The sequence below is a fragment of the Thermobia domestica genome, chromosome 18, assembly GCF_964235325.1.
Source record: "Thermobia domestica chromosome 18, izTheDome1.hap1.1, whole genome shotgun sequence".
Classification (NCBI taxonomy): domain Eukaryota; kingdom Metazoa; phylum Arthropoda; class Insecta; order Zygentoma; family Lepismatidae; genus Thermobia; species Thermobia domestica.
Genome location: NC_137471.1, coordinates 125027120 through 125149015, shown reverse-complemented (window position 1 = coordinate 125149015; position 121896 = coordinate 125027120). Strand labels below are relative to the sequence as shown.

Sequence of the window (121896 nt, the reverse complement as noted above, 5' to 3'; positions counted from 1 at the left end):
ACCCGTGACCCGAATTGACTGACCCGACCCGATGACATGACCCGACCCGACTGACCCGAACCGTGATCCGATCTGATTGACCTGACCCGATAACCTGACCCGAGCTGACCCGGTTGACCCGACCCGAGCTGACCCGATTGACCCGACCCGAGTAACCTGACCCGACAACCCAACCCGAGCTGACCCGACTGACCCGACCCGTTTGAGAGCACTATGGTCACGACCAGTAGCGTAGCGTTTACTTTCGCAATGGGTAGACAGCACAGGCATACCCACGGAGGGGGGGGGGGAGTCAACCAGGTTCCGACATCCCCAAAACTTCTTGAGTCAATATACTTTTATTCACTTTCTTAATAAAACTATACTTGTTTAGTAGAGAAATGATTGATGTAGCATGAAAATTTGATCTTACATATCATCTGTAATATTTCTCTTATAAAAACAATGTAGTTCCATATTTTTTTCTGAAAATATAGATGAAAGTACTTTATAATCACTTGTCTTGTCGAGTGCAGAATAGTATCCTTTCAATACTACATAAACGTAGCAGCTTGGGTTCCCCAAAACCCTGGACCTCTCCAGTTAGGAATTGTCTGCTGGGGCAGACCTTTTGGTCAGTCTCGAACCTGTAGAACACTTTCTTGACAAATGTGGAGTTAGGCTATGGGTGGCATTTTATTTTTTTGTTAAAAAAAAAAATTGAAGTTGAAGCAATGGCCCCCATGCTCCCATAGCTCCGCCCATGCTCTCCGCCTTCCCAACAAAAAAAATTGGGTGCGTGCCTGGTAGATATTATAATTTCTTCTTGAGTTCGGAACCAACATTAAGTTGTAAGGCCATGTCTCATACAACTTCGGTGTGGAAAAGGAATATAAAACTCCTGACCAAATTTTGCTACAAACTGATTTTTTGCGAGGTTGCACTACTGTATATAACATATGCAGACTTAATTATCATCAACAAAACCCTTAACGATTAAATCAAACAAGGTGCAATAAATCTATATCTAATCATTTAGTTTGCACATAATACATAATTAACACACATATCCCAATTCACATAAAGTTAGCTAACGATTTTAAAAGTAACAACAGAACAGCAGATTATAAAATATATTGCGCTCGCTTTTGCCTTTCGCAGTGTTGACACACTCTGATATTGCAATTAAACAGAAGCCGAAGCTAGATCATGGAAGATTTATATGAATTACAGGTATTAATAAAACTTTCAGCAATTGTTCCAGTAGTTATTAATTTAGTTTTTTCTCTTCTATTTCTTGACATTTTCTTTGAAATATGATTGAATATCTAAAAAGAAGAGGACAAAGTTTGTTGGATTTACAATAGTACAATGGCGCTGAGTGTGGTATCACTGCAGCTGAAACATGTCTCATTGCCAGGTTCTTTCAGCGAGCGAGAACCCCACACAGCCACATGCGCGCGCCACTTTCAAGTAGGAGCTCCACTGATTTGTTCAGCCGCGTTGAGACAGATTTCTTGATGTCTCTCTGTGGCCTGTTTGACGGAGACAGAACTTTAATTCCCCAATTTTGAAAAATACAATTATTAACAAATTAGATTCTACCACTATTGCTATTAACCAAGCTATCACAGACCATATTATTTCCATATTATTTCTATAGATAACATGAAATGTATATTAATCTTATAATTAAGAAATTCTAAAACTATGTTCTTTTAATTTGAATGGGTAGACAGTGTCTCAGTGTCTCATAGCACTCTACGCCACTGGTCACGACACTGGGTGAGCGCCAAAATCCATTCACATTGGGAATTAAACCCGGACCACGTGTACCGAAGCCTTACACGTTAACCACTAGCTAGATCAAGCGTGTGATTTGTATATGCATCTTAATGAATATTTGGCACTTTTGAGGTCTAGTTATTTCTTTTTATAACTGATACCAATGTCCGACGTGGGAGAATTTTTTTCTTGCTTTAGTTCTGTGACGAAATTTTTCTTCAAGGTCAGTGTTCTCACCTGCTCGGACGGCAGGGGGTCTTCTCGGAAGACAGTAGCAGGAGTATCTTGGCGGAGACAAAAGGAAATCGTTTAACTACAATGTTAAGGGTTGAGGAAATTTGAGAACAACTGTGATTTTTTCCAACCCTTCAACTTTCATTCCAAAATAGGTTCCTATGATTCCGGGACCCGTGCCACTTTGATTTTTCTTTCTCGGTAATTAAAACGTATTTTACAATATATATAGTTGCACGTAAGAAGATACCCTAATATGAATTTTGTAATTAAAAATTTAAAAATACAGTATGATAATTAATTATAAAGTACTAATTTTATTTCATCACTTTCAGCCCAACAAATGAAATTCAAACAATTCGCTCCCTGGGTCTTGGTCATCAATACTGCGTCTTATCCTTTGTCTTGCAGTCAAGTCTTGGTCCTGCATTTCGTAGTCTTAGTTATCTTTCATGCTATACAAGAGCCAAGAATGCTCGCCTCATCGGTACGTACAAATGAAAACCAAATGTGATTTTGATTATGGTCTTTCATGCTATACGGAAAGCAAGAAAATACGCTCATCGCTACTTGGTGATCACCAAAACAAGGCCAAGAGCAAGATTACTATCCACTTCATCTTGCATATCTAATCTTTATCTTGTTCTTGTATCGGTGTCCTTGGGCTTGGTGAAATAAAATGAAATATTCAGTTAAAGGTCCCTCGATTCTGCACCGAGGCTAAGGGATATGGTGACCATGAGAAATGAATGAAATGGTGGAATGAAGAAAGTGGAAGGAAACAGGAGAACCCCGAGAAAACCCACTACACGGCGTTTTTCCACCACAAAGCCCACTTAGCACAAGCTGGGATCGAACCATGGACACCATCAGGCCAGGCCCCCTTGCTCAAATTCTTGGCCTCCCTAGTGCCCCCCCCACACACAGATGATGCTATTATAGGTCGACAAACGGTGAGTTGCCAGTGGCTACAAGTGAAACTACTTCCAAAACATCTCTCAACAACAAAGTTACGAACTGCAGAATACCGTTGCGTTCAAGAAAATAGCTCCACTTGTTTCAGTTTGTAGTACGGGAAGATCTAATTCACGGAAATCTGTGGGATGCTTGCATTGATCTCGCCACCTGGACATTCATTTTAACCTCTGTCCATTATCTAGTTATCTCCTTTGTTTTTGACAAACAACCAGAAAAATAGAAAGTCAGTCGGCATTCTCATTCGCTTCAATGTTGAAAGTCATACTAAAATATAATATGCATACTTACAAATAACATGCACTGTAGTAAAACATTACACTCGTGTTGGACGAAAAAAGTCTTCGTACACTAAGTAATTGATTTCCATTGACTATGGCGACATAGAACAAATGCATAGCATCCATTAAATAATTTATTATTATTATTATTATTATTATTATTATTATTATGAGTTTATCTACCAAACAACTATTTATTGATTAATAAAAATGATTAATCAATTATATTTAGTTACGTATGGTAGATGACTTCAGATTATATTATTTACTGACCGACAGTATCCAACGCTGTCGTATCTGTGCATAAGAGGTAAGTTCTAATCTTTTCTTTGTAGAAGTTAAGTAAAAGAACCTGTTTTACCTCGAAATGCTTAATTACAATTTTATTTACACAAAGACAATTCTAACATACAAGATGATATTAACGATGCTATTTGCATATACGAGTTACTTGTCATAAAAACTAATTACGCTAGGAAACTAAAACTATGCTCAAACTGTCTTTCTTAGCTAACTTTTACAAGTGGTACCAATTGAAACTCACATGAGTATATATATGGTAACCTCTCACCCGAAGTCCAAGGTTAATCTCTTTGCACATGGCTAAAAAAAAAAAAAAAAAAAAAAAAAAAAGGAACGTCTCTGTTGCCTCCGTTTTCACTCTCCCCCTCTGCCAGCCTGAATCCCCATTATATTACCAAATGTTATCAATCTTTAATTTCAAATTAAGTGCTTTATGATTTTTTTGCAATTATAAAGTCTCATTAGTTTCTATCATCGTTGTCCCTTAGGACAAGTTATTATAACAAAGGAAAAACATATTAATGGTTCCTCTTGATTACTTTTCAAGGCTTTTTCTTATAATTCACTTAAGCACTATCACTTTTTTTCACAAATTATCATATCCATTTATTCCTTTTTTTCATAAAATCTGTTTTCAACACATTATATTATCATGCGGTATTAAAACAAATCTGGAACTTCTGATGTTTATTTACCTCCATCATTCCATCCGGAAAATTAGTGATCTGTACACGAGGGAATGTTTTCGGGCTGCTGAAATTAAGATCACTGGTGCCATGCTATAACTTTGAGTTTCGCCTTATCTCAAGTAGATGCAGACATGTCAGAAGGTTTGATCCTTGTAGATACACTAGTTCAAACGCTTTCCAAGATGAGGTCTGGTAAATATGACTCTCAACGAACAATATTCGAACAAATTTATCAAGAATGTTTGGAGATGTGCAAAGAAAATGGTCTCCAATTCCAGAGCCGGAAACAAATAGAATATAGGGGTTCCTCGTGGAAACGAACTAGACATCCGCCATCGAAATATCACAAATTCATTTTGGATGAATCTTTTCCTTCATTGGATGTAGAAAACGAATTTTCTAAAGATAATATATCTATCAAGAGACATTTTTCTCCCTACTATTGATAGACAATCTCTGATATGGAAAACCGCTTTGTATCGTGTTGCAAAATCATCAGATCAATCGCCACTCTACATCCAAAAAGTAAAAACTTTTTTAAATTACAACATTGTCGAGCCTATAACCTAGCATTATGGAGTGATCTGCAAACATTAAAGTGAGAACTCAAAATCCTCCCAAACACAATTAATACAACAACCCAAAAGCATAAAAAGCATATAAAGCATAACAGCAATTTACACATATGTTGGTACCTTGAACATGATTGTGATTGTCTAAGGGTCCAGAAGAAACTAGTTTTAAAAGCATAATTTTAGAAAATAAAGAATAAAGCATAATTTAAAATATATAGCACAATTCTTGGAAAATTCTCTTTAACTGAAAGTTTAACATACTGTGTTAATATTTTTTAAAACCAATATTTACAATGCAAAATCATTGAGAACATAACAATGCACAATCAAAAGCTTAGTTTCATTTCTGTAAACTTTTCGATGTAATCCTTTGATGTGGAGAAAAGAAAAAAAGTATAAGAAGAAATTTTTTGCCAACAATGAATAGTATGCAAGAACCCCACACTATATTGTTGTGTTGACTTTTTGAACTTAAGCACTTTCTGTACTTTTTGGTGGCATATTTCATTTTCCCTTTCTGTATATATGTACCTGTAAGGCGCACACAAATGATAGAAAAAATTTATTCGAGCAAAGCACATCTCTTTACAATGAATTAAGTAGAAAGTTCATTACATATGAGAGAAACTAGTTGCAAAAAAATATCAATAAATAGATCAAGATATTTAGAATATTTAATGTATAATAAATATTATACATAATACACGATTAATGTAAAATAATCATTGAAATTAACAATAAAGCATAATTTAAAAAAAAAACATAATTAAACAAGAAATAAAGCATAATGGGGATTGCTCTAACAATTAAGTTGTATGAAGACGAGAAGAAAACCAAAGCTGATTCCTTAACGAATTTCGTTGATCTTCTTTGTGTCTACAAAAACACATACCTAGAAATCTACAAGCTAGGTATCATCTCTGTGATTATATCAGTTTCTAGTGCTACATGTGAAAGGTCATTCTCTTCTTTGAAAAGATTAAAGACTTGTATACGAAATTCAATGACTCATGATAGGTTGAAAAGCTTAGTGTTACTTTATATTGAGAAGAAAATTGCTAAATCGTTAGATCTTTAACAAGTTGTGGATATGTTTGCTGTTGCCTACACGAATAGAAAGATCCTATTCAAGTAGAGGCATGAACCTATTAGTTATTTTCTTTACCTGTAAAAGTGTGTTTGCTTCTACTTAAGTCAACCAGCTACACATATTTTAAACGCCATGATTAAATAACTATTTACTTATATTAGAAATCAATTGCATTAATGAATCGTAGTTGTTTGAGGTACTAAATTCTTATATTTTCACTGTTTTCCAAAGAGTAAAATCATGAACCACAAAGATGGAAACATTCATCTTGAATACACACACAAACACACACACACACACACACACACACACATATATATATATATATATATATATATATATATATATATATATATATATATATATATATATATATATATATATATATATATATATATATATATTGGAGATGGTCCCCTCAAAATCCTCTTGGGCCCTTCATTGCTCCCCCCTGAAAAAACTCTAGCTACGCTACTGGACACCATGTACAGCGGGGGACACTTCTAAATGGTACACCTTAGCCATAAATCTCCATATGGCTGTACCATTTAGAAGTGTCCCCCGCTGTACCAGAGATGAATTCTCTACCACTGAGCCACCGCGGCCCTGCTTGGGCTTGGTCGTCCATATCCAATATCTCTTTTGGTGTTGCTTAAACAACTCCTAGTTTTGTTCTAAATCCAGACCTCATATTGGCGTATATATTAATATTACAGTCGATTGGTAAAATCAATCTTCCACATTTAAAAATTAAAGTACACACAAGTACAAAAATAAGCATTTACCATAAAAACACTAGCTGCAAGTGTTCAAAATAGATTTATGGTTTCTATAAAATCGCTATTTTTGATTAGGCAGCTAGTGAAAAACAGCAGCTTTCGACTCCAGCCGATTTTAAACTCAACCTAAACTCAGTTGACCATAGTGAACTGACCCGACTGACCCGACCCGAGCTGACCCGACTGACCCGACCCGATAACCCGACCCGAGCTGACCCGACCCGACAACCCGACCCGAGCTGACCCGATTGACCCGACCCGAGCTGACCCGATTGACCCGACCCGAGCTGACCCGAGCTGACCCGATTGACCCGATCCGACAACCCGACCCGAGTAGCCTGACCCGACAACCCGACCCGACAACCCGACCCGAGTAGCCTGACCCGACAATCCGACCCGAGCTGGCCCGACAACCCGACCCGACCCGTTTGAGAGCACTAATTCAGACATTTTAGAAATAAAATACAGGGTACCGCAGGGCTCTGTTCTGGTCCGCTACTATTTTTAATTATGATAAATAATTTATCCTTAAATACTAATGCCACGTCAATTCTATAAGCAGATAATACTATCCTACTAGCTTTCAAGAAGTGTACATAGAAGCTCAACGCGTATTAACTGAGGCAGCGACATGGTTTAAAAGTAATAGCTTTATGCTAAATCGAGACAAAACAGAAGAAAGTAACTTTTAGTCTCAATCACTTCAGTGATACAAAAAAAAAAAAAAAAAAAACCTATGATAAAACTGAGGTTAAATTTCTTGGTATATGTCTGGACAGCCAACTAACCTGGGAACAGCGTGTAAAACATGTATGTAGTAAGCTCTTCCGAGTGCTCTCTCTTTTAAGAAAACTAAAGATACAGTTCCTCATAGGTATATGAGAAATTCATATTTTGCATTTTTTTTTTTTCACAGTATAATTGTATATGGGATTTTGCTTTCGGGTAACAGTAGTCAAGCACGCGATGTCCTAGGTTTGCAAAAGAAAGCTGTCAGGATTATTGATGGAAAACCAAAAAGAACACTCTAAACCACTATTTATCAGCCTTAAGATAATGACGGTAGTTGATTTATATATTTATCGTGCTACTTTACACTAAGCAAAACATTGCAAAAATGACACTAAGGGATGAAGTGCATACATATAATACTACGTAGATGGTGAAAGAAAATTCATGTACTCTTTACTAGGTTATCCAAGATCAAAAATAGTTATTTACTCATAGGACCGAAGCTGTTAAATAAACTAACAACCTAGTTACAATAACCGTCGTTAAAGGTTTATATAAAAAAGTTATACGTTTGGTTAATAGCGAATCCATTTCAGTTAAAACGAAGAAACTGTATCATAATTTGCTGTGTTCTTTTATTTAAAACAGCATTAGGCTGTTTGTTATAGTATAAACGAGCAACTGATTGTATGTTATACTTTCTTTTATCTTTTTCTCTATATCTAAATGTATATCTCATTTGGACGTTATTTTAATCTATTCTAACAATATTCTATTCTGTTCTACTACTGAGAGCTATGAGAGGCTAGTGGTGGTTGATTGAAAGGAAGTAATCCAAATGAATTGAAGGTTACGAGCATTATACAGTGGATTGTGTTGATAAATACGGCGGTCGGGATTATATCTGTCTACAGTAACAGTGCATTTGTACACAGCAGAAGGTAGTCTAATGGGAATGCATAGTGAGGTACGCTGCAGATTAGCCTAAAAGTTCGTGTTCTATTAGATGGACAAGATCGATGCTATTTGTAATACAATATAAGCGAAGATAGTAGAAGTGTGGCAAAAGAGTTGAAAATTGCGTACGACAATAATTTCTGGAGTGGAGATATTAAAACGAAAAGAATAAGCCAGACGTAATGCATGTCGTTCTACAACAGTTAGTTGTTTTACAAGTCTGAAGGCGTTGATAACCAGGCAAAATGACCATATGCGATTGCTGAGAGAACAAATATTTTATAAGAAAGCAGTAGAAGTTTAAGATATTAAGATCATAGGTTGTGCCCTTAAGAGTTTGTTAAAGGTTCAAACGGTGCCTGATATTAGTTTCCAGTTGTATCACATGAGAATTCCAGGTGAAATGCTTGCCAAAGGTTATACCCCAGTATTTGATACTCTTTTGAAGCAATATTGAAGCAAAAAAGTAGAAAACAGTAAACATTCTGGATTTTGATTGATACAGTTTTTTTAAAAATTATTTTTAAGACCAAAGAGAATTATTTGGGTCTTATTAGAATTGAGCTTAACTTCTATTTGAGGTACCAAGTTATGAGTTTAACCAAACCTAATTGAAGGAGCTGATTAATAGGGTCAAAGAAGATCCCAGGGCAAGGTAAGCAGTATTATCAGCAAACTGTAGTTATGTAGTGGAGGCTGAGGTTGAAGCATGTTGGTGACATAAAGAATATAAAGGGGATAGTACAAAACCTTGCGGTACACTGGCGTAGAGTTAAAAATCACGAGATTTTGTCAAGTTGATCCGAATGAAAACCTGGTGTTGATGGAGAGAATTAACGGTGATGGTACATACGGAAATGGAAGAATACGCCTCAGGTTGACTATTTCACTCCAACCTTCATCAGAAGCTTTTTAATATTATATAATCACAGTGTTAAAGTGATTTACAAGTAGAGTATAAAGCTTTAGCAACTGATCATAGGCAAGGGCGCCATGTTGTGGTTTCCAAGGGGGCAAGTATAAGCGATGTTTCAAAAATAGTTTCAAATTTTGCTGTAAATAATGTAAAAATTCTATTGGACTTTCGATATTCTGAAGTACAATTTCTTTTAGGGGGGCAAGCGCCCCACCTTGCTCCCCTGATGGGCGCCCTTGATCACAGGTGCTATAGGACGAACAGTATCCAGCTTGAATGGTTGGTAGTATTTTCTCGGCTTGTAAGTAGTTATGGAGACGTTTCTCTAAGATTCGTTTGTCTTTCTAAAGACGTTAGTAAGACAAATTGAGTGATAAAATCATACGGTAGTAATGTGTATCAAAATATGTACGTTAACGCCAGATAAGAAGACTCTGTATCCTATAAAGGATAAGTATATATTAAAATTAGACTTTAATGTTAAAAATTCTGATCGTGTGCAGCAAACAGTCTGCAGTGTCCGTACACATAAGATGCAATATGTTGTTAAACCATTTCTTTCCATGTGGGAATCCATAAACAGCATTAAGAGTGCAATTAAATCATAAATAAGGAATAAACATCTAATTTAACATTATTTTGTCAGTTTCATTCGGATGCCACAATACGCTTTTAAAAGTGTTAATCACTATTCTGTTTAAATTATATCACCAAATCTATATTATAAAATTGAAAGTGACTATGTTTGTTACTCTTAATCTCTTGAACCGCCCGAACGATCTCGATCAAATTTTCAACGTTGATGCAGTTCTGGCCTGGGAGTGTTTCTAGCTATTTACTTTGACGGTACAACTTCGGGGGGGGGGGGAGGGGGGGAAAAAGAAAAAATAAAAGTGACTGTCTTTGTGACTTTATCACGTTTAAATTATAATTACCCGACCGAACTTAACCAAATGTCCAACATAGATGAAGTTCAGATATGATGTGGTTTTTATCATATTAGTTTAACTGTAGATCTTAGGGGAGGGGAGAGGAGGGGAGAAATCTATAAAAAAAAATAAAACTTAATAACTCTTGAACCACCAGACCTATCTTGATCAAACTTTCAACATAGATAAGGTTCGAGTTTGGGAAGTTTTCGTTATTTTACTTTTACGGTGTAACCTAGGGAAGGGGGAGGGGGAGATATGTGTAAAAAATAAAAATAAAAGTGACTGTCTTTGTGACTTCATCACGCTTTAACCACAGGACCGATCTTAATCAAATTTTCAGTAAGGAAGAAGTTCGGACCTGTGGGATGATTATTATCATATCACTTTGACGTAGACCTTAGGGAAGGGGGAAGAGAGGGGACAGATATATAAAAATAAATAAAACTTAATAACTCTTGAACCACCCAACCGATCTCGATCAAATTTTCAACGTAGATGACGTTCGAGCTTGGGATAATTTCTATCATTTAACTTTGACGGTGCAACGTAGGGAAGGGGGAGGAGGAGATATATGTAAAAAAAAAAAATAAAAAATAAAAGTGACTGTCTATGTGACTTCACTCTTCAACCACCTCACCGATTCTCAATCAAATTTTCCACATAGATGAGGTTCGGCCCTGGAATGGTACTAATCTATTCATCTTTAAGATAGAACTTAGGGGAGGAAGTAGGAGGGGGAGATATATAAAAATAAAACTTAATAACTCTTGAACCACCAGACCGATCTCGATCAAATTTTCAACGTAGATGAAGTTTTGTCATACCACTTTGACGATATAACTTAAAGGAGGGGAAAGACATTTACAAATGATCGAAAATGACCGATATTAGTGTCGAGTCTATCGTGTTTGAGGTCGCTGAGATGAACAGTGACACTTCTGATGCCGTGGACCGCAACATGGGGAGGAGAGGAGATATATAAAAATCGTCGAAAATGACCAATATCAAGGTGCGCTTTAGTAATAGTAAAAAGTGACTGACTAACTAAACATATCATTATTTTTTCTTAATTTAACCCAACGAAGCGGATAATTGATGCTAGTATATCGTACAAAATAGTTACTGTAAAAATTATTCGGACAATCATAAAGAATTGAAACATTCCTTATAGCACCACCATTCACCAATCGTAAATGTGAAAAAGTTTAAATCATCTATGTCACGTGAGATGCCCATAGATGCTCAAGATCATCTTGTATTGGTGTGCAATTCTTTGTATGTGCTGAAAACCATAAAGGAATCCTACATAGTGTTGTTACTTCTGATTAAATACATTTGTCAGGACATTCATAAATGGTTAAAAGAACAGTACGAACGCAAAAGTTGCCTTAAGTGATTTTAAAACCTTCAAACTAATTATTATTGTTAATATCATAATATGTGGATGAAACTAATTTACCATATATATTTCATCTGCTTTTGGGAATGTCCCGTAGCTTTTCTGTAATCATTCAGAAATAAAATAAATAACGTTTGATGACCCTATCAATCAAAGGCCAAATAAAACTCTACAGGAGTTGCAGTATATAGTTATTTTCTCACCCATCATATTGTTCTGAGTTTCCTCCCAACATTAATTCCAGTCTCGTTGATGTAACTTCACAAAATACCTACAAGTATTCCATATGTTTCCTGTAAGTTCATGCGTAACAAAAATACTACATGGTTACATATTTAAAAAGCTCTCTCCTACAATAATACATTATCCTTAAATAAAAGAGAAAGAGTTAGTCCATATTCAACACTACTGTTTGCATACTTTAATAGAATATAGATATTTTACTGCTATAGGAATACATGGTTTTCGTGAATACCTAATCATTACATCATCAAATCATAAAACTGTCCTATACTTAACAACACATATATAATGTTAATTTAACTATAGTTATATAGAATTTTATTTGACTTGTCAAATTTCTTCTTACTGAGTCGTATGTTCATATTCTTGACTTGATAGTACGAAATGCTAATATAAACAGAACAGTAAATGCCATATAATGTTATGGAAACCGAAACAATATATTGTAGATCGTTAAACTTATTTATTATTTAATTGTCTATATTGGTTAATTTAGTATAAAAGTAACACGAAAAAGATTGTCAATTATGTTCTAATTATTCACTCATATCCTACTAGATGTTGTTAGTTATGCTTGTACTATTTCAGTGTTGGGTAAGTTACTTGTAAAAATGTAACGCGTTACAAGTTAGGCCCTACTTTACTTTCTCTTAAAAATGTAACGCGTTAGTAACGTGTTACTTGCTCCAAAAAATAACTGCGTAACGCGTTACTTTTAGGTCTGAAACTTTAAATATGTGAAAAAAATATTACTTCAATTTTCCGTACTACTATTACTCCCGCTATTATTATTATTATTATTATTGTTATTATTATTATTATTATTATTATTATTATTATTATTATTATTATTATTATTATTATTATTATTATTATTATTATTATTGCACGTTCTGAATCGCTTTATGTAAATGCAAGGACAAATTTTTACTTGATATATGAACATTTTCATAAAATGTAATATTGATAAAATGCCATACTGCGTTATTCGTAAAGATGGGCACGAGCGAGTTTTCTTTGAAACTCGATTCGAGTTGAGTTGATTTTGAGTTTAACGTCCCGTTCAGCAGCGAGGCTATATGATACGTGGACCTACTGATTAACGTGGAATCTGAACCACATGAGCTCCCGCCGGGAAAAAACTCGATTCGACTAGAAACAGACATCTTTGAGCTCGACCCGAGAACTCGACTCGAAAAATTTCCTTCAACTCGAATTGGGGTCGAATTTCGACTCAAGTCGAGCCAAATCCGGTGTGTAGTTTCGAGTACATTCTTCAAGTATATTACATAGACAATATAATTATTATCAATGACCCTACTACTACTATAACAACTTATATTATTATTATTAATTATAACAACACTGTACATAAACATGAAAGATATGCGGTTTGTATTTGAATACTAAAAACTAATTGATTGCCAACCTCGGTAGTCGTGAAGTCTAGGAGTCAAGGACATTGTTCACGAGCTTCTGAATTTCGGTTGAGGGTCTAGGTTGAGTATTCGGGCTCGAGCCAAACACTGTTAAAATGTAGAGCACTGGCCAAAAATCTTCAAACTGCTCTTCCCGGGTTTAGAATTGTCAACGACTCGAGCAGCTCGTCTCACACCTCATTCACTATCGACCCGAACCGAGAAGTGAGCCGAGCAACAGCTCACCCAACCGTCTCAGCTAGAGCCCTCGGCTCAGTTGAGCCGAATCGAGCTGATGGCTCATCCCTACCAAGCCAGCTCGAGCCGATGTTTCACCCCCAAGCGAGCCGGCTCGAGCCATCTTCTCAGTTGAGCCGAGCCGAGATGAGCTTGTTAATAAAAATATCTTGTGGTCTCGCTATCGAGACGAGACGAGATGCGAGCAGCGTTCCCTTTCGTGAGCAACACTTAAAAGTATTCCATATTACTGCTTAGCTTACATTTCTCATGGCTTTCGCTTTTCAGTCTAATCAGGCCATGATTTCAAGACGAGTTAAAACGAACGAGCCATTTATCAAACTCGACTGGACTCGAAACTCGATTTGCATTCGAGTCGAGTCAAGTTTTAGCTTGACTCGTGCTCATCTTTATGCGTTAGAAAAATAGTTGCTTATCATTATTCTGCTAAACTAATTATATAATAATAACAATGTTGTTATGTAAAATTAAAAATACAGAATATAGAGAAACATTACACTACATGTAATAAATTGAGAACACATGAACTAGGGGTAAATCAAAACTTGCCAGTAACTCTAAAATCCATACATGCTTTTTAAAGCTAATTTGAAACTCTATAATCAACGGGACTTTAGGATAAGCAAACTGATCTGAAAGAACTCCAATATTACATACCATCAGTCAGTGTGCGAATTCAAAAATTTTCCCAGGGGGGGATGAATTTCACCAATATGCGCACCCAGTCCTCCCCCATATATATATATATATATATATATATATATATATATATATATATATATATATATATATATATATATATATATATATACACTAACAAGTACAAAACAGTTGAGATGTGAGATCTTTCATAAATTTTCACTCAAGTAATATTTAGGTTAGCTACGCAAAGTAAGAATTGTTCCCTTTTTCTATCTTATCTTTATGTCCATTTAAAAATACTCCAGAGGAGGAAAAAGTTATCCCTGCCAGTGATAAAATTTTTCTTCTCCAGGGTGGGAAAGATTTTTGTCAGGGGGGGAAATCCCTGGCATCCCCCCCGCCAATTCGCACCCTGCCATCAGTAAACTATTTTCTAGGAATAAAGTAGACCTGCTCATCAGAACACAGTTTATTCATATTACCCCCTTACTGTATATCGTTAATTATGGCATTCTAGTTGTTGATATATATTTCCCGCCGGGGCACTTCAGACACTTTACTTTTAAATTCTGTCCACCATCATCCTCAGCTCTTAAGAAGAAGAAAAAAAAAACAGTCTTTCAAATGTTCGAGCAGTAAAATATTTTCGTTCTCCATCTTTATAAAAACAACACAAAAAAGTAAAATAGACTACCGGTATCATTGCACTCCTAGTTCACTCACTGAAAGTATTGATTTGAAGCTGTCAAAATCTACGACAAAATCTTCCACGTGCTTGCAATCTGTACATGTGATTTCCTTAAGGCTGTCCTCATCTTCCAAAAGCAGCAAGTGGCACTACGAACTTATCGGTTTCTCTGTGTGTCGGTGACTGTCGGTCACTGACATACGTAGTTCATGCTCGAGTGTTTCATTCTGAGAAATTCACTTACAGGAAAGAAACATTTGTTTCCGAAGAAATAAGAATACATATATAGTAGTTTTTCACCCGAAATGTAACGCGAAAAAAGTAACGTAAACTCGGTACGTTACTTAAAAATTTGTAACGCGTTACCGTTACAGTTACTTTGGAAAAAATATAACGCGTTACTAGGAAACGTTACTTAAAAAGTAACGCGTTACTTGCGTTACGTTACTTTCCAAGACTGTGCTATTTGATAACTATATTTTCTGGTAATATGTAACCAATTTGAATATACACTATGTTTGTTCTTATTACGAAACTAAACATAACAACTTATTGCCTATCCCAAACAATAGGACAAGAAAATACTTTTGCATCATACAATAATGTCTTGTTCTGTAACCGTCCATCATAAATTCCTATACATAATCTTCCACATGTTCAACAATATCAAATATGTGTCTGCTGATCACTGAAATCTTTATATAGTGCTCCCTGATGATAATTGAACTCTTGTCCTATAACTACAATTAACGTAAAGTAAAGAGGGTTGGTTCAGAGATATTATCCCAGACGGTAGTATTCCCTTCCTCGCAGAATCTTTTTTAAAGACCAGAAATCAACATGTGTCAGCGCTTATCTCTTTTTCCTCAAATATAAAAATATCAACCAAAGGAGTTTTTCAAAGAAACTCGAAAAGTAGCCATTTCTCAAGTTCATCTCTAAGCTATGCATCAGTGAAAATCTCGCCAAAATGTATTCAATTCTCGCCAATATTATTTGCTACAGGCAGGGTCGGATCCAGGATTTTCTAACGGGGGTGAACCAATAACTACCGGTACATTTGAATTAAATTTGAATTTTTAAAAATGTTTTTAGGGATCTGTGTTGTGAATGATGTTTTCCTTGTGAATCCTTTTCCTTCAACTTTCAGAAAATCGACTTAAACTATTGGTTTTGCAAAATTCCGCTTTCTTTTAAGCCCCAAACGAAAACACAACTGCAAAAGTTGAGGAAAGGGTGGCTATTTTCACTGCTAGTTTCGCATTTTAAATACTGTATATTTACAACGAAGGGGGTGCACTTGCACCGGTGCACCGTCCCTGGCTAGAGGTGTTTTATTTTTCCAAATCTTAACAATTGCATATAATGTGGCAATTCTGAATCTAGTTTTGAGTACAGCGTGTTCATCACACGGTGTCTTGTTGCCGAATGAAACGGCCTAACCCGCGCCTGTGAAATCGACAGCGTGGACATATGTGATACAACTATGTCAGAGTTTTTTCTCGTGGCGCGCGGACAATAGCTATTTCAAATAATATCTCGCCACCATAAGAGAATCTGGTACTGAAAAGGTTAATTTCAATATATCGGGCGTTCTAAAAAAATGGCGCCCACGGACTACAGAGCACTATTCTACACGTCAAAATAAACCGAAAAATATATATAATTGTATACCTTTCGGATCCTCGTCTGGAGATGCGAATTATACTATGTGGCAATGTCGCAGATAAAGAACAACTGAGAAGATATAGCAATCCATCAAGTACTTACTTTTTTTTTTTTTTTTTTTTTTTTTTTTTACAGATGACAGTTAAAAGTCGATAGGCGTTGACACTAGCACCACTACAGTAACAATCGATGTAACCGCTTGCATATTTGAGTATCTCAAACGTTTCAGGTATTCTCTAACCCTATTGGGCGATACAGATAGGACATCAAGAGTCATGACATAAATATAGCAGAAGGTCAACGCCAGTCGCCAGATGCTGTCGGCAGTGTTGCCAGGTCTCCTGATATTCCAGGAGATTTCCTGGGTTTTCAAGTTATCTCCTGGTTTACTGATTTTTCTTTAAAAAATGTTAAAAACTCCTGATTTTGCGCTTCATCCAAAAGCTCTTAGAAAATGTTGACTTTAGAAACAAAAAGGAGTTCTTATCTACAGATGAAATGTACTTTGCAGCAAAAGTTAACCTATCCATGGCATCAAGAAATCTCCCAAATTATGGACTGCAAGATTTTAAACTCAGGGGTCTTGAATTATACATTGAAGCAGTACATCAAATTCAAAAGACATATGAACTTCTCCGTGCTAAGCGTTAGCGTACACGATTTTGGTGTGGAAGGACTGGGTTCAATTCCCGGTGGGACCTTATGTTGTACGGATTCCACGTTAATCAGTAGGTCCACGTCTCATATAGCCTTGCTGTTGAACGGGACGTTAAACTCAACTCAGCTCAACTCGAGAGAGAGAGAGATACGCTTCATGATCCCGTCATGAAACATTTAGAGATGATTAACCCATCAAATGAGATAAAGAAATCGGCACAATCAATTGCTCCTCTCGTAGCTGACTTTCCTAATGATATGGAATAGAGTAAATTGCAACAAGTAGACACAGAATGGCGGTTATTGCGAAAGACAGGTTTGTAAACTGAAAATGATGTTTCTGTTCAAGATTTTTGGATACTTGTCAGGATCGTCATTTCAGATTTTGCTTAGAGGGATGAGACCCTTTGATATAAGTAAAATTTCGCACATTTCATTGATTCACTACTATTGATAAAATCAATATAAATCTCCAACTCAGGGAGGGCAATTGCCCCTCCCCGCCCTCCCTAAATGACGCCTGTGATGCTTGTTAATAAAAAAAAGAAGTACATAGCCTAACCAGTTAATATTTCCGAATTTATCCACATTTGTTATGTCTTTGCTCTGCCTTCCTCAAGTGTCACTGTAGAAAAAGTGTTTTCAATCGTAAATTTGATAAAGGCGAAACAGACAGACTTGATGCCCAAACTTTGCAATGATTGCTGCACACAAGAAGGCTCACTTCTAACAACTATAGCTAGGATCCCCTGTGAATCGCTCTCTGACAGCAGTCAATGTTGACATGTACGCAGATAAAGATTATTAGCCTTTTATTGGTAAGTATAATCATTGATGGGTTCACTGTTTGCCTTGTAAAAAAAAAGTAATCATCCTAATTAACATCTTTAGATATTAAGTTGTATCTCCTGGATTTTCCCTGGATTTTGGATAAGAATTTTCCTGATTTTTCGAAAAATTAGTTGGCAACACTGGCTGTCGGCCCTCGTAGCCGAGCGGTATAGTAATGGAAGTCCCTTTTGGCGTGGGTTCAAATCCGCCCCAAGGAATTCTTTTTTATTTTTTTAAAATTTCATAATACTTTTTTTTATTAAAATAATATTGAAAATAATACTCAAAAGTTATTTACCGAGTGGGCAACCAAATGGGCAAATTAAAGACTTGCCGAATTTTTTCTGTACATTTTATATGACCAATTAAAGTGGCTAGGGTAGCGCGTGAATACTGAAGCGTTTGGGATCGGCAAAAATGCTAACCGCTTGACGGATTCATAGAGCAACTCTAATGGTTCCAAGAAAATCTGCAACGTTGCCACATAGTGAAATTTTTATTCCCTACAGCGGAGACCCCGCAGGGTATACAATTATATTAGAACACCCGATATATATCGTTGTGCTTAGATCTAACCAGCTAGAGAAATTTCGATTTACATGATGATTTATAAGTCTTACATGACACTTTGGTCAGTAAAAAATATTATTTTCAGTTGAGTTTTTATGGTTGTGAACCGCGGCTGGCTGGGGCGTCATTTCGTGCAGTAGGCGAGTGTACAGGACTAACTATAAACCGGCCCCGTATAGGCCATTCTGCACCATATTATATCTCCTCCAAGAATTGGATTATAGCACTATACCGCCAATCTAGTATATCTAGTATATTCTATGTAGTATGATTGAGGCAGGGTTAAATAAAAAGCAATTCAAGAATGAAAACTGCAACAAGTAGACGTAATTTCATGTAAATATAAATAAAAACCATCAATATGAAAGACTTTTGTGTGGGATTTTACAAGGAAACATTCAGTTTTACTATTTTCATAATATTTATTTATTTAAAAGAACTTTATATATCTAGTTAAAACAACTTTAATTATATCTGTTTCATCAAATTATCCATTCAGGTATGGTAAAATGAATAATAAAATATTCCATATATAAGAAACAAAGCAAATTTTCACAGCTTGGTGTATAAATTGTATTTTCTCTGTGGTGTTACATAGATTTCTATTCTTTTTCTTGGAATGCATGATGGGTACTTTTGGCCATCAACATCAGCCATCTGACCAATAGAGAACCATCAAAGAGAAGCCAATCGTGGTTATCTATGATGGCCGAAGTGCATGTTACACGTCTGTATATAATTTTTTAAAGTAGTATGATATTTGCAATATGGAATATAGATGGTTCGAATAATTTAAGTTTCTGGTAACGCGACTCCGAGTTACTTAATCAAGGTAAGAACAATTCGCATTTGAAGACATTGGAAGTGCATCTGTATGTGTAGAACTGCCGGTAATGTCTGAAGTGCTGTAAAGAGGTCAAAATTCGAGTAAGCAAATTGTGAGACAGACTTCTGACTTGAGATTAGTGTTGTGTTAATACTTTTGTACAATGCACAAAAAATACGATTTCACGCGTATATTGTACTTGGTTACTTTCATTTTGGAAGATTTTGCAACATTTGCCATTTAAATGTGGAAAACTTGTAGGAGCAATGTGTCAATCCTCTGCCCAACTTTTTTCGTCGGCTCAAGGTAAGACGCTTGACTTTTTATGCCGAGAGATTTTACCCCGCTTCATACACTGAGGCAACAATAAAGAAGGCAAAATAATTGGTATACAGAGACGAGCACACATTGTAGGTATTTAGAGATAAGGTCAGTCATTTTGAAAACATACCATATTAATCTATAGACATTTAGATTGTATAGCAGTTTTAGCTCATTTGTAAATTAAATTTTGTTGTTGCTATACAACAAATGAAGTTTATTTAAAATAGTAAGAGTGTTGTAAATACCAGGGTTGGTAGTAATATTAAGTACAAGGGAACATTTGAAAGTTAATTCATGATTGCAGATGCCTTGGACACAGCTGAAAATCTGGTAGATACGATTGGATTTAGGTCTATCATTTAGAGAAAATTTGTTTTTGATACAATTCTAGTAAAAACATTGTAAGGAAGGCAACCAATCCGTGTATGTTCAAGAGTGAAACTTTTTTTGAGGGAGGGGGGAGACGGGAATATGCGTATACCTCTGAAGTACTAAGGTGGTAATATGAATCGTATAAGCGTTACTACCATATAATCCTACATGAGAGATTCACTATTACTCCCAACCCCTTATTTACACATCCCCAAGGTAATAAGACATGTAATTTCAAATAACTCACTTCCCTGCTTTATATTGTCCTAACCTTTTGTAATACTCAGGGGCGGATCCAGGGTCGACTTCTTGGGGGGGGGGGGGGGTTGTCATACTGCTACTTTTAAGAGCTGCAAACTTTGAGATAATCGTCCGCCCCTGGTAATACTTATTCAGATTCCCATGAGTTTCTTGGGTATGCATGCTTGCTACAAATGGTAAGCCGCTAAAATAAAACAGTTTTTAAAGCATTAGGACTCAATTTATGCAGAAGACAGTATACTTAAGTTATTACCTCGGCGTAATGAGCATTCTTTCGTACAGGTTTACTTTGGTGCACCACTAGAAAGAATTGTTGAAAAATCATAATTCTCTCACTGATTTACTTCTTATTGTGCCCTAAAAGGTTTCCATTGGGCATGAAAATATCTCTTTTGGCATAGATAAAATTCAAGGGGACCACCAGAAATAATTGTTGAAAAATGAAAATTCTCTTACAATTTGCGTATAACTACGGATTCCGGATGTGTAGCCTAGAAACTACAGTGCAAAAAACACAAACCAGTCTGTGCTTGGTTGTCATTAAATAGGACGAATGCTATCTAACTGAGCCGGGATGACAAAGCTGGTGGGCCGGTGTGATAGCGCGAGGGTGCTTCCGAAGGGGCCAGGCACGTTATCGATGGTGGGTGTGCGCGCAACCGAAGATAGTGGAAGGAAGTAGGTTTGGCTATGATACGGGTTTTAATAGCACTTATGGTTTCTTACTAGTAACGTTTCACCTATAAACATAAAATACGGGCTCTGTATCCTGTGCAGAAATATGCCGTTGGAAAGTAATATCTAATAGTGCCTCTTTCATATGCATCCACTTATTTTATCTGTCGGAAAGCACTTGTAATGAATTTATACTAGTAACCCTACACTTGCAAACTTAAAATGTAACTGTATTACTTTGTTATTAATCCTGTCACGTGTAGAAATTCGTTCCTTATAAACATGTCTTTTCATGAAAATATTGACTTTTACCTGTATTTCTACCAAAATGTGGTGCGCCAAAACTACACATGCACGCAATCTTTACTACCTCTTCGATGGCGACAGTGCAAAACCAAACTTTTCATTAGAGCAATAAAACCTATCTGCTTTTACATCTCGTATGCTATACGAGGTTTTAAAAAGTTAGTTTTTCACGTTCTTTTTGGGTTTCCGTTTACGAGCTTCTGAACTCACCTAGATTCGGATGTGTGGAATTGAATGCAACCAAAATCTAAAATTCCATAAAAAGTGGAGAAACGAGGTTTTGCACTTTCGCCGTCGAATATAAATTGTTAAAGTTCTGCGGAACTAATGCATTTGGATAAACTTACGCAATTCTTGTGAGGTTTTGGAACTCTGGGAATGTTCAAATTAGATTGTCTTCTGTTTTGAAAACTTAGGAATGATATTTGTACGCAAGTCGAAATTATTTTCGCTTTGTTTTTCCTCCACTCGCTTTCCTTTCTCTTTTTCAGGTGTGTATATCTTGCTTTCTTTTGAATCTTCATTTTCTTATTATCGGTGCTTTTCTGAACTTTCTATTCGTTTCGTATGCACAGTCCTTCATTCCATTTCATTTTAAATTCTTACTATTTTTCTGGTCAAGTTTACATTTGCATTTTGGGTTTAGTATCCTTACGGAAACATTTCAACCATGAGAACAAACTGTGGTATTAAAAAATAATAAAATAAACAAATTTTCGTTAATGGGCACACTTACAGTCACTAATGCGCCTGTTCTCTGAAGACCTACCTTTCCTTTCCTAGCGTCTGGTGATCACTTGACACAGTTTGTTTCGTGTTTTCTTGCGCTGTAGGCGCATTTGCCGAGATGAGGACAAAGTGGCAACAGCGTACCACGTGCTTCCCCAAATGTCAATTTGTTTAGTTTTGAAAGCACTATAAATAATATTTTTGTTGGTTTATTTATCCATTCATTCATCACTGTTTCTGCTAAAACTTAAAATATTTAGCCCTTTAGTATCTTATTTTTGCCTCCTGGAGAGCAACACCAATTTTTTCGTAGTATGTGCAGGCTGTTCGTCCACTTTAAGTTGGGGGAAGTAGCGCTGGCTCATTAATCGAGAGTTCATCTCGGATGCGATGTGTCTCTAGTTTGATGCCAGAGAATGTAAGTTTGTAATGGGCAATATTGTGTTCTTATATTCTCCCACGTTATGGGTCCGTTAATTCTTTCACAATTATTCACTGTCATTAATTATCTGTCTTCTGTAGAATACAGGGCATAACTGTAGGACGTAATTTTAATTTAACTCTTAATTTTTCGACTTCATATTTGTCCCATTATTATTTTGTCCAGACTTTTTTTTTTTCTTCTCCCTCTCCTTTTTCTTCTTCTTTCCAGTGTTTAGTATCTCCCCCAAATCCATCGACTGCTCAGGAGCTGATACTGTGACTTACAATGAGCCGTTGTAAACGACCTTGTTTATGCACATACCTTGTGCAAACCATTTAAACCGCTGAAGAAACTGGTCTCTGTTTAGTGTTCCCATAACCCTTTTCCTGCTCCTTCATAGTTGAAGTTCGTTTTGTCGTCCTGTTCCCTATCATCAGACTTCTTATTTCTTTCCGCCTTTTGTCACTTATTCCATGCAAACTCTCTACATTATCGGGGAGAAAGCTTATACAGAATGTATAGAATGAAATCAAGAAAAGAAGACCTGCACTTTTTATTCCCGAAATGTTGCAAGAATTCTATGATATGTATTGTAAACCTTGAATTAATAGAATATTCACAGACATTGAGAGGAAGGGTATTGTGTACGAAGAAAGAAATTGCTTCAATATCATCAATAAGTACTTCCCTATTCTTTTGTAGTTAATCTGTCTTTCAGCACTCGTCTGCATTTGACGTGGGCCTACTGCTTACCATGGGGTTCCAATTAGGCCTTCATAATCAATGCTTCGAATATTTTCTTGTGACATAGGCTTCGAATATTTTCTTCTGACATAGGCATACAAATGCAACATACTTTAGCTGTAAATTATCTAGGTGCCAAACTCATATTGTCATTGTACCTGGCGCTCTGTAGATAGTGATCCGGAATTTCGTGTTAAAAGGGAAAAAAATGTATATATTTCGAAGATGGTCATCCGTGTTACGAAAGATTTTAAGTACCGTAAGTTTCTTTCAATCATGTGAATATAATTTTCAGAAACAAGCTGTGCTTGTATGTCCTCATATGTCAAGTTAGATTGGGTCAGGCTCACTATTCATGTTTCTGGTTTTATGCTTTTCATGGGATGATCGTCTTCAGTCAAAATTTAACCGATAACATTTTACAGCAGCGTACTGTTGTACTTCCAGAAATAAAGATCTGTCATACTTATATCGAGTTTTATATTCAGAGGAAACTAATTTAGTGAAAATGAGCTAGAGGAAATAAAACTGAACATGCCTCTTTCTATTTGCACCGCAATTCATTTTTATACCGAATATGTACCCTACAGTATACACAGTAATTATGCCTCTTCCTAAGTTATGAAGTAGTGAAAAATGTTTAATCTATATATATAAAAGAGAACGTACAATTTTTTGTCCGCTCATCACGCTAATACGGCTGAACCAATTTCTTTCATTTTTGGGGGGTTACTAGGATTTGGACCTTAGATGGTTTTTATCATATCACTTTAATTTTTAATTACCAGTGTCTTGAGATAGTTGACCATTCAAGTGTCCATAACGTACAAATCCTTTGTTATTAGTTCATCATAGGTAAAAATAAACGTATTTATATGCAACCCGCATGACCGTGTCACTCGGCGGGTTAACATAAATGACAGGCGATATACAGCGGAAAATAGCTTGAATCTTCTGTTTAAAATTTTTTAATTGATTTGCTTATTTTTACAGACACTTTTACAATATGCCAGCACCGGGATGACCGCAGCGAAGCGGGGCGGGTTAACATAAATGACAGGCGATATAATGTTAAGATTTACTGCAATCTTCTATGGTTTTTATCATATCACTTGAAAGCGAAAAAGTAAAAATTATCTAAGTAACAAAGTTTATTGCGTTCCGGGGTGACCGCAGCGAAGCGGGGTGAACGCTGCTAGTACATAAATAATGTAAATCATTGTTAATTAGAACACAACTTAAGTACATTTATATCTTTGAGATGTGTTCTTTTCGTAATTTATCTTCTTACACTTTTGTCTTATTTTACACTTTGAGTTTAGGTTTTTCTTTCTCATTATTTTGAATCTCACTTTGAAAGAATATCTTGCTATGCTAAAGAACTGTTATATTTTTAGTTGTTTTCTGTTTATTTTAATTCATTGAATCAACGACTGAGAATCATAACATTTATGCCATATCCATACTTTATTTTTTTTCTGAAATACTCAATTCATAAAGTGACATTAGAAAGATTTTTTTTCTTTCTTTCTTTCTTTCGTATAATATAATCAGGAGTAAGTTTCACGGTGTTGTAAAGTACATTAGCAAAAGATTGAACGCATTCTGAACATAGTATTTTATAATTCTGAAAGAAACACTTCACTTACGCTCTAGTAGCGACCTCTTTTGGACTTGAACGGAGTAAATCTTTAACTAATGCCTTGGAAATCGTAATCGGATTGTTATATTGTTAGTTTGATTTCGGCAACCAAAACTGTTGCCTTCGACTGCTAGAAAAGCTTCGGCTTCACAAATATTTTTACATTTCATTTAATTTACCCTTTTTTTATCTCTCCTATCTTTTCTTCACAGAAGACCTTAAAATGAGCAATGAGCTACTTAAATATCATTATCACTTTACACACTAACTTCTCCATCCAAGGTAGGACACCAGAACTCTCTTGTGTGGCCATATATTTCTGTACGCTTCCTCGACCGGGAAACCCGGGTTCGATTTCATACGGGAGCTCATGTAGTTCGGATCTCACGTTAAGTTATAGGTCCACGTCTCATATAGCCTCGCTGCTCAAAGGAACGCTAAACTCAAATAAATTCATTCCAAGACAAAACACCGGATCTACTGAAATAATAGTTTTTGCAAAAATCTCAGTTTTCTGGTTAGCTGCAAGCCGCAAACTTTGGAATACTGTAAGGCCTTTACCTATGATAGTGTAACCGTTACTATAGATAAGTCTTTCTGATTTCGACAGTTAATGCACCTGGTAGTTTGGCTGAATAAAATACAGAACCTAGCGCTACCTGTATAAAAAGAATTCTCGTACAATTTAAAATATTCCTTTTCACTGTATTAGATTTTCCCTTAACAAAGGCATTCATTAAGCTTGAAAGATTACGTATCTCTTTACATTTTCCTATTGTAATGTGAAAGAATCTTCAAGTTCAAAATGGAAATAACTTTATTCACTAATAGAATTGTCTACTACTTCAAACCATTATCCTTATCAAAACTAGTTACTTTACTTCTTAATTGCATAATGAAACCTGTCATTGAATAAGATGTAAAAGAAGCAGTTGAACTTGATTTGTATGAGGTTCGGAATACGTCACTTTGTCATGCATATAACGTGACATTCAACGAGTAGCGCGATTGGTCGAGTATGAAATCACCTCTTTAACTCGACTTGTGATACATCCCGAAGAATCTATGTCAATTTCTTTTCGTTATCTTCAGCATCACTTACAAAATACCTTTAAATGGCGATTTCAATTTAATAAACAGAAGTAGTGGCATTATTTTGTCTTACGGTTCGTGGACATATTGCTTGACGAATTGTATAAGATACTTTGGCTGGATTTTTGCGCATTCTCTCTCCGTTAATATAGACTCAAATAGTGGTGGTATCATTTCCTCTTCTTTATCAAGGTGATCGCCGTGATTTTTCTACACAAATACAGGAAGCAAAAGGAATATTAAGAAGTCTACAGTTAATAAGAACAGACTTAATAAGACAATTGTACATTATTTTCAAGACAAAATAAAGTTGTTGGGGGGAAAAGCATAGATTAAGAACATGGGGCCACTATTTAGAAAATTTGAGTGAAATCTAGTAATTCACAAAGTAACATCTAAGGAACCTCTTTCAACTTGGGCCACATCTCTTAAGTAAACTGATAAGATAGAAATTGCATAAGTAATGCCAGCGCCATTACCACGTAATGCATAATGAACAAAAACAGCTATACGCAATTTAAAAACTCTAAGGCACAAACTGACGAGCTCTCGCCACACTGAAAATAGAACAAATATACACCTTCAAGGAAAAAATATTGTCTACTTAGAGAATAATGTTAATTATATTGGCACATTTAGATTTCTTACGCCCACTCTTTAAAATATGAGTGCATAGCTACGATGGCTTCAAAGTAAAGAAACAATCAAAAAAAAAAAAAAAAAAAAAGTTTGTAACCATATATGTGTTGAGAATTTTGAATCTGAACCAATTTTTGATCGATTAATATGCATCAGATCTTTCCTACCTTATTTTCCTATTTACTTTAAAATATATACTCACAGTACAAGAAGAAAAAATCCAATTGAGTGGTTCAGCATAAGATTCAAACATTAATTCTGTAGACCTACACATTTACAATGTAATTTGTGATAGTGATAGTACTAACTAAAAATTTTCCAGAATTATTTAAATTTAATATCCGATAACAAACAAGCTTAGTAATTATATTTTGACACTTTATGTAACCTCCAGATGTATAAATACACAAAATCTACGATATCAGGGGAAACATTTCACTTTCAACACTTGTCATATTTTAACATATTACGTACCTAATTGTTTGCTCTTTCTATCTTTTCGTAGTTTCCTTCATTGGAAATCTTTCTTTACATATACATATTTTATTCTACTGTTTACAATCCGGAACTTCATGTCACCGTTTTCGTTTTGTACTGAGGTTCTTAGACCATGTTGTTTAGAAAATAAAATTGCGATCAACATTGCAGCGAGACTGATATGACGTTACACTATTTCAGTCCATTGTGCTTATCTTTGTACAGTTGGACACACTGCCATCGTGTGCCATTTTCAAACTTCTGGAAACAAAATGGCACGGGCCACCGCACCAAACTTTTCTCGCTTCAGTTCTTTAAACTAAATCATGTTTCGCAGTTATTGATGTCTTTTTGTGAAATAGGAACAAAATTATATGTTATTTTCGGACATCTTCATTCAAATAAAACTTATCTCCAAAAGTAAATTACCCCTTGCAGCTTTTTTCATTAAAAATGACCTATGCCATACGTTAGGGTTATCAGTGAAATATTTGTTTATAAAATAAAATTTCAGGGGCCGCGGTGGCTCAATGGTAGAGCGTTCAACTCGGTTCCGGGTTCGATCCCAGCCCCCACCAAGTGAACTTTGTAGTGGACAAACATCGTGTATGTGGGTTTTCTCGGGGTTGTCCCGTTTCCTCCCACTTTCTTCATTCCACCATTTCATTCATTTCTCATCATCACCGTCTCCTTTAGCCTTGGCGGCATGACCGTAGGACGTAAAGCTCAAATAATAAAATTTCATGAATGATTCTATACAAAATTGTAAAAGAAAAAAAAAGTAAAGTTTCCTTTATGGATATTCTTATGGAAATGATTTATGCAGTACTATAGGAAAAATAACGAAATACGAACAAAATCGCCTGAGTCGTTTTTAAGAAAATTATCCGAAAATTTCACCCTCAAGAATAAAGTAGCCCCTCATATATTTTTCAAAACAAATGAATTATGCCATATTAACAAGTTATTAATAAAATATGGAGAAAATGTCTTAAGTCTTTCTGAGAAAATCGCCCGATAAAACTCATCCCGAGAATCCCTTGGGGATTTTTCAGGACAAATGAATTATGCCATGTTGTGAAGTTATAAATGAAATATTTCCTTCGAGATCTTCGCTCCGTGGAGTTGAAGTTGGTCAAGAATGAGGGCGAATTTATCCCTAATACTTAAAAAATAATACATTCTTAATTCTGTAGGTTTTTTTTTTTTTTTTTTTTTTAACTTAGAGTCTTACCATCGTTTGAGGTTGAAACGGTCGGAGGTATGAAGTTTATTATTATTATTATTATTATTATTATTTTAAAAACATAAATTATTGGTTTTTATGAAATTTCAAGGTAATTTGTTCGATGTTGATACAATGTGATGTGTATTTTCTTTGGAACTACTACCCTTCTGAAACTGCCATTCTCTGTGTTTGAGGTTATAAAATCAGTGAAAATTTAGGAGTTTGTTTGTCCTTTCCACTACCACCCCAATTTTAAAAATACGTTCCAAGATAAAAATTCTTGTAATTCTTGATTTGTAAGAAACATCGTGTGCGATTTTTTTCTTTTCTTTTTTAATTATAGAGAGTCGTAAGACTCCACATTTACTGTTTGCAGTTGAAATTAGAAGCAAGGCGAGGGGGTGAATTAATCCATCTTGAAAGAAAAATATGTTTAACAATAACTTAACCTAGAAATCACATATATATATATATATATATATATATATATATATATATATATATATATATATATATATATATATATATATATACATGGGCTTTGTTTCTTCGAGGTCTTCTACCGAAGCCTGTTGTTGGCTTTGATATCGGTCAAGAGTAAAGGGATCAGTCGATCTCAGTTTAAGAACATGTTTGAAGGTAACTTTCCAAACAAATAAATAAATAAAAGAAAAAATGAAATCATTATTTTAGTTTTAACATCCCACGATTATGCCTTGTAAGCTAAAGGAGACGGCTGATTAATGAAATGTTTTAGGATTGTTTACCCAGGAATCAAATCCGGCACCACGTGTAAGCAAACCTTCACGCAGGTTGTGCTAGCTGCTAGACCAACGAGAAGGGGTATGTAAGTGAAAATGCTGTGGATTTCCTTGGAGGCTTAAGAATTACTCTTATCAGTTAATGAAACTGTTGAGAAATAAGGCGTTGAAAACCTCCAACTTGTTGAGAGAATAAAATCTTTTAACTCGCTTTTATATAGCACAATATCCATAATTTTATGTATTGTCTCACTCTTGAGTTTTTGTTGCGAACAGAAGTTGGATTCCGTATCTGTCAGTCTTGAAAAATGGCCTTTTGTCATGACGTGTGCAAATCATTTAAACAGCTGAACGAGAGATAAATACGAAATCTTTCCCAATCTTGGATACGCTTTTACCGAATATAAAATAGAATTACTTTGTCCTCCATAGTGCCGTTGTGACGACGTCTTTCTACTATTCACATGAAACTCCTACCATATAAGGGACAAATGGCTCAATGGTAGAGCGCCTACCTCTGGTATGAGGAATCTCCGCCTCAATTCCAGGCCACGTAACTTTATGGTAGACAACGTCGTGTCAGTGGGTTTTCTCGGGGTTCTCCCATTTATTCCGCATTCTCATCTTACCAATTATTTAATCATTTACCTTTATTAATTATCCGTCTCCTTGAGTGTACAGGGGACAATCGTGAGACGTAAAATTAAGGATTTTATTTCATTCATTACCATAGGAGCATTCTGTGTTGCCAGATTTTAGTTCTGCCATATAGCACAGAACGATTGCTATTGCTATATGACGTTTTCTGTTCTCTGGCTATTAATGTTTTCGTATATGCGAAGAGTTCGCGCGCTTGCATCGGTTCCCGGTGGGGCACAATTTCTAATTTTCTATTATAATTTAAGAGTTTCGTAGATTGAGTTGACAAACGCAAATCTAGAAATGAATAATAGTTCAATAGGAGCTAATGCTGTCAAAATTAAAGTATTCAAATAACAGCAGAAAGATATTCTGGTCTTTTATATATCTGAGTGGTTATAGCCCTTGTATAATATGTTTTGGATTTATGCAGTGTAAAATTGACAGACTGTAAATTAGGGTTCTGTATTTACAGTTAAATGTATATTTATTTATTTATTTATCTCTGAAAGTAAGATATAAATCTTAAAGTTTGAATGTTAATATTTTAAACCTAATTTCCTTTTTGTTTTGTTTCAGTAGAGTTTGGCAGCCATGGACTCTGACAACTCTATGGACGTAGCCTCGGAGCACAAGGAGGAAGTAGCCAGTGATGCGGAGGAACGAGAAGCCTCTGAATCGGACTCTGACGAAGAGCGTGACAATGACAATGAAAAGCCCCCAGAGGAGGATGAAGCTCATCAGTCGGACAACGAGGACGGAGCGTCCAGCTCATCACACGACGAGGACTCCGATAGTGATGCTAGGTCTTCGTCGTCGCGCTCTTCCTCGTCATCAGCGTCGAGCAAGCGATCGGTGGAGAAGACGGAAGCGGCGAATGAAAGTGTGGAGGTAGTTGAGAATAAGGAAGAGGAGGGAAAAAATGGTGATGCTTGTAGTGATGAGACACGACAAGTGCAAGAAGAACCGGAGCCGGACCCAGAACCTTCAAGTAAAAATGACGGTGGTTTATCTGATGTGTCTGATTTGGAAAGCCATGGTGCACCTGAAAGTTTGGATTGTGTGTCGGAAGAAGAGCGAAAAATAAGTGGTGAAACAGATGAAAAACCTAGTTGTTTATCGAAAGAGAAAAGTAGTGAATCAATGCGCAAGGATTCTCACGTAGACACGCTGCTAATGAGAGAGACGGAGTTAGACTTCGAGGCGGATGTGGGCGAGGAACAGTCGAAGGATCTAACGGACGAAAGAGAGGAAGGGGAGTGTGAGGATAGAAGTAGGGATGAAAGAGACGAGAACAGTGAGGGTGAAGTGAAGGACGGGGAGGACTTGGAAGAAGGCGAAATCACTGAGGATGAGGACGGGAAGCCTTCTTCACCAGAACCCAAACCTATTTGTAGGTTCTATAACAGAGGACAGTGCACGTGGGGTTCAAGTTGCAGGTAGGGATAAGTTAAGGATTAATCTAAACAACACATAAACTAGAAAGTAAATATAATCACTCAAAGAAAGAAATTGACGCATATTTAATATTTAGAAAGACTTACCTGTGAGTGCATCTTGCGGTTTGAAATTTCCTTAGTTTCAACAAGTTCTTTTCCTACTGTAAAGCTATTGACATTTTATATTGTTGACTAAAGTGCTTTCAAAACTAGAAACAAATTGACAGCTGAAAAGCACGTGCAAATTTGTTTTGAAGAAGGAAATCTACGTCACATAATTATTGCGGTCACTCAGCGAGAGTTGAATCATAAACATCATTTTAGCAACAGTGGGTGGAAAGTTTTCTCGGCAACAGACCTTAACATTCCAATGTTGCCGCTAGCAGACACGTGTTTTCAGAAGGAAAGAAGCTGTTTTAGTCTTTCGTTTCTTTGTGCATGGAAGTGGTTTAAAAAAACACTTATCTCCCCTCCTTGTCAACATCCACAAACTGAGACAATAAACAGACCCTTTCATCCATCCAAACAAACCAATATGTACAGATTTTCGTTAAGACTCACAGAACAGTTCCAGCTGATGACTCACTGGGATGCGATCGAAGTGGCAACAGCGTACCAGCTACTTCTCCAAACATCAATTTGTTTCTAGTTTTGAAAGCACTGTACAAACAGATTTTATACTGCTCGTGTGCAGATGAAGAATATACTTTCATTTCTTGTAACGTAATATCCAAAATGAAACTGTCATTTATCTGAACAACATTGGTGAGTAGTACAAGATAACCTTTCCGCCATAAGATGTGATGTAAGTTTACAATAGCAACCGCCAATAAAACGAGACAACTTGCTGAAACTGACAGAGATTTGAAAAAGTAAGACGCATTCAGAGGTGAGGTTTGCAAAGTAGGAAGCTTTGATGGTTACATAGACGATGCACAAAATATTTTCAGTTACACATTTTATTTAGTTGTTGAGGAGATAACATATGAATGATAATATAAAATATAAGACTTTCGATTTTCCTTGTACAGTTTAGCTGTTTACTTCCTGATGTTTCGAAAATAGCTTAATTTAGAAAACAAGGCCAAAGTCAGGAATTTTTTTGATCTACTTACACTGAGTATCTAAAAAGCAACTTCTTTTTGCTGATCAGTATCCGTTTTCTTCTTCGTAATTAACGTTTTAGAAAACACTGCGTAGTGTAGTTTGTGTTGTTAATATGTTCCCTTTAGTCAAAGAATATGTCATCAAAAGATGTCCAGGGCTTAGGTGAGGAACTGGGCAGGAACCGAAAGGCATTAACCAGCAGAGAAAGAACATTCGATCATAGCACTAAGGAAAACGTGCCCACGCTTGTATAAATTTCTAATTGTGCTCTTTATGGAGACTCTAAAGTATATATAATCTGTCCATGGGGTCACGAGAAAATGACTTCAGATTTGTAGTCTTTGAAGTACCATGGAGCAGCAATCCTGTAAGAATAGGTAGTCTGCTACTCACGGAATTCGATTCCTTCCTTTGATGCGGAGTTATGGGCAATGATATTAATTTTGGAAAAACATTCGACGAATTCATAAGCGAGAACAATTTATTATGTAATAGAAAAACATGAAATATAAGTAACGATATGTATATATGTAAATGAATGCAACAACTATTATAGCCAACATAACACATATAACCTTTACCAATATTCAAATGCCTGTACAGGTCTTTCCATTAGTTCATTAGCATTGAATTTCTGATGTCAAACTTTAATTTATAGGTTATAATTTCGAAGTTTACGCCGAATGATATTTCACAATTCACTTTTACAAAATCTCATTACATTTTTGTAACACCATATACTCTTCTATTAGGACTAGGATCCAAACCATAATTTCATACAGAAAAGGAAACTCCACTTTGACTATGTAGCCATATTTAAGCACACCAAAATTCTCTACTACACGTATTACTTGTTGCTTAATTCTAACGAGAACTGCAAAGTTGCTCCGTAAACCCACAACATAGATGGTTGAAAGACTAACACTGACATTGACCTAGTAAACAATAGTTTCCAACATTGATATTAAATGAACAGTTTTTTAATGTAGCACTGTTACAATCGAGTGTATAGTGAAGATGTCTACGCCTGGATAAATTTCTTCATGACAGGGACAAATAGCCTCGGTGTAACGTCTCCATTAACCCTAGGATCACCAAGGTATTTTTGGGTTACATTGGGGGGCCTCTAATGTCCACGAAATAAAGGTCTATTTCTCACGGAAAATAATTTATCTTGTCTGATATGAACTTGGGATGTCTAAGACATCATATATTTTTATTCTCTATTATTACTAGGTTTCTAAGTAGTGTTTTGCCATCTTTATGTGTGTAATTGTTTAAGTTACCATTTTTTATTTATGTCAGTAACTGTGGCCTATTTATTTTATTTGTTTGTGTTCAAAAACTATCAGACGTATCAATAGCAACTTAGTAGTGTAGTATGTGCACAAAGGCGGCTTCTAGAAGCATTTTGGTGGTGGTGCAGTAAGGTGGGGTAGAATGGGATGACTGGGGTATACTTCAGCATTCTCAGGATTAATCTTTTATAATTCCATCTCGGTTATCCTTGGAATGGCGAAATTCTTTCAAATTTTGTTTTCGTGGAAAGATAGTGTGAGGGACGTTCATTGGATACAATAGAGATGTCACCAGAGAAGCAGTGTTGCCAGCACAAGTTACAATTTTTCTAGTAGCACAACGTCAGGTTTTTGCACCTATGGAATGAACATGTAAAACAGAGCAAACAAGTTACGATATGTGTGTAAGTTTTGTAAACTAACACCACTACATCATCATGAATCAGGGTTGGCAAAAACCATGGTTTTTATTAAAAAAACCAAAAAAACCGGTTTTTTTGGTTTAAACCAGGTTTTTTGGGTTTAAACCAGGTTTTTATGGTTTAAATGATTTGCTCTATATATTCATATCATATATGGACAGAAATAAGTTTGTTTCGCCTTGATGTTATTATGCAACAACCGGGTTATGCTGGAAGGGGTCACATAAGCTTAAAGCGGAATAAAAACCGCTTCTCGAGTTACATCCGAGAGAAATTGTCCTCCATTTGAACTCAGAACCAGGACTAATTGGCCACAAATGCGATACGTCTGCCGACTCACTCACGAAGGAATCCTGACAAAAAATACGTTATGCTGATCTTTACATACTTCTTAATATAACTGTCAAGAGTCATTTCAGAAGGACAAAAAGATAAACAGTTGCACAAGTGAAACCATTACACAGAATTACATATGAACAATTTCAAAGTACTACGGAGTACAGAATAACTAATTTAGTTCAAGTTAGTTAACAACGACTTTTATTGGTCCAAATTAAAGAAATACACCGACTTAATCTGCATATCAGTAAGTGAATAAAGATACGAATTATTTGAGTCCACTTTGGCTCAGACTCATTTATACATAAATAGATACGAAATATACTTATTTCACTAAATGCCTCTCGTGGGGTCTGTATGACTTCCCCCCCCCCCCCCATACACACAAAAAGTACGGCATTTTCGATGTATTTTATCAATAGTAAACATTGAAACGAAACAATATTTAGAATTTTTCTTCGATTTCAATTACATAACAATAATAACAACTACAAAAAATCACAAAATAAACATTTAAAAACTTATAAAAAAGTTGCTTTTGTAGTATAATCTTTTTAAGTAATGAATGGGGAATTTAGGTCTGAATATAATACGAATAATATACGGAAGTGAAACGTGATAACCCACAAATGTGTGTTCATCACGATTTTACAAACACTTACACTTATACGAACATTTTTTTGTTTTTTGGTTTAAACCAGCCAACCCTGTCATGAATATTATAAGGGACTCTGCAAGAAACGTACCACTACTTTCATTTGTTCCATTTGCATTATCAAATAAAATGTTCAAATCACTGTGTTTTGCATCAAAATCTGACAGGGTTATTTTCACCTTGCTATATTCGAACTCACTACCTTCTATGTTAGATTCATTAAAAGTTCTTTAAGTTTTTTCTCAGTTAAACTTTGGCGAAGAGCATGCTTTTCCATTGTTGCAATGCTGCTGCAGATTCCTACGTGCAGTCACAGTTGCAGAATAACGAACTGACAATTTCCTTTGAAATATGCGTCTTCAGTCAGTGTTGCAGGCTGCTGCCTGTTGATTCTATGATTAAAAGTACTTTATAACACCAGAAGTGCAGCAGCATAGTTCTTTCCCATCACTATTGAAACTTGATTCTCTCTCTTTCGTTATATATATATGTGTGTGTGATTACAATATAAAGTGACATATTTAGCTGTTTGAAGAAATAAAGTAATAAAAAATAAAATATTTAGATGCCAAAAAAAATTAGCAGAAAAATGTATATACTAATTTTTGTAATGAGCAGTTAGCAGCACTGCACCAGAATAATAGCTCAGAGTACCCCTGCGTGTTGTAATACCAAAATTGTTTCAAAGGAAAATAAAATAAGTAGCCAAAACACCGGAATATAACAGTTAGCGTATGCGGTGAATAGCCCCTTAGTACTACCAGGGGGGGGGGGAGGCCTCTGAGGCCCACAGCACTTTATTTATAAATAGAAAAAAAAAAAACACTAAAAACTAAGAAAGTACGTTTTATGACAAATGTAGTCAAGCTTGACAATATCATTTTTTTTTCAGATTTTTTTTATGCAATTAGAAATGTGACAAAATGCAACAAAAATAATTTGTGGGCCTCCGAGCCCCCCCCCCTCCTGGTGTTCCTAGGATTAACTATAACCTTCCATTCATTGAATAAATTTCTGATTACATTTTTATGCTAATTTTAGGATGCTGAATCCAATGGAATGTTTTAAATATAGGCATTCATGGCCTGCTAGAAAAGTTATCTAAAATTTGAGATATAAAAAGTATAAATATCCCAAATTTGAGGTGATTTTTGTCGTCACTCCACGGATTGATATCTTTGAAAATAGTTTCGTTAGACTCAGGATCATAGTATAAAAGGTGCAAATAGAAATGTATTCAAACGTGAACACTTTCTACTAGTGGCATGATCGAATGTTCTTTAGTTTTGCTAGCCGAAGCTGTGCTTTTCACTGGTTCCAGAAGTGTCAAGATTATTGAAAAAATAATAATAAAATTATGAGTGTTTTTGTTTGTTACTATACTGAATATATACCGTGCTGTTCACTACTATTGTACTTGTTAACAACAAGCATACATCTGTAATTGGTATTTTTATTTCTGCAATGTCTTGAAAGCTGTGGATGTGTTTCTTTCTCAGCAGCTTTCCTGACGGAATCGCTTAAACGTTTCTTGTGAAGTCTTGAGAGAGCATTTTTTGTCAATACGTGTGTGTTATTACTATTATTCCTGCAAAGATATAGTTTCCACCGACCTAAAGAAGTCAGAGAATTAAATGAGAAGCTGAAAAAACATGGAAAAGTGAGAAAATTTCAAGCACAAATTTTTACTTCTCATAACTCATTTCTCATTTTGCTTTTTCCGACTGTTTGGTAGGGGATATTTTATAAAATAAATTAGTTTATTTTGCAAAACTTCTCTACCTACACATACACACATACTATATACATACATAGTAGTCGTGAAAAATATAGTTACTTTTTTGCATTATATATAGACCTGAAAATTTGTAAATCATGGCCTATTAAAGTCAGGGAAGTCGTGCTCGCGAAATAAGTATGAACCCTATTGCTGTAACATTACTTAAATTGACGTTAAATTTTTGTAACAACATATCAACTGACTCTATTAATCGTAGGGTATTTGCTATCTAGCTGTATGAACGTTGGTTCTCATGTTCTGTACATACGTTTTGTACTCATGAGTCGTTCTGGTGATAAGATACATATTTGCAAGTAATTTTCTTTTCAATGCATATTGTGCTAATTCATATTGTTTTACGCATTTAAACGATAGGTAGTTAGAAGCAAGTAGCTTAGAATTAAAAGAAATTATCGAAAGTTAATACAGTGTTAAATTTAGAAAATAAATTGATAAAGACGACATTCTTACTCAAATTCTGTAATAAAGAAACAGTTTGCTACCTTATTGTTGCGTAATTCTTATATTCGTTGAAATTATGTAATTTGACTAGGCTTCAAGTTTCATTTGATAAAGTTTACGACTATAGAATTGAACGGGAAAAGTATTCAATTTTTTTTATAGGTAATAAAGTATTCTCCAATATCAAACGAGAAGTATGTAGTTCGCTAATTATACTTAAAAAATATCGAGTGAGACATGTAATTCGCTGTTAACGCAAACATCCAATCTCGTCTATCAATTTAAAGACTTTTGAAGAATACGTTATTACTTATAGAAGATGTGTAGAAGATATGTTTCCTTTTCACTTCCACACTTGAAAACTGATTAGATGAAAGTTAAAAAGCCTATTAATGAAATGTTTTCAGTTAAAAAAAAAAAAAAAAAAAAAAACGCAATAATAAGGTAAGCAAAATATTCTCTATTAGAAAATTGTTTACTTACCATAAGATATTGTAAATATCATAACATGCGCATACAATTATTGCAATACGTTACAATAAGTGCGAGTCCGTACTAACCTTTTCCTGTAAGAAATGCACAGTTCCTATGTAATTAAGTTGCTCTGAAAAGCTAACGTGTTTGAATATAAAGTAGTCGAAGTCTTCAATAGTGAATGATGCATCCGATTGGTTTCTAAACATTTAAAAGCCTTGTTGTCGCGAGGTTATTTGTAGAGGAAGTACATATAACTGTGTCAGAATTACTGAAGTATGTCTGTTTACGAGAAAGATTGCGTCATATATAGCTAATTTTGTAAATGTACGTACCTTATTCCACTACGATTTCGTGATTTGATATTACCATAAAGTTTTGGATAGTCTTTGTGTCTTCCCTTTCTACAGTATTATTTAACTTACATATAAAGATAATAAAATTACTATTGTAAAAGTGAACCAAAATATAGCATTTAGAAGGAATCAAACTTTAAAAAGAGAGGAAGAATGATTTTGTAAAATTGTGTGTCCAGAACTTTGTTTCCATTCTGTCTATTATGTTTAACACAATACTGACTTTGGTCCGTTCCTGTGATGGTGATTTTTTTTTTTTCTTTTTTTAACTTCCCGTCTATACTTCTGGCGTGTTACTTGAATGCCTTTCCTCACGACGTTTAATTAAGCTAAATTTGTGAAGATGCTGGATATTCATACTTTTCATGATCTATAGAACTATTTTCAGTATTTCTATGAAAATGCTAATATTAACCTCAGATACATTAATAAGTGCACTTTTAGGTTATCTATCTATCTATATCTATATATATGAAAGTGACTGTGTTTGTAACTTTGCACCGCTTGAAGCACCGAACCGATCTTGGATCAAATTTTTAACATAGATCATGTTCGGGCGTGGGATGGTTTATATCATTTCATGTTCAACTTACGGGAGATATTTATAAATGCCCGAAATTGACCGATATTAGTGTCGAATCCGTAGTTTTCAGGGTCGCTGAGATGAACAGTGACACTCCCGATGCCGTTTAAATCAAATTCAGCCCCGCAACTTGGGGAGGGGAGGGGGTTGATATAAAAATGATCGAAAATGACCGATGTTAGTGTTCAATCCATAGTTTTTGGGATCGCTGAGATGAAGAGTGACACTTCCGATGCCTTTTAAATCCAAATTAAGCCCAGAATAGTTAATTTTTACTGCCATTTTTACCAAATACACCTGACATAAGAAGTTGCGCATTTAAAAAAATTTTATTTGAACCCAGCGAATCGGGTAATCAACGCTAATATATAATAGAAAATAGATATATAACAGTTTTATAAAAGTTTGTCCTGGTTGAAGGACTATAATTTATAGATTCTTACAATTAAGTGTGTTACTGAAGCGCTATACCCTGTAATGTGAATAGTCAACATCTTCACAATATAACGTAATTAAATATTCTGAGGAAATGCTTTCAATTAACATGCCAGAAGTATAGATCGGAAGTTAAAAAGGAAAAAAAAAAAATGTTGGTCATCACCAACACAGCAACACGTACAAGGTCAGTAGGGTTTTAAATTTGATGTGTGTTCTATGCGTTCAGTTGGTTATCTATTGTATCTTGCAATGCGAAATTACCCCCGTTAATTGATAGAAATTGAGGAAAACTAGGAAGACCGACTGTAGCATCTGAATGTGAAATGGGTAAAAATCTTATTGGTCTAGAGATATTTCATTGAAAACTGAGCGACCTCATATTTAAATTAGGAAAGCTGATGAAAAATATCTAATTACCTACTACACCATTTTGCTACTGGAAAAAGTTCCTTAAAAGTGAACGATACATTACGGTGAAAGAGAAGATGGAGGCGGCTTTTATAATTCCTTTAGACATCAGACCTTCGGAAGGTAATAGAACAGAAAATGCTTTGGGTTAAAAGAAAGGGAGTCTCGAGGGGAGAAGGAAGCTATCTCAGGTTTATCAAAGCATTTCAGGTGACCATATATTCAGCACAGGATTTGAAACTACTTCACGATACTACCTCAGATTTCGAAAGAAACTTATTTGAAGCATATTACATAAGGACACAAAGTCCAAAACTAACTTTTAAATTTTATGGGAACTATACATCCCATGGAGCAGTGTCTTCTTTCTGAGCTTAACCCGTAAGTAGTCGCGCCATTTTTTGTAACGTAAGTACTCGCGTGGGGGTGCCACAGACCCCCATCTTTGTTTGTTGCTTTTTTAACTGTTAATTAAAATATTGCGGTGAGAATTGCTAGAGACATTCCTTATAGCCTTTCTTTTCGACTCAGTGATTAATATAAGGCAAAATATTGATGTTTCTCAGGAAGGTACTGTAAGTGGCAGCAATATAACCAACTCCAATTTCAAGAATATCACTCAGGAAACTTGCTGGGGGTCCAGGAGACCCCCACGCGAGCACTTACGGGTTAAAAATGAACCAATAAAGCTTTTTACCTTTTTTGCGTGTGTTTTCTCAAGCATAGAATATGTTTCGTGGGTGTTTTTGCATCTCGGGGTCATGACGTCATAATGGGAAAATATATTTTTTTGTTAAACCTAAGGTTTTTTTTTTTTTTTTTTTTTTTTTTTTTTGTTGGCGGGCTTACTTTTGCAGCTAGAAGATTGAAATTTTGTACAAACATTCAGTGTATACCCTAGTATTTACCATATATTTTTCAGCTCTGTACCTTAACGTGGGTGGAGTCCAGAGGGGCGACAAGGGGGGATGCGATTTTTTTTAGGGAAGTTTCCCGCCTCTGGTACATGATGGGGAAATTTAAAAAATTACGATGTGAAAGAGTGTTCCATTCTGAAGAGAACGAGCTATGAAACATGGTCCTAGGTTAATTAGGGACATCTCAGGAAATTTTCATCTGAGACCTTGTATAAGCAGACATGTGCAATATTCTGGGAATATGCGTAGGACATCGGTAAATATTTTTTCCGTCCTTATTTCTCAAGATAGGAATTTTGTACACGCAGTCAGCATACCAGTTGCTATTTTCTGAATTTTTTCTGATATCTGCGTTAACACAGGGGCGGCTCCAGAGGGAGAAAACGGGGGAAGGGATTTTTCTTCTAAAAATTCCCCTTCTTCCCGATTTACTAGCTTTATATACACGATGTACAGATGCGAGTAGTACCGTCTGAAAGGTTGTTCTATTCTGAAAACAACGAGTTATGAGTCATGGTCCTAGGTTAATTAGGGACGTCTCAGGAAATGTTTATATTTAATCCGGGTCATTTAAGGTGAAACAGGGCATTTTGGGGATATTTTTTTTTTAATTTCCCTCCCGTACTTTTCAAGGTAGGAGCCTGGAATTTTGTACGTGGACTCAGTGTACCAGTTGGTATTTCCTGATTTTTTCTGATGTCTGCGTTAACACAGGGGCGGCTCCAGAGGGCTCTAAAATTTAAAAAGAGGGATTTCTTAAAGAAAAACGAATTTCTGCAAATTTTTTCCTTTAGGTGCATCATAGGGACATTTGAATAGTACTTTTGAAAAGGCAGCTCTATTCTGAAGAGAACGAGCTATAAACCATGGTCCTAGGATAAATAGGGAAGGTTAAGAAATTTTAAAGTTGCATTTTGTGTTTTTAGGCCTATTTTGAGTGCATTTTTGATGCTTCCCACAGAGGTAAAAGAAATTTTCCCTCCCTTACAAATCAACCTATGGGAACAAAATTTGGTACAGTTGTTTAATACACTAAGTAGTATTTTTGAAAAAAAAAAAAATGATTCTTGTGCGTAGACCCATGTGGGGCCCAGAGGGCCTCAAACATCTTTTCTTTAAATCCCAGAAATTCCGATTTTCCCTCAAATACTTCCTTTCCGGTACATCATAGGGACATGTAAGTAGTACTGTTTGAAAGGCTGTTCCATTCTTTAAAAAAAAACGAGCTATGGGCCATGATCCTAGGGTAAATAGGAATGATCCTGTCGCTGCTTATCTGAGACTCAAGAGAAACGCCAAAAAAGGCCAGAATTTAAAAGGGTTAATAGATGGGAATAAATGCATCATCATTCTGAAATATGGTGTTGTCTGCAAACATCTAGACCATAGGATGCACTTCGTCTCCCAAATAGCTACATAACCACGGGTAAGTGACGCGACTGCCATTAGGGGTGAGTTTTGTAGGTGAAACAATGTATACAGACAATCCGTTTTGCCCCACATAGTCGGCGCCAGTGGCTTAAGACAGTGGTTCTCAAACTTTCCGATAACGCGGACTCTGTTCATTCAGAAAGTGATCTGCGGACCCCCTTGCAATACTATCTGAAATTTCACATAGTATTAAAAAATATACTAATTTGAATTCCACTGAAAAGAAAAAGATAAAAACAATAATGCAATAAGTAATTTATTCTAAAGATTCCTAGTGAACGAAACTTCAATTGAAAATACAGTAACTCTCAAGACTGAAAATCAGTCTTTTTTTATTTTATTTTTTTAAAAGGAAATCCACTTGATAACAATGTTTTCAAATGTGGGGTCACTAATGTGAGGAATGAATTTCTTTGTGTATTTCCGTAATTGCATTGAAATGTGGAATAAGTTTTGTCTCCATCAATCTTAGGTTCGATTCCACATTGACGATTTCACTGTAAAATATTTATTAATTTGTACTTGTATTGCCCGCAGCTGTAGTTTCTTAATCTTAAAAATACTTTGTGCATAACAGCTGAGAGTTTCAGTTTGTTACAACACATTTCAATTTTTAGGATTTGCGGACCTCACTTTGAGAACCACTGGTTTAAGATATAGATTTTATGGGAAAATGAATCTGATTTGTAAATCTTAAAGACGACAGAATGTTCAAGTATGGGTAATTTACATGATCACGTTATAAAGTTTTTGACAACTCTTTTCCTGTGCGCACGGAATAGTACAAGATGAAATTCTTAGAAATGAAATGAGTTGCCCAGATCTGCTAAGGAAGGTGGCAGTGCAGTTAATAGTAATGCCTTCGCATTACTATTAATCAGTGTTGGGCAAATTTCAATTGAATTAACAATTAACAATTAATCTGTAAATTTAATTGTTAATTGCAATTAACAATTGAAATAAGTAATGGTTAATTGTTAATTGCAGTTGGCCATTGAAAAAGGAGAATCAATTGCAATTGATCAATTGATTGAAAGTAATTGCAGTGGAAAGTAATTGCAATTGAATTCTGTAATTCAATTGCAATTGAAATTAATTGGCAATTGATTCAATTGCAATTGATTTCCACAGCAATTACTTTCAATTGATTGATCAATTGCAATTGATTTTCACTGATTAATTTTCAACACTGTAGTTCAGAGAGGGCGTGGGGCAATGAAAACTTTAGCCACGACCAATTGACTCACCACCCGTCATGACCCACAACCCACCGTGACCCACTCTGACCCACCACCCATCATAAACCACTTACCCACTGTGACCCATAGACCCACCAAAACCCATTGTCATTAACTCTGACCCATGATTCACGCCCTCTTCTCTACTGACTAAAGAGTTTAAACTTGTAATAAAACAAGCCTATAAAATTATCACTCATCGGAGTTTGAATTTCTACGATCAATCGCTCAAGCACCGCTCTAATACAATAACGGCGGATCTGACCTTTTTAATATAAATAAAATAGAGTTTGTTCGTGTGTGTGTCTGTCTACCTTTGTGCGGCCTGTGGACGAGACGAGTGGACCGAAACTTTTCAAAATTTGGTCACGGGTTGCTTGGTCTAGGCCCCAGACCAAGACGAAGAGTTTTTTTTAATTCCTTACTAGGGGGTCTCCAGGGGACGTTTACCGGGACCGGCCTGGGGACCAGAAAATTTGACCGAGAGTTACCAAATTTTGGTCAAAGATACCTTGGTCCAGGTTCCACACCAAGGCAAAGCGTTTTCAACAAAATTCGAACCAGGGGGGCGTTTACCGGGACATGTAAAAGTAGAACGATATCAGTGTCGATTTCATAGTTTTCGCGGTCGCTGATATTAATGGTGAAACTCCGATCGCATTAACTTCCAAATTCACCGTATTCGGGTACGGGCCGTGGGTCAACGGGGGGGGGGGATACCGTAACGTAAAAGTAATCCAAAATGACTGATATTAGTGTCAAATCCATGGTTTTCGCGGTTGCTGATATCAATGGCGACACTACCATTAGCGATGACTTTCAAATTCATCCACCGTTGTATGCGGGCCTTGGGTCACCAGAGGGGGGAATTCCGAGACATGTAAAAATAATCGAAAATGACTGATATTAATGTCAAATCCATAGTTTTCGGGATAGCTGAGCTCAATGGTGAAACTCAAGACCGCGTTTACTTTCATATTTAGCCCCCATCAGCTAAGAAAGGGGGCATTATAAAGGGGATCACGAGACATGTAAAAATAATCCACAATGACCGATGTCAAATCCGTAGTTTTCGAGGTGGCTGAGATCAATGGTGATACTTTCATTAGCGATGATTTTCAAATTTAGCCACCATTGTATGCGGGCCGGGAGTCACCGGGGTTGGGGAATTGCGAGACATGTAAAAATAATGGAAAGTGACCGATATTAGTGTCAAATCCATAGTTTTCGCTGTCGCTGAGATGAATGGTGATACTTCCACAGGCGTTGACTTCCAAATACAGCCCCCATCGGCTGTGGGCCAGAGGCATTGTTTTTTTCAAAATTGGAACCAAAGGATTATAGGGACTTTTACCGGTATATGTAAAAAGTAGTAGAAAATGGCAGATGTTAGTGTCACATTCATAGTTTTCGCGGTATTGGTAGGGATGCGCACGAGTCGAGTCGAGACAGAATTTTCCTGATAAAATTCGAGTCGAGACACAGCTCTTCCAATAGAAAAATATACGTTTTTCGAGTCGAGACACCACTTTTACAGCACATTTTCGAGACGAGATAGCCTCAAATCTTGTCTCGTGCGCATCTCTAGGTATTGGTTGGGGGTTGGTGGGGGCCAGAGGAGATTTTTTCACAATACGAACCAAGGGGGTATGAGGGGTGGTTCACCGGGACATGTAAAAGTAGTAGAATTTGTGTCGAATCCATATTATTGTGTCGAATCCATATTATTGGATTTTATTGGGGTTGCTCAGACGTATAGTGACACCCCCGATAGTGTATACGTTCAAATTCAGCCCCCATTGGACTTCCCAATGAAAACACATGTACGTTGTTGGATATATATTCACACAAAATATATCCAATTTTAGAAATGTTTTTTAATTGTTCTCCCGTTGTTCAGTTCGTTTACATTGATATTTTATCTGATCCATGCGAAGAACGGGCATAACAGCTAGTACGAAATGGTAAAGTGTTTGTTATGGAACAAATTACAATGAATTCAATTATATAGATAATAATTATAATTAATAATTATTTCCTTGTTGAATTATAGATACTTTTCAGTGGAAAACTGAATAAAATTTTAAAAAAATGAAATGAAATCTTTGAGTTTTACGTCCCACGGTTATGCCGGTTAGGCTAAAGGAGACGGTGATAATGAGAGATGAGTGAAATGATGGAATGAAGAAAGTGGGAGGAAACGGGAGTACCCCGAGAAAACCCACGAGCACGGTGTTTGTCCACCACAAAGTTCACTTGGCGGGGGCTGGGATCGAACCAGGGACCCTAAGCACCAGAGGTGAACGCTCTACCACTGAGCCACCGTGCCCCCCTAAAATTTAAAAGTCCCAAATCAACGTAAAGTAGACCAACATAAAGGAAAAATGTATAAAATATTCCATATAATTAAGCTTACAAACTTAAACGGAAATTTAGCTTAATTACATGGAAATTTTTTGTGTCGTTTTGTGCGCCTATTTCCTCGTTTTCTGCGTCACCGGAAATGGGTCAATGTTATCCTACAAATATGGCGGAACAAGTTAATGCTGTTACGACAGGAACGATTTCGAGGTCGTTTCCTTCACATCATCTTGTGCGTGTTTTCTACCGTTTTGTAAGCCTATTTCCACGTTTTGTGAATCAATGGTAGTGGGTCAAAATGGGCATTCAAAGTGGGAAGAAAAATTATCCACTCTCCCACCAGTATCGAATTTCAAGGTCGCTTTTTCGCATTGTTTAGTGCATGTTTTTACCGTTTCTGCGCATATTTTCACGTTTTGTAGGCCAATGAAAATGGGTCAAAGACGACCTACCAATATGGCAGAAAAAGACATATCCATTCCACTTTCAAGGTCCATTTTGACCCTCTCCCACTGATGCACAAAGCGACACAAATCATGCATAAAAAATGTGAAGAAAACGACCTCGACATTCGATGGTGACGGAACAGCATTATGTTATTCCGCTATACTTGTAGGCCCTTTTGACCCATTTTCGCTGTCGCACTAAAGTGGAAATAGGAGCACAAAACAGTACAAAGCAGGCACTATACGATACGAAAGAAACGACCTCCAAATTCGATAGTGGCGGAACAATGACTCAATCTCCTCACACATTGATGGACCATTTTGACGCATTTCTGGTGATGCTCAAAACGTGGAAGTAGGCGAACAGAACGGTACAAAATACACACTAAACGATGCGAAAGAACCAACCCCGAAATTCGATAGTGGCGGAACAGTGAGCCATTTAACTCCCACTTTAAAGCCCCGTTTAACTCACCTCGGGTGATGCACAAGACGAGAAATAGGCGCAGAAAACTTAAAAAAAAGGGCACTAAACGATGCGAAAGTAACGATCTAGAAATTCGATAGTGTCGGAACAGTGGGTCATTTTCGTCACACCTTGGAGGCTCATCTTGACACACTTCTGGTGACGATCAAAACGTGGAAATAGGGGCACAAAACGTAACAAAACAGGCACTAGTCAATGCGAAAGGAAGGACCTCGAAATTCGGTAGTGGCGGAGGAGTGAGTCATTTTCGTCACACTTTGGAGGCCCATTTTGACACACTTCTGGTGACGCGCAAAACGTGGAAATAAGGGCACGAAACGGCACGAAACATTCACAAGTCGATGTGAATGGAAGGACCGCGAAATTTGGTAGTGGCGGAGCGGTGGGTCATTTTCGTCCCACATTCGAGGCCCATTTTGACCGTCTTCCAGTGACGCACAAAACGTCGAAATACGCGCACAAAAGGGTACGCGATGTGAAATTAACGACCTCGAAGTTCGATAGTGGCGGAACAGTGGGTCATTTTCGTCCCATCTTGGAAGCCCATTTTGACCCACTTCTGGTGACGCACAAAACGTGGAAATGGGGGCACAAAACAGCACGAAAATTCAGTAGTCGAGTAGTCGATGCAAAAGGAAGGACCTCGAAATTCGGTAGTGGCGTAGAAGTGGGTCATTTTCGTCCCACCTTCGAAGCCATTTTGACCGTCTTCCAGTGACGCACAAAACGTCGAAATAGGCGATCAAAAGGGTACGCGGTGTGAAATTAACGACCTCGAAATTCGATAGTAGCGGAACTCTTGGTCATTTTCGTCCCATCTTGGAAGCCCATTTTGACCCACTTCCAGTGACGCACAAAACGTGGAAATAAGGGCACGAAACGGCACGACACATTCACTAGTCGATGCGAAAGGAAGAACCTCAAAATTCGGTAGTGGCGGAGCAGTGGGTCAATTTCGTCCCACCTTTGAGGCCCATTTTGACCGTCTTCCAGTGACGCATAAAACATCGAAATAGACGTACAAAAGAGTACGCGATGTGAAATTAACGACCTCGAGATTTAATAGTGGCGGAACTCTTGGTAATTTTCGTCCCACCTTGGGGACTCATTTTACCCCACTTCCCATGACGCACAAAACGGAAGTAGACGTACAAAACGGCACAAAACGATGTGAAGGAAACGAACTCGAAATTCGTTGGTGGCGGAAGAGCAATAATTTGTTCCGCCATATTTGTAGGCCTATTTTGACCCACTTCCGGTGATGCACAAAATGTGGGAATAGGCGCACAAAGCGACATAAAACACGCACAAAAGATGCAAAACAAAGTACCTCGAAATTCGTTGGTGGTGGAACAAGTTAATGACGCCGTGAGCACCAATATAAGTATATACTGTAGTTCTTACCAGGGGGCGCGGTGGGTCAGTGGTAGAGCATTCACCTCCGGTGTTTGAGGTTCCTGGTTCGATCCCAGCTCGCGCAGTTTGGACTTCGTGGTGGACAAACACCGTGCTTGTGGATTTTCTCGGGATTCTCCCGTTTTCTCCCACTTTCTTCATTTCATTCATTTCCCATCATCAACGTCTCCTTTAGCCTAACCGGCATAAGCGTGGGACGTAAAACTAAAGATTTCATATCATTTTTTGTAGTTCTTACCATCAAGGCTGAGAACTGCACGGTCCAATTTTTTAGCCAAAGTAGAAGCCCAACCGGAATAGTGATGATGTCAACCGGCCCGGCTGGGTTCAACTGAGCGTACAGCTTGAGCTGGCTTGGGTGGGATTACCCATCGACTGGGCTCAATTGAGCCAATGGCTTGAGCCGGCTCGGTAAAGACGAGTTATCGACTCGGCTCGATTGGAGCCAATGGCTCGAACCAGCTCCGTTGAAACTAGTCCATAGGCTGGGTTCGAGTTAGCTCAACTAAGCCAATTGCTCGAACCGGTTCGGTTGGGGTAAGCAATCAGCTCGGTTCGGTTCGGCTCGTGTGAGCCTTCGGCTCGAGCTGGCTCGGTTGGATGAGCTGTTGGCTCGGCTCACTTCTCGGTTCGGCTCGATAAGTAAATGCGCTGTGAGCGAGCCGCTTGGGTCGTTGACAACCCTAAACCAGGGTCGAGCAGTTTTAAACATGTTTGGCTGGAGTCCCATAACTTCTAACATTTTTTGGCTCGAGCCCGAATACTTGCTCCTCCTGAACTCAAACCAAAAACCTCGTGATCGATGTCCTTGCCTCCTGAAGATTTCTTGACTACCGAGATCGACAGTTAACTAATTTTTAGTATTCCGATACAAACTGCCAATATTCCATGTTTATACATGTACACGGTGTTATAATAATAATAGTTATAGTAGTAATAGTAGTATCATTGATAATTATATTGTCTATGTAGGATACTTGAAGATAGTAGTACTTGGAACTACACAAAGTATTTAGCTCAAATTGGCTCGACTCGACTGGAAACTTGATCCGAATTCGAGTCGAGTTGGGGGAAATTTTTCGAGCCGAGATCTCGAGTCGAACTCAAAGATGTCTGCTTCGAGTCGAGTCGAGTTTTAAAGAAAACTCGCTCGAACTCGCTCGTGCTCATTCCTATTGTATGCATGACGGGCATATAGAGTTCTTTCGAGGGGGATAGAACCATAAACATAATATATTTAAAAAATGCTTAGTTTCACGGCTTTCTTCCCAGGGGGAAAAAGGGATGGTAGGTATCCAGCATTTCTTATAAGTACCTTATTTGAAATATGTAAAACAGTAACAAGTGGACAATACAATATACACACATCTTCTTATCTTCAGTTCTAATTGCTGATTTCAATTGCGATTAACAATTACAATTAACAATTACAAGTTTCAATTGTCAATTGCAATTAACAATTGAATGTTTCAATTGCACCCTTTGCAATTGACAATTAACAATTAAAAGTTTCAATTGCCTGGTGACCAATTAACAGTTAACAATTGACGAAAATTTAATTGCAAATTTTATGATTGAATTCAATTGCAATTGAAATTAATTGTCAATTACAAATTGAAATCAATTGCAATTGAAATCAATTGCAATTGATTTTCAGAGCAATTATTTTCAATTGATTGATCAATTGCAATTGATTTCAATTGATTTTGCCCAACACTGCTATTAATAAAGCACATGAAGTAAAAAAGTAAGTATAGCAATTGTTATAAACATGTGTTAATTGATATTTTAATACCGAATAATAGAAAGAAGAAATTGGAAGATGAAGTATATACCAATTGAAGATGTTATTGGGCTGAATAACATGATATTATCGAGAAAAAGATATTTTTGTAAATGTAATAATTGATGCTGCAAAACAACCAGAACCACACCATCTAAAGTGTGCCTTTATCAAGCTTTTCATTATTTCATTAGCAAAACATCAGGAGAAGACATTGCTCAAAATGATGATTAACTCTTAATTTTTGTTTAACACTACAGAAACAATGGACATGTACACTCATGTCCAGATTACTGTCGCATGTCTATAGATATGTTGTTGTAGGAATATAATTTGATAACGAATTCGCCCGGTATTTCTTACAATGTTAGTACGTGTATAATCGGGAAAGACATGTATGTTGAATATTTAGTACTTTAGGTTTTTGTTTTGTTTTGTTTTGTTTTGTTTAACGTCTTATGTTATGCACAAGGGGAACGGGAACAGGGAATGGCAAAAACTTCATAACGAGGATACGGTTTACTGAACATTGTAATAGGGAGGACAATATTAAGATAAATCTCGTAGAAATAAAAATACAAAGTAGAAACTGGATCCAGTTGGCTAAGGATAGAAGTCAGTGGAGAGCTTTTGTGAACAGGACATTGAACCTCTGGGTTGTATAGGCCATAGAGTTAGCATACACGTCAGTGGATAGGTCAGTTTCTCCCCATGTATGCTCCAGGAACTCCGAGGTGACATGTTCAAATGCATTGCGAATGCGTATCTTGAAGTACCGTAGATATATAATCGTGATTCGGCACACCTGGCCCTTTACAAAAACCCCACAAGAAAAAGTGTAGTGGTGTAAAGCTAGGTTATCATGGTGGCCACTAAATCGGACTATCTCGTCCAATCCACCTATCCGGAAACTTTTCATCCAGAAATTGACTAACATTTAGGAACCAATGAGGTGGTGTCTCTTCCTGCTGGAATATGACGTCACGTTGCAGTTATTCTAATTGTGACATAGCAGCCTTTTGTAATATGGCTAGGTAAATATCACTGTTGATGGTAGACTCGTGAAAAGAATGGATCAGTGATGCGATTTGTATAATTTGCACCACGCATCGACCTTGGGATTGTTTCTTCATGTAACATGTAACATGAGGACGCTCTGGTCTCCATACATGAACGTTCTGACGATTCAATTTGCCAGATACATAAAAAGTTACTTATCGGAGAAACAGGTCTTTTCCAAAAAGTCAGTGTTTTGAGTCAATCTTGGCTAACATATCCACTGCAAAGTGTTTGCACTTAGGTTCGACCACAAGCTTCAGTGCTTGGAACACCTGCACATTGTAGGCATAAAAACGTAACCTCTTATGCAAGATTTCGTGCACTATTGATCGTAGCATTTTCAACTCTGGCCGCCGTACGCACTGATTTTGTCGGACTCTTTGCAAACGTCTACAGCCTTGTTCACGTTTGCGTCTGAGGTGTTTATGGAGAACACTACCTGTTTTCAGAAATGACGTATGCCGAGCCGAATAGTTGGTCGGGACGGTGGTTTCCTTTCCATACTGTGTCCGAAACTTTCGGCACACTTGGGTATCGGACTTCCGTCTCTGTGAACAAGACTACTCAGTGAACTTGCTTTCTCCTGTGGCATCCACATCTTTTCACATCTGCGTTACCTGGAAAATAGAGAAAGAAATAAAAACTGCGAGTTACCTTCTTACATGTCGAAAACAGTTTATCATTTAGCATAGTTTTGAAGATACGGAAGTCTAAAGTTGTAAAGATAAATTATGGACATCCTGTATTCTTTAATTTAAAATAATTAAGTGACTTAAAAAATATTAAGAAGCAGAAAATGATTTAAAAGTGCTAGAATGTTGCTATTGTCAAAAAAAAGAATGTGCCAAGCCAAACTAATGGATGCCTAGTAAAAATACCATGGAGACTAGTATTGTATATTAGACAATAATTTGTTTAAATTATCACAGAGTTCAAAAGCTTTTATTGATTGTTTTAATGTTTTAGCGCTTTTTAAATTTATTTTATACTTTTTAGGGCTTGTTTGAAATTCGTATTTTTTAATGAAAAGTTTGTGTTAGTATAAATTGAGAAGAAAGATGCTTTATTAAAAAAAAAGAAAAAAAAAGAAAGAAATGGCGTAACATTTAACGGAAACATGTTCAAAACTTCCGAAACTAGGGCAAATTAATAATCTGTATGGGTCAAAATGAAATTTTTTATTCTTTTATTGTAAATGTTTTAGGATACCCGCCTCGTTTAGGGGTTGCAGACATATATGGGTTAATAATTTTGTTTTAACTCTTACGTGTTGAGAACAGGATTTAAAACTATACAACGAAGATTTTGGATAGATCAGCAGATAAACCCCATGAGATTTGTGTCCGCTTAAGATAGTATTCAGAGGGTTCTCAAACTAAGAGCCAAGAGTTGCAGTAGTTTTGGAACGTTATTGTGCAAAGAATATGTGAAGGTACTACTCTTCAGTGAATGTTTCACATGAATAATCTATTCATGCTTTTTATGTTGCCATTGATACTGAAGTTAACTTATTGTAGACAAAACAAATTTAAACAATATAGTAACACACAAGAATTCCTACAATTATCTCTCAGTCATCTGTAATTTCTGACAATAGACATTTTCAGGAATTACAATTGCCTGTAAGTAAAAATAATATAATAATAATTAGTAAGCTTATCAAGTAAGAGATATGCAGTTCCTATGTAAATAACTTGTTAATTTCGTTGTAGCAAATTTTTAACCCTTTTTTATTTATTTATTTCAGATTTGTCCATCCCGGTGTTACTGATAAGGGAAATTACATAATGTTCGATGTAACGAGACCCCTTTTACCAGTGAATGGCCCAACTTCTTATCCATTAGATTATAGAGCTCCAGTATATGATAAAATGATGGAAGTAAGTCTCGATTTTTTTAAATAATAATAGAAATATAAAACAAATTTACTTCAAAAAGTATTTTAACAAATACTGAAATCACTGTTTGCTTTGTTTGTTTATTGTTTGTTGATTAAACCTTCACGTCCCTTTCAGCAGCGAGGCTATAAGACGTGGACCTACAGCTTAATGTGGGATCCGAGCCACATGAGCTTCCACTGTCATTCGAACCCGGATCTCCCGCACGACAGACTCGTACGATAACCATATAACCACAAGGGAGCTCTCCATATTTGCCGTATTTATTATGAAGAAAAGAGATTAAAAGGTTGATATAACAGGGCTCATAGCGAGTCACTTTTTTAACTAAAAGTTGCTTTTTGGGGAGGTAAAGTGACTTTTTCGTGTGATTTATGTTTTGCATTGGCAGTTTTCTAAGAAAAATATAAAAACAAATGGAAAAAGGCAGAAACTTGGTACTAATTACTCATCTGAAAGCTTCAGTACTTGCTTCCACATGTGACGCAGTCAGCTTTATTCTCACTTCAGCTTTTATTCTTTCTAAAGCACAGTGGATGGTTGGTGGATGCCTAAGCTCTCAAGGTGGGATTGAAAACCCTTCTGTGTCTATTCTTTCTTCTATCATAATAGTCTTTTAGTTTTCTCTTGTAACAGTTAACGCTCCGCTCATCGTTGTGTATGTTAATTTGTGTGGTTCATCATGTTCGTCTTGTGTTATGCTTCTTGTATGTTCTTCTTACGAGTAAGTGATGAATTTGAATATTTCATGGCCTTGAGAACTCTCAATGCTAAGTTAAATATAATGTCTGGGATGAAGAAATTCAGAAATAGGCCAGAACTGGTTCCACTTCTTCAGAAGCTTCTTACATCTGCTAAGTCTGCTTACCATAACTACAAAGCATACTTAGAAAACTTAAGAAAGGAGGAAGCTCAAAAAGAAGAAGTAAAGAAGAAAAGATGATACAAAACAACAGAGAGAGGTGATGGAGAAATTGACAAAGGAAAAAAGGGGCATGATGAGATTTTAGTCACTTTTTCATGTGCTTTTGGTCACTTTTAAACTATTTACAAGAGACCAGACCACTATGAGCCCTGACAAGGATTAAAGTAGAAAATGAGAAAGGTATTTATTGCAGAACGAGCTAACGGTGCAGAATTCCAACTGAACTGTATAGTAATCAGTATGACAGATGACTTAGATATATAATGCTGATAATTTTGTTATTCTTATGTATTTGTACGTTAGTTATCTAACAAACAAGCAGTATTTTGAGTAAAGTTCCTTGTTCCGAATTCCTGTAAGTTCCTTGGTCTGATTGTAATTTTTTGGTTTGTTATCATTATAATAGATTGGAACACGTTCCTTCTTCTTAGTATTCTTTCTTAGTTATACTGGTACAATATTGCAACTTTTCTGTTCTTAAATGCTTAGGAGACCTAGTAATTTTGTCTTTTGTATTATGAACCAGTATGAGGACTAATGGAATTCAGCAATTGCTTACACCGGTTTAATTGAAAGAATTGACACATGCTGTTAATAATTAGAATACTTACCGGTAAATGCGTAATCTTAAATTTGTCCTTTATAGTTTCGAAACTAATATCTTATCTTCGCCACTAGGTTGGAGTTACTGTAAAATCTTCTCACATCACTAATATATGTAATAATATCGTTATATACTTTTGAAACTTAAGGAACTTTTCTTTTATTATGTTCCAAAATAATATACTAACCTGAAACATGCCTGTGGTTCTTAAATTCAGTGATGAACTATATGTTTGAGACAAAATGAACGATTGTCTTTCGTCAGTAGTAATAAATTGGCTTTTATCATTGGGTGCAAAAAATTTAGTTATATGCTGGGAACAAAAATTATTATTTCTACTGAAGTTGCTTGGAGAGTGCATTGTTGACAATTGTCCATGACCTCATGCGGTCTACGTCACATTCCAACCCTCACATCGGCGCATACCAACTAGAAACGTGACTCTGCTATACGTTGAATCTGATTATGGTACACGTTGCTAATCTAAGACCCAGGCACGTGTTCCAGTGTTGTCGATGGTCGGCGGCTAGTAGCGGTACTCTTGTCGGTCTATGGTTGAAATACCCCATGGAGAGCAAATTCTCCACACTGGTTTCCGAGACACGTTGCTGGGACATTCTGCCTAGATTCATGCTGTCAGTTGACATGCTGTTGCTTGCTTGTTTGTCCGGATAAGTCTGCCCACATATTGCCAGTTACAGTCATTTACCACGTGGGCGGCTACTATATTGTCCCTTGATAGATCATAATGCCTCCAGTGCGATACTCATGGTGCACCCCTGACACTGTGAAGTGAGAAAGGTTCAGATTCAGGGGGCCGCGGTGGCTCAGTGGTAGAGCGTTCACCTCTGGTGCTTGGGGTCTCGGATTCAAACCCTGCTCCCGCCAAGTAAACTTTGTGGTGGACAAACACCGTGTGCGTGGGTTTTCTCGGGGTTCTCCCGTTTCCTCCCGCTTTCTTCATTCCACCATTTCATTCATCTCTCATCATCACCGTCTCCTTTAGCCTAACCGGCATAACCGTGGGACGTAAAACTCAAAATTTCATTTCATTTCAGGTTCAGATTCCGGACAACTTCCGGAGTCGAATGCCTCATTCCTTTAGCACCAACTATCATCTTGCGCTCAAACGTATAATTACCATCGGGTTGCCATCACCAAGTTACATAACGTTTTACTGTACTCACAAAGATCCTTTTCCGCGATATTCCCAAAACATCAACCAGTTCCCTATCGTTGGCTTGGCTTTTGGCAATTAAGTATGTAATTTAATAATGTCGTATTAATTATTTACATAACTGTTGTAAGATCAGAGTAGATTTTGAAGACTGGCAGTACTCGTTTCTAGGGATTATTGTTCCCATCGTGTAGTAGTTCTGCAACATATTATAACGTATATTGATGTGAGAATATTTTTCAGCAGGTAATTCAGTCCTAGTGAAGACCGTTATTACTCGAAACTGTATAGGATAATTTTGAGATGACGCAGTTACCAGTTATTTTGTCACTTTACGTCAACAGAAGAGATTTTGAAGTAAGCTTGTTCGTAGTATCTTTCAGTCACAGTACGCACTAAAAAGATACATCTGAATGTGGAGACGGATCTGCTGTTTAAACCCCTAGCAGAGGCAAATTCCTCACCACCATCGAGAATCGAATCGAGGACTTCGTGCACAGAAAACATGAGCGTTAGCCATTCGCTCACGAAAGAGCACATGAACAGACACATTAATAGATGTCGCTGCCTGACGCCAATAGATCTGTAGCGTGCAACTAACGATTTAATTGCCACTTATACAGTATTATTTGAATTTACTGTAATTATTTCAAAATAGATAGTGATGAAACGGAACATGAACGTGATTTCCTGTTTATTATTAGCACAAGGGGCTGTAGCCCCTGTTTATTATTAGCTTTTAGTGTTAATATTTGTATACCTGCATGCTGATTGGTAGGCAAACTTAAAAAATGTAATCAATCAGAATTTTTAGTTAAGCGCGATTTTAACCTATATTGTCCAGCGAGCCAAAGGCTCGGGTGCAACGAATACTAGTCGGGTAAAAAATGTTTGCGGTAGGTATGTGTTATATCGCATCAATGAAAAAGTACTGCATATCTGTTCTTTATATATATATATATATATATATATATATATATATATATATATATATATATATATATATATATATATATATATATATATATATATATATATATATATATATATATATTTCAGGGTGTCTAGCAGTCGGGAAAATCGGGAAAGTCGGGAATTTGTCTTAAATTTAAAAAATGGTCGGGAATTCGGGGATTTGTCTGGAATTTGCGAAAAAAGTCGGGAAAAATGGAATTAAATTCCACATGTTGGAAATGATGCTGACGTTGTCGGAGCGACTCCGATAAACCTCGCGTTTCTAAATGCATCGCGATGTAGTACGTTTATATCATATTTTTTTTTAAAGTGTTTATAAATACATCGCGATCTATCTCAACCGTTTTTCTATTTTCTACGAAGAAGAGTGGTGAGTGAGTGGTTGGCAACAGTGTTTGCTGACAGCAGAAAGATTTTAGCGGTTCAGGAGTAACGGGTGGTTAATTGGGCGTTGCATCGTACTATGCGTATGTAATATTTAGTATAAATTAAATGTTGGATTGTTTTTCACGTACAGGTAAGTTTACCTGGGCAATGATTTCGTAAATAATTCAACACTTTAAAGGCTAGTTGTTTTAGTGTCACGTCAAACCACATGCCACTTTGCCATGAATTACAGGCAGTGATGAAAATTTTCCGATTCATAAAAACATACTCCACTTATTCTTACATCGTTGTTTAGTCGAGATGTAAGGTGGAAAATTTTCTTCTATATTTTTCCGGAAAATTTTCCGCTCATAACAAATATCAGTGATTAAGTAACAATTCGTCAGTATTCATAAAATTGATTGAATTCATATATAGAAATGGTAAAAAGTGAAAGATCGTTTAAAGAATCTGAAAATTTTCATGGCTCAGACAATTTTCAGTACGATGTAGGAACTAGTGGAACAATTTTTCATGAATCGAAAAATCGTCTGTTCTGTACAATGAAAATTTACCGATTCATAAACACACACTCCACTTATTCCTACATAGTTGTTTAGTTGAGAGATGTGAGGTGGAAAATTTCCTCTATATTTTTTCCGGAAAATTTTCCGATTCATAAACACATACTCCACTTATTCCTACATAGTTGTTTAGCTGAGATATAAGGTGGAAAATTTTCTTCTATATTTTTCCGGAAAATTTTTCGTTCTTAACAAATACCGGTGATTAAGTAACAATTCGTCAGTATTCATAAAATTGATTGAATTCATATATAGAAATGTTAAAAAGTGAAAGATCGTTTAAAGAATCTGAAAATTTTCATGGCGTAGACAATTATCAGTACTATGTAGGAACTAGTGGAACAATTTTTCATGAATCGAAAAATCGTCTGTCCTGTACAATGAAAATTTTCCGATTCATAAACACACTCCACTTATTCCTACATCGTTGTTTAGCCATGATGTGAGGCGGAAAATTTTCTTCTATATTTTTCCGGAAAATTTTCAGTTCTTAACAAATATCGGTGATTAAGTAACAATTCGTCAGTATTCATAAAATTGATTGAATTCGTATATAAAAATATTAAAAAGTGAAAGATCGTTTAAAGAATCTGAAAATTTTCATGGCTTCGACAATTTTCAGTACTATTTTAGGAACAAGTGGAACAATTTTTCATGAATCGATTAAATAAGTGGAGTATGTTTTTATGAATCGGAAAATATTCATGACTTAATAAATTGAAATTTTAAATAATAGAATAGGATATTTGTACTCTATGAACTCGATGTATGTTCTCTGCATTTTGCATACACACAGAGAGAGAAAGAGAGAGAGAGAGAGAGTAGTTGTATTGAGTTGATTTTGAGTTTAATGTCCCTTTCAGCAGCGAGACTATATAAAACGGTACCAACTGATTAACGTGGAATCCGAACTACAGGAGCTCCCGCTGGGAATCGAAACCAGGTTTTCCATGCCAAAGGCGCGTATGCTAACCGCTTAGCATCGAAGAAGCTCGCAGAGCAAGAGAGAGAGAGAAACACTGTAAAATTTAATTTCCCAACTTGAAATAGAAAATTTTCCGGTTCCCGAAAGCTACTTGGAAAATTATAATTTGTTGCTAACTAACTTTCCTCTACTGAAATTCAATTTTGTAGCTCTATGTGCAGTTAAATATAGTGGAAAATTTTCCACCTAACATCACTATACATAATATCCAAAATTGTCCGGCCTATGAAAAGCTTTTTCCATTTGTTTCTACATCGTGATGAACATTTTCCGATCTATGAAAATTCCTTTCACTTGTTTCTACAGAGCAATAAAACTTTCCGATTCACAAAAAAGTTGTTTTACTTTTTGCTTCAAAATGAAAACTTTCCGACTCATAAAAAGTTCTTCAATTTTTCCATATAAGGCAGAAAATATTTCGATTCTTGAAAAATTGTTTAGCTCGTTCCTACATAGTATTGAAAATGTCTGAGCCATAAAATTTTCAGATTCTTTAAACAATCTTTCACTTTTTAACATTTCTATACATGAATTCAATCAATTTCATGATTGCTGAGGAATTGTTACTTGATTACTGATATTTTTTTAGAACGGAAAATTTTCCGGAAAAATATAGCGGAAAATTTTCCACCTCACATCACTAATTACAGGCATGTCAATTTTGAGTATTCAACATTCCTGTCGTCATAAATAAGTTTATTTTACCAACTATTATAACAACAACAACAACAACAACAAAGACCTAAGCAAAGTTTTCCTAACCTAAAGACAGTAATATGTTTGAAATGTTCTGCTCAAAATAAATGTTTACTTTATTGTGTACCTCATTTTTTAAAATTTAAAAACAAGTTATTAGAATGTAGTAACTTGAACTAATACACAAAGTTGGGCAAGATTTTACTTTGTGCAGAACAGTAAGTGTAACGTTAAAAGGATAACACAAGGATAAAGTGTCATATAGCATCGTGTACGGATTGTGTCCATACTTTCAACGTGAACTTAAATCCGTATTACAAGAGTGCGAACATTATGTCATTGGATTTGATGAAAGTTTAAATAGTGTTTCGCAAAGAATTCAAATGGATGTAAGTGTACGCTTCTGGGACGATAACACGAACAGAGTCAGAACATGGTATTTGAATTCTGTTTTTATGGATCATAGTACAGCTACAGACCTACTACAAGGTTTGCAGAATGTATTGCAATCACTTGATCCATTTAAGCTTTTGCAAGTTTCAATGAATGGGCCAAATATAAATTGGGGGCTTTTACGGCTAATGAAAGAGGAACGTTGTACCTCCCTTGGTACAGACGCTCCACAGCTCCTTGAACTTGGCTCGTGTGGTCTTCACGTTGTTCACGGTGGTTTTAAGACTAGCATACAAAAAACTGGATGGGATTTGATTTCTTTTCTTAGAGCCTTGTATAGCTTGTACGAAATGGTACCAGCAAGGCGTGCCCAGCATTCTGAAATAACAGGTTCGTCATTGTTTCCACTTCCATTTTGCCATATTCGTTGGGTAGAAAATGCGAAGGTAGCCAAGCGAAGCCAAGAAATATTACCGCATGTGAGAAAGTATGTTGAAACGGTTAAGGGAACAGACAAAGAACCCAACTGTAACAGTTTCAGAATAGTAGCTAGAAATTTGAACGACAAGTTGCTCTATGCAAAATTAGCGTTTTTTCAATCTCTTGCTGAGGACTGTGAGCCTTTCCTGACTGAATATCAGTCAGACACTCCTATGACTCAATTTTTGCATTTTAGCCTTACTCAGTTATTGAACGTATTGATGTCTCGCTTCGTTAAAAAAGAAATAATGGACAGGAAGAGTATCAATGCTATTGATGTTATGGAGAAAAGTGAAAACTTATATATTAATTTAATTCGTATCAAGGAAATTGACCTTGGGTATGCAACTAGGTCAGCACTGAGGAGATGTACAGAAGTTAGTGAAAAGGAAATGTGTTTCCGAAAGCAAGTACGTGAATGTTATCAACATTTAGTGTCCAAGCTGCAGGAGAGGTCCCCGCTAAAATATTCCCTTACAAAAGCGCTGACATTTCTTAATCCCTTAACCGTTGGTCATTCACAGGAAGAAGCTATTAAACAAATGAGAGCAACGTTCAAAATTTTAGTGCAGAGTAATATTGTCTCAGCGTCTGATGCAGAAAAGGCAGACAGAGAATACAATGCTCTAGTAGATCAGACACATGTGCGGGAGAAAATGGAGTCGTACAAAAGAAATGAACACAGACTTGATGACTTCTGGATGAGTGTGTTACCACCAAATGATATATATCTGTGCAAAATAGTAAAGATATGCCTAATTCTTTCCCACGGTAATGCAGCATTAGAAAGGGGTTTTTCGGTAAACAGGGAAATAGTAGTTGAAGGCGCAGCGTGTAGTGTATGATGCTGTCAATGAGGCTGGTGGCATACAAGCCCTTCCTATCCCAAAGCAGATGATTCTATCAATGAGAAACGCTTACGCGAGATTCAAGGAAGCCAAAGAACACCGCAGAAAAGTGATGTCAGAAAAAGATCGCAGGGCCGCTGAAAAAAGAAGAGCAGAACAGAGACGAAAGAACTTGAAGCAAAGAAACAGAAATCGTAAGTCAGTTGTCAGGTTGCTACCATAGAGGAGGAGATCAAAAAATTGCATGATTAGATTGTTTTATTGCATATATGAAGAAGGAGACATTATATGATCAGGTAAGAACTTGTACACTTTTTCATTACATTCAACCTTTCCTAATTTTACGAAAACATTTTGTTTTTAGAATGAGTCGGGAAAAATTTGGAAATGGTCGGGAAAAGTCTGGAAAAAGTCGGGAAATTGCTGAGAGAAGTTTGCTAGACACCATGATATTTATGTCTGTGTAGTGAAGGTGGGTACTTTAAAATCTATGCGAGGAAAATGTTCTTGGAAAGTATAAATCTTGAACTTATTCATCATTTTTTCCTTTATTTATTTAGGTGGATCCTTACCACGCAGCTGTAAAAGAAGAGGTGCCAGTGTTTGAGTCAGCGTGGGAAAGAGGACTGAGGCATGCTAAGGAGGTGACTATTTCAGCATTATCTGTTCTTTCTTTTTTTTCTAGTCTGCACATTGTTACTATATGTGACACCATTGAATTTGCATATTTGGGAAATTTTCCAAAATCTATTTGTCATTTCTAACTCATTTCCTTAATGTAAGAAGTGTTCAGTATCATTCATTAATTGTTTTTTCTCCCTCTTTTTCCTTTTATGATACTTTCTATCATGCTTCTCAGAAAACAATTCTTAGTAATAAGGATAGCGTCATACGTAATAAGTATTCTGCTTCACATTTTCGCAAGTCCAGTTACTCCTTTGAGAGAGAACATCTTTGAGCATTTGTTCAGGCGTTAATTCCTTTCTTCATACATGGGTTTTGTTCAGGCCTTTTTTTTTCTTTCTCCGTACATCGAGACCGGCGAAGGAACAGAAAAGGTCCTGGCAAGTTTTACACGATTATACAATAGGATGTATCAAAAAATAATTTTTTTCGAAATCCTGTTATGGCTATGCTGATTTTCGGCCAAATGATGTCAATAAAATGTATAAAATTCCCAGTTCGATCAGACAACGTCTGCTGCCGAGTAGAGCCCAAATATTAGAAAAATCAGAAAAAAGAATAAGTTTTGAGCTAATTAAAAAAAAAAAAATGTCTTTTTCGGTGGTTTGCAAGTCATTGCAATAGCATTGGAAAAGACAAATAAATACATGAAACAAATTTCTTACGGCTGTTTCTGTGCACTATAAGCATAAAAACCTATTGAATATTTTGTGAAATAACCGATTTCCTTCCTGGCAAACGTTACAAAAATATGAGCGTTATAATTACATTATCGCTTTTAATCAAACAAGAACGTTTCTGTATGCAACTACAAAGAATTCTGCAGCTCTTCGTTTGTTGCCAATTGCTGAGAACAAGTTTCGGAAATAATCCAGGACTCACCACGTAGAGGTGGCTGCAGGTCAGCTGATTTTTCTAATATTTGGGTGCTAGTCAGCAGCAGCAGGAGTTGTCTGATCGACCTGGATTTTTTATACGTTTTATTGACCAAAAATACGCACTAACCGTAACCGGATTTAAAAAAAATAATATAAAAAAATAATTCGATACACCCTATTATACAGGCATAATAAAACAAGTTTTATTGTTACTGTTATGAACAATTTCTTGTATTTAAAAAAAATATATTATTCCCATTATTCTCTTCTCTTGGTATTATCAATGCTTTGTCATTAGTTTTTCGTTGTACGCAACTAATTTTATCCAATTTCGGTTATACTAATATTTCGGACGCTGCAAGTAGTTTTCAGTTCTTCTGTAACTTTAGTTTTCTGCTCAATATAGAACAATATTCACATACAATAGTCAATTATTATTTTCTCTTAACTCGTTACTTAAAAACCCACAGATATACCTTTCTTCTTCCTAAAACCTTATTTTATCATTATTACAGCTTTTATTTTCTTTTAGTATTTATGCTTCATAATGAAGATGATCAGTTTTGTCTCAAATAGAAGTTGGGCCGACCATATTTTACGTAAGAAATTTTTTACAGTACGTTTACTTGTAGACATGCAGGCGCAATAAATACTTAGTGTCAAACATAGTTAATAAATGTTTTGTTTTATACAACAAACTAGAACTAACTTTTAAATCTGGAACTTAACATTCTTTAGACTAAAATTGGCAGTTATGAGTCGGAGGAACTTGTTAATTCAGTTATTTTTGTGATTTTACTCCACTTCATTAAGCACCGTTTTCGTGAGTAGAATCAAAGAAAAATTTTACGCCATGTTATTACATCGAAGTACAGCTGTGTGTTATATATTTGTTTGGAAATGCTATAGAAAACAGCATGCTGAGTGCTGTGAAAATTGGTTTGGCATCGCTAAATGATGATATTTCATTATGGAACTTTTCAAGGAAGTGGCATCGCTACAAAAAGTGTAATTTCTGTTCCATGGTACGTAAATTGTTAATCTTCTAGATGATCATATCGAAAATCTATAATATTATATGTAAGAAATAACGGACATGTTGAAAGTGAATGTCAGTCAGTCAGTTTTTGTAGATATCCTAGTTTTCGCGTGAATTTAGCATGTTGTTACAGGCTTCCGTAGTATAAATGAAACTATTTTACCGTAAAGTTGCGTAATTTTGTTTCCCTTCGGAATTAGAATATACTTCTATATTTCATTTGCTAACAATAGTACGAAATTTACGTTTTATTTTAAATACCTCAAATTCACTTCAAAACTGTGTAAAAGTAGTAGAATTATTTGTTCAATGTGCAGTACGCGTGTACCTATGAATGTCTGGTATAATTTCACTGTTGGCGGGTATCATGTTCTTGTTGATACTTAGAATTCTTGGCACAGGTCATCAACGTCTTGTATTACTATAAACACTGACGTGCCTAAAAACTCCGAATTTATGCTATTATAGATTGCTCACTTTAAAATTCAAGACCCTTCATTTACAGTAAAGGAGAAACTGACATGGAACTTTTTATTTTTTTTCTGATTGTTATAATTTCAGATGATGCGGAAAGCAACAAAGCGAAAGGAAACGGATATGGATTTTGAAGAGAAAAAGATGAACCTGAGTCTTGGCCAGGACGAGCTAGATAAAGAGAATGACTATTACACACGATCTGCTAGTCCTGTTCTGAAAGATGATACGGATCGTTGGGGGTTAGTGTTAACTTTGTGTGGTTGGAATGACGTAGCTTTCGTTTCATTATACAGTATTTTTAGCAGTAGTTCTTAAGTTTTTTAATTTCTTTTTCTCTTCTTACTATTATACTTTGTTCTGTAGAGAGTAAGATATGTTATTTTTTGGATTAGTTTATTTCATTATTAACAACAGAGGAAAATACAGGAAGTGTGCCAAAAGCTGCGACGCGAAAATAGTGTATAATAATAGTGCCATGCTGGGAACAGCGCTGAAACGTTTGGAGTAGTCATATTTTTGTTTCTATGTATTCTTTGAACTTAAAATTTCTTACCATTTAACAATGAACTTACAAGTAATTGAAGCAGTCACTCAAGGATAGTATTAAGCCCCTTTCTTCCCCCACGCAAAAGAATTTAAGCATCGTAGACAGTTTTGTTGTTAAGGCAACAGCCTCCCCAATGCAAAGATTGCAGTGTTCCCACTAACTTGGAAAAGTCAAGGAATTCAGTTTATTTGTAGAAGATCTTGAAAAAATCAGGGAATTCCATAAAAAGCTTATATATATATATATATATATATATATATATATATATATATATATATATATATATATATATATATGATATACAGATAGATTGATAGATATAAAGAAGTTAGAGTATTTTTTTAAAGTGTGAATTCATTTGAGAATACTTGAGAATTGTAGGTCTGCTGGGTTTCTCTTTTTGCCTTACCCGGCTGTTTGATAAGGGATACTTGATAAAATAAATTTGCTTGGTTTGCAAAACTTTTGTACCTACACACACTATATAAGTATACATGTATAGTAGCTGAGGAATTCCGTGGTGGGGATTTTTTTTTTTTTTTTTTTTTTTTTTTTTATACATTATATATAGACCTGAAAATTTGTAAATCGTGACGTGGTAAACCTGGAACAGTCAGGGAATTCATGCTCACCAAATAAGTAGGAACCCTGAATTGGGAAATTAGGTTGCTTGACAGACTACATTTAGATTTTTTTTTTCGATGGAAAATCCTAATATCTGTTTAAAGGAATTGATTTTTAATCGATGCTTTGTTTGCTCGTCTTTCTACTTAAATTTTGTTCGATAATTCTAACTGTGTTGACCTAGTTTTGATATAAACACTAACAAGAAACCATCCAAACTTTTCCGCCCGTGGGTCACTGAAAGTATTTAAAAAATAAATTTCTTGCAAATAGATAGTAAGATTCATCCAACGACAAAATTCTTCAGAATATTGTCTGTTGAGCAAGTTAATCATCAGTATTTGCACTAAGAATGTTGTTAGCCTAACAACGAAACTGTCTGCGGAAATAAGCTTTACTGGATGTTTGAGGTAAGTTACTATATTTATTATTATGTTTTCAATCTTTACCGTAAAAGTAAATGTTTCTAACTAATTGATATGTATGTATCATTGCATGTTTAAGTAATTACAGTATTCAGCAGGGTATGCTAAATAATGACAAGGATTTGCAGAATGTTTCCTTAGTGAGTCAGCTTTCGTATGATCATAGAGTACGCAAAAATATTTAAGTTGCATATGTGTAAATGTAGGTATGTGCTACCGCAAACCGATATACTGATACCTGTAAATACCGATAACTGTATTTTTATTAATTGTTGGGTTCAAGCCATCAAATACCGTAAAAGTAAATCACACTTCAAATGCCCGAAGATAGATAGATAAATAAATAAATAAAAATTCTTGCTCTCTAAAATTAATTGTAATACGTCTTAAGCTACTTTGGATGTTAAGAGTCTGCTGGCAAAAAGCATTCACCAAGAAATCGGTGAGAAGCATGATGGTATTCATACAAAAGTCAGCATTTTGTTCGAGGACAGATAACGCAACCATTATTTCCAAATTACCCCTGAATTCAATTTCCGAACAAGTGCTATGTCCTGCCAGTTCGTGAAAGAATTAAATTCCATATGTTTACCTCATCGATTTTGGAATACTCGCTTGATACTCTTTTCATCTGTCTAGTATAATACATTATTATAATTAATAATTGTGTTCGTTTACCTTTGAAACCTCGTTGGAAATGTTCGCCAGATTTCGATTTTTGTTCGCAATGAAACTTCTAACTTGTTAATTATGTGCTATACTTTGAAAATTGTACTGAGAAAGGAATTACAGAACGTACAATATCACGGACGGCCGATTGTTTCATACTATGATCAAATTGCACATGAAGCACTGTTTACAGCAAACAACCATACATATCTTAGTGCGTCAGTATTAATTATAAGCGTACGGCCGAAGTTTCCCCGTCTTTTATTTTATTTTACCAATTGTCAATCCAGATTAATTTCTGTTTAGATATAGCGAACCAAATATCGGAGTTGCTAGCGGTCCATTGTGAGCCAAGTTGATTCTGTTTATGTAGGTAGTACTGGAGTAGAGATTGTGTTAATTGAGGTGTTTTTGTTTTGCGTGTAAGTTGCAACATTTGATTTCTGCTCAATACCAGTTTGGTGAAGATGGTCAATACTGAAGGCAAGCATCATGTTGCTGACAGGTATGCAGACGAGTACATGGACCCCTACTATCACCCGAGTGACTACTTGAGGAGGGTGCATTACGAAGGAGACTCTCGGGCGCTTCGAGTTGAGGCAGACTACAGCAGGGATAGATTCTCCAGGGACAAGTATCAGAGGGACTACTACGAAAGGAAGAAGAACCGAAGAGAGGTCAACCAACCAACGGATAGGAAATGGAGAGACAGGTAAGGTAGTTTTTCTACTTGTATTTTAATTGTAGTGGAAAAAGTGTGAATAAATTGAAACATCTAGGTGCAGTCATACATATACATATTGTTGTACAGTGTGTCTTATATTAATGTATACAATCTTTAAAACCTATTTCACTAATTAAATCAGATAGATTTACAATATTTGTGATGGTGTGTATTTTTAGAACATAAATGTTTTCTTGGCAATGAAGGTGAGTATTACCTTCAACAGGATCGAAAGCCATTCTACTTTCATTGTCCCTCGCATCGATGTGGATATGAGGACTTTATTCGTCGCACATTCCCTGAGAGAATGATAGGTGGAGAGCGTTAGGTGACTATGGGAATGGTGGAGGCCGATTTAAGAAATACATTTTTCTTCTAATTATATAACCGTAAACATTAGTGTTCGCTGTTGTCGCGGGTCAGGGAAAATGTACTTACTTATGTAAATTCAGGAAAATCAATACCGGAATTTCATTGTGAACACAAATTAGCGTACATTCTTTTCCTTCAATGTTGGCAACATACGATAGGGAACTTAATAGCTTTGCCAGTATTGCGAAAAGTGCACAAATCACCCATGAAATAGTGTAGCAAAATAAAAGTAAAATTACAAGAGAATGGGCCGATAATTTAAAGATAAATAAAGTTGTAGAGAGAATTGTGTCAGCTCCCGGCAAAGCTGTCCCATGTCGCATTTGATGCACTGTTATCGTAGTAGTGTTGCTATCTGTCACCGACTTAACGCAGAACTGGCAGAATTAGTTACTTAAATCAAAATATAGTATTCACTGTGTAACCGTCCTCAGTTCGTGGTCCATGTTCGGGCGGCATTTATTTGTAACCGGCTGTAGTTTAAGTCGCTGTTCGTGGCTCGTGGTATTACCAATAAATATACTCCTGATACTTTAACTTACCTGGACAGGACGACGAAGACCTCTCCAAGAAAGGTTACAAACTGTTTCCCAAAAAGCTCGTCGGTCTCAATTATGAGATGAGCATTAGGCGCCGAGAGGTTCGGGTGTCTCGTCTCGAAAACCTCACGGACGATCAGACGGTCATCCAGACCATAACGCACACAAACATCACTCATACAAACAACGAAAACACACTGAATTAAATGACACTATACTTATTTATTAGAACACTATTTTGAAAAAGAAATAGCGAAGAGGAATGGATACAACACTGGACACTAATAAATTTTGCCGCTGAAATTACGCTTTGCCCTTTTCGGGAAATAGAGCCCTTTCTATATATATGATTATAATTCAGGTATCACTATAAATACTTTGCTCACACCATTAACACACTTGGGGGATTCGCACTGGGGAAAAGTTGTCTGGATCGTCCCACGATGAATCCAGTTGTTACGCTGAACAGTCCTGCAGCGTAAAGGTGAATCTTCAGCAAACACACAAAAGAAGATCTCCACAAGGGAATACAGATATTGGAGGGCGCGTATATAACATTTTAAACGCACAAAGTCTGAGGACCTGGGATTTCACTGATTGGGGCTAGCCGTAAGAAATCGTCCTTCACCGGCTAAATAGCTTGTGCCCCTTAACACAACTTATGTTTGAAGTTCAACGCGAGATGCGTGGTTGCATCTTCCAGACCTGGAGTCAAACTCCTCGAGCGTCCAAGCTCAAGCTACGGGTTGCAATGGTCAACAGAAAAGTGTTGGCAGTTTATTTCAAAAATTACTCAGTTACTCACCTGTATGCACATACAAACAGAATACGGAAAACAATTTATGTTAATTTTAGTCAACTGCCCATAATGCACTAGACACTGCGATAACTTTGGCGTGAGAAAGTACAGATAACGGGCTGGAATACAACGCAGTCGGCGCCACTTCGGCTACTGGGACATCTGGTCAGCCCATATTTCTCTAATCTATTATAATGTTTCCATAAGCGATTAAAGAAAGCACTTAATTCAGTTCCAAATAACTGCAGAATATATACTTTGCATATAATAAGTCAGGGAGAAACACTGAAATGGTTAGTCACTAACTGAAATGTTCTCAGCAAAATCAATGTTTTAAATATATATATGAGAAAACGATGAAAGACTTCTTTGTCCAATTGTGTGGGAAAGAAGCAATTCCCACCAAAGAAAGAACTTATATGCGTTGCAGAATAAAGTATACATCGAAAATAATAATCACTGGCTTCACGAAATATACAGGGCGTCCACAAAAAATACTTCTATAACCTGGTGGCGGTTATAGATTTGGGGTCCGGAAGGGAACGACCTGGTAAGTGCACACGTAGACAGGTTGAGAACCCTTGGCCGTCTAACGAAGTATGAATAAAATTAGGTTTTTCACCTGAAAATTTAAAATAAGTTAGTTGGCAACACTGTCATATGGTGTGAGACTTACGTGCATAAACGATGAATGGTTTTTCACCTGAAAAAGGGCTATTTAAAATAGTTAAATAACTTGTTCACTCACTACAACATGATGAGGTTCCTGCATGAGCAATTTCCAATCCAAATGTTCCATAAAGTAATAAGATCCTCTTGAACAATTGGTGCAGTTGAGTTTCCTTATCTTCCGTTACTTCACATGTTGAAACCATGTGTTGAATATCCTCCATAGTTCTCCAACGATGAGTTGATGAGGGGAGAAGGGGAGATTTTTTTTTTTTTTTTAACACTGGTGTGAGAAACGAAGTACGGTTACAACACCTGTATGATAACTTTTTTTTTTTTTTTTAAGTTCGCAGAAAGCGTTTATAGGGCTATTAAAATTCTTACCTTTTTTTTTTTTTAAATACAAATACTTTTCATAAAATGTTTAAGTGTTCCGTTTCGATCACTTTATTTGATATATTATGAAGTAAATACGTTATAGGGCTATTTAAATGCTTTTTTTTAACACTAATAAATTCTTTTCATAAAATGTTTAAGTGTTCCGTTTCGATCACTTTATTTTGTGTAATATGAAATAAATATACACACACGATAACTATTCATGAAAACATCGATTTAAAGAATTATCAAATATCTCAATAAAATTAGTAAATATACTGATATCTGTATTTAAAATATCAAAATGTGAATGAATAAGCAAATAGCAAAACATGTTAAAGGTACTAAAATATTAAAATTATTGTTAAAGTTTCAATATCACTATGATATATTTGAAAAATATGAAAATCATTGAAAAAGTAAAATGAATGGAAATGTAAACACATGTTAAACTGACAATATGTAAACAAAATAAGATTTTCACCTGTATGTCCCTTTTTTTTTTTTTTAACTGTGCCTCGTGTTGTTTGGCAGAAAAGAACGAAAAATCGTTTTTCAAAATAAAAAAAAATAAATTTAAGTGTCAAAATTGACGTTCATAGTAATTCCAAGAAATAAGCATGATTTTGCATATCAAAGAAAAAGATCGTGATTTCGTTGACATGTATGAAGAAAATTCGGCACGCCATAAGATCAAATGCCATCTGCTCGTCGTGAAAATCGAGACTTTAATTTAGTAATGCTCAATACAACAAATGATTTTATTCTGAAACAAAGTTATTATTAGCTTAAGCCTAAAATAATGGTTGTTGTTCACTTCCATAAACGTAAACATTGTAGGGTTACCAAAATAGATGGGTATTATCTGCAAAAAATTTATTAATTAAAATGTTGAAAACTATTCAATATTGATCCAAGTTTTTCAAAGGTCTGAATCAAGGAAGTTGACTCACTAGTCCAAACATTCCTGAAAATAAATGGTCATTACACCATGAATTGACCAAAACCATAGGTGGGAAAAATGTGTAATACTACACGTACTTACACACACAATATGTCATCGACACCTGCGAGGCAAAAAAACTAGAAACGAGGAAGGCCTGCAACCCTAGGCACTTACAAAATGTTTCTATACATAACTGAAATATCAACACTAATATTCAGTAAAATGCGCGTATGTTCCCTGGAACATAGCGTACATCATCCACCTGGAAAAAATGTGTAAACACACAAAATACAAATGCTCTCGTAGCATCGTAAAGATATGTCTCTATAAGACAAAACACGTGAGACCTATTAAAAGAAAAACATGGGATACAAACAAAAATATAGTCAACGACATTACAACTTTTTGGTCAGTCTAAAACATTAAGATTAACTTCCCTACAAAACAGCTGTAATAAGCTTCCTTAGGCATCTTCGCTACAAAATATTTAAACTGGTGTTATTAACGCATTAAAATTCAGTCATCGAGCATACGAAATAATTGACAAATTAATTTTTCATAAAACATTATGGCTTCATGCTGTTGGAAAGAAAGAAAATAAATTTATTTTTCGGGATCTATAACGATATCTCTAAGACGGCTGAAACCTCATAAATAATGGGCCATGTCGATTTTTGAAGAAAATCATCCGTCATTGGCAGTATGGCTGAAACCTAAAGGTTTGTATTCCAAAACCTTTGGCCATGTTGATTTCTGAAGGAAATCCTCCATACTGTTTGTTATGGCTGAAACCTAAAGATTCGTTATTCAAAACCTTTGGCCATGTTGATTTAAAAAATCCTCCATAACAAAAACAATTTTACTAAAAAATTCCAAATAGTTTTGGGACATACTGTGACTAAAATATAACTTTCTCAGAATTAATGTATAAACTAAACATTATAGCACATTAGCATATAAGTACACAATATAGTTACGATTCATAAACGTTAAAATATTCACTGAAATGTTACTAGACATCAAAATATACTCAAAAAATCTAACCTAAAAATACGCATGCTTAATTACGGGTTACTATCAAAATGAAAACGAAAATCTAAGATTAACATTGAAAAGAAATTTAACATTGATTATAAATGTAAAGTTTCATATTCTACGCATGAGATTACATACTAAGTTTCATTTACAAATACAGAAATATATACGTGTACAGTATATATAATGAACAACTAAAAATTTTCTTATCCTGGGCATCTCGATACATTTTTTTTTTCTAAAAGAAAATCAAACATTAATTCTAAATAACATGTAATAACATATTTAAGAATTTCGAAAGTGGGAAGAAATCCTAAAAGATTTTTTTTTTTTTTAAATTTTAAAACACAATAGAAATATACGTATATTATAACGCCAAAACATCTTCCCACTAGCTAGGAATACGGAACTGCGCCACTAGTTCAAATTGCTTTTGGATAAATGCAATCTCCCTACGTATGGGATACTTTAATTATTTACTAAAAGATCTAAATTCAAACATCTGAAATAAAAACAAGAAAAAATTAATGACATTAAACTAATAGTAAGTCATTAGTAAGGTTTGCAACACTCATACACAGCTGACTGAGGTGTGAAGTGCTACACGGAGCAAAGACAGAAAAAAGAAAAAAAAAATGAATCAGCTGTATACCGTCCGTTATTAACAGGTGATCGAAAATGCAGCGATTATCTTATCAAAATAAAGAAAGAAAAACGTGTTATCTGCTCTTTGCTGAACAGTTAAAAGCTGGAAGCAAAAAAAGAGTTTTAAAAGAAATACGTAGTTCTTCTTTTCGTATCCAGGTGTTCCGATCCAAAACTAAAAGCAAAAAGGAAGAAAATGAATACATGTCTATCACCTAACAGTTAAAAGAAAAATTGAAAGAAATGCGTTGCTTTCCTAAAAGAAAAAATTGTATCAACACACAAAGTCTTGGTTACTTTTTTTTTTATGATTACTGTTTCTGCTTTGATAATTACGGTTTGTTTGTCTATTTCTACGATGGTTACCTCTCCGTACAAATATATGCTTAATGTCACACAAATTGCGGTTCCTGTTCCGTTCCTCACTATTTCTCTGATCACGTGATCTCAAGGGTCGGTTCCTATTATTTCTACTATGGTCACGTCGCGTACGACCTCGGTTCTGATTCCTATCAATTCTCATATTATTTACACGCTGATCCTGGTACCTTTGATTATTATTCTTATTATACGAAAAATTTCGTTGGTTACTTTGGAAACCGAAATTTTGATTACCATTATAATTATTACCCTGCTTGTATCTTTCTTCTCTACGACTTTGCTGAGCCTGTAAAGTTTCTAATTTTTGAATTGCGGCCAAAAACTCCCTGATATTATTACATGAATGAAGAAAGAGTTCAGTTTTAAATCTATTAGGCAAAGTCTGTATTACATCTGTAAGTATGAGAAATTCAGGCAATTGCGGTGTCAATTCACGAAGTTTATTGAATTGATCTAGCGCGAAATCATGTACGGAACTATGTACCTTGGGATCGAACCTAGTACTCTTACAGGTTGATAGCCTGTGTTGTACTGTGGCTTTTCCCGCGAAAGCTTCAATAAGTGCTTGTTTTATTTGCTCATAGTTAATAAAGTCGTCTTTCCTGATATTGTACCAACTTAACGAAACTCCTTGCAACAAATGTGGAATGAGTTTAAACAGAGCTTTATCAGAAAGGTTGGCTAATTGAGCTGTAAGCTCTAGCTTTTGCAAATAATTGTGAATTGATTCACTGGAAGGATCACCCTGAAATTTAGGAAAACACTGTATTTCCTTAAGCATGACATCGTCTTTTAATTTCGTATTTTTTCTCTGGCGATTAGTGAAAGTAACATTTTTGTCGCGCTTGCGCCTTCGGTCACATACAACCTTGATTTCTGAATCATCACTTGCACTATCACTACTACTGGTGTTTTTACATTCCGAATAAGCCGAATCACTGTAGTGCCTATTTCTAACTTGTCTAGGAGTATCTGCTTCTACTCGGGGTTCGAATTCTGACGCTCTAATTTCGGTACTTTCTACTCTCTGGGCGAGCTCTACCATATCACGTCTAATTTCTTTTATGTTCTTATCTATTGCCCGTATTTCGGCGCGACATTCTGCGTTAGATTCATTTTTTACCTTCATATTGTAATCTATCAGTTTCGCCTCTTCATATACCATTTTAATGTCTTTACCTTGCCCTTCTACGCGTTCAGAAATTTCCTCAATACGGTCATGCATCTCATCTAATTTACCGATTGTGTCTATATGTAAACTAACGCAGCGTTCCTTATTAGCCTGACACACATCTCGGGCTGATTCCAACTGCCCTTGGAGGGATTGTGTGTAATCGTGCAAGCCTCCTAAATGATTCTGAATTTTACAGATTTTTGTTTCTATTTGTTCTACACGATGGCATGTTTCTTCAGTCTGTTGCCTAACTTCGACGCTGGTCTGTGTGGCGAGTTCGATTGCCTGTTTAGTACTATGACTGACTTCGTGAAGCTGGTCATGAATCTTCAGTGTTATGCCATCGTATTTTTGTTCGAGGATTTCGTTCCTTCGTTTACTTTCGGCCTCTACATTCCTAATACTTTGTTCTAATCTTTGGTTATTTTCGCGACATTCCCTTTGTACAGCGTCTAACTTCTGACCTAACTCACTCTTTAGTTCTTTTTCTAATCTAGCTAGGTTTTCTTTATTTTCCTTTTTTAAATCTTCAATATTCTCTTTATTTCCCTGTTCTAATCTAGCAAAATTCTCTTCGTTTTTATCTACTTTTTGTTCTAATCTATCAAAGTTCTCTTTATTTTCCTTTTTTAAATCTTCAATATTCTCTTTAAAAAGTAAACTTATCTTAGTAATCATATCTACTTCCTGTGCCATCTTAGACAAAAATAAACTTGAAAAAACATACAATTAGAATAAAATATAAAGTCACAAGCTATGATTAAAATCACCTGAAAGAGATTTTTTTTCAGATTCCTGGTACTAAGCTGAAAGAGAAACGATATATTAATATATTTTTCTTATGAGTATTCGAGCACCAACGGTCTCGATTCGGGTCGGTAGTTCGGGCGTCATTTATTTGTAACCGTCCTCAGTTCGTGGTCCATGTTCGGGCGGCATTTATTTGTAACCGGCTGTAGTTTAAGTCGCTGTTCGTGGCTCGTGGTATTACCAATAAATATACTCCTGATACTTTAACTTACCTGGACAGGACGACGAAGACCTCTCCAAGAAAGGTTACAAACTGTTTCCCAAAAAGCTCGTCGGTCTCAATTATGAGATGAGCATTAGGCGCCGAGAGGTTCGGGTGTCTCGTCTCGAAAACCTCACGGACGATCAGACGGTCATCCAGACCATAACGCACACAAACATCACTCATACAAACAACGAAAACACACTGAATTAAATGACACTATACTTATTTATTAGAACACTATTTTGAAAAAGAAATAGCGAAGAGGAATGGATACAACACTGGACACTAATAAATTTTGCCGCTGAAATTACGCTTTGCCCTTTTCGGGAAATAGAGCCCTTTCTATATATATGATTATAATTCAGGTATCACTATAAATACTTTGCTCACACCATTAACACACTTGGGGGATTCGCACTGGGGAAAAGTTGTCTGGATCGTCCCACGATGAATCCAGTTGTTACGCTGAACAGTCCTGCAGCGTAAAGGTGAATCTTCAGCAAACACACAAAAGAAGATCTCCACAAGGGAATACAGATATTGGAGGGCGCGTATATAACATTTTAAACGCACAAGGTCTGAGGACCTGGGATTTCACTGATTGGGGCTAGCCGTAAGAAATCGTCCTTCACCGGCTAAATAGCTTGTGCCCCTTAACACAACTTATGTTTGAAGTTCAACGCGAGATGCGTGGTTGCATCTTCCAGACCTGGAGTCAAACTCCTCGAGCGTCCAAGCTCAAGCTACGGGTTGCAATGGTCAACAGAAAAGTGTTGGCAGTTTATTTCAAAAATTACTCAGTTACTCACCTGTATGCACATACAAACAGAATACGGAAAACAATTTATGTTAATTTTAGTCAACTGCCCATAATGCACTAGACACTGCGATAACTTTGGCGTGAGAAAGTACAGATAACGGGCTGGAATACAACGCAGTCGGCGCCACTTCGGCTACTGGGACATCTGGTCAGCCCATATTTCTCTAATCTATTATAATGTTTCCATAAGCGATTAAAGAAAGCACTTAATTCAGTTCCAAATAACTGCAGAATATATACTTTGCATATAATAAGTCAGGGAGAAACACTGAAATGGTTAGTCACTAACTGAAATGTTCTCAGCAAAATCAATGTTTTAAATATATATATGAGAAAACGATGAAAGACTTCTTTGTCCAATTGTGTGGGAAAGAAGCAATTCCCACCAAAGAAAGAACTTATATGCGTTGCAGAATAAAGTATACATCGAAAATAATAATCACTGGCTTCACGAAATATACAGGGCGTCCACAAAAAATACTTCTATAACCTATTGGCGGTTATAACTGTAATAATGCAAGGACATAACAACCGATTTTAACTTATTTTTACACAGTAAATCCTCAGTAGTTGCGAATTCAATAATATACAAAAAGGGGAAAAGTGATTAACTGGACCGGGACTCGAACTCACGATCTCCGGCATACTATGCCGATGCGTTAACCACTACGCCATCCACTCCTCTTCCGAGAGCAGCCTAACACCCCCTCACGTCTGTAGGCAATGCTCTCCATTCAGATAACATGACTTGTAGCTGCTGTGCTTGGACAATCCAATGTCCATATATTAAGAACACCTTTTGACGGTTGTGATGCAGCTAGGCTGTGATATAAGTCATGTTGTCTGAGTGGAGAACACCGACTGCAGGAGTGAGAGGGTGTTTGATTGTTCTGGGAAGCGGGCTGAGTGGTGTAGTTGTTAGCGCATCGGCGCGGTATACTGGAGATCCCAGGTTCGAGTCAATGTCCAGTCAATCACTTTTTTACTTTTTGTATGTTATAGTATTTACCGTTTTGCGAAACGAATATTATATTAAATGACCTTACACTGTACTTACGAGGAAATTACATGGCACAGTCATGTAATCACTAACAAAAATGTATACGGATCTTATTTACATAATTTATTAAAACACGATTTTCCCTATCACGCAGAGAGTTATGTTATTGCCGCTTGAAAAGAAACTACTAAAATTGATCTAACCGTTCGAGATATGTTGACAAGAGAATACACGTAGTATCGTATAATATTATGATGGCTACGTGGCAAAAGGAAAGCAGTGAGAAGCTAAAAACAATAGCATTCGATTTCTGCGTAAATTACTTCTGAGAAACTCGAGGAAAAACAATAATTTTAAGAGTAATATGACGATGGTGATGCGGAAGGAAAGCGTAAATTATACACAGAGCGGCAATTAGAGAATAAGACGTAGCCTATGAAAAGTAATAACAAATGGAATCATATTTCCTCGGTGTAGAGACTTTTGCAATGAGTTGTTGTCACCGTCTATTGTATTTGCATAACGTTTGTCTTTTGTTTAGTAGTGTGGGTAAGCAAGGTGAGCGCCATGAGAGTAGTTCCTGCTGGTCCTCCTGAATTGCGTGAAAAGTCAAATTTTATAACAACTTAAGTTTTTCGCAAAAGCATAATTTGTTCAACATATAGAAACACTCGGTTCTTTGTCCATATAGCTTTTCACGATCCAATAACGTGCGGGAATGACTTTCGAATGCTATGGACTGTAATGTTGTTGAAGGTCCTCAAAGCTGCTTTCTGGATGGTGGAATCATTGTCAAAAACTAACCCTTTAGTAGTGCTTTTAATTTGGCTAAAAGAAAGTAATAATAGAGAGACAAGCGAGTATATAGAGTGTGGTTACAAATACTTTTGGGGTATAAAAAATCACTGCTTTGTATGCTATGTTGCCACGCAACAGCTTCCAGTAAAGGCCACTCCGATACCCAGTCTTACCCATGGCTCTTCGTAGCAGAATTTTTCACAACTTTCACATGAAAGATCCCAGTCGGTGGGCCAAATTTCCGGTGATCAATTTCTTGGCTGCTATAAAGAAAGAAAAAATAGAAGAAAAAGTGTGTTGTGACTTAAAAAAAAAAATGATCGGCGAAGTTTTGTTGATTCAAGTGAATCAAGATTGCTCCACTCAACATTTTGTTTTCAAATTGTACTGGAAAACACGTGTTTCATCCTCTGCAACTATGTTTGGAGGCAATTTGGCTCTCCTTGAGCAACGGGTATCAGTTTCTGGCTATGATACAGTCTTTCCAGTTTCTGCTCCTCCATTAAGAAATGATACACAAAATGTGCATACAATTTTCTTTCTTTCTTTTTTATTTTTATTTTTATTTTTTTTTTAAATCATCCGTAATTGTTTGGCGAACAGTGGTTTATTCGCCCCCACGAGGTCTGATTTTCTGAGTCTTGCATTATTTTTAATCATTCAAACTGTATCAGTCATTTCAGTTGTTCAGAGAATCCTAACGTCCACAGACTTCGCGCTAGTGTTGAACTGTTTATGTCGTTCAAGAACACGGCAACAAGATAGGTAATTGTCCCAATAAACCTTTTTCAGCATCTCAGATGTTTCCGTTGTAGTTTTCCCTAAGCGCGCACAGTACTTGGTACTCTGTTCCCTTGTTGAGACGATGACAAGGAATCACACCAGTCTATACTTAATCGCATCACGCGCCACAGTAGCAATCAACCTAATTACAAGAAGTTTTAATAATAATAATTTGAGGAATTTGTACGAAGCTTTACCTATCATTACGAAACCATATATTTAACGGCATTCTGCATTACAGTATGAAACTGATCTTATTTGACCAATATCGGCATGATAGCATGCATAATCACAGTTTCCCCTTAATAAATGAAATCAGTTACCTGTTAATGAGTAGACAGCACACCTTCTACATTTCGAAACAAAAGAAAAAAGTTTTTGATCAGCATTTTGTTTAATTGGCACTATCCACATTTGAGTTCAGGGCCGCGGTGGCTTAGTGGTAGAGCGTTCATCTCTGGTGCATTGGGTCCTTGGTTCGATCCCAGCTCGCGCCAAGTTAACTTTGTGGTGGAGAAACACCGTGTGCGTAGGTTTTTCTCAGGGTTCTCCCGTTTCCTCCCACTTTTTTCATTCCACCATTTCCTTCATTTCTCATAATCACTATCTCCTTTAGCCTAGTTGGCATAATCGTGGAACGTAACACTTAAAGATTTCATTTCATTTTTTCAAATTTGAGTTCGGGTTCGTAGCGTTCATAGAAAATGCCTCCGTTATCTCCTCTATGTATTCATAAGAATGGGGTATTAAACTAAAGACTTCATTTTTTCTTCTACACATCTGATTTATATGTGACACCAGTTTCATTACTATGAGGACTATTATGTTCTAAGTGTTGCGGAATGTTGACGGGTATTCATTTTCTGCATCTTCAGTTTTAGTTCCATACGTCATCTTTCTAGTTCTAACTGACGGCCGGTCTTCATTTGAAACATTCTTTGTAGTGGAGAAACACTGTGTGCGTGGGTTTCCTTGGGGTTCTCCCACTTTCTTCATTCCACCATTTCATTCGTTTCTCATCATCATCGTCTTCTTTAGCCTAATCGGCATAACTGTGGGACGTAAAACTTGAAACATTGTATAATTTTCAGCGAAACTTGAAGTGGAAAGTACAAAATTTATTTTCCATTTGCATTAATTTTTATACAGGTAAACTTTATCTCATTGTTTAATAGATTTACAATTTTCGGCATGAAATCAAGAGTTTTTTTTTAGGATATCAATGTAATTATGTAATTTTTCAGATATAATACAGAGGTTTCTGTGCCTCATAGAGGCCGTGGAGATGAATGGGCGGATCCTTGGATGCGGTCGAAATCACCATTTAGGAAAGCTACGAAGAGAAACACCAGACGTGCATCGTATTCTTCGGGTTCGTCTTACACTTCTTCCAGGTAAGTTAGTATTTTTTGTTTAAACGTATTGTCAGGCAGGAGAGTTTCGTTTCTCTTTTCTTTTCGTTATTAAACATTTCTGCAATCATTCCTTTAAATACTGTCAGCAGCTATGTTGTGGTAGCTTTATTGTTTGAATATTTCTCAGAATACAAAAGCATAATGACTGGTATTTCTAGTCGTAGCTGGAAGTTTTGACTTTCCAGGCGTGACTCAATATTGCTTAATATTTTGTGAGAGTTTTGTACGGTTATGAAACCAATGCTACTACTATATTGCACGTGAATGAGGTAAGTATAGGGTTTTAACATTACACTCAGTGTACATTGGCTGCTAGTGTAAACCCTATCCCTTCGTTGAGAGTTATAGCTTAATCATTTAGAAACAATATGACACTTAAAAAATAAGGGTAATTTTGTATTTTCAGAATGCATTATTAGTGATAACAAAAGAAGGTGTAATAAAAAATGTGATTTAAATCTTTATAAAGAGCTTTAAATTAGTTGATGTTTCAATTTCAGGGTTTGTAATATTTTACGTTAGATACTTAAATTCCACTAAAATAGTCTCAGAAACTTGGAATAGGATTACATTCGAGGTCGTACTATATTCATGCCAATACGATATTATTATTATTATTATTATTATTATTATTATTATTATTATTATTATTATTATATCTTGTATCTTGATTTTGACCAGCTAAGAACCACGTGAAATGGCTTATGAAGTCTTTTTTTTCTTTCTTCTGTCCATATCGCACTTGATTTCTTCTTAACCTGTTCTTTGAAACGCTGTAACACTGACTTCCTAAGACCTTCTCTGCTATTTATTTCTTTCGCATTTATCCCTATTTCCCGTATGTCTGTCTCTTTGAATCAATTCATTTGCGTTTTTTTGGCTAATCTTTTGTCATCCATTCTCTTAATATGTCCGGACCGCGGTGGCTCAGTGGTAGAGTGTTCACCTCTGGTGCACGGGATCTGTGGTTCGATCCCAGCTCGCGCCAAGTGAACACCGTGTGCGTGGGTTTTCTCGAGGTTCTCCCGTTTCCTTCCACTTTCTTCATTCCACCATTTCATTCATTTCTCATCATCACCGCCTTCTTTAGCCTAGCCGACGTAACCGTGGGACATAATACTTAAAGATTTCATTTTTTCTTTATATGTCCGTAGAACGTTACCCTCTTCTTACTCAACGTCAAGACAATTTTCTGTTTTGTTATATGTGTCTTTATTACGTCTCAGTATCCATATTCCATTCTCATAATATGGTTCCATAATTTTTCTAAGAATTTCCCTTTCTGTTTTTGCTATTTTATCTAATTGGTTGGCTGTATTTGAAGCAAAACATTCTAACAAATAAAGATTTTCTGGCTTAACTGTGTTGTTGTGTCTTAGCTTTTCATTAATCGAAGTAGAATTTTTGTTGTTTAAATTTTACGTTAACTGAAATGTAGCTATCATTTTTCTTACTCTGACCAGGTTTAATTCTTTGTTCAATGCGTTTGGTTGGGTTACTTCTTCCAGATATTGAATTTAACAATTTTGTTTATTATTCCATAATTTGTTCCCATATATTTCTGGGCCTCTTTCACGTTTCTTACTGGCCCAGAGCGAGAGAATAATACTAATAATTATTCTGTTGTTTCAAAGGTTATTTGTGATCTTGCTCTTCAGCGCCTCTTTTAGGATATCTATTAGTTTTATGGAGTCTTCCAAATTTTCTGTGAAGATTGCGAGATCGTCTGCCGAGGCTAAGCAATCAACTTCTAGATTATCCCTTTCTCTCTGTTTTGATCTCTATTCATTTTTCTTCCGCTCTATTTTTACCATTCTTCTATCATTTTCAGCACACAATTGAAAAGTAATAGGAACAACCCATCTCCCTGTCGCGCTCTTTCTAGTTTCAAAACTTTTGAGGTTTCCCCCATTCACTTTATTAGACTTCCAAACTATGCTACGCATAAGGTCGAAAGTATTATAGAATGGCTGTCTCTCTTTTGGCAGATATCAAAGCAAAAACGGTAAGAGAAATCAAGAAGCGTTTTGTGTAATCGATTCAGCGTCCTAAGAATGGATTCTGTCTTCTTCGTCAAGCTGGAAGTGAGCAGTCAACCAGTCTCGGATCCAGCATTTATCGCCATGGAGCAAAAACTGTAGCAGATAACGACATGCCGTTCTTGCAGTTAATGCAGCATCTCTAGAGATACATACCCACAACACATTTAAAACGTGAAGTGGTTGAAATTTACGAGTACTTCCGATTTCCATATTGGTTTCATAGGGCAAAAGCGTTAAGAGATATCGAGAAGTGATTTTTTGCAGTCGATCCAACGCCCCAAGAATAGATCCCATCTCCTCCGTTAACCTTTCTATTCGAACTGGAAGTGGTAAAATAAACTTTTTCCAGGGTCAACGTTGATCGCTATAGAATAAAAACGGTAATAGATAGCGACAAACTTTTTTTGCAGTCTATTCAGCGTCTCAAGAGAACATACTATCACAATCCGCAAAACACTATCAAAACCAGAAGTGGTTGAAATTTACTAGTATTTCCTTCCGGTTTCAATACTTTGCCTTTTTTTATGGTGGGGTAGATTCAGCGTCTCAAGATTGAGCATCGTCTCGAATATTTACCTGTGCGTTAAAATCGGAAGTGGTGAAAATTACGATTTCCAGTTTCATAATGATTAAAACGGAAATAAAAAGCGATAAGCAGATTTTGATATAGATTCAGCTGGGAGATTCGGGAAAACTGAAAACTCCGAATCTCCCAGCTGAATCTATATCAAAATCTGCTTATAAACTATCTTTCTTTTTGGAAATTTTTCTTTTTGCTCTTCACAATTCGAGTTTTTCAAAATATCGTGCTAATATCTCACAATTTTCTTTGTTTATTAAAGGCAGCTTTCCTCCTTTGTTTTTAAAACATAAACCAAAAGGCTCATACTTTTGGAGCGTGCTTTTAAAGGCTTTGTAGTTCTTGGTATTGTTTCTTGAAGTCATTTTGTGCTTGTAAGAGTAGGTCTCTTTCAAAATTCGTTTTGAATGTTTATATAATTTTGGCTGTTTTTTAATCTTCCGTGTAGTCTTAATTCTTTGGTTGTACCATTTCTTTTTAGCTTTCAATCTTAGCTCCATTGCCTCTTCACACTGATCGTTTCATCACCTTTGCTTTTTGTGTTTGACGAGTGGGGCGATTTCTAATGAATTCCCGCTATTTTTGTTTTGATCTTCCTATCTTTTGATCCATTGTTAGGGCTGCGGTGGCTCAGTGGTGGGTGGGGTCTCTTGTTCGATTCCACCTCGCGTCAAGAGGGTTTTGTGGTGGGCGTACTTCGTGTGTGGGGTTTTCGCGAGGTTTTCCTGTTTCCTCTCACTTTCTTCATTAAACCATTTCATTCACACTCATCATCACAGTCTGCTTTAACCTACATGATATAACCGTTGGACGTAAAACTGAAATATTAGGATTTCATTTCTGATTTAATGTTAAGCTTCTCTTGGAATTCGTGCTTTTTTGATTTTAGGGCTACTGTATTAATTCTTTGAATTTTAAATTCTTCTTTCCAATACTTTTTTGAAATAAAGTTTTTTTTTTTCATTGTGGATAAGTGGTGATCTGTGTCTGTACTCGCCCTTTTTTTGTGGCTCCGCGTAGCGTATTCGCTAACGCTCTCGCCTTCGGTGCGAGCGGTCCTGGGTTCGATTCCCGATGGGGGCCCTCGGTTGAAAAAGTGTGAAAAGCTTTTTCAGACCAGCCATTCAGACCAGGTTTTCCTCATTCACACCAGGCAAATGGCGGGGTGGTACCTACCTTATAGGTCTTGGGCCGCTTCCTTCCTTCCCCAATCATTTTTTCCTTCCCTTTCCCCGGATAGTGTACTCGTCAAGGGATGTCATCCTCATACATGACGGGCTAAATGGCCATAGATGCCGAAAACCCAGAAATCTAAATCCTAAATCGTCCCTTTCTTAAAGGAGCAGTTCGAGTTAAAAACAAGTTTGGTGCAATAGAAAGAGAAACAAAAAATAAGAGACCCGTATTTTTTATATCTTGATAGGCCGTCTCGTTCAGCTTCTACAGGCATTTGTTTTTGATGAATCGTAAATGGTGACGTCATTGGTGGGACGCGAGAAACTCAATGTGAGTCAGCAACCACTCCCTTGTACGCAGCTGATAAACCTTTAATAGTGCATTGGATTTAATAGATTGTGTTTTGGATTTGTTAGCAGTCTTGCTCTGTGTTGATTTCTTGAGGGAAGTTTCTGTTAGTTGTTTTTCCTATAGCATTAGTATAAAAAAGAGTAGAGAGAGAGCAGTAATTACGTTTGTTGTGCGAAACAGTGTTTCTTCCAGACATGTTTTTAGGGTGGCACTGTCTCCCGGAGCTCTGAGAGATTCCCCCGGAGGAGACCAAAATAATACGTCTATAATGTAATAAATATAATAGTACTGTGTAAAAATAATGTGCCTCTCCGAATACTAAGTGTCCCCCCCCCCGGAATTTTTTTTCCTGAAAGAAACACTAGTGTGAAGTAGAAAACACATGTTAGTACAGCGCGTGCTGTATCTGTGAATGAAGTAGAAATGCCTAACACCTGCTGTGTTTTCGGTTGTAATTCTTGTGCAATTAAAGCTGAGGACGTAAAGTATCTTTTCTTACGTTTCTAAGTTGTGAGAAATCACCAGATCGATATTAATTATGGCCCAAGAAAATCAATGAAAAAAAAAAAAAAAAGAAAGAAACCAAATAAAATCACTCGTGTTCCAAACATCTTGAAGAGTTTGTCTTCGAGAAGTCAAGTTTACTGAAAGAAAAGTTAATGCCAGTGGCGGATCTAGGCTGGGGCCGGGGGCGTAGGCCCCCAGTTTTTGAGTGACAAAATTGATTTAAGCTATTATTTAGATATTTTTGAAAGTTTTTAGTAAAAATGATGTACATATCATAGTCTGAGTTCTGACCCCCCCCCCCTGAGTTTTTACCGTCTACATCCACTTCTGGCTAATGCCAGGATAATTATTTACACGCAAACTGAGAAAGAATGCTGTTCCAAGTATATTATTGAAAGGTTTAAAATCCGAGCCATTGAACAAGCACCGATCTATATCCAGTTACCAACATACAAATATCGTACAAGACTCAATTGATGGTTGTAGTCAAGACGAAGCATTAGAGAGTGATAGGGACGATGTCACTCATGATTCTGAAGATATTGCTTTAGAAATAAGCTATACAATATGAATTAGGGAGTGAAATATACCGGCTTGTAGAAGGAATCAGTGACGATGGCTGTTCCTCAAGACATTGATCCATCGTTTAATTTTTCTGTATCATGTGACAATGATGATGAAACGGGTGATGAGAGTTGTTTCGCGGACAGCTATGAGAATAAAAGAAATTTAACCGGTGAAGTGTTTTTCGTATTCTGGCAAACTTTACAGATGTTATTTCATTTTTGCCTCATATGTTACGCTCCTGTACATACCTTGAAGCACAAAATTATAAGGTCAGCGTTAAAAATTGCAACAAAACGTGAAAATGAACATACTTATGTTTGGGAATCGGAAGAATGATTAAAGAAAAGGTACTTAGGTGTTGCAGCAATCTCGTCCGCCATCTATTTACATATTGGTTTCGATTTTTTTTTTTTTTTTTTTTTTTTTTTTTTTTTTGAAACGCTGAACTCATGCTTTATAGGATACGTTTTATAATATAAAAACGTTCGTACAGCCCACCATCAGATATCATTTTCTACATGCAGATGATATTTGTAAGTCTTTCCAATCAGTTCTGGAAAAGGAAACCGCACTTAGAACGTGCCACCGCACCTCTCACAAACGAAATGCTTGGCACTGTGTAGTATGTAAGCCTGCTCTCGCTCTTTGCCCACCTATGACGTCATCACAAAATCTTTCTTCCTCTGTTACTCGCTAACGACTGAACGTATCGCGATCAAACAAACACCATTCCTTTTAGAATTTTCAACTCTACAAATGGAAATGAATTGTAAAAAATGCATTTCTAAGTCGAACTGCTCCTTTAAGGTTGGTTTAAAGGGACAAGTTTTGCCGATAGATGGCACTACAGTCTTCGTATCTCTCCCATATATTTTTTAACTTCCATGAAAATTCACGATTTCTCTTACAAATTTCAACCTAGAGACTTCAAATTTTTAGAAAAGGAACTTCATAATCTATCGAAGGCAATAATCCGTGCCGACTTTTATTTAGAATTTTGTTCATTGTTGAAATGATTATCTAAATCTTTAACAATGGAACTGTTTCAACAATAAAGAAAATTCTAAATAAAAAATCGGCACGGATTGTTCCCTTTGACAGGTTATGAAGTTCCTTCTCTAAAAATTTGAACACTCTAGGTTGAAATTTGTAAAAGAAATTGTAAATTTTCGTAAAAGGTAAAAAATACATGGGAGAGATACGAAGATTGTAGTGACATCTATCGGCAAAACTTGTCCCTTTACACTAACCTTAACTTTTACATTTCATGATTTCTTACTGGTAAGTAAACGAGATAGTCGACCTGGAATTCTCCAAAATTTTATTGGGCGATTTCTATGGTATTATTATTATTATTATTATTATTATTATTATTATTATTATTATTATTATTATTATTATTATTATTATTATTAAACTTAGGTTTGTGCTTAATATATGAATGTTTTGTATCCTGTAGCTCCAGCCGAAGTTCCAGCAGATCCAGTAGGTCAAGCTCATATTCCAGAAGTTCTCGCTCGAGATCTGGGTCACGTTCAAATTCACGTTCCAAGTCCCGATCAGGGTCTAGGTCGTCAAAGTCAAGGTCGAAAACACCTCCGAGGAGGAAACCTACACGACCTGCCACTACTACTAAACCACTGACTCCAGCAGTACCCACTCGGAAAACAGGCAAGTGTCCAAAATCTATACGATTACTTTAAAAAATAATCTATATTATTGTGTATAAGGTACGGGACAAAAATAAACGGCCAAAATCTTCATTAGTTTTAATGGCATTTTAGGTCGTCTATTTCTGTCCCGTACTTTACTAGTATTTATTATCTATGGTACGTGTTTCTTGCTTTTTGTTCATCCGTAATCATACATTTCTTTCAGCCTGCAAGTTCCTTTGATAGCTTTAATTGTTAACAATTGAATCACTTATTGCAGAAAGGCCCTATGTCCAATTTTTGGCGATTTTGGGTTTTCACTTGATTTTAACCTTCGTAACCTGATTGTGATTTTCGCCAAAAAATTACATGAAGAAAATACCGTCTGGTTGATATTTAGTAAGAGCGAAAATAAATTTACGTATTGCGTAAAATGTCCGGAATATACTGTAACAGTTTTGATTTCTGAATTTAATATCTACATCCACAGGGTTTGAAAAATCTTGTTTGCAAGTACTAGCCAGCAAAAAAAATCTACTAGCCAAACTATATTGCAGTCATAGTGTTTAACAAAATCACAAATAAACAAAAATCACTTCGCTAAATGCAAAAAAGTACTCGCCACAGGGAGCAGGCGAGTGAATTTTTCAATCACTGTGCATCCACATCTTGGACTTTAACGTATGTGTGTCTTCGTTATTTATTCATTTTTAAAGTCATTACGTTAAGAAGTAAGTTACGTCCTTAGTTTATTATTTTGTTGATACAAATTACCTATAATTCACCACTAGGACACATTGAGTTTCAGTCCTTGTGTTCGCCCAACTACGCAAACTTCCACTTGGACCTAAAAACAGTTACTTTTCTTTCAGATCCACTGCATGTGTTACTCAGTTCCATATCACGAAAATATTTTCATAATTCAGGCCGTGAAACAAATTATTTTTTAAAAAAATGAATTCTGCTATTATTTTAGGGAAGAGTTAAATAAATTTTGCTTTTTTTTTTTTTTTTTTGACTGAATTAACCCTTTCAAACCGGATCTTTTAATTGTTAAGAAATATTTTAGATATGTGGGAGTTAAAAGGATAGATGTAAATAATACAAGTAGCACAAGTAGATCTGTTAACAACATTATCTGGTGTCCGTTTAAGGTACCAGATGTTGTTAACTGAAGTATTTCATAATAAGGATGAAAAAGAAACATGATATAATACATGTCCATTGAAATGAACGTAGACTTAAAGCGTTAAAGGGAGATTTTTTTTGTAAGTCACACACCTTTAGTAATTGAGCGTGTGTCTGGCAAACTAAGCCATTAATCTCTTTATATTCTATCACTCTTGTTTCATTTGCATAGAAACACTAAATTTTTCGTTCTTTTTGATTACAGGTCCAACGCCATTAGAGAGGAAGATAGCTGGAGGCGGTATGGCTTATGTCCATCCAACACCTGCAGGGGCCAATCGAGCGAAAAAGGAAGATACTCCGCCGGTTAGGAAACCTACAGCTATTCCTCCTGTAGGGGCTCGAGGGCTTGGGTAAGCATTTCATCCAGTGTTGATTTTTGTTGTCAATTTCCAAGTGTATAGCTTGTAAGAAGTATTTTAGTTTATATAAGTTCTTATTGAAAGAAGTGAATAATATTAATTATATGACGTTATAAGGTGTGATGAGGAGTTGTGAGCCTAACTGAGATAATAAGTAGGAATGTAAGCCAATTTATATATATTTTTATGATGTACCATTTTTCCATATCACCATTACCATGTCTTTTCGCTTTATTTCGTCATATCCTTGGAGTCAGCGATATGTAAAACTAGATAAATTGGGCATATTGCGCTGTGATCAAGTATCTTCATCTGAAGAAATATCACCATTTAAAATTACCAAGATGTCGACATCAAATGCGACGGTCAAACACTGTACTTTCTTCGTTGCTCGAGTGGCTATCGAATGCGCCTTTAGTATACGTGGTCTCTGGTTCGAGAGAGCATTTAAAAAATAAACGCATTACGGTAGTTTGGAATCTACCGTAAACTGTAGGTCAACTTTGGTGTTAAACTTTTTACAAATAAAGAAGTCAAATCCTGGGTTCAAGTATTTAGGCGTGGCAGGAAGAATGTTGAAGATAAGCCGAGATCAAGGAGACAGTTAATAGTGAGTATCACGAAGGAAAACGCTGACTTCTCCCTGGACGTTGGATATCTCCTAAAATAACATGTTTCACCGGGGAAAGCAGATCATAACATTACAAAGAAGCTTGAGTTCTCAAAAATTTCTGCTAGATAGATCCCATATCTTGACCAGAAGCCGGGGACACGGTGGCTCCCGGCTTACCTGTGGTGTGTTGGGTGGGTCCCTAGTTCGATCCTGGCCAAGTAAGTTTGTAGTGGACAAGATCGTGCCCATGGGTTTTCTCAGGATGCTACCGTTCTCCCACATTATCATTCCACCCATTCTTCCATCATTCACTTCCCTTAATCATCCATTGTCCTTAGCGTAAAGGGTATAAGCGTGAGACGTTAAACTGAAAGTTTTTTAAGCAGAATCACATTCGGCACAGCATTTGGTTGAAGAATGGGAACTATTTGTAGTTGGCAGTGGTCTTCCTCTAGTTGTTACTGTGGGTGAGTGCTGCATCCGTACTGTTAGCCTGAAACAAAAGAATAGCCAATGCAATGGAAGGATACATCTTCTTCCACTCCGAATATGGTCATACCTTCAGCAGAGAAGGAGATGAGGTCCATTTTGTTGGATACTTGAGGTGTGACGTTAATTGAGTACCTTGAAAGGGACCATATGTCTCAAAACTATTGCTTGGAATTTTGGAAACGTCTCCTAGAAAATCTGATAAGAGAGACTAGGAATGCTGACTAGAACAGCTATTTTCCACCAGTACAGCGCTCCTGGTCGCGTCGCATCTTAGCGGTTTGTCAAAACAACAATCTTTGCTGCTGGATCCATCTTGTTCTTTATTCATCCTCTAGTCGCCCCTCGTCAGATTTTCATGTCTTTTCGAACTTTGGAAACGAAAGATATAGCTGAACGACGTTTTGTTAGCAGTGGCTCACTGACTTACGGAACTGTCAAAATAAAACGAAAACACTTACAGAGAAATATGAATATGGCTTGTAATAATAAGAAAAGATGGTATATAACTTGCCTATCTACTGTTTGTAGATTATTCGTAAGACTTAACAGTTATTTCTCCAAACTTAATCTGAATTAAGTTCGTTTAACACCTTTCTTCTAAATTTGCTTTGATTACATAAAGAAACCAAGTTTCAGTCGGTCTTGAGACTTCAGCAGGACGAGAAGAAAGGCTAAATTTTAAAAATTAAGAGAGCGAGCATGGGTTTGTGAACACTTTCAGTTTTCAACCAAGTTCCAGCCAACGATCAAAGGTCAGTGTCAGTAAAACAACGTTGGAAGTGTAGTGTTACCAGATACCGTATTTTGGATTTTTTTCAATTTTAGATTAAGTTCAGTTTTAGAGTTCGACAATTTTAGATTAAAACTTAATACCTTTTCTTGTTTAACCGTCTATGATGGTGTGCCAACTTTATTTAGATTGTGCGGTCCAGTTATATATTAAATACTAAAAATCAGTATAATAACAAAAAAATATATTATCTTAAATGATCCTCCTACTAAAATCAAGAAACCTACTAAAAGTAGTACATTACGCTTTAAATACAGATCGTGGTAGTTAAGGTAGATATTATATGAATATTTTTGATACATATACCAAGATTCTTTTCAAATTGTTTTGAGAAATAATCAGACACAAAATTTCATGTAGCATTAATAAAATACTGCTTCCAAAAAATATTCTGTCTCCAAAGAATGAAGACATATTAAGAAAGATATTAAAAAAAAAAAAAAAAAAAAAAAAACGTTTATAATAAACAAGGTTGAGGAGCACCGAACTTATGCTTTGAAACCACAAAGAATTAAAGAAAATACTCAGATGATACAGAAGAAGAAAACAAGTTAGGTTCGCTTGTTTTAGACAGTCAAAGAGAGAGATCAAATTATAATAATGTTCACTTCTTCATGAGTACATTCAGAATACCGAGATATTATAGTGCATAATTATTGCTTGGTACTACATTTTATTATACACCAAATACAGAAAATTTGACTCGTAGTAAGTGTTTACAGTAAGCAAGCTTATACTGTGTTTACAAAATAAAAAGTAGAGTCCTTTAAAAACGTGTGATAGTATTCGCGGTGTCCCGGGGTCAAGGATAATTTACTTATTCAGCCATGGAAAGTCGGGAAATCAATACCAGAATTTCAGGGTGAACTCATCCCTTCTAGCCTCCAAAGAAACCGCCAAATGGTTTGAAATAAAAGAAATTACAAATAAGACATAAAATCAGGTATTTGTAAAACCATTCAGAGCTGAATTTGTATATAAGAAGTTCTATACTTGGAAACACATTTAAGAATGACCCAAAGCTGATAGTGATCTCGATATGGCACTCGTGGAACATTACGAACATGTTGTACAGGGTATTCTTTAATAATAATAATAATAATAATAATAATAATAATAATAATAATAATAATAAAACGGCCCATAAGCAGTTAATCAGATGGTCAGTGGGTCTGAGGTACGTGTCTCATCTTAGCGTAACTCGCCCATGATCGTTGCTAGAGCCGGCTAGCGGTCAAGTGCCGTTCGACATGTGCCTAATTCGGTTTGGATCATAAAACCTACTAAGCCAGCTAGAAGCCGTGCATGCAGAGTACTGAAAAATACCCTAGCGGTAAGGGGATACGCTATTCCCCAGAGTATCCAGATAAGGTCAAACAACGCACTAGTTGTACTCCGCTGAGTGAAGGCTAGAGGCCAGCGGAAAGTGTAACTTATTGCCTCCAATCCAAAATGTCAAGTCTTGTGTGAAGAGTGCGTACGTACACCACACGCTGGATTTTTCTACGTACCTACGCTTGTACTAACAGACACGGCCGTTTCTTCGTTCGAGGCAGAAACAATTCTCATCAGCGAATGCCTCTCCATCCATTCACAACGCCACTGCAGTCTCTTCCGACACCACCGAAGACATTCTTGACGATGAATGGGGTAAGGAGTAACTGTTCAAAAGTAGGAATACCTCCAGTAAACGATTGTGTGGTGTTGGTTCGCTCACATGAGGGCTACCGTAATTCTGCACTGACCCTTTTTTTTTTTTGGTCAGTTGGTGCGACCCAAATGATCTTTGTGTGTAGGCACTCCCATATGCATTACAAGAATATGTCTGTTGCGGGAACCCTTTGCCTCTTGTCGTATACATTATTGACACGTTACACCTAGGCGAGCGTCATTCTTTGGAACTAGTACTCGGCATTTACCAACCTCACTAAAAGTCACAGTTGAAGTCACTTAATTGCACAATTGGCGTTCGCCGGTTATCCTCCTGTTTGCGCTAACGCAGACTGTTATTCACATACAACGGATTTACACGCACAGCTGCTCTCGTGTTTTTCCGACTACAATAGAACAAATATATATGTAAATACTGGTGTCCTGGTACATTCTGTGGTGGAAGTGAACAGTGTATAGAAGTATTGTGAAATGCATTTCCATATACCGTACACTTTATTCAAATGCAAGCCGAATACTTTATCCAAATTTCAATTGTAAGAAATTAAGATGGGTCTTATATTCGCGAGATTATAAAAATTACGACATTTTATCGTATAGTATGCTGTTAAAAAGATGCTTATTTCTCATTTTAAAATAACGACAATGCAACAATAGCATTCTAGCAGCTAGCTGCGTTGTAGATACATTAACAGTATCCAACACTAGTATTGTTGAAACTGTCGGGATTTTTGATAACGTACTGTTTTATTTCACCATTAAGGTTGTGTTCCGTTATTCTTTAAGCTTATATATAGTGTTAATTTCTACTAAAGTAAATATACTGGTTTATCACCAATAAGGATGATAGTGCAGAGAAGAAAGCATCATCGAACCTGTACCTATCTTAATATATTTCCCTGAAACTGCCGATAAATGATTACTGGTATTTTTTTTTTTTTCGTTCTCTCGGCTTATATTCTGGTATCATAAAAGTAACTGAAGTACGTTAAAAAAAAAAAAACTTGTAATTCTGCTCAAACCAACATAGTAGATCTAAGGATCAAAATTTTCATTTTGTAAAAAATAGCTTGCCATTTACATTGTTACCTGCTAAAGGAAAGATTAAGATTTACAAAGTAGATTGGTGAGATTTTTTAATGTTATATCGAACGAAAAGATGCTGTTGAATGTCCTGTATTTTAGATGTGGTTATGGTTTTACTTTTGTCATTATTTTTTCAGAGTATTGGAGAAAACTAGGCCTGTGCGATCCCGTTCCAAGTCAAAATCCAAATCTTCCTCCAGGTCTCGGTCGAAGTCACGGTCCAGGTCCAAATCGTCGAAATCCTATTCCAGGTCTGAGTCTCGTTCGAGGTCAAGAAGTCAATCTAGTAGTTCATCATCAAGCTATTCCTCGTCGTCTGATAGTAGTAGAGAGCCATCGCCGAGCGGTAAGTATAAATTTACATAATTGAATTTAGCATCTATTGCGGAGTGATTAACAATGAAATCTGTCGGCTGGATTGCCTGCATTTAACTTCCAATCTCTTGCTTGCTGGCGATTTCTTTGTCATTTAAGCTACCAGCAATACGGTATTTTTTCCTTTCGTTTTGGAGCCTTTCAGTCCTCCAGCCTTACTTTAGTATTCATTTATTAGCAATTTGTAGAACCCTTTCACAGCAGTGAGCGTTTTATAGTTTAGTACGCTTTAGCGTGGCGAGTATAATTTTTATGAACACTTGGCGCATATTCCATATTTAATATTTGTAATATTCTGGAAAGGAAAAATTGTTACAAAATATATTAACTACCTTTTCTAATGCTTTATTATCTGGATATATTGTTGAATTTTGGGTGGTCATGGGTGCCACTTTTTCCCGAATCATTTTAGTAAGGGAGTAAGGAATTAATGAAGTAGATAAGCAATTAGAAAGCAAGTTGTAAACTACGATAAATATCTTTAACAAAATGCTAATTTATAAAAACAATCTCCTTCACATTATGTTAGAAATATTTATCGCAAAATGTAACAAACTTGATTAGTATATAAATGAAATCAATTGTTACCGTTGATTTGCGTGGAGAGTAAACAACAGAGTACATTCAGGAATGTTTGAGGTGACGTGTGTTTATGATCAAACATACATAGGTATGACTGAAAGGAATATTGAAACTAGAATTAAACAACAATCAGGCATTCTAAGGTAGAGGACTAAGCTGTATCAGGGTTATCTAAGCATCTTCATGAATCTAAACATACCATAAAGGATGTTAAAATTCTTCACAAATGATCATCACATCTGGAGAAAAATACTATTTAAATCATATTACATTAGGACTGAAACAGTCAGGTTTAAATTTAGACTTCGGATCTTTTGATAAACAATGGGACCATATGAGTCGTTCAGATGCCAAATCAATTAACTCCATCAAACGAAATTTTTCAGTAGTAAGTATTTTAGTAACTTAGATACATAGTATTTAAATGATAGCGATCAGAACGTTCACGCGTTCTAGTGGCAAATTGTTAAACTATGGAGTTAATCGATTTTGTCTCTGAAAAGAATGTTTCTTTTCCAAGTCAAAAATGTGAACAACAAAAAATGGAGTTAATCGTTTTGGCTTCTTAACGCCTCATATAATTCCCTCATAATTACAGTTAATACCTCAAAGTTAGTAATAAAAACAAAAGTCATTGTATTTATATTGTAACATAAAGTCAAATATAGGAAATTTTCAATACTTTTCAAGCGGTACGCTTGTAACCTCATAAGAAATGTAGCCTAATTGATAATTTGAGACTTCGGATAAATATACAGTAAAGAAGTCGGTCATTTCTTGTACAACTTCATGGTAATATGGTGAGAATTGGTGTTTGGCAGCAGGTGACAAAGCAGACTAGCAAGTTGAAGGAAGTTGTTTAGTTATTTCGGTATTATATACACAAATTAAATACATACTAGCCTAGCAAGAAAAGAAGAGGAATTATGACTATTTGGAGCACTTCCTTGGTAGGAGTATTCACCCGAGGAAAAACACAGGAAAGGTATAGTGGTCGAAAATTCGAGAAAAAGTAAACTCCACGAAAATCAAAGGTAACAATTTTAATTTCCAACTGGAAATTTAACAATGTACTCACAACTTCCGTTTGTGTTTGTCATCATTCTCTACTATATTTCAGTTCTCACTGAAACCATTGTCAAGCATACATGTGATGCAAGCAGGAATCTATGGTTATCACAGTTTAAATTTATTATTAATTCACTGTATTCTGTAATCGAAGGGACCTTCTCCCATGTATGTTCCACGATAATTCTCGCGAAATTTATCTCGTTTAAATGAAACTTGGTACGTGTCTTCCTTTCACTTGCAGAAATAACTTTGTTTGAGATGCAGTTCATCAATGAGGGGTAAAATTCCCCCATATTGCTAGTTTGTACATACACACACTATTGGATTATTACCTTGACAAAGGTGTGTATCATAAAAGTTTTAGCTATTACGATTGATTTGTGAGTAATTAACTTTTTTAAATTTATGAATGTTTCAAGTGAAATAAAATTCTCACTAGCATTAAATTAGTTCGGCGTATTTTAGTATTTATTATTGCCAAACCAGAATATGGTGTAGATTTTTCAATTCGGGTGCCACTTAAAATCTATTACAAATACAAACACCCTTTTTTTTTGTGGGGGAAGGGGGGGGGGACATAATCAGCTCCTGGTATCACACATCATATTCAATGGGTGACGTTACATTTCTAGGCGTAGGTTAACATTAGGAGGGCAGAATCATTATAGCTATAAGTACATCGTTTTATATATGAAGATTTTTTATACTAGGTGGTTACTTAAAGCAAGGTTTCTATATTTCGGTTCAGGACAGGCGAAGTTGTAAAGGTAGCGCGTGAATGCAGTAATATTGACAGCACTACGTGAAACGTAGAGCTACAATTCAAGGTTGTTATGCCCCACTACTGGCCCTCACAGTTTCATTTGTTGTTAACCTGATTTATTTACTTACAAAAAAAATTCGTAATTTAATGTGTTTATGTTAGGCACTTCATGACAGTTAGTTTAATTATCCAATGTGAGAATTTCACGAGTTATTTACTTTGTTATATTATTCTTTATGTGCACCATAATCACAAATTATTTAGAATATTAATTAATAAAAGATTTAATTGCTCGAAGAAGAAGAAGAAAGTTTTAAGATTTAAATTGATAAGAAGAAATTCATAATTTAGAAAAAGAGAATTGATAATGTTTTGAATATCAAATTGAACCAATGTGAATTATTTATAAAAGTGTTAAGTAGAGCAAATTTTGAAGCAAATTTAATACAAAAGAGCCGACAGGATTTCACTTAATACAGCACCGTAAAGATAGTTTATTATACTTTATTTACTGTTTAAAATTTGGTAATTAATTGTGATGATAAGCCTAACTACAATCAAAATGTCGCACTAGAAAGCTCTCTCTAGGGGCTGAGGCTCATCTTTATTACCGTAGGCCACCAAAAAGAAATAAAAATATAGAAATGTAGATGTAGGAATATATTGAAAATTTCAAGTCAAAATTCCTGTTTTCGGCTTCTGTTTCTGTATAAATCCAATATGTTTAGAATGCTGCATACTTTCCTTCTTGTAACAGTTAAAATTTAGCATACATACATGTAGGCCTATTAACTATAATTGATTTTGAGGATGTTATAAATAATTTTCTTATGGATGAGATATCTTAATCGACTTGAGATCAGCAGATTTCAGAACTTAGTGATACTAAACATTATTCTTTTAGATTCGAATCTTAACATGTGAAGTTGGGCAAGGTTGTATTAGTTAAATGAGATATGAAGAATATGTGCAATAATTAAATAAGAATAGTAAATATAATATTAAATAGCTAAATGATTTATAGAAGATGAAGTTTGATCTTTTCAAGGGATGCAAAAATATGATGATAATTGAAGATACTAAGTACCTGTTCGTTCTGCTGCGAAATGTTAAGATGATATCTCTGATATAATATGTTGTCCACTATTATTAAATTACATAGATATCAATGAGTTCTCCGTGCCGATATGTATCGAGTTGAATAACTGTACAAGTAGAGTATATATATATATATATATATATATATATATATATATATATATATATATATATATATATATATATATATATATATTAATTTGTAAGTGCAACAGATGTGTAAACTGCTTTAAAATATATTATTTGGACACGATTACTAGAAATTCTAAAAATTTCATATGCCGAATAGGAATTTCAGAACTTTGAGCAAACTATATTAAGTTGTAAATTTTCCAAGAAGCTTTTGTAACCCTACCGTAACATAAATCAGTAAAGCTATTGTAGTTATATTTTGTTTTCTTCGAATCTATATTAATGTAAGAAATTAACGATGGCATCACCCACAGAAATCAGTTAAGTCACGGTGTTCTTTATCCCGCGCGATGTGATTGTTTTATAAATATGATTACATTTAATATGTCTGCACTTACCGGGAATCTTCTGAGAAGACTTTTTTCCACGTCAGAACGCGTGGTGGCGACCCAGGCAATATCTATCTATCTATCTATCTATCTATCTATCTATCTATCTATATATATATATATATATATATATATATATATATATATATATATATATATTAAACCCTAGTACAAAGCACTAAAAAAATGGCTACTTCCATACAGGACTTCGTTGGAGATTTGGTTAAAGGTGAAGTTTAAGTTCAAGGTGAAGTAAATGCATTTCAAGGTGAAATCGTAGTACGTTCAAACTTCATTGCTCTCCCACCGGGCATCGAACCTGGGACCACGTGCTTCAAAGGGGCGCACTAACCATTAGGCCATCGGTGATAGCCACGTAAATGGCGCTGCGTATATATTTTATTTTGTACACTAAGACGCATATATGTTTATATTTTTGTTGCTTTCTGATTGTTCCCAGTGCTTACGTTTAAAATCAGCCAAGGATTAAATGACTTCCTCCCTGTTTTGAAAAACACTCCGCAATAAATCGTAAAAAAAATGTTTTTATACATTTGGTTGATGCATACAGTCATTACTGCTTAAAGTTCAAATCAGTAAATTATCTAGGAGTTAATTAACTACTTCCGTCCCGATTTAAAAAATATGTTCCAACATTTTTTTTTAAATCCAATTTTTAAGATTAAGAATTGCTTGTATTAGTTTGGATTCAAATTAATGATGGTTAAGGTAATGAAGATATGTAATTAAAAAAACAAAGGAACTTTCACTGGCTTCTGCAGTGCACAGCGTCACTAATGTAGCATTTTAGAGGCGAGATATTGTGCTGAGGAACGCCGTATACTTTGAAGTGTGATCTGTCATGGTAACCTTTGCACCCGCCAGTTGCAGCAGACTTCAGCCCTGGCTGTAGTTCAGATCCCACGTTAATAGAAGGTTCCATCTTTCTTAATCGTGGTGTTGCATAATGTTAAATAATAATAATAATAATAATAATAATAATAATAATAATAATAATAATAATAATAATAATAATAATAATAATAATAATAATAATAATTATTATTATTATTATTATTATTATTATTATTATTATTATTATTATTATTATTATTATTATTATTATTATTATTATTATTATTATTATTATTATTATTTAATGCAGGCTCAGAAGAAGTGGAAATGCCAAGCAGAAACATAAGGCAATTGGGTATACACACTGGAGAAAGTAAATACTTACTTTGACTTTAAACATTTAAATAATTCATGTCTATTACTTCTCAATAAGTAAAGTTTGTGTATGTTTTATGATAAATCATCAATGACTACCTATCAAAATTTTCGGAATCAAACTAGACAAAACTTACTACTACTATTTTTTTCTAAATATATAATTATGAGGATATTATGTGTAATTATTAAAAGACTGACAACTGATTACTCGGGAAATAGGGGGAAAAAGGAAGTTTTGAGGTCTTGTTTCCTACAAAAGAGAATAGTTATCAGAAAATTATTCCAATTTGCATCTATTAGTAAATATGTTGAAAAAAATGCTATTATGCTGTTTCGTTTTTCAGTTCAACAGAGGAGAATGGCTGAAGAAAGGGCAGCTTTAGCTAATTCTATGAAGGTGAAAGCAATGGACGCATTGAAGGTAAGAAGTATTCACGTCACATTGGAACTAATTGAAATACTACATCATTTAATTTATGTGTACTTCTGTACAAAATGAAATATTGAAATAAAATGTTACCTTTGAAAATCAAAATATCGGTAAATTGTGGGCAATAAGTGCATACCAAAATTTAAGCTTCTTAAGAGCTCTTTAAGTGTAGAGTACGGTTCCTATTCAAAGAAATTTATCGTCCTAATTCTTTTTCATTATTCAGACATTGATAGACGAAACACTGTTGGAAGAAGTTGATATATTCTAACTAAATTTTAATCCTCATCTGTATTCCTGTATATAACTCATATGAATTTCCCTTCGTTTTCTACCTGCGGTCCTGAAGATGAGTGTCATATTACGCGTTGCTTTGTCAAATACACATAGATAAGGTATTATTTCAATCTACAATATGAAATATCAATTTGTAGCGAAGAACATAACTACAACTGTTATTGCTGATGAATATATCGTGCTACATCTGAAGAACGGGGTAAAATATGAAGTATTTTGTGAAAACTATTGTATCAGATTCTGAATCATTGTGGCATAATTTAGCACTGCTTAAATAGACCAATGGAATGGTCGTCTGTCAATTACACAGAACACTTTTAACTCTGCCTTACATGCATATACATAACGTTCAACACGATTTGATCTACATCTCTCACAGAAAAAAAGTGACAAGGAGATAGATAATATCGACATAATATTACAATTGTGACGTTGAAAGATGCGTCTTTGTATCATTCATAATAGTATCATCGTGATGTAAGACTTATAGATAAAGGTGACCAATCGTTGGACAATAAAAATGCAGAATGAGTCATCACCTATTTATTACTAACCATGTAGTCACAAAATTAGTTAGTTATATCATAAACACTGTCACAAAGTTTGGAGTGGCGCTGTAGGCATCAGGAGTGGCATAGTGCTGCCATCTGTGTATAAAGCGGAGGATGCATGTAGTGTGTCTTTGACTGTTCATGACATATGTTGATATTATACTGAGTTCTGATGGAGTGGGGCGATTACGAAAATCGTGTAGCAGTAATTGCACTACACAAGGTCGGGAAGACAGCAGGTGAGATTTTTCAACCTCCTGAAAACCCTACACCGACTCTGGAACGGCAGCTGACCCCGCAAGGAGTTGCAGACCACGAACGGTACGAACCCCGCAGATCCAGAAAGCAGTCGCAGCAAGAATTCGAAGAAATCCTGTTCGAACACAAAGTGTGATGGCTGCTGAGATTAACATCAGCAGCAATTGCATGTCTCGTGTGCTCAGGAGTGACCTACATCTACGGGCGTATAAGAGGCAGGCTGGTCACTTTCTGACCCAAACATTAACGTCACAGAAGGTCCTTAAATCAAAGAGACTGTTGCGGCGTTACGCCAACAATCTGCACAGAAAAGATTCTGTTCACTGACGAAAAGGTGTTCACAATTGAGCAGGCCTACAACGCCAAAAATAACCATATGTATGCCACGTCATCTACTGCAGTTGCTGAGGCAGCTCCAAGGGTTCAGAGGGCACATCATCTTGCATCAGTGATGGTTTGGTGGGAAGTGAACTACTCAGGCACAATCTAGCTGCATTTTTGCGAACAAGGTGTACCAGGATACAGTGCTAACACCTATAGTGAAACCACTGTCTGCTACTATGTTTCCTGGAGAAAGGTGGACCTTCCAGCAGGATTCCGCTCCAGGCCACAAAGCGGAAACAACCCAGGAGTGGCTGGCACGGAACGTCCCCGACTTATTTTCTACCGCTGATTGGCCTTCTAGCAGCCTGGACCTTAACCCGTTGGACTACAAACTTGGGCAGTCCTTCAGGCAAAGGTCTGCCATAAACGGCATCCATCTGTAGACAGTCTCAAACAATCCTTGACCCGAGCAGTGAACAATTTTCCCATGGACGTGGTGCGTAATGCCATTGACCAGTGGACGGACAGACTTCGTGCTTGTATCAAGGCCAGGGGGGCATTTCGAAAAATGATTAGTGCGTCAGGTGTACAATATATCAATGTAAAAATGACCAAAATAAGTTGCCTTGGTGTTAATACTCCCTGTATATTCACATGTCAACTTGTGACAGTACTTGTGATATAACTAGGTAGATTTGTCTGAGATAAATAAAATAAATGAAAAAAAAAAAATAAAAGCTGTAACAGAACAGAGGATAACCTCAACTTGTTTAACCTCTTTGAAGTAAGTTATGGTTGAGGGCGAACGAGGGTAATTTGAGTTTAGTTTAGAACGAGCTTTTTTTTTAATTATTTATTTTTTTAATATACATACGCATGATTATGTGGGCAACATAAGTGGAACCTCACACATTTTCATAACTAGTATGAGAGTACTTACGTATATCAGTAAAGTGAAATAAAAGATTTTACCTTGTACGTATTTTAAATTTCTTTCCCGATACTTCGATAATTGGTTCGCCGTTTTACCTTTCATTAGGGACGAAAATTCGACAAAAAACGAGATTCCAGCTGGTTAAACTCCTATTTTTACTTTCCTTTTTATTTAAAAGACAAATATTTATTTTACTTCATTAGTATACGTAAATATACAAGTACGTAAATAAATTAATATTTTATTGATATGAGTGTAATAATGTAAAATAAGTTTTATCTCTAACTTTTTTATTTAATGTGTTTGAAGGTTAATGTAGTATTATGTACTAGACTATGTCCGTACTCTGGCACCATGCTCGGTAGATCTGGGGGTCGTTGCATGCATTTTTTTCCACTATTTATAGACTCGCATCTTGCAAGTACTTATTTTTTATTCTGAGATTTATTTGAAATTTACATTCAAATGCTATTAATTTTTGAATAGAAATTTTTATATTGTAATTTCCGAAGTATGGTAATTGATTCAATGTTAGAACAAAAGGAAAGTATTGCATTAAAAATTAAATCCTAACGTTGTATCTCCTCAAAAAATGTGTGTTATGTTACACTAAATTATTTCAGCATTATTTAATAACAAGTAACTCAACTCTCGCTGTTATACTCATTGTTAAATGTTGATTCATGTGGGGACATTCTTGAAATTAAGAAAATGAAGGGAACTTGTAAATTTATATATAGCTCTTAAAACTTCGCACACCTTCATTTTAGGGCTTCTATTCTTGAAAACAGAAAGGTACAAACGATTAAATAAAAATGTTATGGAAGGGGGGAGGGGGACACGATGCGTAGTGGTAGAACGCTTACCTCTGGTGTGTGAGGTCCCTGGTTCGATCCCCGGCCAAGTTTGTGGTGAATAGCATCGTGGTCCGTGGGTTTTCTCGGGGTACTCCCGTTTCCTCCCACGTTCTCATTCCACCAGTTATTCCATTATCATGCACTTGCCTTAATCGTCGTCTCCCTTAGCCTAACAGGCGTTAAAGTAAAAGATTTCATTTTATTGTTTTGTAAAAATGTTACGTACAAAGCACGGCACTAATAACGGTAGAAAATTTTTACACTGTTAAAACATACATGATCTTCAACAGATCTTTGTATGAAGTTCCATTCAGGTGTGTACGTTACACGAGTGTATACAGTATAATACATACAATGTTTGGACATAATAAGAATACATATCCTATAGGGTGCATTTGCAAGTAAAAGGAGCATATGCTTGTTATTACTTATCGTTGACCATAACGGTAAAATAAAAACTAATAAATATAGATAAATAACTGCGTTGAAATTATATATAAAATATGATATATCAAGTCAGTAACAGACGTATCTTCATAATTGGAATTTATTATTAACAATGTAATTATAGTCGATACTGTTCTTTATGCCTGCCTCTCACATGCAATACGGATAATAACGATACAATTTGGTTTCCATTAATATCCAAAACTCACTAAATCCGGAAGTTTCAGAGTGTGCTACAAACGCATGTATTGAAATATCTTGTTCGTTTGGGAGCGAAGTGTTTTAAAGACATTTCATTTTATGTTTTTTTCTTTTTTAATAAAATGTAGTAATTTAATAGCAAATAATGCAGAAAGAAAGGGAGGGTAAAAATATTTGTACTCGGGTCCATAGGTAAATGTTGGGTAAAAGTAAAGGTTGGGGATCTTGGAGCTTTGTATCTCTCTGGCAGTGATAGTGCCAACAATGTCAGAAAAGAGGGAATCCCAGTTTGTTATTAAGAACTATGTAAGATTGCTTCTATAATTAAAACGCTTAGAGGATAAAGGTGTTACCCCTTTTAACACAGCGACAGTCATGGCTTCGTTGAGAACACTACTTTTCTTTCTTGCACGCACCAAAAATGACCTATCACAAACCAAAATAACTGCAAATCGTTGAACGAAACTTACACAATCACTGTATGCCATTTCGAAGCACAAAAGTAATAGGGGGCACTACTAATCGATTTTAATCACCCCGCACAATTGTGTTTCCCCGTGCTGAAAAGGTTATGTGAAATTTTTCGAAACTTTGAATTCTGGCGGTTCATACACGTATTATAGTATTACGTTAGTCATGCTACATAACATCATTTAGTGAGCCCTCGTCCCAGTGAAGAGGTTTGGAAACGATGAAAGGTGTATGTTAACAGACATAGTTGTGCAAGTCAATTTTCCCGAAATGTACAATCCGCGGCAAAAAACCTGCAACATGAGGATGTAAGTATATTGTGAAACTACCCCTTACAGCACAGGGAATGAACATAACGTCTAAGTGGAATTAATCACGCCAGCATAATCCTCGGCCTCCCCCCGTGCACACTTATTTTGGAACAAAAGACTTCGTCATTTCACAATAAACTTATATGCTCATGTTGCAGGTTTTTTGCCGCGCATTGTACAATTTGTTACATACCACCTTTATCCTATAACCGCTTAAATTGTAGTGAATTAATAAGGAGTAGCTAATCATCCATTTAAAATTAAAATTACCCTTAATTTTGGTGCAGTAATATTAAGTTTTACAATAGTGGCGTGTAGCCACTGCTCCACATTTCTGACAGAAACTTTAAGAAAAGAATAATGCAAATACAGTGATAAGTAATTCGTATCACAATGATATTTTGTTCAGAAGTTGACGGAATGTTTTCTTTATTTTAGTTGTCAGGCCAAAAGCAGCAGATAAAACTAACTCTAAAGGCTCCAGGCTCAGGACCACCCATAGGAAAGAAGGTTTTGGAAGTTCCAGAAATGCCAACAATTATCCGACGTGGTGAGTCAAATGGTTACATTGTCCAAAGTTATATGCAAGTACAGTCATGTTAAAAATAGAGCTACCCATTTCTGAAAAAAAAAAATCCTTTACATTTATTGAGTGAAAATAATTTTATGTGAACCTGTTACTGGGTGTGCTGGATCTTCATTTCTCGACAAATATTAAGTCACACTACAGACAATTTATAGTAAAAAGCCGTTGAAAGGTATAAGCGGTTTTTTTGAATAGTAAGACTACATGTATCAATTCAATACCTTACGTCTTAGTAGACAATGCTGTCTTCTCAGTTTCAATGGCAGATGCATTTTTTTTAATGCACCTACTAACATTGTATTTATTAGTTCTATCCATCACGACTCTGGAACTTATTAGAAGAATAACACACATTTTTCTGACCAGAGTATATACACTTATTTATTAATACTAAAATACGGTGCAACAGTTTCGACAGCGTAATATTATCTTCATCAGACACTCCCAGAATTAGAATTAGTGTCTGATGAAAATAAGGTTAAGTTGTCGAAACTGTTGCACTGTATTTTAGTGTTAGTAAATAAGTGTGTATACACTGGTCAGAGAAGTGTTCGTTATTCTTATATTTATTAATGTTTTACATCAAATTTTATGTGCGTGCATATTTAATATATTTCAAGTGCTCTGGCTGGAAACACCTGAGATCCCTTACCCCCATCTCCAAGATGGAAATTTCATTTTAACTTTTTTTTGTTTTTTTTGTTTTTGTTTGCGAGAGCCACTTGACGAATTTTTGGAATGATCCCTTTTGATGCCAACACTAGTTCGAATACTTTATTATTAGAGGTCTGTGCGGATATAAAATATTGTATCCTCAACATCTCTACCCGCGTCCGCATCCGCAGATAATGAGGTAACAAATACATATAACTTCTTTGTTTCATTCCTATTATGATTTTAAAAATAGTGTCTAACGTAACACTTATGAACATCTTTTTATATTTTTGTGAATACTGGATATGATATAAATAAAATTCAAGTTGAATTTCTTCCTATTGTAAGTCAAATACGCTTTAAAAAAAAAAAAAAAAATTAGGAAGAAATTATGAAATTGGTAAATGTACGTAGTTCAGATCACGTCAAAAGAAGATTTATGGCAAGAAAATTGTCAGAATGATAATACTGTGTCTGTCATTTTCAGAGACAATCGCTTTTTTCTTCTTTCTTTAAATACAAAATTCTAATTTCATTTGTAAGACATGAGCGTGAAATAGAGATAAAAGTGTCCTTCAGAAACAACAGTAAACCATCCCAAATAAGCTCATTTAAAATCACATTTTCACTTGATATTTATTATTGAGAGCAAAGAAGAAAGGAAGAAGTCTAATGAAAGATAGTTCTGCTGTGGACTAAAAAAAAAATTTAAAAAGTGAACACATTGTAATACACAACGACAATTGTTTAGAAGAATGGTATTAAAAATTTCACTTTTTACTAGTATTCAGTAATTTTATCCACCATCCGTAAAAGAAACTAAAAAATATATCCACCAAAAACTATTGATGCGGTTATCTGCATCCGTGCAGACCTCTATGTTTGCTGTGGACCATTCTTCCATTATGACAATTTCGATGACCTACCATTGTATAAAACATTCTTATGTTTTATTATTATTATTATTTATTGCAGATCGTCCTATGCCTCAACCAGTGGTTGGAAGAAAACGTTCAGCTGAAAGTCCACCTCCTCAAGAACCTCCTCCAAAGGTACGTATTTTGTTGTTTATGTAGATATTGTAGTACGGTGCATTAACTGTACATCTTCAACTTACAGATAAAACTCTTACATAAACTTTGCGAAGAAGGGGAAAAAAGAAAAACAAATTACTGTTACTAGGTTAAGTGTGAATGACCTCTGTGAAGATTTATTGTATCTTATATAAAATCATGTGATTGTAGATGCTTACTTACTTTTTATAGAGTTCAAGGAGTTTGATTTACTAAAGCTCCTTTACATATTTTCTCTCTGCCTATGTTTCCGTTCGGGAGACCACTTAATGAATCATCATCAGATTTGAGCAGAGAGTCAAAAGTTGGAATGTATGTCTTTGGCTGACTGCTCCTCCCGTCAAAAGTGGTAGAATGAGCCATTTCCTGTTTTGATGTTGATAACTATGGAGCAAACAATATAAAGAGATAGTGAAAGAAGTGGTTTTCTGGGAATCAATTTAGCGTTCTAAGAATAAGTACCATCTTCTGTCTTAATCATGTTTTCAAACCAGAAGTGGTACAGAAGTTCAATTCACCTAAGATGGCCAAAGTTTCTGCGCTCACGGCAATCCTTTTCTCCTCCAACGATTGTGCTCGATGTGGTGGCCACGAACCTGGACTATCGCCCTGCAACGCAATTTCCACTGAAGCACTGCGCGTCGAAGGTGTGTGAATGGGCAGCCTTGGCGATACGCCGATACGCGACAGAACTGCGAGCAGTGTGACTGGATGCTTTGTCCATGTGGATCCACACCTTCCGAATGTCCCTGCCATACAACTGTGGGATGTGCGTTGTGTATAAGGGTTCCATAATGTTTAAAAGTAGGCTACATTTACCTTGGCCTTCGAATCCACGCGATGCATTGGCAACTTCCCACGGGCGCAAAAACCTGCCACCACCATGAAGCCTTTCGAAAACTTCTCGCGACATTCACGGACGAATTCGCCGTGCCCTTCGCATCATGTGGTGAATAAATAATGGCCCTGGGCTTAATTGTGTCATCAAGGTAGATCCAGACTTCATCCAGAGTGACAACCCACTGTCTTTTGTTACCTGAGAGGTACTGTTCATACAATTTTCTTTCGTTCGTGAATCTCTCTTGAATGTGCCGTGGTGATAACTTATGCCCCATCGCCTTATGACGTTTTTTTAGTCCCAAATTGTCCTTTATGATATGACACACTGTGCGCTGCGATATCCTGCATGAGGTAGCAAGGTTGATTTGGGTGGGTAGGTTCTCCTTCACAACTGATGCCCTGATGTTTCTCACAACGCGTGGTGTCCTGACTGGATATGCCCGTTACCTTTTCACTCTCACTACTTGATATTTAGGGTCGGTGCTTTTACAGCGCTGGCTTACCCGTGCTACTGTACGCCTGCTGGTATTGTTGTCCCTTGCTGCACACATTTTCACAATCACTGACGCACTGAATTGTGCATCGGAAAGTGCACGTATGTACCATTTCCAATAAATTACAACAACTCCCACACACCGTTGTACGTGACTCACTGCTGGATTCACGGACTACTGACTTCTGGTTCCTTCTACGCTGTGCTCGTCAGTAGCTCTGTAAAATTGGCCACCTTGGTTGAATTGACCTATAGAAATCAATTACTTCCGTTTCAAAGTTGATTGTTTTAGAGTAAAAGCTACTTTTTCATAGAGCGTAATCAAAATACTATAAAAGTATGTTGTGAGCTATTTTGCTGAAATTCTGCATCAGATTAGAAGGGAAGAAGTAGATAAAGGTAGAGATGTGAAAAGAAGCTGTGAAGCTTTTAGGTGGGCGCATGTTGGAGTGTAGAGTCACGAGATAATGTTAGCAGACGGAAAGTAGATTAAGTTTAGTACAGAAAGATAGAACTAGGATTAGAGTGCAGCAGAACAAAGGAATAAAATACGAAGAGGAAATTTTGTACAATGTAGGGAAATTTTGTACAACCTCATGCTCAGACTCTCTCAGCATATCTCAAGACACAAACCCCTTCCTATTCTTTATTAACTATATTTCAAACCTCTGCTTTCTAATACCACTGTAGGCTTCGTAGACACAACCTCGTTATTCATCAATATAGCATTTACCTTGCTTCAGCGCTCTTGAAGAACTTACCCCCCTGAACCTCAAAAACTCAGCTCAGAGTTTGTGTGCAGCTTTCCTAGTTTGTCCTACATATGACCAGTTTCATACTTGGAAAGAAAGCATTATCTTCAAATCAAGGGCACTGCCATAGGCTGTCGTATGGCCTCAAACGCTAACCTGTTCATGGTACAATTTAGAATTTAAGTTCATTTATAGTCTGGTACCTAATTTAAAAACCCAAACCATATTTTTTTTTACATTGATGAGGAGTATATGCAATTAAATATAAAATATTTAGAATATACTTTTTTTGTTTGTTTGTTTGTTTATACATTACTGAGAGTCCGCTATCATTTCTCCGGCTCGATGACTCATCTGGTTGTCATAAAGAGTTATTCGAAATGCCGAAGATTGTATTATTATCTCTTCTTCTTCACACTTTGTGCTCACTTTATTTCACTTAAAAAATATTAGATTGATATTTGACTATCTCACTACCAACACAAATAACACCCTAAAACTAAAATCACACTGCCGTCCTAACAGCGATTTGATTGTATAGGTTGTATGTGTTTACCTGTGATATCCCGAAAGTTCACACATTCTGCATAGATGTTCAATGCGTAAGATAACTATTATATTTCTGATCGAGAATTGGCATTAGAACAACAAATAACTGCTTATTACTACTTCAGCCATTTTTGTGGCTGCGATTTATAGACAGGTTTCTGATATAAATTCACGGACAACCAACATTGGAATCATTTTTGCAGCCTCTAAATAATGTCACCTGGTCCTTCTTCAACCATACAGTTACATTCTTGGATGTGAACGTCAGTCTTGAGAATAGAGACGTCTCAAGATTGATGTACACAGTAAACATACCAACGATATTTATTACATCCACTTCGGCAGTTCCCAGTGTCACCATACCAGATGTTTCCTACAATGTGCTTTGGACTTTACTGAAAGCAAGAGGAAAGAAAAAAAAACTAAAAAAAAATCTGTACTTTCAACTAGCTTACGCAGTACCATCCCAACCTTCATTCCGTGTTATTTTGCTTGCTCCATGTCACCACTGTTGGAGTAACAATTATTGTAATGATTACGCAGTAATGGCTTGAGGAATTTGACAGATGTTCTGTAGTCGGAGTTGAGAATTGTTAAATAGATATTTATGTCAATGGATTTTGGTGGATTTGGTAATTGAGCCATCGGATTATTGGATGATAGCTATGTAGGGTTGTGTTTAAACCTGGGTATTACATAATTCTGTTAATGATAGGGTTACCTCTAACCGAGTATTGACTGCATAAATACTATTTCCAAAGAAATTACGTGTGAACCTGTAAAGCAGAATAAAGTATTTGGTTGGTGAGATAACTGAGCAGTGTCATTTTTGGATTACATACTAGTTGAGGCCCGTTTCTACGTTGTTGTTGCTGATAACCGATAAGCAATTTGTTTTAGGCCTTCATCTATGATTCCAGTAGTAAGACAGTAGAATATACACATACGTCTTTAAGTTTAACAAAATATCAAACTACCTTACCTAAAACTAAAAAGACTTTTCCGACCAGCTCCAAAATGTTCACCGAAAATTCCTCTACCTCCATATCCTCATTACGAGAAAGATCCTACACCTGCACGGATTAAACACCAGAAATTCACATCCTATGAAACCCAGCCTTTATTCCCTTTCCACCAACGTATCAGAAAGGTAACACACATTTTTTGACATTCCGTAACTGACGATTCTTCCGACTTAATGTACATCTCTAAATGCTCCCTTAATCCAGCCTTCTGTATTGGCGATACTGAGTCACCTTTTGATTCCCGCCAACCATCATTGATACTCTCGCAGGTCTCCAATTCCCAGTCTACCTTTCTCAGAACATGAAACATAATATAGCAATATCTTTGAGAACACATTTCGCGGAAGGATTTTCAGAATCCCTCTCCAAACTTGTCCATGTGCCTGAGAAATATGTGACAAGACTGGTATTTCCGTCCTATCCGTGAACTACCCTTCCCTCTTAATATCCTACCTCACCACACTCACAATGTTTTTCATACTTTGTTTTTTAATTATTTAACTTTCTCATTTTATTATTATTTCTGCCGCACAGTTTTCATTCTGTCGTACGTTATCTCCCAGTTTTAATTTACGAGGGTATTTTTTTTCAGTCTCCGTTGAGGCACCAGAGAACCAAGTGCGATGACGAAATGGGTGTACGTGATCTGTCCAATAAATATGCGAACTGATGTCATAAACACTGTATTTTACAAAATTAGAGACATCAGTCTTATTCCCTTCAAAATACTTCCCGTTTGTAGCAATACACCTGTCCATGTGTATTGTTGAAAACATCCCTGGAAGTCTTAGGAAGTCAAGCTCTTCAGGTGCCTTGTCGTTTCACGTCTCCACTTCGTCCCGGTGCCGCCCCAGCATGTGACCATTTTACGATTCGGAAATAGAAAGAAATCGCAGGGGGCTAAGTGTGATGAGTAGGGAAGATGATCTGGCATTGTGATCGAATTACGGGTCAAAAAATCGCGGGCAGTCACTGATGAACGTGTAGGCGCTTTGTCATGATGAAACAGCCATCCATCACCATAACACAAGTTCGATCGTACTCGACGCACACGATCACTCAAGCGCTTGAGAACTTCCATATAGAAGATACTATTCATTTTTTTTTCTTGGAGGAAGTATAAATGGTGGACAACACCATAAAGGTCAAAAAACAGGAGCAGCGTGACCTTAATTTTTGATTTGCTTTTCCGACATTTTTTCGTTCGTGATTCTTCTTTTGCTTTTGCTTTCCGTTCCTTCACCCGTTGAAGGCTCTGTGATTTCAGCTCGATGCCGTACACGTACACCCATGATTCATCACCAGTGATGACCCTTTCATGGAAACCGGAGGTTTGAACAGAGTTTTTCCAGTTGGTGCAACATTCGGTCCGTCGTAGCTTTTGATCAGGCGTTAGCAACTCTGGGACATTTTTTGCACACAGTTGTCTCAACTCCAAATGTTCTCTTAAAATCTTGTGCACAGATGATTTTCCTAAATTCGATTGATCGGCAATCACGCAGACAGTTAATCGACGATCGGAAAGCACAAGAGACCGCATACGTTTAGTGTTATCTTAAATACAGGAGGTCGACGGTTGTCGTGGCCTTGCCTCATCCTTGCAGTCTTCACGGCCGTCACTGAAACGCTTGATCCACTTGAAAAGAGCTGTTTTCTTCAGTGCGTTATTTCCATAAACAGTCCTGTACATTCCATGAATTTCGTGAGAGATTTCTCCAAGTTTCACCAAAAATTTTTTGTTGATTGGTTGTTCCATGTGTTCATTAATATCCATCATCGATATGAACAAAAACAGGACACCATAAAACCAATACCACCTCTAGCTATGCGCTCGCCTCGACGATCTGGCGGTTACTTCCGCTCTAGTGGGTACTCTGCCAACAGAGCAGCAACTGTGCATGGCCTAGCTTAACTCAAGGCTTCCCTACCCAAGCTCAGTTCGCGTATTTATTGGACAGATCACGTAAGACAAAGCACCTCAGCAATAGACACACTAGCATTTAATCATTGTGGAATAGCCATCACGAAAATATTAGTCTTTCCACGTTCTCGAAAGTTTGCACTGTTCTTGGAGCTTCATGTTTCACATACAACACATTACCAGTCTCTTCAAACTTCTTTACCCAAGCCAATATGGTACAAGACTGAACCTTATCCTGTCGACCAGCTTTAAAGTTTTTAAGTTGCACTTCTGGCACAGACTTAGTTTCGTAATAACTACGAACTGAGGTAACACGATGTTATATGCTCCAATACTCCATTGTGACTGGCCTATAACGTGACGTTCTTCCCTCTTTCCCCAAAACGCCTGCGCAATATTCAAGTTTGAAATGTGTTAGTTGGCTCGGCTCCACCCTGTGTAAGTACGTATAATAATAAAACAAAATATTTACTACGTACCAATGTTACTTGTAAAAATTACGTAAAGATCTGCCTAGGAAAATAATGTAAACCTTCTGGCCTAGCAAGAATTGACCGCTAGAGCAATTGAAATGTTGCTAAAACACGCATTGAAGAAATATTACCTGTGAATTTATTATTATTATTATTATTATTATTATTATTATTATTTTGAATGAAGTTACCGGTAAACTAAGGATTCACGTTGCACTCAAATTTAATTCGACGTATAACTTTAGATAGTACATCTGGACTAAGAGATACATATCAAATTCGGGTAAATCGTAATTTTTGATTAATCCTTTCTTTCTTTAGTGATATAATAGTAATGAGAAAGTAAACATGAAACTGATCTGCGTATGTAATTTATAATGTACTTTTTTCCCTTGCAGCTTGCAGTGACATCGAAAGCCTCAGCAAAGAAGGCGCCATCAAGACGTGAAGAACTCCTGAAGCAGTTGAAAGCTGTAGAAGACGCAATAGCTCGGAAAAGATCAAAGATCACGGGATAATATTAGGTTGTGAGAATGAACAGATCAGATAATTGAAGACTCAGCTACAATGCGCGATATGAACTTCTCGCACGGTCTGTTTCCAATGACTAACTGATCAATGTTTCCAATCGTGAATTCTATGTCCTTGATTTATGAAATCGTGGAACAGCGTGCATGTGTGACATAATGACTTTGACAAATGATCTACTCTTGAGTTAATATATATATTATATATTATATTTGTTTCTTTTTTTTAATTGGAAAATTTAGAATGTAATTGTCGTGGATTAAAACAAATATTGTGAAAGATAGAGATATTTGCGTATTTTTTCAGTAAATTAAGCGTGGAAGGAATTACTGGTTTGTATGTGTGTGTAAAGCAGAGTAGACTAATTGAACTGACGTATATTTAATGGTGGACACATTGACGTTCACTACGTGGTAAGAATGGTGACTTCACAGTGTTAACTGTGCTACCTAAGCATTTGGTTTTCAACGTTAAAATACTGTTTCTGACTTTCTGATGTACTTCATTGTATATCTTCAGCATTAAGAATGTTTTCTATGTCAAAAAGTAGCACATACTTTCTTGCTTGATTGGTTCTTCATGTGTATGGTCATGCATAGTTCCATCTTCCGTTGTGTATTCAAGTTCTGTAAATATTTTATGAAGTACATAGAGAGCGAATTTAGAATGATTCATTTTATTACTGTTGTCCTAACACAATTAGGTTATACAAATTGTAAGATATATATTTCGATAGAATGCTATATTGATTTTGGGCTCTCCCATTCAGAGCACCAAACATCTCAAAACACTGTTTCCAAAATTAGCAATTACGACAATTTTAATTCAAACTCTATAATTAATGGAAAGAAAACTTTTCACGTTCAGTCTCTTAATTTGTGTTGAATGACTTGCTTGTTTATAAACTACAGTCATACAAAATGCAGAACTTTCTTAATTTTACGCCCAAAAGTCACGAAAATATCAATTACATGTCAAAATATAGCGTGTAATCAAGGGTCAGAAATATAATGTTGAATTTAGGGAAGTATTTATAGCAGACAAATGTGTTAGTCGTAAGTTCGAAGTAACGCAGTATCTCATGTTTGTTTCCAGCCTTGATATTTGAGGTAATTTCTTGTTGAGTTCTTCGGCGATACCAAGCTATATGTGGCATGGATCTACAGGTTTACAGAGGATGAAAATCATACAATTCCCAGCAGCAATTGAACGTGACATTTGAGTTTGTTGGCAGATGCGATACCTGTCCTGATTTTACTTGGAGTATTCAAGTTTGCTCCTGAAATATTTTTAGACGTCGAATTCTAAAACTTAGAATGATTGTTTCATAACTCAAACTCCATCTCTCATTTTCCCGATGAAAATATATACATAAATAATAATACTAATAGACAGCAATAGAATATGGGCGCTCATGTACGGAGTGGAGTTTAAATCCTTCTATTTCTGACCATTCCAGTCTGGATTGAGAATGGCCTTCAGTTTGTTCATTATGGGTTGTGAAACTAGTCTTACACATTCTTATGTTACTAGCTGAACCTGCGCTCTGTATATAGTGTGTTCTTTCTTCTTGCAAGCAAATACATTACATACACAATTAACTATAATGTCAGTGATATATGGTGTTCATGGGGCGAAACACTGCAAACAATAGATTCATCTTAGACTGGAGAAATTGTTATCCTTCGTTTTTCATCATTTGGCAATGAAACAAATGCCTGAGAGATATACAACCCCTTTATAGAACCACGTTGTATTGGAATGTATAACTCGTAGGATATGATTTTTTTTTTTTTTTTTAATTTTAACATTTTCTGTGTATCCCTAAAAATGTAATAAAGAAATAACGGCCATGTTTTTTAAATATTCAATTAGAACTGGACAATCTACACAAAATTTGGAATCGACCAGCGAAAACGGCACGTTTCTAGTACTTGTGGTTTTCAAGATCTCATTGTCGAAAAGATTGGAGACAAAACATAAACCTAACATTTTAATATATAGACTAGCTGAACCTGCGCTCTTCACAGCGCCCCATTCATATATGAGCATGAATCTCCTTGTTATTCCTCACTTCTGTTCATGTCTCTTTACAGACACAAGTGAAGGACATCTTGATAAAAATCGGCAAGAGATATTGTAAAAGGGAGATTTTTTTCGATTACTTTTTCAATATCTCGCACCGTTTGCAAGATTTGAGCCTACTTCCGATTGGAGTTTTTAATTCATGTATGATCAGTGTTTTCTTTCTTCTTGCATGAAATGTGTAATAAGCAAATACATTACACACACAATTAATTATAATGTCAGTTATATATGGTGTTCATTGGGCAGAACACTCCAAACAATAAAGATTCCTCTTATAATGGAGAAATGGCTATCCTTCGTTTTTCATTATTATTTGCCCATGAAACAAACGCCTGAGGGGATACACAACCCCTGTATACAACTATGAGGTGTTAGAATGTGTAACTCGTAGGATGTGATGCTTTACTTTTTTAAAATTTCAACACTTCCAGTGTATCCCTAAACAAAATTTGTAATCGACCAGCGAACACCACGTTTCTAGCACTTGTTGTTTTCGAGATATTGTCGAAAGGGTTGGAGACAAACATATAAACCTAACTTTTTAATATATAGATGTATAACGAACGACAACGAAATTTGTCAGTCGTTGAGTGTAATATTTCGTTAGTCATTCATAAAGTAAGATTACACGTGGAAATTCTTGACATTACAAAATAATGGATAGAGACTTACCTTAATGTTTCGCTTATACGATGATTTCAGAAATAACAATCTGTATTTCTAAGTAATAGTAAATCGGGGCTTTTCATTTATTTTGCTTTCAGTGCAAAATGTAATTACGTGTTGTTGCGGGGTAAAAGAATTCGACTTCTGTACAAATTTGGACATCTGCGAATAGTTCTGGAATATCCGTTCATTTAGGTATAAAAATTACAGTGAGATTTCGGCTTAGAAATATTTTATGTGCATGCAATGAAATATGATGTGTCTGCGTGTATTATTATATTATTTTTATACTATGATGATTGAATTGACAGCTGTCTGAACGGAATTGAACCAAACTTTTGCGTTGTAATGCTCTTGAGAGCAATAGGAACATGATAGCAGAGGCAGGGAAAGCCACCAAAAGTGAAAATCTTGTTAACATATATGCGATTGATTCAGTAGCGTGTAATAAAGCAACACAGTTGTCTAGGTCGTGTGACAGACTCCCATATGTCGCCAAGATGAATTATGCTGAAGTCGAGTATGCGTCAATAATTTGACACATTCGTGGAAACGGAAGTTAAAAAGCTCTGATCACTGTTGTTTCATCTGCACAGGAAATACGCGAATGCATTGAATTCCAATCAAATAGATTAGTCGAATGCTTATAATATGAAATTGATCAATTCCAGGGCTCATAGCGAGTCACTTTTTTAACTAAAAAGTTGATTTTTGGGGAGGTAAAGTGACTTTTTCGTGTGATTTATGTTTTGCATTGGCAGTTTTCTAAGAAAAATATAAAAATAAATGGAAAAAGGCAGAAACTTGTTACTCATTACTCTTCTGAAAGCTTCAGTACTTGCTGCCACATGTGAAACAGTCAGCTTTATTCTCACTTCAGCTTTTATTCTTTCTAAAGCACAGTGGATGGTTGGTGGATGCTTAAGCTCTCAAGGTGGGGTTGAGAACCCTTCTGTGTCTATTCTTTCTTCTATCTTTTAGTTCTCTCTCGTAATAGTTAACGCTCTGCTCAACGTTGTGTGTGTGTACTTTGTGTGGTTCATGTTCGTCTTGTGTTATGCTTCTTATATGTTCTTCTTAAGAGTAGGTGATGAATTTGAATATTTCATGGCTTTGAGAATTCCTAATGCTAAGTTAAATGTCTGGGATGAAGAAATTCGGAAATAGGCCAGAACTGGTTCCACTTACGCAGAAGCTATATATGATATAAGCATCTGTTTATTGGCATGTTAACAAATATCTATGACTGTGTATCGAAAGTACAGTGGGATCTACCATTGGAATAATAAACCATTAGATTTTATTAGGATTTTGATCAATAAGCACAATATTTCTAAAAATGAATCAACGGTAAAAACGTGATTCACTATCGCTTATTGAATTTTCAATGGAAGTGCAACACGTGGAGCGTTACGGAAACAAAATTTTATGCCAGTTGTATAACAGAATCGTATAAGTAATTAAATTTACGAAGTAAAGAAATAGGTTATAGATGTTTCGTTTAGTACTGCGAGATCTTGTTTGTACAATCCGCGGCAAAAAACCTGCAACATGAGCATATAAGTTTGTTGTGAAATGACGAAGTCTTTTGCTCCAAAATAAGTGTGCACGGGAGGAGGCCGAGGTTTACCCTGGCGTGATTCGTTCCACTTAGACGTTATGTTCATTCCCTGTGCTGTTAGGCGTAGTTTCACAATAAACTTACATCCTCATGTTGCAGGTTTTCTGCCGCGGATTGTACATTATATGGTGTAGCTATCAAAACCACACAGGTTGAGTTTTTAAGGGCGCCGAAAAAAAAATATCAAAATATTACTGTATAACCAGTCGAGAATGCTCCAATAGCATTGCCCGAACGAACTTAAAAAGAATAGAGAGATGGAGCGGGAAGGATAATTGTCATTGTTCCCAGATGTAAAAGTAAATATTTTTCACTTCACAAAATATCATCTCTCTAAGACAGCGTTCCCCAACCTTTTTCAACTTGCGGCACACTACGGGTGTTACCTGGATTCTCGCGGCACACTTATAGATATTATTATTTGTAAATATAAAACATAGTGGTATTTTTTCTGTGATTATTGATCTCCTCCCAGAGAAGAAAGCTCTTTCACTGTTTTCCCCCTTGGTAAATCATTATGCTTATTTTTCATTCTAATTTAAAAATAGAAAACAATTGCAATGAAATATTGGACTCAGGTTTCAAAAAATACGCTTTCTGTTTAAAAACTGTATCTAACCTTTCACTAAGAAGGAAGATCACTAAATAACGAACAAACAAATCTCTTTTACTTTTAAAACACAAATGTAGGTAATTTGTCGAAGGATTGAATGATATTTTAAATTTTCAAGTTACGAAATAGTCTGCAACAATGAAGAAGCAATAATGGTCATAACAATGATAAATATTTTTTCAACATTAGAAATGTACAGAACAGTAACCCGGTATGAAACTTAAAATTGTAGATTTATAGTAGAAATTCATAGTAGTGTGAAATACAAATATACATTTTTCCCTACGTTTTGCAATTTGATTGCTATAAAATTAATAATTTTGTTTCGATTCCTTGCGGCACACCAGCGGTCCATTCACGGCACACCGGTTGGGAAACGCTGCTCTAAGACATACAGTTCCCGAGATATGGCTCGTTAAGTATCCCGAAATTCGAACTTTTTTTGGTCAATATCTGGGGAACGGTGGTCAGTCGGTCAGTAATCACCAGTTATTATTTGGTACCAAAATATTTACCATCCTCTTAAGTATTGATCAACACCAATATGATCTCTTCATAACTTATGGTTCCCGAGATATGGCTCCTTAAATCTCCAGAAATCGACCAATTTTTAGCCAATCTCTGGAACTGTAAGTGTGACGCGAAAAATTCCATTACTTTCTCAGATAGCTTTTGATGCTCTATCTAATGGAGGACTCAAAATTGAAGAAATCGCAAACGATGGACAAACATACATAGAGAATTCAGTATCAAACTTTTTTTAAGTTCGTTGAAAATTAATAAATTACCACAAGATAGTGAAAATAATCACAAACATTAAAAGTTTTTTTGGGGGAGGGGAGAGCGAAGACAAAATTCAATTCTTCGTAAAAAGAGTACATTATAAGTGCTTGTAAAACACTTCAAACATCTAAACAAACAATTTTAGGACTACTACAAAGACCTACCGATGAACGGATATTAGAGAAAATCGGACATGACGGCATGGACATTTTTTGAAATTTTGAATGAAATAATTCATTCAGAACCAGACCTTTAACCTGGTACTGCATCTTCTTCCATATGTAGGATATGCTGGTGTTTTTTTTTTTTTGTAATTCTATCTAGGGAAGCAAGCACTTTTTTCCCTGATTGCATACAGTGACATACATGGGTCATTCCTACTGGGCTGTGGCATGTGCTGTTAAGTAGTGGTCAATCGTGGAGTTTTCTGCGCACAAAAGTTTCATTGTTCCTCTGCGAGCGCTGTGTCCATTTGTGTACATGTTTAGCATTGTTTAATTTTGTCAACTGTCGACTGGTACTAAAAGTAAAATTGTTAGCTTGAATAGTGATCGCTGTTGAATTAGTTCCGAGTCATTGTGTAAGTAATATTCATCACATAAACTGCTCATGTGACTTAATTGGTTTGTCCCATTTTTGTCACACTATGCAGTTAGCATTTATTTGAAAAACAAACGAAGAATATGGACCTACATACATTTTATGGACGTAAAAGTAATTTCCTGAGAATGATGGAAACGATATTTCTACAAACGATGATTTCCTGAGCAATGATCAAATGGAATGATACGCAGCCAGTGAGGAATCTGTTGCAGAACGTTGTGATATGGGTGATTCAGAACATTCCCGGTCTGAAGAAAGCAGACGCATTTTGTGGAAACACGAAAATCTTCAGAAACAACCCAATAAAACAGATTTTTCCGGCGCTACACAATTGTCTGAATCTATTAGTGAACCTAGAAGTTCTTTTGATTTTTTTCTATTTTACACCTGAATCTCAGGATTGAGAAGGATCTCAAGAAGAAAGGAGTTCGTATGAAGCCAGCGCAGTGATAAATGGAAAAGAAATTCTGTGTACGTTGGAACGACAAGCCAGTAAATTTGATGTCTATATTTGTTGGGAGTCAACCCGTAGGAGTGTGTAGATGGCTTCTTCAGAGAAGACGTTCAGAGAGATTGATTGTCCCGCATAGTTCTGGTTTACAACAAGCATATGGGAATGGGTTGATTTACTGGATCCAGTGTTATTGTTGTACAAAAGAATTCGTTCAAGGAAATGATATTTTCGATTTTTCACACATGCTAGATTTCACCTTAGTTTCCGGGTGTTTTTGGTATCGCCGGGTTATGATTCAGCAAGGCAAACCCTTAAGTGAAATGCTGAACATACTTCAGTTCAGAACAGAAATTGCCGTGTCTTGTACATTGTAGGAAACAAACGGAAAGAAAGGTTCTTATATTTCACTATGTAGCATTTACGGTGTGTAAACACAATTGACATATGGCTAAAATTTTCACACTATGTATCGTTTATGGAATGTACAAGTTTCTGTTCAATACACAGTAGTTTTAAGGTACTTATTGCACATATATGGCACATACTGGTAACTTGAATTCAAAAATACACAAATTAGTTTCAGTATATTGTGTGTTTCAGATGTAAAGCATCACGGGCAGTAGCCAATGCTGCGCGATATTTCGCGCGGTGTTGCCGGATTGCGGACTCCCCTTTCCCTTCTCGCTCTTCCTCCAGCTGAGATTATGACACATAAATGTGCAACATTATTCACAATGTAACAATATTATTCCAGCAAAATCTGGAATTTTGACTGTGCATCCTAAAAGTATATATAGCAACTAAATGACTTACCTGTTATCTACTCCAGTGGAACTGCTAAAGGCTCGTCTTCCCCACTACTTTCACTATCGTCTATGTCAGTTAATATTTCGTCATTGTCTGAATCTGAGTCTTGTAAATTTACTATTATGGGTTCCAAAATTTCGTCACGTCCTATTTCTTTCATGAAGTCATTTTCTTCTAATTTGTCCGTGTGTTGTACACAAGATTGCCAGTCGTTTTGCGTTATGCTATCAATTTCTTCGTTTATCAGTCTTTCAACGTCTGTCAACTAAATGTCTTGTTTCTTGTTGCAACTCTCTCTTTACTTGAGCCCATATAAGCTCGATTGGGTTGTATTGACAATGATACGGTGGTAACCTTACTATCTCGTGTCCGTTTACGTTTGCCGGTTGGTCTAGTTCGTACATTTTAGATTGGTTTTTGAACGGCATTACGCGCTGCAATAGCTCAACCTTAGTTTCTGTTGCCGAAAATTCAACACCTTTTTGGTGCAACCATTCAACAATGGCATCTTTTCTAGTTGATGAATTTGGAATTTTATTTGTGACGACTGAATGATATGGGGCATTATCCATTATTATAATGCTACCCTCCTCTAAATAATTTAGAAATCGGTTCAAAAACCAATCCTTAAATGTAGCCCTTGTCATTTCTTCGTGATAGTCGGAAGTTGATTTAGACCGAAATATCCACTTACTTTCAGGTATAAATCAAGTTTTTGCAGATCCCACATGACAGACAATAAGTCTGCTTCCTTTTCCCGGAGGCACCTTTAATCCGCCGTTTTTTGTGGAATCTTGCCAAACTGACTTCTGTGAATGATTTTGATTTACCCAAGTCTCGTCCAAGTAAAATATTGGTCTTGTGTTGCCAGAAGTCCGAATTTCATGCATCTTCCGAAGAAATTTTAGTCTTGCCGCCACAATATCACTCCTCTCCATTAAAAACTTACGTCCATCGGTTGTTTTCTTATACCTGAAACATAAAGCCCGGAGTATTCTGTAAGTCAGGGTGTCTAGCAGTCGGGAAAGTCGGGAATTTGTCTTAAATTTAAAAAAATGGTCGGGAATTTGCGAAAAAAGTCGGGGAAAATGGAATTAAATTCCACATGTTGGAAATGATGCTGACGTTTGTCGGAGCGACTCCGATAAACCTCGCGTTCCTAAATGCATCGCGATGTAGTACGTTTACATCGTATTTTTTTTTTAAGTGTTCCTAAATACATCGCGATCCATTTCAACCGTTTTTCTATTTTATACGTAGAAGCGGTTTAGAATGAGTCGGGAAAATTTTGGAAATGGTCGGGAAAAGTCTGGAAAAAGTCGGGAAATTGCTGAGAGAAATTTGCTAGACACCATGGTAAGTGGATGACTTGGAACCTGTAAAGGAAATCTTACCTTTCAAAGCATTTGTGATTTTTTGCAAAGTCGGAAATTCGCCTTGGTCATAAAAGTCAAAAACAGTCCTGCGTACTGCGTCCTTGTCAAAGTCATTAAGGTTTGTGAGCCTTTTGGGAGGTCCTTTGTGTTTTCTAGGAGATAGAAAAACTGGAATATTACTGGGAGGCAGCTTTCTTGCCTCCACGCAGCTTCGTGACACTGTGGCTCGATTTATCCCGCAAGCTTGTGCTGTTAGGCTTTGACACTTTTTAAAGTTAAGTTTCTTTCTTTCTTCTTGTGATGAGTATTTCTTAAAAAAAATTGTAAATACAAAAAATAATTCTCCGAGCTTGACTTCGAAGCACTTCTTTTTTACAAAACCTCGCACTTGCACTCGGTTTGCTTAAAGACATTGTCAATTTTAGTTTTCGGAGATCAAACGAACTACCACGAAAGAAAACAACCCAGATACTGATGAATTCTGTTTATGCTAGAAGAGAAGTTGCGTTCTTACACGAATAGCCCCTTTGTTCCTTATCAGTTTTCATAACAAATAACTCTCTTGGGCTTGGTCTAGGTCTCACGGAAACAATCCGTCTGATTCTCTTAAGCAAGTCCATATGATCGAGTTTGTTTTGGATTACGATAATTTACGACACCATTCAGACGCCTGGTGCTTTTGAATCCCTGCTTGAGGGGAAAAGAGGGAATAAGTGGTCGCATATATGTAACGTAGTGAAACGTGAAAGAAAAAAATAAACAAAACATACTGCTTTTCTTTCTG

The 121896-nt window shown here is 36.1% G+C and overlaps 1 protein-coding gene across 6 annotated transcripts; it reads left to right on the top strand.

Annotated features, from left to right (window-relative positions):
- Positions 1-19254: 19254 nt before the first annotated feature.
- On the top strand, positions 19255-112388 carry LOC145675829 (uncharacterized). 6 transcript variants are annotated; one of them, XM_081746571.1, is made up of 14 exons: positions 19255-19433; positions 30323-31179; positions 52387-52519; positions 61131-61214; positions 63736-63887; positions 66371-66625; positions 79236-79385; positions 86089-86300; positions 87675-87822; positions 92621-92829; positions 98471-98547; positions 103646-103757; positions 105423-105499; positions 111972-112388. In XM_081746571.1, exons 2-14 carry the CDS (start codon positions 30335-30337, stop codon positions 112089-112091), a joined length of 2574 nt encoding a protein of 857 aa, XP_081602697.1. In that variant the 5' UTR covers positions 19255-19433; positions 30323-30334; the 3' UTR covers positions 112092-112388. The 6 variants fall into 6 exon arrangements, with proteins under 6 accessions (XP_081602697.1, XP_081602696.1, XP_081602694.1 ...); XM_081746570.1 differs by having other exon boundaries at positions 19255-19733; positions 63733-63887; XM_081746568.1 differs by having other exon boundaries at positions 19255-19733; positions 30320-31179; positions 63733-63887.
- Positions 112389-121896: the final 9508 nt, after the last annotated feature.

What these genes read in the sequence shown, in the direction of transcription:
- LOC145675829 (XM_081746570.1), top strand. Translation starts at nt 30,335, where the DNA reads ATGGACTCTGACAACTCTATGGACGTAGCCTCGGAGCACAAGGAGGAA. An exon ending in TATATGATAAAATGATGGAA is followed by an intron (nt 52,520 to 61,130) that starts GTAAGTCTCGAT and finishes TTATTTATTTAG; the next exon opens with GTGGATCCTTACCACGCAGC. An exon ending in TAGAGAGCCATCGCCGAGCG is followed by an intron (nt 92,830 to 98,470) that starts GTAAGTATAAAT and finishes TTCGTTTTTCAG; the next exon opens with TTCAACAGAGGAGAATGGCT.